General features: G+C 45.2%; 1 protein-coding gene, 2 long non-coding RNA genes and 2 pseudogenes across 3 annotated transcripts; 3 read left to right on the top strand and 2 right to left on the bottom strand.

Moving 5' to 3' along the window:
* Window positions 1-22,749: 22,749 nt before the first annotated feature.
* LOC130026098 (RAD52 motif-containing protein 1-like) lies at window positions 22,750-37,292 on the bottom strand (annotated as a pseudogene).
* Window positions 37,293-38,392: 1,100 nt separating this feature from the next.
* Window positions 38,393-48,389, bottom strand: LOC130031520 (uncharacterized). The gene is made up of 6 exons (XR_008793693.1): window positions 48,269-48,389; window positions 45,041-45,138; window positions 42,960-43,034; window positions 39,995-40,059; window positions 39,321-39,428; window positions 38,393-38,620 (listed from the first exon to the last, which is right to left on the bottom strand). It is a non-coding gene; the product is annotated as an uncharacterized LOC130031520 (long non-coding RNA).
* LOC130031456 (uncharacterized) lies at window positions 47,076-60,757 on the top strand. The gene is made up of 6 exons (XR_008793691.1): window positions 47,076-47,209; window positions 52,829-52,926; window positions 56,116-56,190; window positions 59,091-59,155; window positions 59,722-59,829; window positions 60,530-60,757. It is a non-coding gene; the product is annotated as an uncharacterized LOC130031456 (long non-coding RNA).
* Window positions 60,758-62,487: 1,730 nt separating this feature from the next.
* LOC130026022 (RAD52 motif-containing protein 1-like) lies at window positions 62,488-77,247 on the top strand (annotated as a pseudogene).
* Window positions 77,248-78,472: 1,225 nt separating this feature from the next.
* Window positions 78,473-124,702, top strand: LOC130031385 (leucine-rich repeat-containing protein 37A-like). Its single transcript, XM_056122727.1, has 13 exons — window positions 78,473-78,826; window positions 81,238-81,309; window positions 85,984-86,055; window positions 90,120-90,191; window positions 91,065-91,145; window positions 102,726-102,797; window positions 103,707-103,781; window positions 108,580-108,695; window positions 116,931-117,086; window positions 118,386-118,681; window positions 120,096-120,203; window positions 122,588-122,631; window positions 124,212-124,702. The coding sequence occupies exons 1-13, from the start codon at window positions 78,480-78,482 to the stop codon at window positions 124,549-124,551; spliced, it is 1,851 nt and encodes a 616-aa protein (XP_055978702.1). The 5' UTR covers window positions 78,473-78,479; the 3' UTR covers window positions 124,552-124,702.
* Window positions 124,703-144,179: the final 19,477 nt, after the last annotated feature.

The raw sequence follows: 144,179 nt of genomic DNA, 5'->3' as shown, positions 1-144,179 counted from the left end.
TTTTTTATGAAAGAGAAATTGAAATAAAATACAGCTTTCTAAGTATTTCCATCAAAATAACAATTACTTCTATTGTCTCCAACATCATTTCCAGAAGCTTCACAACGAAATGAGTTAGCATGAAAAGTTAGTACAGAAGTTCAAAAACAGACAGGCTCTCTAGAATTAAATATTTTTCCTGCAATGCAATGATCTTTTTAAATAAGTCTAGGGCCAGGACAATAGCCCAAAGGTCTGGAGCACATATTTTGCATGTAGGAGCCCAGATACGATTCCCAACACCCCATGTTCTCCTCAAGAACTCCTGGGAGTGACTTCCAGAGCATCAAGCTCTTGGTAGCCCCTGAACACCAGGTATAATCCACAAACCAATCCAAACAAGAAATAAAAGTGCCAGTCCAAAATTGTGGATACACACACACATACACACACACACACCACACAGAGGAAATAAAAACTTGTTGCTAATAGGAATTGGGGCAGTTTCCAAGCAGTGTCCAGGAGTTTTTTTTTTTATGAAAGAGAAATTAAAATAAATACAGCTTTCTAAGTATTTCTATCAAAATAACAATTACTTCTATTGTCTCCAACATCATTTCCAGAAGCTTCACAAAGAAATGAGTTAGCATGAAAAAGTTAGTACAGAAGTTCAAAAATAGACAGGCTCTCTAGAATTAAATATTTTTCCTGCAATGCAATGATCTTTTTAAATAAGTCTAGGGCCAGGACAATAGCCCAAAGGTCTGGAGCACATATTTTGCATGTGGGAGCCCAGATACGATTCGCAGCACCCCATGTTCTCCTCAAGAACTCCCGGGAGTGACTCCCAGAACATCAAGCTGGTGGTAGCCCCTGAACACCAGGTATAATCCACAAACCAATCCAAACCAGAAATAAAACTGCCAGTCCAAAATTGTGGCTACACACACACACACAAACACACACACACACACACACACACACACACACCACAGAGGAACTAAAAACTTGTTGCTAATAGGAATTGGGGCCGTTTCCAAGCAGTGTCCAGGAGTTTGAGGGCTACTCTGTGCTATACTCCAACTCAACTGGATTGTATGGTTCAATGGTCAGGCTACCAGCGTTACATGACAGTGCTGGGATTAAACTCAAGGTCTCAAATATACAAGGCATGTGCTCTACCCAGTGGAACCCTATCTCCAGCCCCCTTCCTTTTTGTTTTTCATTTGATAAATATCCCCCAGGGGTACTTCAAGAAACTGATTGCTGTCCATGCATATAAATTTAAAAATTGACTGTCTTTTGTATAGTTATTTTGATGTAGGTGGGCCCCACGAGTGACTTATGTGAATCGGGGAGGAGAAAGACAGTCACTTTCTCCACACCCACCTCTGCCACTCGGGACCCAGGGTTGCTGGGTTCTTGTCTCGCCTCGCAGAAAGGAATTTCAGGAGTAGACAATCAGTGAAGTAAATAGGTTTTATTGGGAGGATTTTTAGGTATGGAGGGAGAGAGAGAGTGAGAGACTAAAGTTAGAACCGAAAGCATGAAAGTACACATCTCAAGAGGGGAGATGCCGGTGACACATGTGCTCGGGCACCACATGTGCTCAGCCACGTGGACGTAAGCACACATGGGCTCAGGCAGCATATGTGCGCCCTTCCTTTGTTCCAGGTGGCCTTTATAGGGTTTCTCCAACCTGCCCCCACATGGGGCTTCTTTCCAGGTAAAAGTTCGTTGCTAAGGAGGTTACCAGGGAGGTCCAAAAAGAGGAATTTCATGGGGAGGCCTATATCCTGAGGGTCTGTGGATGGTCTTATCAGGCCTTTGTTTTCTGTATCCACAAGTTGGGTAATTCCTAGAATTCTTCTTCCATTGCAAAGGGCCTTTCCCTATCTACCTGCCTACATCAAATCCCCCCTAGAGATTCCACCTCCTTGTATCTTTAAGGGAGAATGGCAGAAGGTCCATCTTCTGGAGCTGCTTCATGCTAACAATGGGACGCTGGCCATGCCTACACAAGGAGTGAAATCTCATGCTACCTCAGCTTTTTAGTGGCCCTCAGCAATGAATATCACTGACATCTCTAGAATTTCTACTTCTGATTTCAACCTGGTTCCAGCACTCGAGTGTTCCAGACAGACAGACAGACAGACAATGAACTGACTAAAGACCACCACACATACATGTGCACACATCTGCAGTTGACCGATCTGACCCTTCAAAAATGGCAGGGAGAAAACTGATGGGCTGAGAAAGGAAGAAGCAGTCCCCAGGGCAAAGATGCCCTGTCGGCCGATTGGGTACACTGCTCCCTGTTTCCCAGCCTGACCAGCCAGTCTCCTGTTTGTTAAAAATGGGTCAAGAAAGCGCTTTTGTTGATATAAGCCGGCAAAATAAACTATGACAAAGATGTTAAAACCTAAGGTGGTCAGATGTTAGATGTTACGATATTTTGGTCAAGGCTAGTTCTGAGGCAGGGAGCTAGTATCATGATCTTGCATTTTTCCTGCCTCCTCTGCTTTGAAAATCCTATTTCTTTTGTTACCTGCGAAGATCTGACTGCAGAATGATCTGGTAATGCAAACTGCCATTCACTGTATATCCTTCCCAATATTCTAACTTATACTCAGGCCACGTGGTGTTACAGAGGTCAACAAGATACTCCTTATTTAAACTACCTACTTGGAAGCTCTTCCGGTGTTTTAAGGAGCAATCCAAAGGAGAATATTTAGGTACTGATGTAGAATTTCCCATATTTCCTAATTGCAAGCAACAATCTATGAAAAAGATGGTTCCTTGGCAAAACTTTTTTTCAGGTCTATCCAAGGGGACTCGAACCCCTTTACTCTGGCCTCTCCCAAGGGGACTCTAACCCCTCTTGGATAGGCCCTTGGCTTCTCCCCAGGGGACTCTAACCCGTCTTGGATAGGCCTTTGGCTTCTCCCAAGGGGACTCTAACCCGTCTTGGATAGGCCTTTGGCTTCTCCCAAGGGGACTCTAACCCCTCGTGGATAGACCTCCACTTTGGCTTCTCCCAAGGGGACTCTAACCCCTCTTGGATAGGCCCTTGGCTTCTCCCAAGGGGACTCTAACCCCTCTTGGATAGGCCCTTGGCTTCTCCCAAGGGGACTCTAACCCGTCTTGGATAGGCCTTTGGCTTCTCCCAAGGGGACTCTAACCCCTCGTGGATAGACCTCCACTTTGGCTTCTCCCAAGGGGACTCTAACCCCTTGTGGATAGGCCCTTGGCTTCTCCCAAGGGGACTCTAACCCCTCTTGGATAGGCCCTTGGCTTCTCCCAAGGGGACTCTAACCCCTCTTGGATAGGCCCTTGGCTTCTCCCAAGGGGACTCTAACCCGTCTTGGATAGGCCTTTGGCTTCTCCCAAGGGGACTCTAACCCTTCGTGGATAGGCCTTCACTCAGAGGCTCATTGGATTTGGACCGTCTCCACCAATGGCCTCTGCTTCCACCGCAGGCGTCCCTGGGCGGGCCTGGCATCGGGCAGACCCACAGCTGTGTGCCCGAGCCTAACCTAGTGCTGTGGTCTTAAAACTCTGCTCCTTGAAAAAGTTATGCCTTTTCTTAGCTTGTTACATCTTCCCTGCTTCTTGCTAGTTGGCTGCTTTTCTCAGGCTTCTTACCTGCCTTTTACCCCATTTTTTTTTCTTTCTGCCTTACCTCTGGACTGCCTTCATTAGCATTTCAAATGACCTCTAGCTGATTTTCTTGTTAGGCTGGGGAAAAGGATTTTCTAGTTAGACTGGGGAGATTTTCTGTCTGGAAATTGATCTGCTTTAGTTTCCCAGAATCTTCACACTATTGGGCTTTCCTCCCATTCCTCCCATAGTGGACGATGACCCAAGACAAACGAAGGAGGGGTGCCTCTTTGCAGAGACCATCAGGGTGCTCATGCACACACATATTCACACAGAGGTTATCACATTCCTCCCCTTTCCCCCCCCTAGAGATTTCCAAGGGAGCATACCTCCACAGCAGATTTTCCACAGATTACCTCCTTCCTCGTGGATTTCTTCACTGCATCTGTCCCTTCGTGGTCGCCATCTGATGTCGGTGGGCCCCACGGGTGACTTATGTGAAGCGGGGAGGAGAAAGACAGTCACTTTCTCCCCACCCTCCTCTGCCACTCGGGACCCAGGGTTGCTGGGTTCTTGTCTCACCTCGCAGAAAGGAATTTCAGGAGTAGACAAGCAGTGAAGTAAGTAGGTTTTATTGGGAGGATTTTTAGGTGTGGAGGGGGAGAGAGAGAGAGAGTAAAGTTAGACACGAAAGCATGAGAGTACACATCTCAAGAGGGGAGATGCGGGCGACACATGTGCTCGGGTACCACATGTGCTCCGCCAGATGGGCGCAAGCAGCACATGGGCTCAGGCAGCATATGCGCACCCTTCCTTTGTTCCAGGTGGCCTTCATAGGGTTTCTCCAGCCTGTCCCCACAAAATGCCTCTTTCCAGGTAAAAGTTCGTTGCTAAGGAGGTTACCAGGGAGGTCCAAAAAGAGGAATTTCATGGGGAGGCCTATATCCTGAGGGTCTGCGGATGGTCTCATCAGGCCTTTGTTTTCTGTGTCCACAAGGTGGGTCACTCCTAGAATTCTTCTTCCATTGCAAAGGGCCTTTCCCTATCTACCTGCCTACATCAATATGTTTGTCTGGTAGTTGCTCTCAGGGCATGGTAATGGTAGGACCATGATGGTCATTAGGGTGATAAAGGAAGTTCTTCATTGGTCAGGATTGTAATATGAATTTTAACTTGGTGTAAATTCATTGGGCTCATTATTTACTGATGGGCTTTCTTTCCTGGATGTGTGGTATGCTTCAGTAAAAATCAGATTAGTGAAAGAAATTGATTGATAAACACTGAGTCCAATGACCATATTACTTTTTTTTGGTTTGTTTTGGGGCCACACTTGGTGATGTGGAGGGTGACTCCTGACAGTATGCTCAGAAGTTACGTGTGTCAGCGCCCAGTTGCCAGGGATTGAAGATGGGGAAGCCATGTGTAGGACAAGCACCTTACTTCGTTACTTTTTCTCCAGCCCCACCAAGAGATAGTACAGTGGAAAGGTGCTTGCATTGGCATGTGGCCAACCTGGGTTTGATCCTCAGTACCCTATATAGTTCCCTGAGCACTGTCAGGAATGATAGTTGATTATAGAGCTAGGAGGAGTAAACCCTGAGCACTGTCGGGTATGACCTCCAAAACCAAATACACACACACACTGAAAAATAAAAAAAGAATGCAGTGGTTTGGGCCAAACACCAGAAAGAGTTTGGGAAAATTAGCAGGAGAGATCTAATATATAGGAAGCGGGTAGGGCGTTCGCCTTACAAGCGGCCAACATGGCCGACCCGAGTTCGGTTCCTCCGCCCCTCTCGGAGAGCCCGGCAAGCTACCGAGAGTATTCGATATGCCAGACACAGTAACAACAAAGTCTCCAATGGAGACGTTACTGGGCCCGCTCGAGCAAATCGACGATCAACGGGAGGGTCTTTACTTTACTTTACTATTTGTCTAAAACATCATGGGTGGAAATATGAAATTGAACCTTTTAACACATAAATGTATCATTTCATTTATTTAAAATGTTTTAATTGACTGTTGTTTGTCAGTACTTGATGAAGAGCACACCTTTGTTTCCATGGACCTTGTTCTAATGGAGACTGACAGAAAGCAATCAGATAACAAATGGAAAGATAGTGTCAGCAGAAGATAAATACAATGAAGCCAGTAAAGCAAGATTAAGGGAATGGCTTAATTAAAGATAGAAAGTTAGAGGGAAATTTTCTGCCATAGTGGGTGGAGGATACTGGGGACATTTTTCATTTTCATTTCATCATCCTGTTAATCGTCGATTGCCTCGAGCAGGCCCCAGTAACGTCTCTTTCATCCTAGCCCTGAGATTATATTCACGGCTCTTTAGGAGAATTGAGACTCATCATTGTTACTGGTATTTGGCATATTTGGTACGCCACGGGGAGTATGCCAGACTCTGCCCTGTGGGCAGGCTACATTCGATAGCCTGCAAGTTTGTCCAAAGTAGGAATGAGATAATAAGATGTCATAAAAAAAGTTTTGATAAGATGTCGCGCGGCCGCAAATGCGGCCGCGCGGTTCCGGGATCTGCATTTTATAGTCTCTGAGTCTTGGCCGCTGATGGGATTACACGGCGCCAGGGGGCCAGGTGGTGGGGGTGACCCCCGCCTGCTGGAATTTGGAGGATCTGGATGGAAGATGCTCGACTCCAATCCGAGTAGGCTTGGAGGTCTCGGCCCCGGAACCCGCGTGGCTTTGTCCCTCTGCCAGTACCTTCATGTGTGCGGAGAGTGGTCTCAGCATGGTGGTGGCTGGTCCTGAAGGTCTTCGGCTGCCGGAGCCCTGGTCGGGGCACATTGGTGGTGGAAAATGTGCATGTGGAGGGATGGGTGTTAGATCATTGTATGACTGAAACTCAAATATGAAAGCTTTGTAAGTGTAGCTCACGGTGTTTCGGTGGAGAAAATAAAAAGGGTAAGGGAATGAAGAATGACTAAAGAATATGGGATAGTAAGGAGGAGATTGGACAAGATACAAAAGACATTTCTGGGGCCATGTCTTTCAAGCAGAGAACACTGAATTTCAAGCCTTGTGTCTAGGAATAGAGTATTCCCGTTGGACTGTGGTTCTGTGGCAGAGCATGGTAGGCTTGACTATGAAGTGCTGGAAAGGGTTTTCAGGGTTCCAGACCCCTCAAATCAAGGGCAGTTGAAGTTAATGGCGAAGATTTTTGGTTTCAGAGACATACATAGTAATCAGTACAGTTGAATATACCTATATGTGTGTGTGGTGGTGGGGGGGGGGGTACACAGAACATAGAAGTGTATTTCTTTTCCACCGAAGATACTGCGGTGTTAATCTGCTTTCCCCTAATGGCTAATGATATCAAGCATCTTTTCATATACTTATTTTCCATCTGTATATCCTCTCAGAGAAAATGTCTTTTTACATCTTTTGCCCGATTTCCATGTTGGAACACAGAGAAAATCATCTTTGACCCCTCTAGTCTTGTCTGAGAAATAATTATCAGAGAAAAGAAAAACAGGTAAGGTTTTTGTTGATAACACATGGTTTTGTTGTGTTTTTGGTTTTAGGTGACACACGGCCATGTCCAGGGGTTATTCCTGACTATTCTAAAAATTACTCCTGGCAGGCTCAGGAGACCATATGGGATGCTGGGGATCAGACCTAAGTCTGGCGCATGCAAGGCGAATGCCCTACCCATTGTACTATCACTCCATCCTACGCATTTATCTCCTGTGCAGATGAGAGAGACCCCACTGAATTGAGTAATTCACTCACAAGACTTTTTTTTTTCCCTTTTGGGTCACACCCGGCAATGCACAGGTTCCTCCTCGCTCTGTGCTCAGGAATTTCCCCTGGCGGTGCTCAGGGGACCATATGGGATGCTGGGAATTGAACCCGGGTTGGCCGCGTGCAAGGCAAACGCCCTACCCGCTGTGCTATTGCTCCAGCCCCTCACAAGACTTTTGAGGTTATGATCGTAGCTTAGTTCAAACAGAGAGAACTCTGGGAAGGAGCATGCCAGATCTCTCAGGGAGGCTTTTGAGGAAAAGGCATATTCATAGTAAAAGAGAAGGTCTTCCTTGTCCTGGAAAATGTAAGATTGCTTTCCCAGGAAGGAGTTGCCTTTAATGGCAAGACTTACCTGTAAACAGCCTTCACAAAAGGCTACCTCCACAGGTTCTTCCACAGTTCCACTCAGAAGACGCTTCTTCAGACTTTCCTTGTTTTGCCTTTTGCTTATACATGTGTAATAACACTTTCCCACTGTTGAATCTCTTCAGACATGAATCAGATATACTTTCCTGTGGTCTGGATCTGTTTCTGGGCTCTCTGTCCTGTTCCATTGATCCATATGTCTCTTTCTTATAGATTTGATTACTTTAGTTCTGCGGTGGGTCTCAATCAGGCAGACTGATTACTCTAACTTTGGCTTCTTTTTTGGTATGTGTGTGTGTGTTGGGGGGGGGGATGGATAGGGGAGAGGTTTGAGCCCTACTGTTGAAGCTGTTTCTGACTCAGTGCTCAAGGGACCTTATGGTTCCAGGATGGAGCTGGGGTTGGACTCACGCAAGCCAGTCAATCACCAGTTCTACCTGTTAGGCCCCTTATTTCTATTGTTAAGGGAAGTGTTTCTTAATCATTTAAAATGACATTCACTGTAGGCTTTTTTGTAGAGATCTTTGTCAGGTTAAGGACATTTCTCAGTCAACTAAGATTGTAAAAGCAAATCCTGAATGGTTGTTAAAGTCTGAGAAGTATCCTTCCTGTTTCTATTAAGAGGATTGTGTGGTTTTTCTTTTTGTCTGTTAATTGGGCACATTGCTTTGATAGATATTCAAATACGAAATCATTTCCATATGTTCCGCATAAACTCCCCTCTTTGCTATGTAGATAAGCAGTGAAACAAATAGATTTTATCTGGAGGATTTTTTTAAGGTGTGTGTGTGTGTGTGGAGAGAGAGAGAGAGAGAGAGAGAGAGAGAGAGAGAGAGAGAGAGAGAGAGAGAGAAACAGTAAAGTACTCAAGAGAGAACACAGGCTTCTCCAAGGATGAAGAGAGAGAACCCCTACACACATCCTAGCATTAGACAGAAAAGCATGAAAGTACACATCTCAAAAGTGGAGATGCGGGCTACATATGTGCCCGGGCACCACATGTGCTCAGCCACATGGGCGCAAGCAGCACATGGGCTCAGGCAGCATATGCGCGCCCTCCTTTGTTCAAGGTGGCCTTTATAGGGTTTCTCCAGCCTGCCCCCACATGAAGTTTCTTCCCAGGTAAAAGTCCATTGCTAAGGAGGTCACCAGGAAGGTTGGGAGGGTGATAGTCTTCTTTGGGCTGAATCACTAAAGTTAATCAGATTAAAGGGGAGGTCCAAAAAGAGGAATTTCATGGGGAGGAGGCCTAAATCCTCAGGGTCTGCCATGGATTTATCAGGCCTCTGTTTTCTGTATCCACAAGGTGGGTCATTCCTAGAATTCTTCTTCCATGAAACTTTGTTTCATTGCAAAGGGCCTTTCCCTATCTACCAGCCTACAACACCCCCCCCATCCCACCCCACCCCTGTGGCAGGGCATTCCCTTTTGTTCTCTCTCTCCTTTTGGGTGCTGTGGTTTGCAAGAGAGGCATTGAGTGGCCTTCATGTTGGGTCTATAGTCTACTTTCAGCATGCATCTCTCATCCTGGGAGGATCCTCCCAACACCCTTTCCTTGGTGTTCCCCTCTCTATCTGAGCTGCCTTGTCCCCCAGAATGTGCAGCTGGCCTCCAAGCCCCGGAGTGAACCTCCTGTACTTGTCTCGGTTATTTTATTCATGGATGTTGGTCTCCCATTTTGTTACTTTATGTTCCCCAGATGAATGCACTCTTTCTATGTCTGTCCCTCTCTTTCTGACTCATTTCACTTAGCATGATACTCTCCTCTTATTAAAAATTTTTCAAACATAAGAGAAACTGGCTTTCTAGAAATATTTTTTGAACAGAAGTGTCATAGAAGCTTCTGCTCTGAACTACAGCAGAAACCCCTCTCCTGAAAGTTGGATTGTACGAAAGCCTGCCCCATCTGGTTGTGAGAAGTGAAAGGAAATGAAAGTCAAAGTCATGGGTGATGCTTAGCATACTGACCTTAGTGGGCCAGTGCATCCAGCCCCGGACATGTGTGCACAGCCTGCCTCACACATCCCTGTTTGTGGAAAAAGCCAAGACTTGTGCCCATGTCCGCCTTAGTCCCTGCCTCCTGACCATGTCTGAAGCTTCCTGCTGTGGCTATGGGAGTTTTCCTGTGTCTTCTGATTTGAGAATTCATGAGTATACAAAACTCCTTTCTTCATGGCTATCATGTCCACATCTGGCTAGAGGCACAGCAGCCATTTAGCGGTATCTAGAAGTCTGAAGGCATCATCAGGCTGCTGATGCACTCGCCTCACAGGTATAGATTGACCTGCTTGCGGTACCATACCCTATCAAAATGCATTGTTTTTTATGAGGTATTTGTGTTGGTTCCAGCAGTGCAGATTCTAGAATGCAGCGCTTGGGCCTAGCAGTGCTTGGGCCTAGCAGCGCCGAGGAGCGACCAAGGTCACATCCAGCAGTACTGGTGGGGAGGACCTGTGGCGTCAATGATGGAGCCAGGCCTTTGCATGTGCCAAGCATGTACTCTCTTATTTTAGCAACAGCCCTGCCCCTGAATTTAAACATTCTTACAGTAAGTCAGTGTTCTCTCTCTCGGTACAGTTATACTTGTAGTCTTCTGACTCCTGATTAGCCTGAGCATTGTTTTTTAATCTTGTTTTGTTTGGGGACCACACCCAGTGATGTCCAGGAGTTACTCCTGTCTGTGCACTTAGGACTTTCTTTCTGGTGGTGGATAGGGGAACTATATGGGATGTGGGAGATTGAACCTGGGTTGGCTGCATGCAAGGCAAGCACCCTCCCTGTGATACTGTCATTCCAGTTCTTCCTGAACATTTTTATCATAATTATTTTTGCTGTTTATGTCCTCCTTCCTATACTTTGCATATTTGTTTTATTTGTGAGTAGTAGATAAGGGCTTTTGTTTTTTCATTATTGCTGTTGAAAACATGTCTTAGCATGTCTGGTCAGGGCATATAAAAAGGAAGTTATATCAAGAGTGAAAAGGAAGAATCAGGAATGTCATTATTGACAGATAATATCACTGCCCCAAAATCCCGGAGAAGCAATGAACCACAGCAAGGAGCAAGAAAAAGAACATGAAAGCAATTTGCTAGACATGTGATCAGTAGTCAAAAGTCAAGCATATTCCTATAAGCCAGCGAGAGACAGATAGTTGACTTTTCAAAACTTCAATTCACAGTGGTATTAAATGTTATATTGTTATAGTATTCTTATTACCATATACAAGTGTTATATTAGATGTTTTAAACTAGTTTAGAGGAGTTCTTTTCTATTTCTAAATGGCTGAATATTTTTAATTCTTTTATTACAAATGTGTGTTAGATTTCCTCTAATGCAGATTTAGCACCTTTCAGATGTATATGTAATTTTTCCCATACTATGTTAGTGTGGTGAATTATCACTTGATCACTTGATATCCCATTACTCATCGATTTGCTCGAGCGGGCGCCAGTAACGTCTCCATTCATCCCTGTTGCATGCTAGAGTAGCCCAATGCCATCTGCTCGTTCTAGGAACACAAAGAGCCTCAAACCGATCATTCAGGGTCTTGACAAAGAAGTCTGACCATCTTGTAGGTGGGTGGCCACGCGATCTTTTGACATGGAATCCAGTTGGTAATGGCTCTAGTCCATAGTGGTCGTCTCTAAATCTCCTTACGTGTCCAGCCCATCTGATTTTCGATGCCTTGGCCAACGAGACAGCTTCCCTGATTCTTGAGCGTTGACGGAGGTCAGAACTCTGGATTCTTTCTCTCATTTGAGTGAAGCGTGATAACTCCAAGCATAGCTCTTTCAATTCCTCTTTGAGAGATTCAAATAACGTTTGTATCCTATTTTTGTAGGGCCCAGGTCTCAGACGTGTACGTTAATGCAGGAAGAACAGTGGAATCTAAGAGATGTGCTCGGAGCTGGAGTTTCTTCATCCTCTTGGTTATTTCTTCAACGCTCTTGGAGGTGTTCCAAGCCACTCTCTTCCTCCTGCGCAACTCAGGTGCCAGGTCATTTGTCATGTTGACTTCTCGACCTAGGTACACATAGCTGTTGCATTCGGAGATGGTCGTACTGTTGAGAGCAAATGGAATGTCAGGAACAAAACTGTTTCTCATGAACATTGTCTTTGTGAGATTCAGCTGTAATCCAACCTTTCCACACTCACGGTCGAAGTTGGTCAGCATTTGTGCCGCTTGGCTGATGTTTGGTGTTATTAGAACGCTGTCATCAGCAAAGCGGAGGTGGTGTAGTTGCTGACCATCTGTCTTCACTCCCATTCCTTCCCATTTCACTCGCCGCATGATGTTCTCGAGGGTGGCACTGAAGAGTTTCGGTGAAATAGTATGACCCTGCCAAACCCCTCTCTTGACATCGATGATCACTTCTTTGTAGGATGGTGAGATCCTGGGAGCAAATCCATAATACAACTCACAGAGGATCCTGATGTATTGAGTTTGAATGCCCTGATTGGCTAGGGCTTCAATGACCGCTTCCGTCTCAACAGAATCAAAGGCCTTCTTTAAATCAGTGAACGTTAGACAGAGCGGCATCTTGAACTACTGAGAAACCTCAATGAGCTTGGTTATCGTGTGGATATGGTCGATGGTGCTGAATCCTTTGCGAAACCCGGCTTGCTCGCATGGTTGTCCTTCATCTAGTGTTCTGCCAATCCTATTCAGGATGACTCGAGTGAACAGCTTCTAGATGCCAGACAATAGGCAGATTGGGCAGTAGTTGCCAAAGTCGTGGATGTCTCCGTTCTTGTATAGTAGTACAGTCCTGCTGGTTTTCCATTGGGATGGAAACTTGCATTCAGACAGGTAGCGTGTGAAGAGCCAAGCCAGTGTCTTGATGAGTATTGACGGTAGGTTCTTCAGTTTTCAGGTTGACCTTGTCTGGGCCAGGTGCTCTTTGTTTCTTTACTGATGAGATGGCATGTTGGATTTCGGAAGGGAGATCGTTGGGAACGACATATGCAGTGGTGAATTATAATTAGAATTATTTTTTATTGTTAGATAGTTGTTATTGAGGACTTGGTGTAAGTTCATCTTGTCCAGACATATATCATTAGATTTAGTTCACTAATATTTTATTCTTTTTTTTTTTGCATTTGTGTTCCTAAATGAGATTAGCTTAACATTTTCCTTTAGTGTACTACGATTCTTTGTTTTTTGATTTTGTTGTTATTGTCGTTCTTGCGTTGGGACCATACACAGCGGTGTTCATTCCTTAATCTTGGCTCTGCACCAGGGATCACTCCTGGCAGTTTTTGGGGGACAATAGTGGGTGCTGGGGATAGAATCCAGGTGGGCCATAGGCAAGGCCATTGCCCTACCTGCTGTACTATCACTCCGGCCCCTACCATCGTTAGTTTAGTAAAAGAACAGTGAGTTGCGCATTTTGTTCATTCTACTACTTACATAAAGAGAGGGATTAATTGTTGCTTGAAAGGGAAATAACCATGCAGAATCACTAGGACCTATTATATTTTCTTTTTTTTGTTTTCTTTTTGGGTCACACCTGGCAATGTACAGGGGTTACTCCTGACTTTGCACTCAGGAATTACTCCTGGCGGTTCTCAGGGAACCATATGGGACGCTGGGAATCAAACCCGGGTCAGTCACGTGCAAGGCAAATGGCCTACTTGCTGTGCTATCGCTCCAGCCCCAATTTTCAAATATTTTAAAATCGTTTTCAGATATTTAGATTTTTGTCTCCAATTGAATTTCTTGATTACTTACATATTCTTTACACTCCTGTTTCTTCTTGAGATTATTTTGATTGTTTCAATTAGCTTAAATTCGACACCTATATTTTCAAATTTTTACCAGTATAGGTTAAAATAATTAAAAAGTTCCTAGTTTAGGACATAGTTAGAATCCTTTTGTTGGGAAGAGGGATTCCAACAGCTCTCAGGAGGTTCTGGGGCCCTGCTGGTTATTTCTTTGGGAACTCATTCCCATCACTCTCTCCATCCACTCTTCACTTCACTGGCCTAAGTAGAATCTCTGTGAGAGAACAGAATGGGTCCTTTTGCATGTTCAGTTATCGCATTTCCCTTATTTGCTGTAAACTCAGTATTTTTGTACAGTTTAACCAGTAACGGTGACAAATCTGAGCATTGTTCAAAAGACTTCTTTTTGACTCAGGCTAGTGAAAATAACAGAAAATATATTAATGTGCTCAAGAGTATTGTTGCAAACATCTTAGCATATATGTTAGTAGTGAATTTTGCTTGTTTGGGTTTTGACACACCCAGCAGTGCTCCGGGGGACCATGCAGTGCTGGGGATGGAACCCAGGATCTTCCTCTGCTCTCGTCCCCTGATACAGACCATGCCCTGTCCGTTTTGACCCCCTCTCTGGCCTCTAGAGTGAATCTTTTTTAGAAGCCAAAAGAGATACGCACCTAAGCGCCTTTGATCTCCCATTGTCCAGGTCTCAATATCACAGTATTTTTCAACTTTTAATCACCTGCGTGCTGATAATAAATTCAGATTTAAGACGTAGAAAAGACCAAATTTGCAGGCCAGAAAGATAGTCTAGGCATTAAAGAGTGAGCCCTGCATGTGGTGAAATCTGGTTCACTCCCTGGCACCATCTGGTTCCCTAAGCACTGAATGTGGGTGTCTACAGGCCCCAAAGCCTTGGTGCTCCTGGGCCAGCACCCCCACATTCTCGGGCTTCTTAGTAAACCACCAGCACCCTTCGTTTAAAATCACTGGGAGGGGCCTCCAGATTCCTGAGCACTGATTCACAGCTTCTCCCTGCACCTCCTCTTCCCCCCACACCAAAAGAATTAAAAGGCAGGTGTAGCGGAGAGTACAGAGGTTAAGGTGCATGACTGGGAAGGGGTTGATGCTTATTTCACCCCTGGCCGCACACAATCATCATGGAGTGTAGTCCTGGGAGCCTCAGGCACCACTGGCGGAGCTGGGAAAATCATTAGCCCCCGAAAGACATGAGCAGTGCCTCTTCCTTTGGCCCTTGCACTTAACATACTTTATAAATATAAAGGTGTTGTCGATCTCCAGTCATTTCTGTGTGCAAATTTATGCGTCCAAAAATCCAACTTAGAAATGAATTTTTTGTTTTGTTTGGGGCACACGCAGAGCTCAGAGTTTACTCTTGACTCTGTCCTCAGAAATCACTACTGGCAGGGCTCAGAGGACCTTCTGGGGTGCCAGAGATCAGACCTGGGTCAGTGATGTGCAAGGCAAGCACCTTATCCTCTGTGCCATCATGTCTGCCCCAGAAAATGATTTTTCAGTAAAATATAAATGAGTTCTAAGGCCACTAGTATGACCACCGCAGCTATTTGGAGGGAACTGTTTGCTTCAGGATTGTTTTCCATCCTTTAACTTTGGGTCTGTGTTCGCTCTGAAGGTTCAAATGAGTTTCTTGTAGGCAGCAGAATGTTGGGTTCAGTTTCCGAATCCATTTAGCCTCTCAGTGTCTCTTGATTGGTGCGCTTAGACCATTGATGTTAAGAGAGGTTATTGGTAGAGGGTTTTGTGCCATCTTTCTGTAGGGGCTTGTTGTGCTCGTAGGGGGTTTTCTTCTCTTAGAGAAGACCCCTTAGTCCTTCTTTTAAGTTGGTTTTAAGTCTATGATGTTCCTGAGCTGATGTTTATCCATGAAATAGTGTATGTTTCTTTCCGAGTTTGAATGAGAGTTGAGCTGGATAGAGGATTGTTGGTGAGGCGTTCATTTCATTGGGTTTTTTCACTATATCCCCCAAATGTAGACGCCTGCGAATAGTCTGACAGTTTTGGCGCTCTGGTGGTCAGTAGCTTGGGGAACATGGCACTTAGGGGGGGTGTCTGGACTACCCCCCAGGGGCTTCAGTGTTGAGCTAGCATGAGGGGCTGCCCCTGCTGCGTGGCCAGGGTTTCTCCTCACCTTCTCTTCCCCTGGACGGTCCTGGGGTTTGTGTGTCCGACACTGGCGTTGGATTCCCTGGGCTGGCCACCCGCCTGGTAGGCATCAGCCAAGTCCCTGAAGGTGAGTGCTGGTGCCTCAGTCACTCCCTCCACTGCAGAGTCAGGAACCAGGCCTTCCTTCCTGGTGCTGGCCCAGGAAAGTGGAGAGTGCCACCATGTGGTTGCAGAACACTGTGTGAGTTGTCCTGGCACATGTTAAGGCCTGTCATTCTGTGCTCCCCCGCTAGGACTGTTTGCTACTCAGCCCCAACAACCACCCACTCGGGAGCACTTGGCGATGAGTCTTGTAGTTAGGGGAGTGGGTAAGTGGGTCCTGGGGAGGCTACTGCCAGGGTGGGCACAGGAGCCATTGAATCTGTTTCTTCTTTCTGCAGGTGCCAGATCACTGAATTTTGACCATTTGGGACACTCCTGGACCCAAGGAACTGTGACCACAGAGCAGCACACACACTTTTCCCATGCGTGGTAGGTGCACATTCCCTCGACATTCTCTTGATTGGAGAGCAGAGAGTTGGTTATTTCTCAGCTGTGGATACGGACCCTAAGGAGAACCCATCATCTCTGTGCCGCTTCTTTGAGTCTCATTCCTTCAGCCTCCTTAAGGTGCCTCACAGATCCCCCTCCTTGAGACTGGACTCCTCAGAGATGCCAGGAAGTCCTGAGGTGCCAGGACTGGTTTTCTCCTTCAGCAGCTGTGTGTAATGGGAGGAGCTCTCCAGAGGCTCCTCTGATGAAGTGTGACTTCACTTCCCTTTCTCGCCGACTGGAGACACCTGCCCTGTGCCTCTATCGATTTGTGTGGTGCTGGGGATCAAACCCAGCCAGCGCGTGAGTCACTGGCGACAGGAGAGACAGTCATGGCAGGGAAGGGGCCGGGCCTGGCCTTCCGCAGCTCACATTGTACATGTAGGGCCCAAATACTCAGAATGTCTTGAACAAAGAATGCTGGGCTCACCAGAGGCCCCCACGCCAAAGATCAGAGCTGGAACCCTTAAGACACACGCACGAGTGAGCTCAGAGTGTGAAGTGGCATGAAAAAACTGAGGTGACAGGACTGCAGCAACAGTATAATGAGTAGTAACGCCGCTTGCACTTGCCTTGTGTCCAACTGACCCGGGTTCAATCCCCAACACAACGTATGTTGCCCCGCGTCCTGCCAAGAATGATCCCTGAGCTCAGAGCCAGGAGCAAGCCCTGAACTCCAGTGACTGTGGCCCAGATCCATGATAAATTCAGCTTTGAAAGTTCGTAAAGAACAGAGTCAGTTTCGCAGTTGCTGAGGACAGTAGCATAGAGACCAAAACCAGGCTAGTTCAGGTGGTCATCCTCAAAAGGAAAACGTTGTCAGTTCCTGCGGTGCCATCAGGAAAGTAAAAACACAGCCCAAGGTATACAAAGTTTGGCCAGAGCTGTAGCATAGCGGGTCGGTGTTGCCTTGCAGCACCCAACCAGGTTTGATCCTCGGCACCCCACATCTTTGAGTAACTTCTGAGCATATCCAGATGTCGCAGGGGAAGAAAAGAAAATTTCTGTACAAGCTCAGTACAGACGCACCCATCACCATCACGGTGGCCTAGTGATGTAGTGTTTCCCACTGGTCGGTGGTGGGCCTGGGGGCAGAGGGTCAGCTGGAGCCACAGGAGTCCAAGCAGGTCTGGAGTCATGGCCCCTGTGCACAGCTGCCGGGGATGTGAAAGGGTGCAGAGTTCCTCAAAAAGATACAGAAGGCCGGGAGGAGGAGGAGCCACAGTGGGTCAGGAGCTTGCTTGGCATGCAGCTGACTCGGGTTTTGATCCGCCCTTCCCCCTTCCTGGCATCTTTTATGTTCCCCTGAGCCCACCCGGAGTAATTCCTGAGTGCAGAGGCAGCAGGATGGAACCCAAAACCCCAGAGTCAGCTGGCCACTTCTTTGCAGGAACCTTGCTCCACAGCACCCCCTGCATGCCAGCTTTTTCCACTCCTGAGGGGCCCCTCAGGTTCCCCCACTAAAGTCCTAGGAAAGAAGAGGATGGCTTCAGTCCAGACCAAGTACCTGGGATGCAAGATCCGCTGGATCAGCTCTTGGTTCCATAATTGGAGCCATGGGAGCATTTGTATGAAACAGTCATGTATGGTCTCAGCTAGCAGCAACATTCTCAGTGGAAAAAGAAATGTCCCATTCCCCAGAGAGGTAGACACCCTCAAACAGTCAGCTCAGACATGTCGGGTGTTCCAATGGTTACTGACCTACTCTGCACTTCTCGGTGAACAGATGCGTTAACTATCTAGCACCTGCCCTCTCCAGGTGACTGTGTGGTGCTATGCAAAGTCTCAAGGACCGCAGGGGTACCTTAAGACTGACTCTTTCCAGAGAGAGAGTTCGGGGGTAGGGGGGGGGGAGCAACATTTTTCTTGAGTAACTCTTGGCCCAAGCAAACAGGACCCATTCCTGTCATGGGAGAAAACTCTTTGCAAATGTGGAAGCAGCCAAATGGGGCAAGAACAAAGGCCACAGATGGGGGCAGTTGAAAGGGAGCATGGGAAGGGCCACAGGAGGCCAGAGCAGAGAGCCACAAAGGAGACCCAGGGAGTGGACCCGGGGGCTCAGAGAGCACTGGGTCAGGGTGGATGAAGCCAGAACCAGTGTCTTGTCTCCTCAGGGTGACGTGGAAGCTGCACTGTGAGGGCCGACCACTCTTTCCCTGCTTCACAGGCTGTCACCTGAAATGAGGCGGGGGTGGGGCGGGGGGAGGGAAGCCGACCTACTGTGGAGTTTTCCAGAACTTGTCTCTCTCCTCACTTGGGGATTCTCCACTTTGTCCTTTGCTTTCATTCTGTGTCACTTTCTTCCCTTTCCCTTCAGAAACCAAATGGAACCAGAGCCTCAGGACTAAAGGGTTTCCCAGGGCTGCCTCCTCGTTCCCATGCAATTCCAGGCCCCTAGCTCCTGACTGTCATTCGTAAAACCAAGGGGACCCCGATGACGTTTCTATATTTGGGGGCTTATTAAAGTGCTCCTTGTACGAAGAAAGTGATCACATTTTCCTGATCGAATTTGAGTGCCTACTGCAAGTGGAGCACTCAGGGTACTAGAAGGAAGATAAAACCTGTTGTCTGCAACATGTTCATCTTGAAGTGGAGACCGTGCGAACAGTTTCACAGGGAATGGGAGAGGCAATGGACGCTGTAATTACTGGCCTGAAACAATATCAGCCTCCAGTAACTTATCCACAGCCAGTTGTGTTTTGTGGAGAGAGAAAGCTCGGGTGCAGCTTAATGATCTGGTACGGAGGCATAGAAATTAGTGGTGGGTAGAGGAAGCGTGTCAGAATGCCAGTGATTTCAGGCTGCTTGGAAGAATGGACTAGAGTTCAGATCATCTTTCAAAAGTCCTGAATAGAATCTATGTCTTTCTTTTGTTTCGGGGAGAGGTCTTTGGGATGCCGATATGGAATAAAACCTGTTTAAGGACAATCCAGGGCAATTTTCAGGAAAGGGACAGATGGAGGCATGTCCTGCACTTAACACCCATCAGTCCTGATAAAACTGGGGTGTGCCTTGAATCCCTCATGTTCCTACTTCGAGTTTTAACTACAGCAGTCATAAAATGAGAAATGATGATGTGGTAGTTTCTAGACTTGTAGATTTGCAGAACAGAAAAAAACAACAATACAGTTAAGACCATGATCAAAGATTTTTCACTTTTAAAACAACTTTAAGACTGAAGGGGATAAATAAAAATAACTTCGTTTTCATAAAACAATTATTGGCATTGTAGAAAGGTCACACTTGATTAATAGAACCAATTTTTTTCTTAGAAAAGGAGAACATTGGTTATATTATCCTTTATGGTTTTTCGGGGGGGAGTAAACGTGGTAATGCCCAGGGATTTCTCCTAGCTCTGCACTCAGGAATTACTCCTGGTGGTCCTCAGTGGACCATTTGGGATGCTAGGGATTGAACCTGGTCAGCTGTATGCAAAGCAAATACTCTACCTGTTGTCCTATATCTCTGACCCCTGAATATATTATTCTTCTTTCGAGGACCAGGCTAAATATCACAGATGGGATTTGATGCTGTCCTGACTCTGCTGACCTGGGTTCAATTCCCAGCTCCATAAATGGTTCCTCACCTCCTGCCAGGAGTTCAGTGATGCCTAAGCATAAACCAGGAGTCAGCCTTGAGCATCACCGTGTGGCCCGAAAAGAATTGAACACAGTTCCATCTGACACTAACATTTTTGTTTGTTTGTTTTGAGTCACAGGGATTACTCCTGGCTCTGCACTCAGGAATTACCCCTGGTGGTGCTCGGGGGACCCTTTGGGGTGCCGGGAATGTAACGCGGGTTGGCCACGTGCAAGGCAAACGCCCTGTCCACTGTATTATTGCTCTAGCCCCTGACACTAACATTTTAGAATTACAGATGGGTAGGACCTGCTTGCCTCCCAGGCCGTTGCTCCACCAAATAGCAACAGGGAAGCTAAGAATAGTCTCTCGGCCACCACGAGCTCCCATGTGGTAGCCACTACTTGAATCAACTCGATTCCCCAGTTTCTGCTCTGATCTCAGCTCCAACATCATCCCGGGCCCACAAACTCACCTTCACAGTAGTCCAGTATCCTGTGGGTTCGGAATTGAGGTGGGAGGAAGGAAATTGTTTTTTAAGGATTCAGGCGGGATTGCAATGACAAACACTTTTATGACCTGCCTCTTCCAAGGTAGTTTGCCCCCACAAAGTCAGCGCTCCTCATTTTCCAGTTTCACTAGGTGGTGCTCTCTGTCTGCTGAAAGGTCCCTGATGAACAAGAACCTGCTGCTTTCTCAAGGTCCTTGCCCAATGTCCTTAAATTAGCTCTCTGTCTCTAATCCCGGCGACCAATGGCTCCAAGATGAGATACAACAATTTTCATACATTTTCCTCTATGGAAACCTTTTTGGATCATTCTTAGTCAGTTATTTATAGCAAGCAATACAAAATAAATGTTTTAAAATTTTTTATTAGTGAAACACCGTGAGGTATAGTTGTAGACTTAGAAATTTTTGTGCTTGGGTTTCAGTTATACAGTGATCGAGTACCCATCCCTCCACCCGTGCCCATTTTCCACCACTGATGCCACTATACCTCCCACCCCCATCTCCTCGCATCCCACCCTGCCTCTGTGGCAGGGCATTCCCTTTTCTCTCTCTCCTTTTGGGTGTTGTGGTTTGCAAAAGAGGCATTGAGTGGCAAGCATGTTCGGTCTATAGTCTACTTTCAGCATGCATCTCCCATCCTGAGAGGATCCTCTCAACACCCTTTTTTGGTGCTCCCTTTTCTATCTGATCTGCCATTTCCCTAGCATGTGCAGCTGGCCTCCAAGCCATGGAGTAGACCTCCTGGTACTTATCTCGGCTCTTCTTGGGTGTTAGTCTCCTATTTTGTTACTTTATGTTCCCCAGATGAATGCATATTTTGGGGAAATCTCGGGTAGTGGTGGGAAAACTCAAAGGTGGTGGAAAGGGGTCATGGTGGTGGAATTGGAGTTGAAATATTAGGTAAAGGTAAAGGTAAAGGCCCTCCCGTTGTTGGTTGATTTGCTTGAGCGTGCCCAGTAACGTCTCCATTGGAGACTTTGTTGTTACTGTGTTTGGCATATCGAATACGTAACGGGGAGCTTGCCAGGCTCTGCCGTGCGGGCAAGATACTCTCAGTGGGATACTGGGCTGGAGTGATAGCACAGAGGAGTTGAAATATTGAGTGTAATTAAATACTGTGAATAACTCTTTGAGAAAAGAAAGAAACAAAACTAGCACTCTGGACTCTTCAATAGAGACTTGTGCTGCTGGGACCCAGCGGGGGTCCATGGTGGGGACTTAGCGCCAAGCCCTGTCCACTATGGGCAGGGCGGGCCACAGTAGCCCTGCCCCCAGCAGCCCCACCCCTCGGGCAAGCCCCATTTGAAAAAGCATGGGCGCATTCTGCGCAGGCACAGTGACATGGGGCAAATTTAAGTTTTCCGGGGAAATCATAAAGGTTAGTGGTTTGGAAATCGCTCCAACTGGACTTGGAAGGCGTATTTCATATGTCAGATCTTCAACCTGATCTTCAGGTTGTTCTATAGCTCTTGGTGGAATCATACTCCTAGGATGCAAAGCCAGAGGCGTACTCTCATCGAGGGCGGGAACCAAAGTCCTAGAAAACTTACCAGGGCAGTACTTGTTAAAACCTTAAAGAACCCAGAGTTCGCCAGGGGCTGAAGGGTAGGGGGTGATACAGTGGTAGGATCAGGGGAAGGTGAAAGCCAGGGCTTAGGGGACCCTGGGGGGCCTTGGGGGACTGGGGGTAGGACTCTCCCCCCGGAGTGGAGCTCCCTGCACCAGCAGCCAAATTGGCTGCCAAGTTAGGAGACAAGAGGATAGGGAGTATTTTCCAGTACATTTTCAAGCCTAGGTCTAGGCAAGAAGGGCCTAGTGTCCTCTTCCAGAGGAGCTAAGTTCCAATAACTTCATCAGCACGATGAACGCCAATTGAATCCTATCTCCAGTTTTCATGCGAAATAGTGAAGGCAAGCAGTTTTGAAATGCGGGGCTGAAGGGTAGGGGGTGATTCAGCGGCAGGATTAGGGGAAGGTGAAAGCCAGGGCTTGGGGGGCCCTGGGGGGCTGGGGGTCAGGGGGACTGGGGGTAGGACTCTCCCCCGGAGAGGAGCGCCCTGCAGATGGGTAAGGAGGCAAAGGACTGCAAATATTTGTAATACCATATCCATGGCAAAAAAATTGTCCACTTCCTGAGCCTGAGGATTAAGGCAGCTGGGGCACTACATGTGCATGCCCTTATCACACACGCCCTTGGCAACCACAGACCCTTGGCAACTGCGTAACCCACCCCCTCAGCATCTTTATGAGCCATTAACTGGCCTTTACTGGATCTGGGCAAAGCTGGCCCCTCAAAACCAGCAGGACCCAGGCTTTCCTTCTTCCCCCAAGGCACCAAACACATCCAATCAGGTCCTCTACCCCACCCCCCTTGCCTCCCCTCCCACTCTTGCCACCCAACAGGACTGGGAGTGCCCACTCCTGCCCTGAGGGTGGGGGAGGAACAGCTTGTCCCCAGACAGGGAACACTGGTGAATCAACAGCACTAATCCAGCTGTGGTGGTCTTGGTGCTTCCTCCTCACTACTGAAATCCAAGAGACATTCTTCCTCCCCTTGGCCATCCTGCTTCCAAGAAAGGTAGCTGACCTGCAAAAGGAGCACTACTTTGGGTGAGTGGGGGTTCACAAATGTTGTCATTTCCTTTAAGCTCTTAGTCTCTCTGATTATTTATCACTCTCCTAGAGAGGGGATAGCACGGAATCAGGGACACAACATTTTCTGAAGCAGGGCTCGGGGGCCAGAAACAGTTGATTCTAGGAGACCGTTCTTAAACTGAATGAACAGCCATTTGCACTTCTTTACACCGGCCTGGGGAAATCCCCCTTTCTTGCATGGAACTCAACATAAATTCATGGAGAAAAAGGAGCAAGCTCCTTTCTAGAGGGCTGCCCTTCTAGCACTCGGAGGGAACACTTAAGATGTTCACATCAGAAAGTGACAAGGCTCTCTTGCAATACTGTAACTAGCACCCATTTTACTTTCTTCACAGTCCTTCTTCTCATCCATATCAGTTCTTATTATCTCACACTTCCAGAATATAAATTCCATGAGAAGGGGCTTCTTCCCACTCTCTAGTTGAGTAGAGAGCCCCGAATGGAGTTGGTTCCAAGAGTAGCCTCATTTAGGGCTAGTTTTCTGAATTCTTTGGCATTAGTACGAAATGTCTTCTCACCTTTCTTAGTAAGGTGGACATTGTTATCTCTTTGGGGGCCACACCTGGAGGTGTTTGACGCTGTACCTGACAGTGCTCAGGAGGCCATGCAGTGGCAGGTATCAAACCCAGGTCTCCCTCATCACAGTCCATGTTCCAGCCTGATGAACTATGTCTCAGGCTCCTAAGCTAAGTCTTTTAAGACCCAATTGTAGGTGTTGGAAGTTTTCTTGGTGGGTCTGATTTAAACTATTTTAAAAATTTCTTTGCAGGACTAGATCAATAGTTCAAAAGATTGAGCACATGCTTTGCACAAGAAAGGTTTGAATTTGATCCCTACCATCACCTGGTCCCTCGAGCACTTTGACACGTGATTATAACAAAGAGCCAGGCTGGGTAATTCCTGAGCGCTACCAAGTGTGAACCCCGCTACCTTACCCACAAATAAAATTTATTTTACAAAGGAAAGAAAAAGGCTTTCAACAAGAGGAAGAGAACCACCTTCTCTCTCACTTTCTTCCCTAACTCCCTAACTTTGGAAACAAATTTTCTGACTTTGGGCCAAGTTAATTACTTATATTCAATTCCAAATTTGTTCCCAATGATATGAATCACATTTTGCCGCCCACCGCCTCCTGCATCTCTAGAACACACACATTTAAATAGTGTATTCATATGCTCTCCTGGAAATTAGGAAATTAATTCCTAATTTGGAATACGGTGCAATTGTTGAACAGAAAGGTTCTTTCATAAAATAGTTCATAGGAGATATATATGAGATGCTGAGCTCTAGGTATGATATCATACTTGGAAAAAAATGTAACTTTTCAAATGCTGTAGCATGATGACACATAAGGCCCCACATTCCTAGACCCTGTTTAAGTGGAGTTCAAAAAGGCATTTTTCTGCATCTGGGCCCCGCAGTGGGTTACCGGCGCCCTGCCACCCCAGAGGGGGAAGGGTGCTGTCCCTCCATCTGCTCCCCCTAGAAGGCTTGGTGGCCGCCATCTTCCAGACGCCATTGGAGAGTCAGGTTTGGGCCCTCAGTGAGGAGACACATGGGGCCTCACAGGATGGGGGTGGAGCTTGCCCTTTCCTCCCCACCCCAGCGAGACCCCGAGTCACCTTCCACGAACGGCCTCTCTAGCTCCTGATGAAGCTGCTTAATGGCCATGATCCCAGAGACTCAGGAACAAATCTCGGAACCCAGCAGGTTTTGGCAGAAATCCCTCCAGATTTAATTGTTAAAATTTTGGAATTTCAAAATTGCGCAGCCACTGCTGTGGCAGTGCGGCATCATATGTTATTCAGAACCAGCAATAGAAAAAAAGTTGTCTACGGTTGTCTTTTTGGCAGATATGAGTGTTGGAGTAAAATCCCAAATAATAATGGTAGGTCTGGTGTCAAAATATTGAATGTAATCAAAGTAGAGAGAGAGTAATGTAGAAATCATCTGCCCCACAGGTAGGGGGAGGGTGTGGGATGGGGTATACTGGGGATTTTGGTGGTGGAGAATGGGCACTGGTGAAGGTATGGGTGTTTCATTGTATGACCGAGACTTAAACCCGAAAGTTTTGTAACTGCTCTCATGGTGATTCATTAAATAAAATTATAAAAAATGAAAAAAAAGAGTAAGGTGGAGTTCATGCCCAATTCAACCAGCGTAATCTGTGGCTGCTATTTATGTAGCAGTACTCGTACATTAAAAAAAAAAAAAAAGGATTTCTCTGACAGAATGCAGAGGGCACTCAGAACTCTCTATTTTTCAAATAAGGGCCAGGACTTCAGGGAAACTTCAGAAATTCTCTGAAGTAAAGTTTGAGAGTTTCATATTTTTCTGGGAACGGTAGAATCGCTAACACATGGTAAAATCTTCTAAAGTCTGCTCATTATTTTGAATTACAGACATCCTGCATATTTCATCCTTGAGTTTTTCTCTTCACGTACTTGAACTAAATCATGTAGTTCTTCGGTTCTGGCATCAGTGAGCTCCTCAAAAAGCCGATATTCCACAGCTAATTTACCACTTTCTGAAATAAAGTTAACAAAGATCAATTCAAAATTATTGGCTAAAATATTCTTTCTATGAAGGTAGTACACAGTGATAGTGGGTGTGTACTTCCTTTATACATCCAATAATTTTATTTCTAAAGCATAAGATAAGAGTATTTTCCTTGTCAATGCAGACATTAAGTTTGGTTCCTTTTGCTTCTCTGTTTTGAGGTCATTCTCAAAGGTGCTCAGGGATTATACCCACTTAGTTCTTGGAGTCATTCCTGGCAATGCAGTGCTGAGCTGGAACTGAAACCTGCTTCCTGCATGCCAAGAATGTGCTCAGCCTGTTGAGCTATCTCTCCAACCCACTGCTTCTTTCATTTCTTTTTATTTGGGGTTTGTAGATCCTACCCTCTGGTACTCAGGGACTGTTCCTGGCTCTGTGCTCCCGGATGGTACTAGAGGGGACCATATGCCGTGCCAGGGATATGCAAGGCTCTGGTACCATCTTCCTAACCCCCCATTGGTTCTTAAAAGTTATTATAGTTGATAGAAATTTTACCAGATGACCACAGAAGTCTCTTTTGCTAGAAAATTGCCCAGACTGCAAGGCTGAAGTCAACCCAGGAGCTACTCGTGTAATAAATAAGGTCTCTGACAACTGAAAATTTCTGTCTCTAAGACTGCAGGGCTATAAAGCAAGGAGAGCAATTCTGTTTGTGGATTCTGTACGGATTATTCAGTTTCCTTTGGGCACAGCCGGAAATATCCATAGCACTAGAAAATTCCATAAGAGGAAAAAAATTAAAAATCTTAAATAGGGGGCTGGAGCAATAGCACAGCGGGTAGGGCGTTTGCCTTGAATGTGGCTGACCTGGGTTCGATTCCCAGCATCCCATAGGATCCCCCAAGCACCGCCAGCAGAATCACTGTGAAGGTTCACAACACATAGTTGGTTGTTAAATAGACTCACAAACACTCAATATGTCAGTGCTGAAAACCAACCCCGAACTGATTCCAGTTAAGTTTCCTCTTCAGTAGGAAAACAGTAGCAATAATTAGAATATTTCGTCCTTTAGTAAATTCTAGGTAAGTCTTTTTAAACATTTATTTTTATTATTTAATGTTTTTCTTATTTTTTTGTTTTTGTGGGTGACACCCAACGATGCAGGGTTTCCTCCTGGCTCTGCACTCAGGAACCACTCCTGGCGGTGCTAGGGGACCATATGGGATGGTGGGAACCGAACTCAGGTCAGCTGCATGCAAGGCAAACACCCCAGCCACTGTGCTATCGCTCCAGCCCCTTTCTTTCTTTCTCTTTTTAATGAATCACTGTGAGATAGAGTTACAGACTTACAAACATTCGTGATTATGTTTCAGTCATACAATGATTGAGTACCCATCCCTCCACCAGTGCCCATTGTCCACCACCAGTGTTCCCAGTATCCCTCCCATGACTCCCTCATTCCACCGCCCCTCCCCCCCATGGCAGGACTATTCCCTTTTAATCTCTCTCTTCCTTTGGGTGTTGTGGTTTGCAATATAGGCATTAAGTGGCTATCATGTTCGGTCTGTAGTTACCTGCAGCACACATCTCTCATCCCGAATGGGCCCTCCAAGCATCCTTTACTTGGTGGTCCCTTCTCTATCTGAGCTGCCTTTTCCCCCAGCATGCGAGGCCTGCTTTCGAGCTGTGGAGCAATCCTCCTGGTCCCGATCTCTACTATCCTTGGGTGTTAGTCTCCAATTCTGTTACTTTATATTCCACAAATGAGTGCAGTTCTAGGTAAGTGTTATTTACTTTTACAATATAAGGTAAGCAAAACTAAAAGTATATTTTTTCAGAAAATTGCAGCTTAGTGAGGCAGGGAGGGCGTTTGCCTTGCACATGGCTGACGTGGGTTCGATTCCCAGCATCCCATATGGTCCCCTGAGCACCGCCAGGGATAATTCCTGAGTGCAGAGCCAGGACTAACCCCTGAGCATCACTGTGTATGGCCCAAGAAAGCAAAGAAAAAAGAAAAGAAAAGAAAATTGCGGCTTAGAAATACCTTCACATATATGTTTAGAGACCTACAGCTGCATTTTAAAAAGTAGAGGGGCCAGAGTTCTATTACTATGGGTAGAACATTTGCCCTGCATGCATACAACGCAGGTTCAGTCCCTGGCACCCCATGTGGTTTCCCGAGTCCTGCTAGAAGTGGTACCTGAGCACATAGCTAGGAGTAAGCCCTAAGCGTCAGCAGGTGTGGCCCAAAAACCAAGAAAAGAAAAGAAAAAAATGGACAGAACTAGTACTTAAACAGAGGATTCTGAAGTTTAGAACCACTATTCTCTTCTGCTTTATTGACAAACAATTGAGAAAGAAGAATTGGATCAAATATTCTCTCTACAGTCTAAACTATTCTACATTTATACATTGGGGGTAATATTTGCTGTAATTATTTTTCACAGATTTCACAAAGAACAAATTTGTGACTACTCTGTAAAGCATCTAGAAAATAGAGGAATAGGAAGTACTTATATTTCCATTATTTCTCAAAATCAATTTATTTGCTCTTCAAGTAAGAAAACTGCAGGACTTCAAGACAACCTACAAAAGTCTTACCTAAACCACAATGAGCAGTTTCTGAAATGCATCTGACACAGTCTTTTGAATAGCAAACTTCTGAGTGGTCTTCCTTTTCGTAAGGAATGATAATGATCCTAAATCCAACCAAAACAAATGGATTTACTATGCCAACCTCTAGAATTGATTTTTATGACCTCTGAAAGGGGAACTGGGGCTGGAACTCTAGTACAGCAGGTAGGGCGTTTGCCTTGCATGCAGCTGACCTGGGTTCGAACCCCCGCATCTCATGTGGACCTCCCAGCACTGCCAGAAGTAATTTCTGAGTGTAGAACAAGGAGTAACCCCTGAACATCGCTGGGAGTAACCGAGAAGATAAAAAGGTTATAAAAATAAAAACAAAAATAAAAAAATAAAAAAGAGAACTACATCACGATCTTAATGAGTAAGGGAAGGTACCACGCAAGGCTATGTCTCAAAGGTTCTCTGGTAGGTATATTCTGTCAGGGCTATTACCATACATTTTTGCTGTCTGATCTATTCTGGACATTCGTAAACAGGTAAACTCGAAGGGAATTAGTCAAGACCATGGCACAAATCTCATACTGATTATGTATTTCAAATGGGCAAATTGAAGCTAGACACCTATAGACTCCTCTACTATACACTAGGAACTTGACATACCTCACACCACTAATAATCCAAGAGTATCACTAAACATTTGATGGGATTTAAAGTAGAAGGCTACCAGTCATACAGGGACATATATTTTTACAGATGTGTGTATATATAGGAGTGTATATATACACACACAAACACACACACAAACAAACAAGGCTCAACCTTTAACAACATGTCAGTAACCTCTTATTGAAGGGCTTAATGGTCCCTGGGGGAAGTAGAACAATCTTCACATACTTTCCTCTAAGGAAACTTTTTTGGAGTATTTTCAGTAGTTGATTCAGAACACAATACAAAATAAATTCTTTCGGTTCTGCTTTGGGGCAGGGGTTCAGGTTCGAGATGGAAACATACAAAATATGGTGGTAAGAAGGTGTACTGGTGGTGGGATTGGCGTTTGAATATTAAATGTAATCAAATATTTTGATTTTAGCACAGAGGTAGGGCGTTCGCCTTACAAGCGGCCAACATGGCCGACCCGAGTTCGATTCCTCCGCCCCTCTTGGAGAGCCCGGCAAGCTACCGAGAGTATTCGATATGCCAAACACAGTAACAACAAAGTCTCCAATGGAGACGTTACTGGGCCCGCTCGAGCAAATCAACGATCAATGGGAGGGCCTTTACCTTTTACCTTATAATAATAAGTTACTTTATAATAATCACTGTATCACTGTCATCCCGTTGTTTATCAATTTACTCGAGTGGGGGCCAGTAACGTCTCTATTCCTTCCAGTGATGAGATTTTAGCAGCTTCTTCCAATGATTGGAGCACTTTCAGGATAAGGGGAATGAGACTTGTTGGTATTACTGTTTTCGGTATATCGAATATGTCACAGGGAGTCCCCAGCCTCTGCCCGTGTGGGTAGGATACTCTCAGTAGCTTGATGGGCTCTCCAAGAGGCAAATATTTATATATTTCTCTCTATGACTTGTTGCCTACTGTCTGAACTCCATCAAATATGGTGTGGCAATTATAGAAAATGGGTAGGAAGTGTCTTCTAATGTGAAAGCGCCCTGGCCTGGAGCGTGGCGGCAGTTGGGTAGTGGGACAGGAAGGACTCTCACCTGCCCCTCTCTGGAGTGCCTCGAGGAAAACAGCCTGGCATGGAGTCGATTACTTTGCAAAAATTATAGTGTTCTGGGCTTGAGCAATAGCACAGTGGATAGGGCATTTGCCTTGCAGGCGGCTGACCCAGGTTCGATTCCCAGCATCCCTTATGATCCCCTGAGCACCGCCAGGAGTAATTCCTGAGTGCAGAACCAGCAGTAACCCCTGTGCTTCACTGGGTGTGACCCAAAGAGCAAAAAAAAAAAATATTATAGTGTTCAAAGCAGACCCGAGTCACCTGGATACCGCAGCTAGGAATAACGGAATTGGATAACTGGTAATTCTAGAGCTAATATATCCCGATGGGCGCTGAGCCCATTCCCAGGGGATGAGTGCACTTCTCAGATTAAAAACCAATCTGGTCAGCCTCCCCTTGGTTCCGGCCATGGGGAAGTGCAGGCGGCTTTGGTGATGGTGACTAGATAACCTCAGGCAGATGGCACGCCCCTACCCCCCACGGGGTGTGACAACCCATTCAAACATCTGCCCTATCACCTATCAACTTCAGGAACTTGAGGAAGATTTGGTAGTGGAAAGGATGAGCTGGTCTCTCCCTAAGATTCACCTACCAGAGTCTGTTCCAGTTCTTTCACTAACAGTGCTGCCTTTAATTTAATACCCTAAGCCTAAATGCCACAGATTCTGGGGGGAAAAACATTTTTATTTGGGTATTTCATTGTCAAAATGAAGATTTCGCTCGGATAACAGACAATTACACATGATCTGTATTTGAAAAATTACTTTGGAACAAAGAAGACTGTTACCCCCAAATAGGAGAAACACTATTCCCATCCCTATACCCCTAAGGTTCTTGGTAAGCAGACAGCTCTAAAATTGTGAAGGGTCCCCAGGTCCTTCCCCCACCAAAAAGAAAAGGTTCTGTTGGTTACTACCTAAGATTTAAACAAGTATTATTAAAAGCATCGGCCCATGGCTTTAGCAGCTTACTTAGCAAGGAGAGGGCAGTTTGTGATGTATCTGAAAATATGATGAGAGAGAGAGAGAGAAAGAGAGAGAGAGAGAGAGAGAGAGAGAGAGGGAGAGAGAGAATGAATTCTTACCCACACCCCCATTCCAGTCCCCACAGAGACCTTCCAGTTTATCCAAAGTCTCCTCGGCTCTGCCAACTCCAGGGCTCTTGCCAAAGGACGACAAAACCACCTCTAAAGCACAGAAGATCTTCACGCTTTGCTTCTGAAGTGGTGCCACAATATCTTCATTTTCCCTTTCTTCAAGTTCAGAAAGATCCTGAAGCTGTTAAGAGTTCAGATTGAAGGTCCTTCTGAACATCTCAATGTAGATTTTAAAATGTTTAATTAGATGCCACTCAATGCCTCTTTCGCAAACCACAGCACCCAAAAGGAGAGAGTGAACTAAGGGAAATGCCCTGCCACAGAGGCAGGGTGGGATGGGGAGGATGGGGGGGTGGGAGGGATAGGTATTCGATCATTGTATAACTGAAACCCAAGCACAAAAATTTGTAAATCTACAAATGTACCTCATGGTGTTTCACTATAAAGTTCTAAAAAACAAAAACGTATTTCTGGAAAAAAAAGTTTAATTAGAAATAAAAACGAAACTCCAGCAATCCTTGCCAACCGTTGAAGTAACCTGTGACTTCAACATTAAACAAAACTTCCCAGCCATGAACATACAGAGCACACAAGACTTGTAGAATATGGACACCACCGTCAACTCACTGAGACCTTATTGATTCTGGGGTGTGACCGGTGATCCAACACTTTCACTTAGACGACTCTCATCTATCAGGTCTGCAGGTTCTCTGAGCCTGCTGGGGTAACACCCCACAGAGCTGGGAGTCGTGCAATACTCAGGACAAAACCCAGGGCCTTGAACACGGTGGGCACAAGTTCCGCACTTGAACTCTCTCCCCGCTTCGTACCTTGACAATCCTTTTAGACCATCCATTGAAACCAAAATATTAGTTTGCCAGTTCCTGGCACTGGGAGCTGTTTAGGGCAAGTGTAGAATGTCGAACTGCTTTATGTCTGCTGAGACGAACCTAAAGACATAAGAGAGATACCCGAGATTAGGAACGACTTCCCACAGAGATCTAATTCAGCCCACCCAAGACTTCTCAGTACAAGTTTCATAAAGTGGCCGTGAAGAGCAAATCAAACAAACTTTGCTGGTTGCTGTAGTTTCAGAGCCATACTCAGCAGTAATCAGTTACTCCTAGCTCTGTGCTCCGAGATCACTCCAGGTGGTGGTTGGGGGAATCATGTGCGGCTGGGGATAGAACCAGGTTGGCAGCAAGCAAGGTCAGCCCATTAACTCCTGGCCTATTTCTTTGGTCCTTTAAACAGTTTAGGCATTAAGTTCATAGGAAGCACTAATACGTATTATTCTCAAGCCGTGATACTTTTCTGCATTATTTCCAAAATCTCTGATTAATCTGAGCGTGTCCCTGACTTCTGGTGGCAAGTGAAACTATAAGCTGTAAGATCTGCAAGATTGTAGATAAGCAAAAGAAGTAAATTGCTTCAGTGATTCTATCTAGAAGCTCTTGCTAGAAGCTCTTGCCTGTAACTATAACCTGAAAGATAGGTAAGATAGACCTGCCACCAAAGCAAGACCTCATCTACAGCACTCCTCTCTCCAAATTATTAGCCTTGCTAGAAGAGACTATAGTTTCGTTTATTTTTTGTTATACCATTTTATAAGCAACGATCACCTGCATTTCTCGAGAAATGGTCTCGTTCCTGACGTTCCATTCACGCTCAATGGGATGAACATCTCCGAATGCAACAGTTATGTGTACCTAGGTCGACAAGTCAACATGACGAATGACCTGGCACCTGACTTGCGCAGGAGAAAGAGAGTGGCTTGGAACGCCTTCAAGAATGTTGAAGAAATAGCTAAGAGGACAAAGAACCTCTGGCTCCGGGCACATCTCTTCGATTCCACTGTTCTTCCTGCATTATCATATGCCTCAGAGACCTGGGCCCTACACAAACATGATGAGAACGCTATTCGAGTCTCCCAAAGAGGAATCCAAAGAGCTATGCTTGAGTATCATGCTTCACTCAAATGAGAGAAAAGAATCCGAAATTTCCACCTTCTTCAACGGTCAAGAATCAGGGATGCTGTCTCATTTGCCAAGGCGTCGAAAATCAGATGGGTTGGACACGTAATGAAATTTGGAGATGACTGCTGGACTAGAGCCATTACGGACTGGATTCCACGGGACATCAAAAGATCATGTGTCCGTCCACTTATGAGATGATCAGACTTCTTTATCAAGACCCTGAATGATCGATTTGAGGCTCTTCGTGTTCCTAGAATGAGCAGATGCCATTGGGCTACAATAGCACGCGATAGGGATGAATGGAGACATTGCTGGCGCCCGCTCGAGCGAATCAATGAATAACGGGATATCAAGTGACCAAGTGATCAAGATCATCTGCATAAGAGATTCTTTATAAAATACAAAATACCTGTATTCTAACTTCACTAAATACATTACTGTGGACTTCTTATATCATTAGTTCTTAAATGACAATTTTAACTTTCAGCCAATATGTACTATATGAACTTATTAATAAAAATTCAAATGCAAGGGTGGAGAGATAGTCCAATGGGCAAGGCATTTTTGCATTGCATGTGGCCAATCTGGGTATGACCCCCAGTACCCCATGTGGTGCCCCCAAGCCTACTAGAAGTGATCCCTGAGTGCAGAGTCAGAAGAAAGCCTTGAGCATTGCAAAACATAAAAGAAAAACTATTCAAACACAAATAAAAGCAGAGCAATACTAATTATTGATTTGTTTCATGTGCCTATCACTATAACCAGTTTATAAGCACCTTGAGTGCTCAAAGAATCCATATTGTATCCTTTCCTCATTCTCTGAAGCAAGAAAAGTGTGTTACTCACAAAGGCTTGATAGTTTGTTGGTTGAGAGAATAAATCAAGGAATGAGAAAAGAGAACAAAATTAGTTTCTCCAACCTAAAGCTGCCTGAGGAGAGGGAGCAATGAAGACTGATCTTTGAATGCTTACACCACAGACTGGCCTGGACCTGTAGTGACTGCAGTTTTGTCAACTTAGGAAGCTTCTGAAGGGTTCTGAGACCCTGGAGAGGAGTTACCTTAATTTTGTAACAGTTTTTTTTTATTCATTTTTTTGCTGGTAACTATGAAGAAATTCTCTGATGACTTGAGTCTTTCCTTCATTTTACATTAAGATCCCCTTTACTTTTCTGTACTTATAGGAGGCCAAAGATAGACAAGAACAATGGGTGCTCTCCAAGTTATAAAAGAACCTCTCATGGAAATGGATAATTTTCAGAGATAAGGTAGTAATCCCAGCCTGTGCATGAGAAGATCAAACTAGAGTACCACCTTCACAACTACATACTGATTTACAGAATGTTGCCATTATCACTATACTGGTAATGAATCTTATGCCATAAAAATCTCAACACCATATTTATGAAACTCGCCTTCCTCCTGGGGTGCCCTCACTCATGCAAGGTCTATGCTCTGCCACTGAGTCACATCCCTGTTCCTACGAAATGGTCTTAATAGCCAATGAGAGAAAGGGGTGGGAGGAGTACCACTCATTAATTACAATGGATATAGCACTGTAGCACTGTCCTCCATTGTCCATAGATTTGCTCGAGTGGGCACCAGTAACGTTTCACAACAAATTGTGAGATTCTATTACTGTTTTTGGCATATCGAATACGTCATGGGTAGTTAGCCAGGCTTGGCAGTGGGAGCGAGATACTTTCGGTAGCTTTCGGTAGCTTGTAAAGCAAACGCTCTACCCGCTGTGCTATTGCTCCAGCCCAAAATGGATATAAGTGTATTTATTTATTTTGGGGTTTGGGGCCACACCTGGCAATGCCCAGGCTTCATCCTGGCTCTGCACTCAAGAACCCCTCCTGGTAGGTCTTAGGAGGGGATGCCAGGGATCCAACCAGTGTTAGCAAGTGGAAGCCAAGAGCTTTCCCCCTCTTTACTATCACTGTCCTCCCGTTGTCCATCGATTTGCTGGAGCAGGTCCAGTAACGTCTCCATTTTGAGACTTGTTGTTACTGTGTTTGGCATATCGAATACATCACAGATAGCTTGCCAGGCTCTACTGTGCGGGCGAGATACTCTTGGTAGCTTGCCGGGCTCTCGGAGAGGGGCGGAGGAATTTAACTCGGGTCGGCCATGTTGGCTGCGTGCAAGGCAAATGCCCTACTGCTGTGCTATCGCTCCAGCTTTTCAATTGCTATGGCCAAAAACGTTTTCAAATCCAGCTGTAATATGACCGTGAGATGGCCAGAGTCTAGCTGCAGCTTACTGTCTGCAAAGCAAATAAGGTCCATGAGACCTTGATTTCACTCCTAGGGGTTGGAGTAGGGGCTGAAGCAGGTGTTGGGTCTGCAGAGGAGCAGAAGAGTCTGTGGTCACACGAAGGGGTGTTCTCATGTCTGATCAAGTCGCAGGCAAGGACAAAAGGACGGGGAGTGAGAATGACCACAAGAGAAGCCACTTCAGGGAGCCAATCAGAGGAGGCTTAGAATTATCATGTGAAAGGCTTGGAAACCATAATTCTCATTCATATATTCAGAAGTATGGGAGGGGGTGGGGGTCTGCACGGGAAAACAGCGGAGCGGGGGACCCCTAGGTTCTAACCCCATCCCCTCCACACCCAACCCTGCTCCACCAAAATTGAACCGAACCACAGAAGAATGGAAATGGGCCAGACAAAAGAATGGGACTAAAGATGGAATTCAGGAGCTGGAGACCGTGGAGCCCCAGGAGCACCCAAAGGGAAGAATGTTTTCAGTGGGAAATGGGAACACAGGGTGGGCACCGGGAACAGTGGGCGGAAGACAGAGCGATGATGCTGGCCGTGAGTCCCTCCAGGTAGCAGAACTGTCAAGCACATATTGGACCCCCTCAAAGCCAGGTGGAGGCTGTGAACTGGGCTCTGACGCTTCCAGCTAGTCTCTTACTGCAACCAGCCTCGGAGTTTCTGCAGAAGACAGCCTGTGGGGACTCGCCGTGTGTTGCCTGGATACTGGTAGACACTGCAAGGCAGCGGGAAGCTGGGGGGGCAGGGGGTATCTGGCAGTGCAAGGTGCCCCAGCCCAGCACTGCTTCCCATGGCCCCCATCCCAGCCAAGCGCCAACCCACCTTCAGCGGAGAGGACTGGAAAAGCGGCTGCAGGTTGCAGGCCCATTGGGCTGAGTGGGCGGCGCACGCGAATACAATGTGACCACGGCCTAGAACCACGGATGGGGTGGCAGCAGCGCTGGGGAAGACCCGCACGGCATTCAGAAGGCGAAGCGGGGAAGGCTGAGGACAGAGAATGTTGCAGGGACGCCGCGGTCACCCACCGCACAGAACTAGAATTTCCTCCATCTAGAATATTTCTCTATACCCTCAAACCCAATACAGTAATACACACTTCTCTAATACTGCATACTGTTTTTCTTCTATAGTCTAAACGGAAAGTTTTTATCTATAGAACTGAGGTTGCATGAAGGTTGGTGTGGGGAGGGTGGAGAATTGGGAAAGGTCCTTGAGACATCAGTCAAAGGAATTAGTCGCTGGTGTTACGTGTGGTACTGCAAAGATGTATGCACAAAATCAATGATTTACGATACTGTAAATCCTGGTATCACAATAAAATTGACATAGTTAAAGATTTTTTAATAAGAAAGCACTGAAACAAGCTATATTTAGCATCACAATAATTTTACATACCAAAGTAATATCTGATTTCATATTAATTCTTGTAATTCCCTAGAAACGATAATATTTTTATCTAAAATATGCCTTTTCACACTTAGGACCTCACACATTTACCTCTTTGTGTTTGCATTACTGATAAGAACTTTGTAGCATTTTACTAATCACCATTTACATGGTACATGGTAAAAGACAAGTAATCATTTTTTTAAATATTCCACAAAACTCTGAAAATCTTAACTTTAACATGGCACTTTCAGAAATTTAAACTGCAGCTTAAAAATATCAACTGCGCTCAAACACATTTTCATTATTTTAAAAGATCCTACAGACAACAGTAAGCAAAATGAAAAAAAAAAACGTGAGCTGCACACAGTAATGAAGTTGAATGACTGGAGAGCTTGCTCAATGGGCTGACCACATGCTTTGCATGCAGGAGGCCCATGTTTAATGCCCATCACCACCAAGTTCCCATCATCAAAAGAAGTCCCCCCGAGCACCAAGACAGGAGTATTCCCCAAGCACCAACAGATGTGGTCCCGAAACAAACAAACAAACAAACAAAAAATACATACCCTATTCCCTAATCAATATTTCTACAAGACAAGCAATATTTAAGCACATTATCAAGGTAAAAAAACCAACAGACTATACTTATCCAACTCAAACCCTTATTCATTCAGAATCACAAATTAAAATGGAAAAATGACCTCTACTCCAAACCAGAAAAAAACTCTTCAAAACAACTTTGCAGTAAAGCAGTATACATATCAGCAAGGTATTCATGAAGGCTACCTTCAATGGAAACCATCGTTTCCTTTATATTCTTTACTTTTAGAAGTTTACTGCAAAGAGACAAAAGTATATGGAAGCTGGAAGTTTACAAAGGAACTTTCTTTGTTCTATTCAAGGAAAATATAAAGAACCAGTAAAAGTAAAATTCACTTTCCAGAAAATGTTTCTAGTCATTGTAAATAATAGTAAATCCACAATTTTTAAGAGACTCTTTTCTTAAAGAATGCCCAAACTGCAATACATACAACATTCAAAGTTATAGAGATATTCAGATTGCCATTTTCCTTACCATTGTTAAAAAAAACAACAAGGAAAATTTAAGCCTCCAATTTTGATAGATTATATTATGGTCTATATAATAGCATAACCTGTTGGAAGAACTTTTATATCCAACAAACAAACATAGACTATGACTCAAAATAAAATCACAACATAGAGCAAGAACTTTACTTTGCATTTGTTAGTATAATAGGGTACAAATTCACATGCTTGCAAAAGTGGAGATGAAACAACAATCAGCAAACTTGTAGGTCACCAGGAAGCTGAAGGTTTGGGAAACAGAGAAGCTATTTCCACTTTAATCTTGTCCCTTGAGTAGTGGCATAGGAGAAGACTCAAGAACAAAAAATGAGAGCAACCAAGGATAATTTACTAAAATTCACCTTTAAAAAAGACTGAATCTGGGGCTGGAGCGATAGCACAGCGGGTAGGGCATTTGCCTTGCACGCGGCTGACCCAGGTTCGATTCCCAGCATCCCAGATGGTCCCCTGAGTACCGCCATGGGTAATTCCTGAGTGCAGAGCCAGGAGTAAACCCTGTGCATCGCTGGGTGTGACCCAAAAAGTCAAAACCAAAAAAAAAAAAAAAAAAGATTGAATCTGCCATCTTGGATCTCTGCACCTGGTGTAACTCCCATAGTACAGTCTTTGGCATAAGTTAAATAACATATTCCCCATTCAGATGCCATGTAATTTTGAATTGATAGGCCATACAAATACAAACTAACTGTGGCTAGTCAGTAACTTGTAGCTAAATATCAGATAAGCATTAACATAGAACTCTGAAAGGGAAGGGGAAAAAATACGATAAAAAGAATGGAATTTTAAACTATCACACAGTATTTAATCACCTTTATGGGGAAAAAGTGATTAGGGAAAAAAAGTGAATAGAAAATAGAAAAGACAGGAGTATTTTGAAATGTTTACTAATTACCATAAATATATTTGTAATTGAGGTAACTGCTATAACTTCAAGCCCCATTCGTATCCTTTTTTGTTTTTCACAGTAAGCGTTCCAGGTATCTTCGTTAAACCCATAATTAAAATAATCAGAAAGGTCAGCGCCTAAAAAGAAGACACAACTTTTGTATGCAAGTATTTCAATCCTATTTTTATGCAGCAAATAAAATATAAAAATGTAAATGATAAGTTCTATAAGTATAAATACTTCTTCAAATTTTACTAGTTCTCCCGATTATTACTCTAGCACCACAAAACTATGTTTTTAATGAAATTTCCTTTATAAATGGCATTATAAGAAAATACTATGCTATGCAAGACTAATATAATGCTAAGCTACTGTTACAATTTAGCAACACAGGTCATTACTGCGAATTATGCTTAGGACATTTATAATGACATTTACAAAAATCCTATGAATACTATTGATACTGAAAGTTAGGTACTTCTCTAATGACTTTAATACAAAACATCTTTTAAAAATCTGCAATCCAGAGAGATAAGTCAAAGAACTAGAATGAATGCTTTGAATATAGATGCCCAGGTTTGATCACAAGCACACAGGTAACCAGTCATTGCCAGCAGACCTCAAGCACCATCAGGTGTTCCCAAGAAAAATCCAGTCCTCTTCTGCTGGGGAAACAGCTCGAGTATTAGAGCACATGCTCAGTGGCCTGGAGCACACTCCCGGGTACCACAATGTTCATCCCAGAAGACTGAGCATCACACACACTGAGTGCCCCAGGACCTTGAGGGTCACTGAGGCTGGTCCCAGGGAGGGGTATGGAGTCATTTATCATCTTACCAGGTTTACACCATGGTTTATCTTCAAAAGAATCCAAATCTACCTCCAAGAGTGGAACTCCATTAATACTTCTAGGTGCATCGAGCTCTACCCCTTTGACTTTTGTTCCTTTTTTAACAAATACAAAATAGAGAAAGAATGGCATGAGCAAGATACTGAGAGAAAAACAGAAAACACCATTTTACTAGTGATAGCTCTCAATAAAACAAAGGCTTCAATGAGAACATTAGAGTCAGGCATACTATAGGAATAAGCACGTTATCAATAACAGTAAGTTTAAACTTTAGGGAAGAAACTCTAAGATAAAGTGTACGGATTAGGAACTTGTTAACTCATTCAAATAAATTCCTGTACCAATATGTACCAATAACTTCCAGGTGTTAAATCCCTTTTTATATGCTGTGAACTATAACAGGTCTTACAGGGTTGTACAAACAAGTTAAAATCAAAAGAGGGAAAGAAACCTCGTGACCCACAAACTCTACAAATACGTATTCTCTTACAAAGCCTTTCACAGAGAAAAGTTTCCCCATCCTTGAGACACAAGTTTAAACGACTCTCTTGAATTGAACTGAAGCACTCTTCAGATCACCTGTGATAGCTACTATAGTCTGTACGTTATTCAGGCATAGTCATTACTTTCCTACTGATGCACTGGCAAATACAAATTTTACCTGTAGTTCCATAAACTCTTCCTCCTGTCTTGATATTAAGATTCACTGGTGCTTTTCCGTAACTCCTAAGAACAACAAAAATTATTCTGATAATCCTGAACTAAACAAAAATAGCAATATACTCCATGTATACAAGTTATACATATATAGACTGACATTGACTAACATGTTTTAAAAAAGTGGGTGTGGGGGAGGGTTCCGAAGTGCTGATTAGGGGACCTAAGGGTCCCTTCCTGCCATTACTGTGGTCGGCAGTTCAATGCCTGGGTCTGAGAATGCAATGTTCTTCAAGCACTGCAGTACCAAGGATTATCTAGAGTACCCCAGTTGTGCTCAGAGACCTTCAGAGCCAATTCAGCAATGCTCGGGGGACCAGGTGGTGTCGGGGATCAAACTAAACTGGTTACAGGCAAATCAAGTGACTTAACTCGCTGTACTATTTCTCTGACCCCTAGGGGGAAAAAAGTCTTAATTTTTTGTCACTTATTAAACAAAAAATTTAAAAAAAAAACAGATATTCTGGGATCAAGAAAGATAGTGCTGAAGGCCTTCAAAAGTACCCCCAGATGTGTCCTTGGAAGCACCTGAGCACGACTGGAACAATACGACCACATACATTGGCCCTCAAATTAAACCACCTACCATTGGGCTGAGAATCACTCGCAGTGAGGCCTGGGCCACCTGAACAAAGGGAGGACTCTTCCACAAAAGAAACAATTACATCTTATATGTTTGGGTTAGGGCACATACATAATATGAGCATGACCTGGGCATCATCCCCAACACAATCTGACCCCTCGCACACTGCCAGATTATTATCCAGGGGTCCCAAGCACTGTCACTGCTGCTCAAACAGCCAAGAATCAACAGGAGGAAATCCCCAAGGGCAAGGGGGCCCCGGAGCAACACCTGGCAGGCCTATCCCTAAAAAAATTCATTCCAGGCCATTAGCACTGAACACCACTTAGGAAGCCACCCCACTCCCCAATTCTCCCATGCCCCCCCAAAAGGGGGTCTTAAAAGTTGAATGTTTTTTTCTTCAAAAACCTACCTGCCAGTACATGTCCCACTGTTACACACTTCCCAAGAAACTAAGCTGGTCAAGGGAAAGTAGCACTGTAGCACCGTCCTCCCGTTGTTTATCAATTTGCTCGAGCGGGCACCAGTAACGTCTCACAACAAATTGGGAGACTTGTTCTTACTGTTTTTGGCATATTAAATACATCACAGGTAGCTTGCCAGACTTTACCCTGGGGGCGAGATACTCTCGGGCGGAGGAATCGAACCCAGGTCGCCATGTTGGCCACATGCAAGGCAAACGCCTTACCCACTGTGCTGTCACTCCAGCCCTAAAGCGTAAGTAACACATTTATATATACATCTTGTCCTCATTTCCTTGCCTCCTACTTAATTCAGTAGTCAGCAATCCTGTAAGAAAGAAGTAATAAGAAATAGTCCTTGTTTTATAATCCAGTGATCTCCTTTAGGCTCTCACTGCATTCAATACTGTTAGTAGATCGTCTTTCAAATACATGGACTACTTTTGTCCATAAAATAAATTCATAAAATGAAATCAATCTAAACCAAAACCAGAATGTGGTTGTTGGTGTAAGTGGTTAATGACGGAGAGAAAACAATAGGGAACAGGTTTCTAGAATGCGAGTACCATTCCATATCCTGATCTGCGTGGAAGTTACATGAAAACGAAACACTTGTAAAGATGAACTCAATTTCAATTAACGTAGTAAAATATACCTGAAAACAGAGGGAAAAGCTAAAATTTGGAGCCAGAACCCCATTCACATTCAAGGTTTAGCCAATATTACTTATGTGATTTTGGCCTAAGACCTGTATACATTTTCCTTAACAGTAATTTAGATAGCCACGAAGTGCTAGATCCCACATACCTGGGAGTCCAAAGGAATTTCAAGCAAGTATGTGAAAGTATTTCATTTTAACATGAATCTCCCACATTGACCAGATCAGTTATATTTTCAATTAACGTCTCGACAAGCCGTGAAGCCACTGAGTTCTCCAAGTTACCCATAATTCTGTTTAGTACTCAAAAGTATCTTCTTTATCCCCCCATTTTAACTTAGATCAAAGAATATAACATGGATTCACAGTCAGCCTTCTAGAGAGGTCTGTGCTAATGGACCCCTCCCTCACTTTCCACTTACCTCTCCACCCTCTACAGCCCAACTCTGCAACTTTCATCCACAAAAACTGTCTCTCCACAGCTCTTTTTCATGGTCATTTTCACTCATCCCCTCCTGATAATTCTTTTCAAAATTTTTTGGATGTTTCACAATCATCAGTTTGCTCCTGGCCGAATTCCACTATCCGGATAAGTCTCATCCAGAAATTAATTTTGAAAAACTCCAGCATGCAGGTTTTGTGATTGAAATCTCCAGCTTTCATGAGGTCAGGGAGGGTTCCCTCCCTCCATGTATCCCTGTTCTTCTGGAAGCCCGGCAGGAACACCTCCAGCGCCATGTGAGCTCTCTCACAGGCCATGATCCAGAATAAATTAGAATAACAAACTTAGAAATAAATCTTGAAAGAGATCAAGAATTTCTCTCGGATCCTGCACAAGGCTGAGTCATCCAGAGGCAACCCAGAGAGGAACGGGTGAATCCCCACGTCCACCCAAACAGAGTGCCAGCAGCCAAAAACCTCCACATTCCACAATCAGCTTTCAGAGATCGGGCACAGACTACCCTCTGTGCTTCTGGAAGCCCAGCCGTCAGGCCTATGCCCCAAAGCCACCAGTTAAGAATTTCACTCCATCTGTTACTCCGTCAACACTTTTGGACACCCTGGAGTGTGTGGATGCAATTCTGGCTACGCAACATCTCTAACTCTGTAACACTGTTGAGCCAGAAGTAGCACACCAGACTGGATGGTATGTAATATGAAAGGCAACCAATTTCAATTGACAAAATCTATATACAGAAGGCTTTACCTGTAACGTCTTAGTAATCTCTTACACAAGGTTTAAGGGCTCCATGGTGAGATAGAAGAATCTTCACTACCGGGGCTGGAGCAAAAAAGCAAACAAAGAAAAAATTCACAATCTTTCTTCTAAGGAAACAGTTTTTGATCATCCTTTTATCAAATTATTTATAACGAGCAATGTAAAATAAATAATAGTGGGTCTGCTATGGGGGCACGTTCAAGTGGTAGTTGGGAAAATTGGAAATAATGGTGGTGAGAAGGTGCAATGGTGGTGGACTGGTGTTGGAATATTAAATGTCTGTAATTAATGACTAAAAATCTGTTTTTTTTTTATTTTGCTTTTTGGGTCACACCCGGCGATGCACAGGGGTTACTCCTGGCTCTGCACTCAGGAGTTACTCCTGGCGGTGCTCAGCGGACCATATGGGATGCTGGGAATCGAACCTGGGTGGGCCCCATGCAAGGCAAACGCCCTGCCCGCTGTGTTATCTCTGCAGCCCCTAAAAATCACGGATTTAGGATTTAGTCACGGTCCTCCCGCTATTCATCGCTTTGCTCGAGCGGGCCCAGTAGCGTCTCCATCGGAGACTTTGTTGTTACTGTGTCTGGCATATCGAATACGTCACGGGCAGCTTGCCAGGCTCTGCCGTGCAGGCGAGATACTCTTGGCAGCTTGCCGGGCTCTCCGAGAGGGGCGGAGGAATCGAACTCGGGTCGGCCATATTGGCCGCTTGCAAGGCAAACGCCTTACTGCTGTGCTATCTCTCCAGCCCCTAAAAATCATTTTAAATTATTTTTTTAAAAAAATATACTATCAAGTTACACTGTATGCAGAGATTCAAGATAGGAGATTTAGTCTTTTTTTAAGTGAATTTTCATAAATTATCTTCTTCAGCAGGGAAGCTGCTGGCTTACTCTGGATTCAGCATCTCACGCAGACAGCAATTCAAAGCTACAGAAAAATCTGGAACGAACTCTGAAATATAGTTTTAAAATACATTTTAAAATATTTTAAAACTTCGGGGCCAGATAGATAGCACAGCAGGTTAGGCACTTGCCTTGCACACAGTTGATTAGGGTTGGATCCCTGACACCCCGTATGGTCCCTAAAACCCAACAGGAAGGATCCTTGAGCACAGAGATAGGAGCAAGCCCTGAGCACAGCTGGGTGTGGCTCCAACCCTCACCCCTGCTAAATATATATTTTTTAAAGGATCGGTTCCAGAGTAACACCTGAATATCTCTGGGTGTGCTCCTACTCCCCCAAACTAAAGAAACAAGCCATAGAGAGTTTAAAAATAAAAGCCTTCTGATTTTTTAAAAATCAATTAAAAAACTGAATTAAAAATATTAAAATCCTAGAGCTAAGAAAATAGCTCAAATAAAAGCACATGCCTAACATGTCAGATCCTGTACCATGAATACCACTGAAAGTATCCCCAACACTACCAGTTTTGGGCCTTATTTTAAAATATATACATATATAACATACATAAAAAAACAAAGCTCAAGATTGGAAGAATACAAGCTGCAATTTAATAGTTTCTAAATCTAAAAATTTGTAGCACTCATTTTACAAAAACACTTTCAGTCCTAGAATTACAAATTACTGATTCCATGCAACTTTTATAATTCAATTCACCATTAGGAAGGAAATGTTTTCCATGGCTAAGTATTTTTTGAGACATAAATAACAAAGAATTTGTTTTAGGTGTTCAACATGACTTGACATACATATACATACATATATGTATGTATATAAACTGCAAAATGCTGATCACAGCAATTTAACATTCATCGTCACAGTTTTCATTTTCTTCTTATAAGAATGTTTAAGATGTACAACTTTTAGTAACTGAAAGTAAGACTTAAATAAGAATGCTTTCATATCATGATATGATAAAAAATGTAAAACCAACAGAATCTATCACTAACGTCTTAATAATGGCACCCCGTTTTTGATACAGGACTGTTAGTTAAAGAAGTAAAGGATGTATTTCAGTGGGAGAGCACATGCTTCACATGTATGTGGTCCTGGGATCAATTCCCTGCACCATAAGACTTGAAATTGAAAATTTAAAAACTTACCCATATTGTGGTGCTCCCGTTATAATGTCTCCGATAGTGACATGAACATCATCCTCATCATCATCACTGTCACTATCATATTCAGTTTCAGTCACTTTCTGTACCAACATAAACAGTAATAAAATAGATTCAATAATGCACCTTCAACATGAATAACTGAAACAGTAACCAATTTGTTTCATCTATGGGTTTAGAGTTATGAAACCAATGTTTCCATTTCTTCTTTGTAAATTTAATGTTTTAAAAACTAAAAAAGAGTGATAGAAATGTGAAAAGAGGCTGTCAAGAAGTTTTTGTATGACAAACTAATGTATCTTTATGCGTAAAGCTTTCTCTCTTGCAAAAAGGATCTAAGGGAATGTGCTAAGATATCCAGCAGATAGAACCATAAAAAGTAGGCATTTGAAGAACTTTTGGCAAAAGGAATGTGAAGATAAGAGTGAAAAATTAATTATGGAGCTGGAGCCATAGCATTGCAGGGAGGGCATTTGCCTTGCGCACGGCTGACCCTGGACTCGATTACCAGCATCCCATATGGTCCCTGAGCACTGCCAGGAATAATTCCTGAGTGCAGAGCCAGTGCATCAGCAGGTGTGCCCCGAAAAGAAAAAAAAATTAATCATACTAGGCACAGTGTTAGGTTAAAAAGCAACAAAATGTTACCAAAGAGCTCACCAGTCATGGCAATCATTTATATCTAGAAGAGGTCTTGCCACAAAATGACCGGGAATATATTTTATCTGAAAAATGAAAAAACATCAGCATACTTAGGAAATCTCTTAGGAAAGTGTTATTCTGGCTCTAAACAGCTCTTTTGTCCATAGTATCCTTTTGGTTAACTTTTAAAAAAAAGGAACATTTAAACCAGTATTTATCAATAAGAGACGGTATGAGACCAGGATGTTCCAAGGGGCAACGGCAGAATTCCCATGGGTGGGAGAAAGCAGGAGACTAGAGGACCATTAGCAGGAGAGGGCAGGCCACCAGGCCACACGTGGAAAAAAAGGCTGGAAGGGGCCAGAGTCTGAAAAAGACGGAAAACCATGAACCTGGGAAAAACATTTTTACCAGGACAAGTTTAATCCTGCAGAGTACCAATCTCTTTCTTTCATAGAAATAATTGAATATATTAAAATCTTCAAAAGACCATGGTAAAATAATCCTGCAAAACATCATTTTGAAGGTGAATGAGGTCAGAGACCAACATACAAAATAACATCTTGCTTAAAAACAAAACCAAAAAAGCCAATTATTTCTTAAAAGAACTGTGATAATCTAACAGGTTCAGAACTCAAATGAAAGCAATAAACCTCTGCACACACTCTATTTCATCTGAACACCTTCCCACTATTTCTTTTCACTGTGCATCAAATAAAAATACCTGACAGCGAGATTGTGCAGGATACTCCAAAGTCTAGCTAAATGTAGACTTTCTCCTTAACTAGAAATCTACAGATTTTAAATACGGAAGCGACTGAATTCCAAAGCCTTATGTTACTGGTTTAGGAACACCATTTTCAGCAGCTTCCTCTTCAATTCCAGATGGAGGACTGGCACTACAAATAAAAACAAGTACACGTGTCTGTGGTTACTTTCGGGCAAGTGCCCGACTGTCGGGCAAGAGGCGCCCTTTTCCGCAGGTGCGTCCACGCGCACTGGCCCTCGGGAAAGAAGCCGTTGGCGGGGCGGGGGCGGCGCCGTCCCCGGGGCGATGGGCGAAGCGCTGAGGACGGGAGGGCGGTGCGGGCAGCTCGGAGGCCGGGGAGGGCGTCCCGGCCGGGGGCCGCGAGGACAGAGCGAGGCTTCGCGGGAGGAGCGCCGGGGAGCACCGGGCGGCTGGTACCGGCGGCGGCAGCGGGGGCGGCGGCGGCAGGCACGTGGTGAGGCGCGCGCGGCACGGCTTGTGCGCACGTGCAGCGGCGACCCAGCAGCGCGGCGGCGGCGACCTGAGCCTGACTGCGCCTGCGCGCGGCCGAGGCCCCGCCCCCAAGAGATCCCGCCCCGCCTCGCAGGGAGGCTTTCTCGCCCGCTGAAAAGGAAAGAAAGAAAAGGAAAGAAAGGAAAGAGAGAAAAGGAAAGGAAAGAAAAGGAAAGAAAGGAAAGAAAAGGAAAGAAAGGAAAGGAAAGAAAAGGAAAGAAAGGAAAGAGAGAAAAGGAAAGAAAGAAAAGGTAAAAAGGAAGCCCCCATGGGCAAAGCAAGAGGGATTTGCAGAGGGCGGGTGGGGGGGGAGGCGCAGCGGACGCGGACGCGGGCGAGAAAGCCTCGCTGCGAGGCGGGGCGGATCTCTTGGGGGCGGGGCCTCGGCCGCGCGCAGGCGCAGTCAGGCTCAGGTCGCCGCCGCCGCGCCGCTGGGTCGCCGCTGCGCGTGCGCACAAGCCGCGCTGCGCGCGCCTCACCAGGTGCCTTTCGCCGCCTCCGCCGCCCCCCGCCGCCGCCGCCCCCGCTGCCGCCGCCGGTACCTGCCACCCGGTGCTCCCCGGCGCTCCTCGCGCGAAGCCTCGCTCTGTCCTCGCGTCCCCTGGCCGGGACGCCCTCCCCAGCCTCTGAGCTGCCCGCCCCGCCCTCCCGTCCTCAGCGCTTCGCCCAGCGCCCCGGGAACGGCGCCGCCCCCGCCCCGCCAACGGCTCCTTTCCTGAGGGTCCTTATCTATAAGACGGAAACCGGTTAATCCGCACTCTCAGAATTACTTTATTTTGTTTTGCTTTTTGGGGGGTCACACCCGGCGACGCTCAGGGCTTCCTCCCGGCTCTGCGCTCGGGAATTACCCGGCGGTGCTCGGGGGACCCTGTGGGATGCTGGGAATCGAACCTGGGTCAGCCACGTGCAAGGCAAACGCCCTCCCCACTGTGCTCTCACTCCGGCCCCCCAGAATTGCTTTATGAAGTTTAGTTTTGGGGCCACACTCTGCCTGCGTGGAACCACTCTTGGCGGGCGTTGGGGACCATGTGGGGTGATGGGGCTCCCACATGCCGGCGGCGGCAGCGGGGACCTGGTTCGGCGCGCGCGGCGCAGTTTTTGCGCACGCGCAGCTGCGACCCACTGGCGCGGAGGCAGCGACCTGCGCCTGACTGCGCCTGCGCCTGCGCGGGACCGAGGCCCCGCCCCCCAAGAGATCCCGCCCCGCCTCGCAGCGAGGCTTTCTCGCCCGCGTCCCCGTCAGCTGTGCCTCCCCCCCACCCGCCCTCTGCAAATCCCTCTTGCTTTGCCCATGGGGGCTTCCTTTTTACCTTTTCTTTCTTTCCTTTTCTCTCTTTCCTTTCTTTCCTTTTCTTTCCTTTCCTTTCTTTCCTTTTGTTTCCTTTTCTTTCCTTTCTTTTCTTTCCTTTCCTTTTCTCTCTTTCCTTTCTTTCCTTTTCAGCGGGCGAGAAAGCCTCCCTGCGGGGCGGGGCGGGATCTCTTGGGGGCGGGGCCTCGGCCGCGCGCAGGCGCAGTCAGGCTCAGGTCGCCGCCGCCGCGCCGCTGGGTCGCCGCTGCGCGTGCGCACAAGCCGGGCCGCGCGCGCCTCACCACGTGCCTGCCGCCGCCGCCGCCCCCGCTGCCGCCGCCGCCGCCGGTACCTGCCGCCCGGTGCTCCCCGGCGCTCCTCCCGCGAAGCCTCGCTCTGTCCTCGCGGCCCCCGGCCGGGACGCCCTCCCCGGCCTCCGAGCTGCCCGCACCGCCCTCCCGTCCTCAGCGCTTCGCCCCGCGCCCCGGGAACGGCGCCGCCCCCGCCCCGCCAACGGCTCCGTTCCCGAGGGCCAGTGCGCGTGGACGCACCTGCGGAAAACGGCGCCTCTTGCCCGACAGTCGGGCACTTGCCCGAAAGTAACCACAGACATGTGTACTTGTTTTTAATCGAGTCCAGGCTGACCCTGGACTCGATTACCAGCATCCCATATGGTCCCTGAGCACTGCCAGGAATAATTCCTGAGTGCAGAGCCAGTGCATCAGCAGGTGTGCCCCGAAAAGAAAAAAAAATTAATCATACTAGGCACAGTGTTAGGTTAAAAAGCAACAAAATGTTACCAAAGAGCTCACCAGTCATGGCAATCATTTATATCTAGAAGAGGTCTTGCCACAAAATGACCGGGAATATATTTTATCTGAAAAATGAAAAAACATCAGCATACTTAGGAAATCTCTTAGGAAAGTGTTATTCTGGCTCTAAACAGCTCTTTTGTCCATAGTATCCTTTTGGTTAACTTTTAAAAAAAAGGAACATTTAAACCAGTATTTATCAATAAGAGACGGTATGAGACCAGGATGTTCCAAGGGGCAACGGCAGAATTCCCATGGGTGGGAGAAAGCAGGAGACTAGAGGACCATTAGCAGGAGAGGGCAGGCCACCAGGCCACACGTGGAAAAAAAGGCTGGAAGGGGCCAGAGTCTGAAAAAGATGGAAAACCATGAACCTGGGAAAAACATTTTTACCAGGACAAGTTTAATCCTGCAGAGTACCAATCTCTTTCTTTCATAGAAATAATTGAATATATTAAAATCTTCAAAAGACCATGGTAAAATAATCCTGCAAAACATCACTTTGAAGGTGAATGAGGTCAGAGACCAACATACAAAATAACATCTTGCTTAAAAACAAAACCAAAAAAGCCAATTATTTCTTAAAAGAACTGTGATAATCTAACAGGTTCAGAACTCAAATGAAAGCAATAAACCTCTGCACACACTCTATTTCATCTGAACACCTTCCCACTATTTCTTTTCACTGTGCATCAAATAAAAATACCTGACAGCGAGATTGTGCAGGATACTCCAAAGTCTAGCTAAATGTAGACTTTCTTCTTAACTAGAAATCTACAGATTTTAAATACGGAAGCGACTGAATTCCAAAGCCTTATGTTACTGGCTTAGGAACACCATTTTCAGCAGCTTCCTCTTCAATCCCAGATGGAGGACTGGCACTACAAATAAAAACAAGTACACGTGTCTGTGTTACTTTCGGGCAAGTGCCCGACTGTCGGGCAAGAGGCGCCCTTTTCCGCAGGTGCGTCCACGCGCACTGGCCCTCGGGAAAGGAGCCGTTGGCGGGGCGGGGGCGGCGCCGTTCCCGGGGCGCGGGGCGAAGCGCTGAGGACGGGAGGGCGGTGCGGGCAGCTCGGAGGCCGGGGAGGGCGTCCCGGCCGGGGGCCGCGAGGACAGAGCGAGGCTTCGCGGGAGGAGCGCCGGGGAGCACCGGGCGGCAGGTACCGGCGGCGGCAGCGGGGGCGGGGGCGGGGGCGGAGGCGGGGGCGGCGGCGAAAGGCACATGGTGAGGCGCGCGCAGCGCGGCTTGTGCGCAAGCGCAGCGGCGACCCAGCGGCGCGGCGGCGGCGACCTGAGCCTGACTGCGCCTGCGCGCGGCCGAGGCCCCGCCCCCAAGAGATCCCGCCCCGCCTCGCAGCGAGGCTTTCTCGCCCGCGTCCGCGTCCGCTGCGCCTCCCCCCCCACCCGCCCTCTGCAAATCCCTCTTGCTTTGCCCATGGGGGCTTCCTTTTTACCTTTTCTTTCTTTCCTTTTCTCTCTTTCCTTTCTTTCCTTTTCTTTCCTTTCCTTTCTTTCCTTTCTTTCCTTTTCTTTCCTTTCTTTCCTTTTCTTTCCTTTCCTTTTCTCTCTTTCCTTTCTTTCCTTTTCTTTCTTTCCTTTTCAGCGGGCGAGAAAGCCTCCCTGCGAGGCGGGGCGGGATCTCTTGGGGGGGGGCGGGGCCTCGGCCGCGCGCAGGCGCAGTCAGGCTCAGGTCGCCGCCGCCGCGCCGCTGGGTCGCCGCTGCGCGTGCGCACAAGCCGCGCCGCGCGCGCCTCACCACGTGCCTGCCGCCGCCGCTGCCCCCGCTGCCGCCGCCGGTACCTGCCGCCCGGTGCTCCCCGGCGCTCCTGCCGCGAAGCCTTGCTCTGTCCTCGCGGCCCCCGGCCGGGACGCCCTCCCCGGCCTCCGAGCTGCCCGCACCGCCCTCCCGTCCTCAGCGCTTCGCCCATCGCCCCGGGGACGGCGCCGCCCCGCCCCGCCAACGGCTCCTTTCCCGAGGGCCAGTTTGCGTGGACGCACCTGCGGAAAAGGGCGCCTCTTGCCCGACGACAGTCGGGCACTTGCCCGAAAGTAACCACAGACACGTGTACTTGTTTTTATTTGTAGTGCCAGTCCTCCATCTGGAATTGAAGAGGAAGCTGCTGAAAATGGTGTTCCTAAACCAGTAACATAAGGCTTTGGAATTCAGTCGCTTCCGTATTTAAAATCTGTAGATTTCTAGTTAAGAAGAAAGTCTACATTTAGCTAGACTTTGGAGTATCCTGCACAATCTCGCTGTCAGGTATTTTTATTTGATGCACAGTGAAAAGAAATAGTGGGAAGGTGTTCAGATGAAATAGAGTGTGTGCAGAGGTTTATTGCTTTCATTTGAGTTCTGAACCTGTTAGATGATCACAGTTCTTTTAAGAAATAATTGGCTTTTTTGGTTTTGTTTTTAAGCAAGATGTTATTTTGTATGTTGGTCTCTGACCTCATTCACCTTCAAAGTGATGTTTTGCAGGATTATTTTACCATGGTCTTTTGAAGATTTTAATATATTCAATTATTTCTGGGCTGGAGCGATAGCACAGTGGGTAGGGCGTTCGCCTTACAAGCGGCCAACATGGCTGACCCGAGTTCGATTCCTCCGCCCCTCTCGGAGAGCCCGGCAAGCTGCCGAGAGTATTCGATATGCCAGACACAGTAACAACACAGTCTCCAATGGAGACGTTACTGGGCCCGCTCGAGCAAATCGACGATCAACGGGAGGGCCTTTACCTTTACCAATTATTTCTATGAGAGAAAGAGATTGGTACTCTGCAGGATTAAACTTGTCCTGGTAAAAATGTTTTTCCCAGGTTCATGGTTTTCCGTCTTTTTCAGACTCTGGCCCCTTCCAGCCTTTTTTTCCACGTGTGGCCTGGTGGCCTGCCCTCTCCTGCTAATGGTCCTCTAGTCTCCTGCTTTCTCCCACCCATGGGAATTCTGCCGTTGCCCCTTGGAACATCCTGGTCTCATACCGTCTCTTATTGATAAATACTGGTTTAAATGGTCCTTTTTTTTAAAGTTAACCAAAAGGATACTATGGACAAAATAGCTGTTTAGAGCCAGAATAACACTTTCCTAAGAGATTTCCTAAGTATGCTGATGTTTTTTCATTTTTCAGATAAAATATATTCCCGGTCATTTTGTGGCAAGACCTCTTCTAAGATATAAATGAATGCCATGACTGGTGAGCTCTTTGGTAACATTTTGTTGCTTTTTAACCTAACACTGTGCCTAGTATGATTAATTTTTTTTTCTTTTCGGGGCACACCTGCTGATGCACTGGCTCTGCACTCAGGAATTATTCCTGGCAGTGCTCAGGGACCATATGGGATGCTGGTAATCGAGTCCAGGGTCAGCCGTGCGCAAGGCAAATGCCCTCCCTGCAATGCTATGGCTCCAGCTCCATAATTAATTTTTCACTCTTATCTTCACATTCCTTTTGCCAAAAGTTCTTCAAATGCCTACTTTTTATGGTTCTATCTGCTGGATATCTTAGCACATTCCCTTAGATCCTTTTTGCAAGAGAGAAAGCTTTACGCATAAAGATACATTAGTTTGTCATACAAAAACTTCTTGACAGCCTCTTTTCACATTTCTATCACTCTTTTTTAGTTTTTAAAACATTAAATTTACAAAGAAGAAATGGAAACATTGGTTTCATAACTCTAAACCCATAGATGAAACAAATTGGTTACTGTTTCAGTTATTCATGTTGAAGGTGCATTATTGAATCTATTTTATTACTGTTTATGTTGGTACAGAAAGTGACTGAAACTGAATATGATAGTGACAGTGATGATGATGAGGATGATGTTCATGTCACTATCGGAGACATTATAACGGGAGCACCACAATATGGGTAAGTTTTTAAATTTTCAATTTCAAGTCTTATGGTGCAGGGAATTGATCCCAGGACCACATACATGTGAAGCATGTGCTCTCCCACTGAAATACATCCTTTACTTCTTTAACTAACAGTCCTGTATCAAAAACGGGGTGCCATTATTAAGACGTTAGTGATAGATTCTGTTGGTTTTACATTTTTTATCATATCATGATATGAAAGCATTCTTATTTAAGTCTTACTTTCAGTTACTAAAAGTTGTACATCTTAAACATTCTTATAAGAAGAAAATGAAAACTGTGATGATGAATGTTAAATTGCTGTGATCAGCATTTTGCAGTTTATATACATACATATATGTATGTATATGTATGTCAAGTCATGTTGAACACCTAAAACAAATTCTTTGTTATTTATGTCTCAAAAAATACTTAGCCATGGAAAACATTTCCTTCCTAATGGTGAATTGAATTATAAAAGTTGCATGGAATCAGTAATTTGTAATTCTAGGACTGAAAGTGTTTTTGTAAAATGAGTGCTACAAATTTTTAGATTTAGAAACTATTAAATTGCAGCTTGTATTCTTCCAATCTTGAGTTTTGTTTTTTTATGTATGTTATATATGTATATATTTTAAAATAAGGCCCAAAACTGGTAGTGTTGGGGATACTTTCAGTGGTATTCATGGTACAAGATCTGACATGTTAGGCATGTGCTTTTATTTGAGCTATTTTCTTAGCTCTAGGATTTTAATATTTTTAATTCAGTTTTTTAATTGAGGTTTCTCGGGAGTTCAAGATGCCGCTCTGCTTAACGTTCATTGATTTAAAGAAGGCCTTTGATTCTGTTGAGACGGAAGCGGTCATTGAAGCCCTAGCCAATCAGGGCATTCAAGCCCAATACATCAGGATCCTCCGTGAGCTGTATTGCGGATTCACTACCAGGATCTCACCATTCTACAAAGAAGTGATCGTTGATGTCAAGAGAGGGGTGCGGCAGGGTGATACCATTTCACCAAAACTCTTCAGTGCCACCCTCGAGAACATCATGCGACGACTGGAATGGGAAGGAATGGGAGTGAAGATAGATGGTCGGCAACTACACCACCTCCGCTTTGCTGATGACATTGTTTTAATAACACCAAACATCAGCCAAGCGGCTCAAATGCTGGCCGACTTTGACCGTGAGTGTGGAAAGGTGGGACTACAGCTGAATCTTACGAAGACAATGTTTATGAGACAATGTTTATGAGAAACAGCCTTGTTCCTGACGCCCCATTCGCTCTCAATGGAACGACCATCTCCGAATGCAACAGCTATGTGTACCTAGGTCGAGAGGTCAACATGACAAATGACCTGGCACCCGAGCTGCGCAGGAGGAAGAGAGCGGCTTGGAACGCCTTCAAGAACGTCGAAGAAATAGCTAAGAGGACGAAGAACCTCCGGCTCCGGGCACATCTCTTTGATTCCACTGTTCTTCCTGCATTAACATATGCCTCAGAGACCTGGGCCCTACGCAAACAGGATGAGAACGCCATTCAGGTCTCCCAAAGAAGAATAGAAAGAGCTATGCTTGGAATATCACGTTTCACTCAAATGAGAGAACGAATCCGGAGTTCTGACATCCGTCGACGATCAAGGATCAGGGACGCTGTCTCATTTGCCAAGGTGTCGAAAATCAGATGGGCTGGTCACGTAATGAGATTTAAAGACGACCGTTGGACTAGAGCTGTTACTGATTGGATTCCACGGGATGTCAAGAGACCGCGTGGCCGCCCACCTACCAGATGGTCAGACTTCTTTGTCAAGATCATGAACGATCGGTTTGAGGCCCTCCATGTTCCCGGAGCGAAGAGATGCCATTGGGCTACACTAGCACGCGACAGGGACAAATGGAGACGTTACTGGCGCCCGCTCGAGCAAATCGACGACTAACGGGAAGTTAAGTGATTAAGTGAATTGATTTTTAAAAAATCAGAAGGCTTTTATTTTTAAACTCTCTATGGCTTGTTTCTTTAGTTTGGGGGAGTAGGAGCACACCCAGAGATATTCAGGTGTTACTCTGGAACCGATCCTTAAAAAAATACATTTTTAGCAGGGGTGAGGGTTGGAGCCACACCCAGCTGTGCTCAGGGCTTGCTCCTATCTCTGTGCTCAAGGATCCTTCCTGTTGAGTTTTAGGGACCATACGGGGTGTCAGGGATCCAACCCTAATCAACTGTGTGCAAGGCAAGTGCCTAACCTGCTGTGCTATCTATCTGGCCCCGAAGTTTTAAAATATTTTAAAACGTATTTTAAAACTATATTTCAGAGTTCGTTCCAGATTTTTCTGTAGCTTTGAATTGCTGTCTGCGTGAGATGCTGAATCCAGAGTAAGCCAGCAGCTTCCCTGCTGAAGAAGATAATTTATGAAAATTCACTTAAAAAAAGACTAAATCTCCTATCTTGAATCTCTGCATACAGTGTAACTTGATAGTATATTTTTTTAAAAAAATAATTTAAAATGATTTTTAGGGGCTGGAGAGATAGCACAGCAGTAAGGCGTTTGCCTTGCAAGCGGCCAATATGGCCGACCCGAGTTCGATTCCTCCGCCCCTCTCGGAGAGCCCGGCAAGCTGCCAAGAGTATCTCGCCTGCACGGCAGAGCCTGGCAAGCTGCCCGTGACGTATTCGATATGCCAGACACAGTAACAACAAAGTCTCCGATGGAGACGCTACTGGGCCCGCTCGAGCAAAGCGATGAATAGCGGGAGGACCGTGACTAAATCCTAAATCCGTGATTTTTAGGGGCTGCAGAGATAACACAGCGGGCAGGGCGTTTGCCTTGCATGGGGCCCACCCAGGTTCGATTCCCAGCATCCCATATGGTCCGCTGAGCACCGCCAGGAGTAACTCCTGAGTGCAGAGCCAGGAGTAACCCCTGTGCATCGCCGGGTGTGACCCAAAAAGCAAAATAAAAAAAAAACAGATTTTTAGTCATTAATTACAGACATTTAATATTCCAACACCAGTCCACCACCATTGCACCTTCTCACCACCATTATTTCCAATTTTCCCAACTACCACTTGAACGTGCCCCCATAGGAGACCCACTATTATTTATTTTACATTGCTCGTTATAAATAATTTGATAAAAGGATGATCAAAAACTGTTTCCTTAGAAGAAAGATTGTGAATTTTTTCTTTGTTTGCTTTTTTGCTCCAGCCCCGGTAGTGAAGATTCTTCTATCTCACCATGGAGCCCTTAAACCTTGTGTAAGAGATTACTAAGACGTTACAGGTAAAGCCTTCTGTATATAGATTTTGTCAATTGAAATTGGTTGCCTTTCATATTACATACCATCCAGTCTGGTGTGCTACTTCTGGCTTAACAGTGTTACAGAGTTAGAGATGTTGCGTAGCCAGAATTGCATCCACACACTCCAGGGTGTCCAAAAGTGTTGACGGAGTAACAGATGGAGTGAAATTCTTAACTGGTGGCTTTGGGGCATAGGCCTGACGGCTGGGCTTCCAGAAGCACAGAGGGTAGTCTGTGCCCGATCTCTGAAAGCTGATTGTGGAATGTGGAGGTTTTTGGCTGCTGGCACTCTGTTTGGGTGGACGTGGGGATTCACCCGTTCCTCTCTGGGTTGCCTCTGGATGACTCAGCCTTGTGCAGGATCCGAGAGAAATTCTTGATCTCTTTCAAGATTTATTTCTAAGTTTGTTATTCTAATTTATTCTGGATCATGGCCTGTGAGAGAGCTCACATGGCGCTGGAGGTGTTCCTGCCGGGCTTCCAGAAGAACAGGGATACATGGAGGGAGGGAACCCTCCCTGACCTCATGAAAGCTGGAGATTTCAATCACAAAACCTGCATGCTGGAGTTTTTCAAAATTAATTTCTGGATGAGACTTATCCGGATAGTGGAATTCGGCCAGGAGCAAACTGATGATTGTGAAACATCCAAAAAATTTTGAAAAGAATTATCAGGAGGGGATGAGTGAAAATGACCATGAAAAAGAGCTGTGGAGAGACAGTTTTTGTGGATGAAAGTTGCAGAGTTGGGCTGTAGAGGGTGGAGAGGTAAGTGGAAAGTGAGGGAGGGGTCCATTAGCACAGACCTCTCTAGAAGGCTGACTGTGAATCCATGTTATATTCTTTGATCTAAGTTAAAATGGGGGGATAAAGAAGATACTTTTGAGTACTAAACAGAATTATGGGTAACTTGGAGAACTCAATGGCTTCACGGCTTGTCGAGACGTTAATTGAAAATATAACTGATCTGGTCAATGTGGGAGATTCATGTTAAAATGAAATACTTTCACATACTTGCTTGAAATTCCTTTGGACTCCCAGGTATGTGGGATCTAGCACTTCGTGGCTATCTAAATTACTGTTAAGGAAAATGTATACAGGTCTTAGGCCAAAATCACATAAGTAATATTGGCTAAACCTTGAATGTGAATGGGGTTCTGGCTCCAAATTTTAGCTTTTCCCTCTGTTTTCAGGTATATTTTACTACGTTAATTGAAATTGAGTTCATCTTTACAAGTGTTTCGTTTTCATGTAACTTCCACGCAGATCAGGATATGGAATGGTACTCGCATTCTAGAAACCTGTTCCCTATTGTTTTCTCTCCGTCATTAACCACTTACACCAACAACCACATTCTGGTTTTGGTTTAGATTGATTTCATTTTATGAATTTATTTTATGGACAAAAGTAGTCCATGTATTTGAAAGACGATCTACTAACAGTATTGAATGCAGTGAGAGCCTAAAGGAGATCACTGGATTATAAAACAAGGACTATTTCTTATTACTTCTTTCTTACAGGATTGCTGACTACTGAATTAAGTAGGAGGCAAGGAAATGAGGACAAGATGTATATATAAATGTGTTACTTACGCTTTAGGGCTGGAGTGACAGCACAGTGGGTAAGGCGTTTGCCTTGCATGTGGCCAACATGGCGACCTGGGTTCGATTCCTCCGCCCGAGAGTATCTCGCCCCCAGGGTAAAGTCTGGCAAGCTACCTGTGATGTATTTAATATGCCAAAAACAGTAAGAACAAGTCTCCCAATTTGTTGTGAGACGTTACTGGTGCCCACTCGAGCAAATCGATAAACAACGGGAGGACGGTGCTACAGTGCTACTTTCCCTTGACCAGCTTAGTTTCTTGGGAAGTGTGTAACAGTGGGACATGTACTGGCAGGTAGGTTTTTGAAGAAAAAAACATTCAACTTTTAAGACCCCCTTTTGGGGGGGCATGGGAGAATTGGGGAGTGGGGTGGCTTCCTAAGTGGTGTTCAGTGCTAATGGCCTGGAATGAATTTTTTTAGGGATAGGCCTGCCAGGTGTTGCTCCAGGGCCCCCTTGCCCTTGGGGATTTCCTCCTGTTGATTCTTGGCTGTTTGAGCAGCAGTGACAGTGCTTGGGACCCCTGGATAATAATCTGGCAGTGTGCGAGGGGTCAGATTGTGTTGGGGATGATGCCCAGGTCATGCTCATATTATGTATGTGCCCTAACCCAAACATATAAGATGTAATTGTTTCTTTTGTGGAAGAGTCCTCCCTTTGTTCAGGTGGCCCAGGCCTCACTGCGAGTGATTCTCAGCCCAATGGTAGGTGGTTTAATTTGAGGGCCAATGTATGTGGTCGTATTGTTCCAGTCGTGCTCAGGTGCTTCCAAGGACACATCTGGGGGTACTTTTGAAGGCCTTCAGCACTATCTTTCTTGATCCCAGAATATCTGTTTTTTTTTTTAATTTTTTGTTTAATAAGTGACAAAAAATTAAGACTTTTTCCCCCCTAGGGGTCAGAGAAATAGTACAGCGAGTTAAGTCACTTGATTTGCCTGTAACCAGTTTAGTTTGATCCCCAACACCACCTGGTCCCCCGAGCATTGCTGAATTGGCTCTGAAGGTCTCTGAGCACAACTGGGGTACTCTAGATAATCCTTGGTACTGCAGTGCTTGAAGAACATTGCATTCTCAGACCCAGGCATTGAACTGCCGACCACAGTAATGGCAGGAAGGGACCCTTAGGTCCCCTAATCAGCACTTCGGAACCCTCCCCCACACCCACTTTTTTAAAACATGTTAGTCAATGTCAGTCTATATATGTATAACTTGTATACATGGAGTATATTGCTATTTTTGTTTAGTTCAGGATTATCAGAATAATTTTTGTTGTTCTTAGGAGTTACGGAAAAGCACCAGTGAATCTTAATATCAAGACAGGAGGAAGAGTTTATGGAACTACAGGTAAAATTTGTATTTGCCAGTGCATCAGTAGGAAAGTAATGACTATGCCTGAATAACGTACAGACTATAGTAGCTATCACAGGTGATCTGAAGAGTGCTTCAGTTCAATTCAAGAGAGTCGTTTAAACTTGTGTCTCAAGGATGGGGAAACTTTTCTCTGTGAAAGGCTTTGTAAGAGAATACGTATTTGTAGAGTTTGTGGGTCACGAGGTTTCTTTCCCTCTTTTGATTTTAACTTGTTTGTACAACCCTGTAAGACCTGTTATAGTTCACAGCATATAAAAAGGGATTTAACACCTGGAAGTTATTGGTACATATTGGTACAGGAATTTATTTGAATGAGTTAACAAGTTCCTAATCCATACACTTTATCTTAGAGTTTCTTCCCTAAAGTTTAAACTTACTGTTATTGATAACGTGCTTATTCCTATAGTATGCCTGACTCTAATGTTCTCATTGAAGCCTTTGTTTTATTGAGAGCTATCACTAGTAAAATGGTGTTTTCTGTTTTTCTCTCAGTATCTTGCTCATGCCATTCTTTCTCTATTTTGTATTTGTTAAAAAAGGAACAAAAGTCAAAGGGGTAGAGCTCGATGCACCTAGAAGTATTAATGGAGTTCCACTCTTGGAGGTAGATTTGGATTCTTTTGAAGATAAACCATGGTGTAAACCTGGTAAGATGATAAATGACTCCATACCCCTCCCTGGGACCAGCCTCAGTGACCCTCAAGGTCCTGGGGCACTCAGTGTGTGTGATGCTCAGTCTTCTGGGATGAACATTGTGGTACCCGGGAGTGTGCTCCAGGCCACTGAGCATGTGCTCTAATACTCGAGCTGTTTCCCCAGCAGAAGAGGACTGGATTTTTCTTGGGAACACCTGATGGTGCTTGAGGTCTGCTGGCAATGACTGGTTACCTGTGTGCTTGTGATCAAACCTGGGCATCTATATTCAAAGCATTCATTCTAGTTCTTTGACTTATCTCTCTGGATTGCAGATTTTTAAAAGATGTTTTGTATTAAAGTCATTAGAGAAGTACCTAACTTTCAGTATCAATAGTATTCATAGGATTTTTGTAAATGTCATTATAAATGTCCTAAGCATAATTCGCAGTAATGACCTGTGTTGCTAAATTGTAACAGTAGCTTAGCATTATATTAGTCTTGCATAGCATAGTATTTTCTTATAATGCCATTTATAAAGGAAATTTCATTAAAAACATAGTTTTGTGGTGCTAGAGTAATAATCGGGAGAACTAGTAAAATTTGAAGAAGTATTTATACTTATAGAACTTATCATTTACATTTTTATATTTTATTTGCTGCATAAAAATAGGATTGAAATACTTGCATACAAAAGTTGTGTCTTCTTTTTAGGCGCTGACCTTTCTGATTATTTTAATTATGGGTTTAACGAAGATACCTGGAACGCTTACTGTGAAAAACAAAAAAGGATACGAATGGGGCTTGAAGTTATAGCAGTTACCTCAATTACAAATATATTTATGGTAATTAGTAAACATTTCAAAATACTCCTGTCTTTTCTATTTTCTATTCACTTTTTTTCCCTAATCACTTTTTCCCCATAAAGGTGATTAAATACTGTGTGATAGTTTAAAATTCCATTCTTTTTATCGTATTTTTTCCCCTTCCCTTTCAGAGTTCTATGTTAATGCTTATCTGATATTTAGCTACAAGTTACTGACTAGCCACAGTTAGTTTGTATTTGTATGGCCTATCAATTCAAAATTACATGGCATCTGAATGGGGAATATGTTATTTAACTTATGCCAAAGACTGTACTATGGGAGTTACACCAGGTGCAGAGATCCAAGATGGCAGATTCAATCTTTTTTTTTTTTTTTTTTTTTGGTTTTGACTTTTTGGGTCACACCCAGCGATGCACAGGGTTTACTCCTGGCTCTGCACTCAGGAATTACCCATGGCGGTACTCAGGGGACCATCTGGGATGCTGGGAATCGAACCTGGGTCAGCCGCGTGCAAGGCAAATGCCCTACCCGCTGTGCTATCGCTCCAGCCCCAGATTCAGTCTTTTTTAAAGGTGAATTTTAGTAAATTATCCTTGGTTGCTCTCATTTTTTGTTCTTGAGTCTTCTCCTATGCCACTACTCAAGGGACAAGATTAAAGTGGAAATAGCTTCTCTGTTTCCCAAACCTTCAGCTTCCTGGTGACCTACAAGTTTGCTGATTGTTGTTTCATCTCCACTTTTGCAAGCATGTGAATTTGTACCCTATTATACTAACAAATGCAAAGTAAAGTTCTTGCTCTATGTTGTGATTTTATTTTGAGTCATAGTCTATGTTTGTTTGTTGGATATAAAAGTTCTTCCAACAGGTTATGCTATTATATAGACCATAATATAATCTATCAAAATTGGAGGCTTAAATTTTCCTTGTTGTTTTTTTTAACAATGGTAAGGAAAATGGCAATCTGAATATCTCTATAACTTTGAATGTTGTATGTATTGCAGTTTGGGCATTCTTTAAGAAAAGAGTCTCTTAAAAATTGTGGATTTACTATTATTTACAATGACTAGAAACATTTTCTGGAAAGTGAATTTTACTTTTACTGGTTCTTTATATTTTCCTTGAATAGAACAAAGAAAGTTCCTTTGTAAACTTCCAGCTTCCATATACTTTTGTCTCTTTGCAGTAAACTTCTAAAAGTAAAGAATATAAAGGAAACGATGGTTTCCATTGAAGGTAGCCTTCATGAATACCTTGCTGATATGTATACTGCTTTACTGCAAAGTTGTTTTGAAGAGTTTTTTTCTGGTTTGGAGTAGAGGTCATTTTTCCATTTTAATTTGTGATTCTGAATGAATAAGGGTTTGAGTTGGATAAGTATAGTCTGTTGGTTTTTTTACCTTGATAATGTGCTTAAATATTGCTTGTCTTGTAGAAATATTGATTAGGGAATAGGGTATGTATTTTTTGTTTGTTTGTTTGTTTGTTTCGGGACCACATCTGTTGGTGCTTGGGGAATACTCCTGTCTTGGTGCTCGGGGGGACTTCTTTTGATGATGGGAACTTGGTGGTGATGGGCATTAAACATGGGCCTCCTGCATGCAAAGCATGTGGTCAGCCCATTGAGCAAGCTCTCCAGTCATTCAACTTCATTACTGTGTGCAGCTCACGTTTTTTTTTTTCATTTTGCTTACTGTTGTCTGTAGGATCTTTTAAAATAATGAAAATGTGTTTGAGCGCAGTTGATATTTTTAAGCTGCAGTTTAAATTTCTGAAAGTGCCATGTTAAAGTTAAGATTTTCAGAGTTTTGTGGAATATTTAAAAAAATGATTACTTGTCTTTTACCATGTACCATGTAAATGGTGATTAGTAAAATGCTACAAAGTTCTTATCAGTAATGCAAACACAAAGAGGTAAATGTGTGAGGTCCTAAGTGTGAAAAGGCATATTTTAGATAAAAATATTATCGTTTCTAGGGAATTACAAGAATTAATATGAAATCAGATATTACTTTGGTATGTAAAATTATTGTGATGCTAAATATAGCTTGTTTCAGTGCTTTCTTATTAAAAAATCTTTAACTATGTCAATTTTATTGTGATACCAGGATTTACAGTATCGTAAATCATTGATTTTGTGCATACATCTTTGCAGTACCACACGTAACACCAGCGACTAATTCCTTTGACTGATGTCTCAAGGACCTTTCCCAATTCTCCACCCTCCCCACACCAACCTTCATGCAACCTCAGTTCTATAGATAAAAACTTTCCGTTTAGACTATAGAAGAAAAACAGTATGCAGTATTAGAGAAGTGTGTATTACTGTATTGGGTTTGAGGGTATAGAGAAATATTCTAGATGGAGGAAATTCTAGTTCTGTGCGGTGGGTGACCGCGGCGTCCCTGCAACATTCTCTGTCCTCAGCCTTCCCCGCTTCGCCTTCTGAATGCCGTGCGGGTCTTCCCCAGCGCTGCTGCCACCCCATCCGTGGTTCTAGGCCGTGGTCACATTGTATTCGCGTGCGCCGCCCACTCAGCCCAATGGGCCTGCAACCTGCAGCCGCTTTTCCAGTCCTCTCCGCTGAAGGTGGGTTGGCGCTTGGCTGGGATGGGGGCCATGGGAAGCAGTGCTGGGCTGGGGCACCTTGCACTGCCAGATACCCCCTGCCCCCCCAGCTTCCCGCTGCCTTGCAGTGTCTACCAGTATCCAGGCAACACACGGCGAGTCCCCACAGGCTGTCTTCTGCAGAAACTCCGAGGCTGGTTGCAGTAAGAGACTAGCTGGAAGCGTCAGAGCCCAGTTCACAGCCTCCACCTGGCTTTGAGGGGGTCCAATATGCGCTTGACAGTTCTGCTACCTGGAGGGACTCACGGCCAGCATCATCGCTCTGTCTTCCGCCCACTGTTCCCGGTGCCCACCCTGTGTTCCCATTTCCCACTGAAAACATTCTTCCCTTTGGGTGCTCCTGGGGCTCCACGGTCTCCAGCTCCTGAATTCCATCTTTAGTCCCATTCTTTTGTCTGGCCCATTTCCATTCTTCTGTGGTTCGGTTCAATTTTGGTGGAGCAGGGTTGGGTGTGGAGGGGATGGGGTTAGAACCTAGGGGTCCCCCGCTCCGCTGTTTTCCCGTGCAGACCCCCACCCCCTCCCATACTTCTGAATATATGAATGAGAATTATGGTTTCCAAGCTTTTCACATGATAATTCTAAGCCTCCTCTGATTGGCTCCCTGAAGTGGCTTCTCTTGTGGTCATTCTCACTCCCCGTCCTTTTGTCCTTGCCTGCGACTTGATCAGACATGAGAACACCCCTTCGTGTGACCACAGACTCTTCTGCTCCTCTGCAGACCCAACACCTGCTTCAGCCCCTACTCCAACCCCTAGGAGTGAAATCAAGGTCTCATGGACCTTATTTGCTTTGCAGACAGTAAGCTGCAGCTAGACTCTGGCCATCTCACGGTCATATTACAGCTGGATTTGAAAACGTTTTTGGCCATAGCAATTGAAAAGCTGGAGCGATAGCACAGCAGTAGGGCATTTGCCTTGCACGCAGCCAACATGGCCGACCCGAGTTAAATTCCTCCGCCCCTCTCCGAGAGCCCGGCAAGCTACCAAGAGTATCTCGCCCGCACAGTAGAGCCTGGCAAGCTATCTGTGATGTATTCGATATGCCAAACACAGTAACAACAAGTCTCAAAATGGAGACGTTACTGGACCTGCTCCAGCAAATCGATGGACAACGGGAGGACAGTGATAGTAAAGAGGGGGAAAGCTCTTGGCTTCCACTTGCTAACACTGGTTGGATCCCTGGCATCCCCTCCTAAGACCTACCAGGAGGGGTTCTTGAGTGCAGAGCCAGGATGAAGCCTGGGCATTGCCAGGTGTGGCCCCAAACCCCAAAATAAATAAATACACTTATATCCATTTTGGGCTGGAGCAATAGCACAGCGGGTAGAGCGTTTGCTTTACAAGCTACCGAAAGCTACCGAAAGTATCTCGCTCCCACTGCCAAGCCTGGCTAACTACCCATGACGTATTCGATATGCCAAAAACAGTAATAGAATCTCACAATTTGTTGTGAAACGTTACTGGTGCCCACTCGAGCAAATCTATGGACAATGGAGGACAGTGCTACAGTGCTATATCCATTGTAATTAATGAGTGGTACTCCTCCCACCCCTTTCTCTCATTGGCTATTAAGACCATTTCGTAGGAACAGGGATGTGACTCAGTGGCAGAGCATAGACCTTGCATGAGTGAGGGCACCCCAGGAGGAAGGCGAGTTTCATAAATATGGTGTTGAGATTTTTATGGCATAAGATTCATTACCAGTATAGTGATAATGGCAACATTCTGTAAATCAGTATGTAGTTGTGAAGGTGGTACTCTAGTTTGATCTTCTCATGCACAGGCTGGGATTACTACCTTATCTCTGAAAATTATCCATTTCCATGAGAGGTTCTTTTATAACTTGGAGAGCACCCATTGTTCTTGTCTATCTTTGGCCTCCTATAAGTACAGAAAAGTAAAGGGGATCTTAATGTAAAATGAAGGAAAGACTCAAGTCATCAGAGAATTTCTTCATAGTTACCAGCAAAAAAATGAATAAAAAAAAACTGTTACAAAATTAAGGTAACTCCTCTCCAGGGTCTCAGAACCCTTCAGAAGCTTCCTAAGTTGACAAAACTGCAGTCACTACAGGTCCAGGCCAGTCTGTGGTGTAAGCATTCAAAGATCAGTCTTCATTGCTCCCTCTCCTCAGGCAGCTTTAGGTTGGAGAAACTAATTTTGTTCTCTTTTCTCATTCCTTGATTTATTCTCTCAACCAACAAACTATCAAGCCTTTGTGAGTAACACACTTTTCTTGCTTCAGAGAATGAGGAAAGGATACAATATGGATTCTTTGAGCACTCAAGGTGCTTATAAACTGGTTATAGTGATAGGCACATGAAACAAATCAATAATTAGTATTGCTCTGCTTTTATTTGTGTTTGAATAGTTTTTCTTTTATGTTTTGCAATGCTCAAGGCTTTCTTCTGACTCTGCACTCAGGGATCACTTCTAGTAGGCTTGGGGGCACCACATGGGGTACTGGGGGTCATACCCAGATTGGCCACATGCAATGCAAAAATGCCTTGCCCATTGGACTATCTCTCCACCCTTGCATTTGAATTTTTATTAATAAGTTCATATAGTACATATTGGCTGAAAGTTAAAATTGTCATTTAAGAACTAATGATATAAGAAGTCCACAGTAATGTATTTAGTGAAGTTAGAATACAGGTATTTTGTATTTTATAAAGAATCTCTTATGCAGATGATCTTGATCACTTGGTCACTTGATATCCCGTTATTCATTGATTCGCTCGAGCGGGCGCCAGCAATGTCTCCATTCATCCCTATCGCGTGCTATTGTAGCCCAATGGCATCTGCTCATTCTAGGAACACGAAGAGCCTCAAATCGATCATTCAGGGTCTTGATAAAGAAGTCTGATCATCTCATAAGTGGACGGACACATGATCTTTTGATGTCCCGTGGAATCCAGTCCGTAATGGCTCTAGTCCAGCAGTCATCTCCAAATTTCATTACGTGTCCAACCCATCTGATTTTCGACGCCTTGGCAAATGAGACAGCATCCCTGATTCTTGACCGTTGAAGAAGGTGGAAATTTCGGATTCTTTTCTCTCATTTGAGTGAAGCATGATACTCAAGCATAGCTCTTTGGATTCCTCTTTGGGAGACTCGAATAGCGTTCTCATCATGTTTGTGTAGGGCCCAGGTCTCTGAGGCATATGATAATGCAGGAAGAACAGTGGAATCGAAGAGATGTGCCCGGAGCCAGAGGTTCTTTGTCCTCTTAGCTATTTCTTCAACATTCTTGAAGGCGTTCCAAGCCACTCTCTTTCTCCTGCGCAAGTCAGGTGCCAGGTCATTCGTCATGTTGACTTGTCGACCTAGGTACACATAACTGTTGCATTCGGAGATGTTCATCCCATTGAGCGTGAATGGAACGTCAGGAACGAGACCATTTCTCGAGAAATGCAGGTGATCGTTGCTTATAAAATGGTATAACAAAAAATAAACGAAACTATAGTCTCTTCTAGCAAGGCTAATAATTTGGAGAGAGGAGTGCTGTAGATGAGGTCTTGCTTTGGTGGCAGGTCTATCTTACCTATCTTTCAGGTTATAGTTACAGGCAAGAGCTTCTAGCAAGAGCTTCTAGATAGAATCACTGAAGCAATTTACTTCTTTTGCTTATCTACAATCTTGCAGATCTTACAGCTTATAGTTTCACTTGCCACCAGAAGTCAGGGACACGCTCAGATTAATCAGAGATTTTGGAAATAATGCAGAAAAGTATCACGGCTTGAGAATAATACGTATTAGTGCTTCCTATGAACTTAATGCCTAAACTGTTTAAAGGACCAAAGAAATAGGCCAGGAGTTAATGGGCTGACCTTGCTTGCTGCCAACCTGGTTCTATCCCCAGCCGCACATGATTCCCCCAACCACCACCTGGAGTGATCTCGGAGCACAGAGCTAGGAGTAACTGATTACTGCTGAGTATGGCTCTGAAACTACAGCAACCAGCAAAGTTTGTTTGATTTGCTCTTCACGGCCACTTTATGAAACTTGTACTGAGAAGTCTTGGGTGGGCTGAATTAGATCTCTGTGGGAAGTCGTTCCTAATCTCGGGTATCTCTCTTATGTCTTTAGGTTCGTCTCAGCAGACATAAAGCAGTTCGACATTCTACACTTGCCCTAAACAGCTCCCAGTGCCAGGAACTGGCAAACTAATATTTTGGTTTCAATGGATGGTCTAAAAGGATTGTCAAGGTACGAAGCGGGGAGAGAGTTCAAGTGCGGAACTTGTGCCCACCGTGTTCAAGGCCCTGGGTTTTGTCCTGAGTATTGCACGACTCCCAGCTCTGTGGGGTGTTACCCCAGCAGGCTCAGAGAACCTGCAGACCTGATAGATGAGAGTCGTCTAAGTGAAAGTGTTGGATCACCGGTCACACCCCAGAATCAATAAGGTCTCAGTGAGTTGACGGTGGTGTCCATATTCTACAAGTCTTGTGTGCTCTGTATGTTCATGGCTGGGAAGTTTTGTTTAATGTTGAAGTCACAGGTTACTTCAACGGTTGGCAAGGATTGCTGGAGTTTCGTTTTTATTTCTAATTAAACTTTTTTTTCCAGAAATATGTTTTTGTTTTTTAGAACTTTATAGTGAAACACCATGAGGTACATTTGTAGATTTACAAATTTTTGTGCTTGGGTTTCAGTTATACAATGATCGAATACCTATCCCTCCCACCCCCCCATCCTCCCCATCCCACCCTGCCTCTGTGGCAGGGCATTTCCCTTAGTTCACTCTCTCCTTTTGGGTGCTGTGGTTTGCGAAAGAGGCATTGAGTGGCATCTAATTAAACATTTTAAAATCTACATTGAGATGTTCAGAAGGACCTTCAATCTGAACTCTTAACAGCTTCAGGATCTTTCTGAACTTGAAGAAAGGGAAAATGAAGATATTGTGGCACCACTTCAGAAGCAAAGCGTGAAGATCTTCTGTGCTTTAGAGGTGGTTTTGTCGTCCTTTGGCAAGAGCCCTGGAGTTGGCAGAGCCGAGGAGACTTTGGATAAACTGGAAGGTCTCTGTGGGGACTGGAATGGGGGTGTGGGTAAGAATTCATTCTCTCTCTCCCTCTCTCTCTCTGTCTCTCTCTCTCTTTCTCTCTCTCTCTCTCATCATATTTTCAGATACATCACAAACTGCCCTCTCCTTGCTAAGTAAGCTGCTAAAGCCATGGGCCGATGCTTTTAATAATACTTGTTTAAATCTTAGGTAGTAACCAACAGAACCTTTTCTTTTTGGTGGGGGAAGGACCTGGGGACCCTTCACAATTTTAGAGCTGTCTGCTTACCAAGAACCTTAGGGGTATAGGGATGGGAATAGTGTTTCTCCTATTTGGGGGTAACAGTCTTCTTTGTTCCAAAGTAATTTTTCAAATACAGATCATGTGTAATTGTCTGTTATCCCAGCGAAATCTTCATTTTGACAATGAAATACCCAAATAAAAATGTTTTTCCCCCCAGAATCTGTGGCATTTAGGCTTAGGGTATTAAATTAAAGGCAGCACTGTTAGTGAAAGAACTGGAACAGACTCTGGTAGGTGAATCTTAGGGAGAGACCAGCTCATCCTTTCCACTACCAAATCTTCCTCAAGTTCCTGAAGTTGATAGGTGATAGGGCAGATGTTTGAATGGGTTGTCACACCCCGTGGGGGGTAGGGGCGTGCCATCTGCCTGAGGTTATCTAGTCACCATCACCAAAGCCGCCTGCACTTCCCCATGGCCGGAACCAAGGGGAGGCTGACCAGATTGGTTTTTAATCTGAGAAGTGCACTCATCCCCTGGGAATGGGCTCAGCGCCCATCGGGATATATTAGCTCTAGAATTACCAGTTATCCAATTCCGTTATTCCTAGCTGCGGTATCCAGGTGACTCGGGTCTGCTTTGAACACTATAATATTTTTTTTTTTTTGCTCTTTGGGTCACACCCAGTGAAGCACAGGGGTTACTGCTGGTTCTGCACTCAGGAATTACTCCTGGCAGTGCTCAGGGGATCATAAGGGATGCTGGGAATCGAACCTGGGTCAGCCGCCTGCAAGGCAAATGCCCTATCCACTGTGCTATTGCTCAAGCCCAGAACACTATAATTTTTGCAAAGTAATCGACTCCATGCCAGGCTGTTTTCCTCGAGGCACTCCAGAGAGGGGCAGGTGAGAGTCCTTCCTGTCCCACTACCCAACTGCCGCCACGCTCCAGGCCAGGGTGCTTTCACATTAGAAGACACTTCCTACCCATTTTCTATAATTGCCACACCATATTTGATGGAGTTCAGACAGTAGGCAACAAGTCATAGAGAGAAATATATAAATATTTGCCTCTTGGAGAGCCCATCAAGCTACTGAGAGTATCCTACCCACACGGGCAGAGGCTGGGGACTCCCTGTGACATATTCGATATACCGAAAACAGTAATACCAACAAGTCTCATTCCCCTTATCCTGAAAGTGCTCCAATCATTGGAAGAAGCTGCTAAAATCTCATCACTGGAAGGAATAGAGACGTTACTGGCCCCCACTCGAGTAAATTGATAAACAACGGGATGACAGTGATACAGTGATTATTATAAAGTAACTTATTATTATAAGGTAAAAGGTAAAGGCCCTCCCATTGATCGTTGATTTGCTCGAGCGGGCCCAGTAACGTCTCCATTGGAGACTTTGTTGTTACTGTGTTTGGCATATCGAATACTCTCGGTAGCTTGCCGGGCTCTCCGAGAGGGGCGGAGGAATCGAACTCGGGTCGGCCATGTTGGCCGCTTGTAAGGCGAACGCCCTACCTCTGTGCTAAAATCAAAATATTTGATTACATTTAATATTCAAACGCCAATCCCACCACCAGTACACCTTCTTACCACCATATTTTGTATGTTTCCATCTCGAACCTGAACCCCTGCCCCAAAGCAGAACCGAAAGAATTTATTTTGTATTGTGTTCTGAATCAACTACTGAAAATACTCCAAAAAAGTTTCCTTAGAGGAAAGTATGTGAAGATTGTTCTATTTCCCCCAGGGACCATTAAGCCCTTCAATAAGAGGTTACTGACATGTTGTTAAAGGTTGAGCCTTGTTTGTTTGTGTGTGTGTTTGTGTGTGTATATATACACTCCTATATATACACACATCTGTAAAAATATATGTCCCTGTATGACTGGTAGCCTTCTACTTTAAATCCCATCAAATGTTTAGTGATACTCTTGGATTATTAGTGGTGTGAGGTATGTCAAGTTCCTAGTGTATAGTAGAGGAGTCTATAGGTGTCTAGCTTCAATTTGCCCATTTGAAATACATAATCAGTATGAGATTTGTGCCATGGTCTTGACTAATTCCCTTCGAGTTTACCTGTTTACGAATGTCCAGAATAGATCAGACAGCAAAAATGTATGGTAATAGCCCTGACAGAATATACCTACCAGAGAACCTTTGAGACATAGCCTTGCGTGGTACCTTCCCTTACTCATTAAGATCGTGATGTAGTTCTCTTTTTTATTTTTTTATTTTTGTTTTTATTTTTATAACCTTTTTATCTTCTCGGTTACTCCCAGCGATGTTCAGGGGTTACTCCTTGTTCTACACTCAGAAATTACTTCTGGCAGTGCTGGGAGGTCCACATGAGATGCGGGGGTTCGAACCCAGGTCAGCTGCATGCAAGGCAAACGCCCTACCTGCTGTACTAGAGCTCCAGCCCCAGTTCCCCTTTCAGAGGTCATAAAAATCAATTCTAGAGGTTGGCATAGTAAATCCATTTGTTTTGGTTGGATTTAGGATCATTATCATTCCTTACGAAAAGGAAGACCACTCAGAAGTTTGCTATTCAAAAGACTGTGTCAGATGCATTTCAGAAACTGCTCATTGTGGTTTAGGTAAGACTTTTGTAGGTTGTCTTGAAGTCCTGCAGTTTTCTTACTTGAAGAGCAAATAAATTGATTTTGAGAAATAATGGAAATATAAGTACTTCCTATTCCTCTATTTTCTAGATGCTTTACAGAGTAGTCACAAATTTGTTCTTTGTGAAATCTGTGAAAAATAATTACAGCAAATATTACCCCCAATGTATAAACGTAGAATAGTTTAGACTGTAGAGAGAATATTTGATCCAATTCTTCTTTCTCAATTGTTTGTCAATAAAGCAGAAGAGAATAGTGGTTCTAAACTTCAGAATCCTCTGTTTAAGTACTAGTTCTGTCCATTTTTTTCTTTTCTTTTCTTGGTTTTTGGGCCACACCTGCTGACGCTTAGGGCTTACTCCTAGCTATGTGCTCAGGTACCACTTCTAGCAGGACTCGGGAAACCACATGGGGTGCCAGGGACTGAACCTGCGTTGTATGCATGCAGGGCAAATGTTCTACCCATAGTAATAGAACTCTGGCCCCTCTACTTTTTAAAATGCAGCTGTAGGTCTCTAAACATATATGTGAAGGTATTTCTAAGCCGCAATTTTCTTTTCTTTTCTTTTTTCTTTGCTTTCTTGGGCCACACACAGTGATGCTCAGGGGTTAGTCCTGGCTCTGCACTCAGGAATTATCCCTGGCGGTGCTCAGGGGACCATATGGGATGCTGGGAATCGAACCCAGGTCAGCCATGTGCAAGGCAAACGCCCTCCCTGCCTCACTAAGCTGCAATTTTCTGAAAAAATATACTTTTAGTTTTGCTTACCTTATATTGTAAAAGTAAATAACACTTACCTAGAACTGCACTCATTTGTGGAATATAAAGTAACAGAATTGGAGACTAACACCCAAGGATAGTAGAGATCGGGACCAGGAGGATTGCTCCACAGCTCGAAAGCAGGCCTCGCATGCTGGGGGAAAAGGCAGCTCAGATAGAGAAGGGACCACCAAGTAAAGGATGCTTGGAGGGCCCATTCGGGATGAGAGATGTGTGCTGCAGGTAGACAACAGACTGAACATGATGGCCACTTAATGCCTATATTGCAAGCCACAACATCCAAAGGAAGAGAGAGATTGAAAGGGAATAGGGAGATTTAAAGGGAATAGGCCTGCCATGAGGCGTTGGGGGGGATGGGGGAGTCGTGGGAGGGATACTGGGAACATTGGTGGTGGAGAATGGGCACTGGTGGAGGGATGGGAACTCAATAATTGTATGACTGAAATGTAAGCACAAAAGTTTGTAACTCTGTAACTGTACCTCACAGTGATTCATTGAAAAAGAAGAAGAAACATACTGAGTAATAAAAATAAATATTTGTAAAGACTTACCTAGAATTCAGTAAAGGACGAAATATTCTAATTATTGCTACTGTTTTCTACTGAAGAGGAAACTTAACTGGAATGAGTTCAGGGTTGGTTTTCAGCACTGACATATTGAGTGGTTGTGATTCTATGTAGCAACCAAGTATGTGTTGTGCACCTTCACAATGATTCTGCTGGGGCCAGGAAGAAAGCTGAGAGCCTGGTGCACATGCTATGCATGTGGAAGGCCAGGGTTGGATTCCTGGCACAACATGAGCGTCCAGGAGCAGCCCCCAAGTACTTCGGTCAGGAGAAGACTTAACACTGCTGGGTGTGGCCCCCAACAAAAACAAATAGTGGTCATACTATTTAAGATTTTTAAATGTTCTCCTCTTATGGAATTTTCTAGTGCTATGGATATTTCCGGCTGTGCCCAAAGGAAAGTGAATAATCCGTAGAGAGTCCACAAACAGAATTGCTTTCCTTGCTTTATAGCCCTGCAGTCTTAGAGAAAGGAATTTTCAGTTGTCAGAGACCTTATTTATTACACGAGTAGCTCCTGGGTTGACTTCAGCCTTGCAGTCTGGGCAATTTTCTAGCAAAAGTGACTTCTGTGGTCAACTGGTAAAATTTCTATCAACTATAATAACTTTTGAGAACCAGTGGGGGTTTTGAAGATGGTACCAGAGCCTTGCATATCCCTGGCATGGCATATGGTCCCCTCTAGTACCATCAGGGAGCACAGAGCCAGGAACAGTCCCTGAGTACCAGAGGGTAGGATCTGCAAACCCCAAATAAAAAGAAATGAAAGAAGCAGTGGGTTGGAGAGATAGCTCAACAGGCTGAGCACATTCTTGGCATGCAGGAAGCAGGTTTCAGTTCCAGCTCAGCACTGCATTGCCAGGAATGACTCCAAGTGCTAAGTGGGTATAATCCCTGAGCACCTTTGAGAATGGCCTCAAAACAGAGAGGCAAAAGGAACCAAACTTAATGTCTGCATTGACAAGGAAAATGCTCTTATTTTATGCGTTAGAAATAAAATTATTGGATGTATAAAGGAAATACACACCCACTATCACTGTGTACTACCTTCATAGAGAGAACATTTTAGCCAATAAGTTTGAATTGATCCTTGTTAACTTTATTTCAGAAAGTGGTAACGTAGCCGTGGAATATCGGCCTTTTGAGGAGCTCACTGATGCCAGAACCGAAGAGCTTCATGATTTAGTTCAAGTACATGAAAGAAAAACTCAAGGATGACATATACACAATGGTAGCAATTCAAAATAATGAGCAGATTTTAGAAGTGTTTAGCATGTGTAGGCAATTCTACCATCCCCAGAAAAATATGAAACTCTCAAGCTTTAGTTCAGAGAATTTCTGAAGTTTCCCTGAAGTCCTAGCCATTGGTTCTAAAGCCTTCTTTGAAATTTGGAGAGTTCTGAGTGCCCTCTGAGTTCTGTCAGAGAAATACCTTTTTGAACTCCTCTTAAACAGGATCTAGGGATTTGGGACCTTAAGTACGATTATGTTACAGCATTTGAAAAGTTACATTTTTTTTCAAGTATGATGTCATATCTAGAGCTCAGCATCTCATATATATCTTGTATGAAATATTTATATGAAATATGAAATATCTTTCTGTTAAGCCGATTGGTTAGGTTTGGTTTTTTTGGTGTTCCTTGAACAGGTCTCGGTAAAATTTATTCTGCCATTTCCAAAGCCTCCTGTTTTCATCTTGCTCTCTATAAGGCATGAATATATTGGTTTCTCATCACCCTGCTGGTGTTTGCATGTAGTGTTTGCTGATTTTTCTCTTTTTTTGATGGTTACCTTGTTCTTAAGAACCAAGAGATAAATTGATTATTTTTAAGATTTGCGGAGCAGAATGAAAACATGAATAATACTTTTAAGTTCCACAAACCATAAAAACTTGGGTTTGTTTCCTGTTCCCATTGATTTTGTTTTTTCCTACCATGATCCTTGTAATGAAATGGAGTGTGCCTTTTCTTGTTAAAAAAGAAAAGCTCATTTGAGTATGTTTTGTGTAATTTCTGAGTTGATAAATTGGACCTTCTTCAAAAAAGATCCTTAAAGTCAATGTCTTGCTATATCTGAAGAAGAAATATAAACTCTGTTTTCAAATTATTATGGGTGATAAATCCAAGACAGGCCCTTTTATAAATCAGATGTAAAATTTTAAAATGAGGTTTATAAAAATGGGCCACATTATAAACTTTTCCTGTTTTGGATCTCAGTGACAATATTTTGCACTTAAATACCTCTTATCTGAATTTTACAGGTTAAAAGGTAAGTAGCAGGAAGATAGTGTTTGGGAAGCATTCAGAAGTAAGCTTTTCTCTCCATTGTTCTGCATTTCTGGATTTTGATGCAATGCAGTATGAATTGTTTGCTTTCTTCAAGCTACATCCCTGCTCGACTACAGAATGGTGCTAACGAGTTAAATGAATGAATCAACTTGAAGGCTGATATGTGGATCCACAGTTCTGATTGGAATGTGGTTTAAACAGAAATTGTGTTGTTTTGTTCACACATTATTTACTTCTGCTTACCATTAGGTCTGCCACTAAAATCCATGGCTTAGATTTGAGTTCGTTGGTTTGATCTGAAGATGTATTGGTATGAAACTTTGTAGGTGCTAACCTCAGTTCTAGTAGTTTGTCTGGAGGAGCCCTTCCACCTCCATGGATGTAGTTCCCTTACTTTGGAAGTATAAAATTTGATATAAGCTGGTTTCCTAAGCCTGGGACTGGGGGAATGGCATTGCTGGTTCAGCACCTGGGAAGGATCTGACTCAGCATCAAAAACAAGGTTGGAGAAAGAGAGTACAGGGCGGAAGGTGCTGCTAAGGTGCTTGCCTTGCATACAACCGATCCTGGTTTGATTCCTGGCACCACACATATACCCCCTAGCGCTCCCAACAGTGATTCCTGAGCACTGATGTATATAACCAGAACCTTCCCCCTATAGTAAATAATAAGCATCAAAAACCCAATTTGAGTGGCATTTCTGACCTTTCGCTTTGAGTTTTTCCATCCAAACAAATGATCTTATCCTGTTAGTCCCTAAAATTCTGTTCCTGGGCTGGAGCGATAGCACAGCGGTAAGGCGTTTGCCTTGCATGCAGCCAACATGGCAACCCGAGTTCGATTCCTCCGCCCCTCTCGGAGAGCCCGGCAAGCTACCGAGAGTATCTCGCCCGCACGGCAGAGCCTGGCAAGCTACCCATGACGTATTCAATATGCCAAACACAGTAACAACAAAAGTCTCCAATGGAGACGTTACTGGGCCCGCTCGAGCAAATCGATGAACAACAGGAGGACAGTGATCAGTGATCAGTGATGAAATATTTTATGAAAGAACCTTTCTGTTCAACAATTGCATAGTATTCCAAATTAGGAATTAACTTGTTAATTTCCAGGAGAACATATGAATACACTATGTGTGTATTCTAGGGATGCTGGGGGGTGGCAAAATGTGTTTAATATCATTGGGAACAAATTTGGAGTTGGATATATGTAATTAACATGGCTCAAAGTCAGAAAATTTATTTCCAAAGTTAGGGAGTTAGGGGAAGATAAAAAGAGAAAAGGTGATTCTGTTCCTCTTGTTGAAAATCTGTTTTTTTCCTTTGTAAAATAAATTTTATTTGTGGGTAAGGTAGCGGGATTCACACTTGGTGGCGCTCAGGAATTACCCAGCCTGGCTCGTTGTTATAATCACTTGTGGAAGTGCTCGAGGGACCAGGTGATGGTAGGGATCAAATTCAAACCTTTCTTGTGCAAAGCATGCGCTCAATCTTTTGAACTATTGATCTAGTCCTGCAAAGAAATTTTTTAAATAGTTTAAATCAAACCCACCAAGAAAACTTCCAACACCTACAATTGGGTCTTAAAAGACTTAGCTTAGGAGCCTGAGACATAGTTCATCAGGCTGGAGCATGGACTGTGATGAGGGAGACCTGGGTTTGATACCTGCCACTGCATGGCCTCCTGAGCACTGTCAGGTACAGCGTCAAACACCTCCAGGTGTGGCCCCCAAAGAGACAACAATGTCCACCTTACTAAGAAAGGTGAGAAGACATTTCGTACTAATGCCAAAGAATTCAGAAAACGAACATCCATCCCTAAATGAGGCTACTCTTGGAACCAACTCCATTCGGGGCTCTCTACTCAACTAGAGAGTGGGAAGAAGCCCCTTCTCATGGAATTTATATTCTGGAAGTGTGAGATAATAAGAACTGATATGGATGAGAAGAAGGACTGTGAAGAAAGTAAAATGGGTACTAGTTACAGTATTGCAAGAGAGCCTTGTCACTTTCTGACGTGAACATCTTAAGTGTTCCCTCCGAGTGCTAGAAGGGCAGCCCTCTAGAAAGGAGCTTGCTCCTTTTTCTCCGTGAATTTATGTTGAGTTCCATGCAAGAAAGGGGGATTTCCCCAGGCCGGTGTAAAGGAGCGCATATGGCTGTTCATTCAGTTTAAGAACGGTCTTCCAGAATCAACTGTTTCTGGCCCCAGAGCCCTGCTTCAGAAAATGTTGTGTCCCTGATTCCGTGCTATCCCCTCTCTAGGAGAGTGATAAATAATCAGAGAGACTAAGAGCTTAAAGGAAATGACAACATTTGTGAACCCCCACCCACCCGAAGTAGTGCTCCTTTTGCAGGTCAACTGCCTTTCTTGGAAGCAGGATGGCCAAGGGGAGGAAGAATGTCTCTTGGATTTCAGTAGTGAGGAGGAAGCACCAAGACCACCACAGCTGGATTAGTGCTGTTGAATTCACCAGTGTTCCCTGTCTGGGGACAAGCTGTTCCTCCCCTACCCTCGGGGCTCCGCCCAGTCCCAGTCCTGTTGGGTGGCAAGAGTGGGAGGGGAGGCAAGGGGGGTGGGGTAGAGGACCTGATTGGATGTGTTTGGTGCCTTGGGGGAAGAAGGAAAGCCTGGGTCTTGCTGGCTTTAGATCCAATAAAGGTTGCTTAAAGGCTCATAAAGGTGCTGAGGGGGTGGGGCCCCCGGTTGTCAAGGGCCTGTGGTTGTCAAGGGCGTGGTTGATAAGGGCATGCAGGGGCAGTGCCCAGCTGCCTTAATCCTCAGGCTCAGGAAGACTACACTTCCTTAGCCATGAATGTGGGATTAAACATATTTATAATTCTTTACCTCTCCACCCATCTGCAGGGCGCTCCTCTCCGGGGGAGAGTCCTACCCCCAGTCCCCCTGGCCCCCAGCCCCCCAGGGCTCCCCAATCCCTGGCTTTCATCTTCCCCTGATCCTGCCGCTGAATCACCCCCTACCCTTCAGCCCCGGATTTCAAAACTCCCCGCCTTCCTTTTGGATCAAATTGGCGGGCACCATGTTGCTGAAATTGTTCCAACTCGCAGGAAATCTAGGAGACCTCGTCGTCGACCACAACCAATGCAGGAGGATTACTTCGATTCCAGTATGGATACCTTTTATCCTGAGGGGAGTCAACCTTTGGTGGGAGATTCAGAGAAACATCCACAGATTCGTCACGAGACTGGATCCTTTTCACCCCAGCCTCAGCATCCAGAAACCTTTGAAGAGCTAGAACAGCTTCCCTTTAAGGCCCTGGAAGCTGAACTTTCAGCAAGCACACAACAGAGCCCAGCTGCACTTCTAGGATCTCCCGAGGAATCAAAACCTGTGGTAGTTTCAGACTCAGATTTGCTGTCAAGTACCCCTGAAAAGGGTGATACTGCTTCAGTCCTGCCAGAAACCCTAGTTCAGCCTACATTGGCTTCCGAGGAGAGAGGATCTTCAGTGCCTCAGGAGGTGGAAGCTCAGCCTTTAGAGTCAGGTCAGAGTTTGAAGAAAGTTGAGCCCGTATCATCTTTGGTCCATGAGGTGTCAACGTGGCCTCGAGAGCCATGGCCTCGAGAGCTTGTAGGTAAACCATCAGACCATCCTGAATATGTGTCATCACCAAGTAAGAATGAGGCTCAACCCTTCAATGTTCCAAGTGCGAGGGAAACACTTGCAGACATGACAATTGACATGTTTGCAGAGGTCAGTAATGAGCGTCAGCCTTCTCCCGAGCAGCAGGAGGTCTCAGCTCAGACTCCAAATGAAGCAACTCCACAACCAGAAACATCGACAACATATCATTCTTCTCTGACACACTCTTCTGCCCTTCCTGCTGTACGACATGCTTCAGAAAAGGCACACGTAGATTTCCCTGAGCAACTGGAACAGAATGTCTCCATGACCTTTAACATATGTGAGCTCTGTACCTGCACAGATAAGACCCTCTCCTGCTCCGGTCTCAGTCCAGAGAAGAGGCTCCATAGAGTGCCTGTGCCAGGGCCCAACACCAACACCTTCACCGTCCTGTAAGAATCCCCTTTCCTCTGTTCTCTGCATTCTGCCTATTGACATAGCAAGCCTTTTCTTCAATGTCTCCCTGTGTCTGCCTCATCCCCCTGCCCACGTTAAATGATTTCCATTTTTTATCTTTTGTTAGTCAAAAGATATCCTCATTCTCCTTATCTGTTGCTGCTGCTTCTCTAGTCTTTTGGTTATAAACGTCCGTACCCTTTTTCCTTCTCTATTTTTATCTCACCATCAGCCTATCCTTCATCCCATCATCCACTCATTTAATTCCTTAACCTTTGTTTTCTTTGTGCTACAGCCTTTTTTTAAAAAAAAATAGTTTGTCCTCCTTATCTTTTATTGCTGGTGCCACAATCTTGTGCTTATGGACATGAATTCTGGAGCCAGATTGCCCGAGTTTGCATTTGTTAGCTTTGTTACCTTGGACAAGTTATTTAGCTCTGTGACTCAGTTCCCTTTTCTTGAGGTGGGGGTAATGGTAAGTTATCACCTCCTAATATTGTTGTGATACTTGTTGATTTTGATACTTATGAAGTTAGTACCTTGAAACAAGTTTAACATGAATCCCTATAGAGATGAGGCCAAGGTGGTGGAGAAGGGTTGACTGTGAGATCTAACCAGCTCCAATTGCAACAAAAGTAATACTATGAAATCTATGTAAATACTTTGGGCCAGAGTGATAGTACAGTAGGTAGGGCATTTGCCTTGCACGTGTTCCACCTAGTTCTGATCCCCGGCATCCCATATGGTCCCCTGAGCACCACTATCAGTGATTCCTGAGTGCAGAGCCTGGAGTCACACCTGAGTATTGCCGGGTGTGGCCTCCCCGTGAAACTATATACTTACATCAGGCAACTAGCATACACATGAATGCTGTCTGTATTCATTAATCTCTCATTTCAGAATTACAGTTGTTTACATCGACTTTCCATATAAAGCACCCATTTCCCTCAACCTAGCCACAACAATATGTCATCGGCTCTTAAACATGATGGTATTGGGGAGAAAGGGAATACACAAAAAGGAAAGGCAGCGTGTCACCAAGCACCAACAGAGGCACAGAAATGTACAGAATCTTGTCAGTTGGGGAAAGCTGCAGAGAGCTGACACAGAGCAACTTTAGCTGGGAATTAGAGGTTGATTTTTTTGGATCAAAAATTATTTATGTGCTGGGCATATAAAAAGCTGTGCATGTTTGGTATGATTTTTGTGTTTGGAGATATGTAATATGCTTGTAATATGAAACAGTTACGAATCTGTGCCTCCTTAAACATATCCCTCAACTTGGGGCTTAGACATCATAAAGCATCCAGAAGTCTTGAGTGGAAATGTTCACTAGGTTGGTGGGATAGGTTTCTGTTTCAACATTTTCACCCTGAAAACTGTGTATGTAAACTGATTAGGTTTATATTTGGATTATGTACACATTTGCAGCTTATATACACATGTTGCTGAGGGAAGTTGACAAAACTAGATTCAAAGTGATCCACAGAGTTAGTGTTTAAAACTGAACTCAGGGAGCCAGAGTCCTAGGACAGTGGGTAGGGCTCTTGCCTTGCATGTGGCCAACCCAGGTTCAATCCCGGACACCTCATAGGGTCCCCCTCCATCACTGCCAGCAGTTCAATGAAAAATTATTGACCCTGAGCGTGGAGCCAGGGGCAAGTCCTGAGCACCATCCCCCCCTCCACCAACTTCATGCGTCTATACATGTGTAAATTCATGAACATATTCTCTTTGTTACAATAGGTCAGTAAAGTAAACAGGATAAGGTGCAAAAATCCCACTTTCCCACTCTACCAGCTATTTGACTGCCGCGTGGTAACTTCTGTTACCATCTTGGGTTTCCTTCTACTCTCTTTCCTGTGCATTCCTCGCCACCCCCAATGAAGGTAGTTCTTTGTGATTTGTTCTTTTCCTGAGGCACGTTGAATATATCTCTCCTCACTAGTCCCCCCCTCACTTTCTAATTTCCGTAGTCTCTATCTAGAAATTTCTACTATCTTGAAATTTCAACAGAGAGCATTGACTTAAACCTTTGGTGTTCCCTGGCAATGCTTTAAAATATTTATTTGCTGATAATTTTGTTCATTTTTCTTTATATGATAATTATGAAATTATAATTTTCTCCATTGATTTGCAGTAGGAGTTACAATAGGTGTGAGTTTAGAAAAATGGCTTACAGGCTAATTAGCTGGCAGTATTTATCTATTCCAGGAATTAGGAAGTTCAGATTGTGAGATATTTCATTGTTTGACCAGTCACCCCACATCATGTCTTTAGTTGGGCATAATGGGAAACTCATAGCTATGGAGATAAGCTGGAGTATTCTGTGTTTCCATGATTCTTTTACTTATTCTGTTCATTCTTTTCCTACCTGTTCAAATCTGTGAACTGTGTTTCTTCACAGAGATTTCCAAGGAAACTCTATTTCTTCCATTGATGGAAATACATGGAAGGCATACCCATGGGTTGAGAAACTGTGAGTATATTCTCTCCAAATATGAATATTAAAAAATAATTGCACCATAAAATCCTCCGTAGTATACAATTTTAAGATCAACACCACATAGAAGCTATTTCGCCCTCATGTCCCAAAACAACCTCTCTTAGTTATAATAGTTTACTTCTTTAAAAAATTTTGGTTTACCAAGCTCTTACGTTAAAAGTCTTTTTGTTTTCCATTCCATAACTGGTAGAGTTAATTGTATACACACACGCACATATACATATAGGTATATATTTTGGTGATGTAGATGGTTTTTATTGAACTTATTTTAGAAAGATGTGAGAGGAGAAAAAGAGAAGTTCTAGAGAGAGCACACAGAGATGAGCAAACAGGAAATGTGTTCACAGGAGAACCTTGGCTTGAGTAGCAAGCCAACATGATTACTTTCTTTCTTTCTTCCTTTCTTTCTTTCTTTCTTTCTTTCTTTCTTTCTTTCTTTCTTTTTTATGTAGGAGTACTGCTATTTATTTAGCCACTGATTAGAACTCCATCTTACTTTTTTTCATTTTTTATAATTTTATTTATTGAATCACCATGAGAGCAGTTACAAAGCTTTCAGGTCTAAGTCTCTGTCATACAATGGAACACACTTGTACCTTCACCAGTGCCCATTCTCCATCACAAAAAACCCCAGTATACCCCCCTCCCATACCCTCCCCCTACCTGTGGGGCAGATGATTTCCACATTACTCTCTCTCTACTTTGATCACATTCAATATTTCAACACCAGACCCACCATTATTATTTGAGATTTTACCCCAACACTCAGATCTGTTGAAAAGGCAGCAGTAGACAATTTGTGTTCTATTGCTGGTTATGAATAACATATGATGTTGCGTGGCTGTAGTAGGGTCATGTGATTTTGCAATTTCAAAATTTTAACACTTAAATCTGGAGGGATTTCTGCCAAAAGCCACCGGGTTTTGAGATTTGCTCCTGAGTCTCTGGGATCATGGCCGTTGAGCAGCTTGATCAGGAGCCAGAGAGGCCGTTCTTGGGTGATGACTTGGGGTCTCATTGGGACGGGGAGACTAGGACCCGCTCCACCCCCATCCTGTGAGGCCCAACAAGTTTTGTCGCTGCAGGCCCAGACCTGACTGTCTAATGGCCTCTGGAGGATGATGGCCACTGAGCTGCCAAGGGGGCGCAGGCGGAGGGACAACACCCTTTCCCCCCTGGGGTGGCCCGGCGACAGTAACCTACTGCGGAGTCTGGACGCATTTCTGCCAAAAGCCACTGAGTTTTGAGATTTGTTTCTGAGTCTCTGGGATCAAGGCTGTTAAGCAGCTTGATCAGGAGCCAGAGAGGCCGTTCGTGGGCGATGACTTGGGGTCTCGTTGGGGTGGGGAGGACAGACCGGCTCCACCCCCATTCTGTGAGGCCCTGCATGTCTCGTCACTGCGGGCCCAAACCTGACTGTCCAGTGGCCTCTGAACGATGGTCGCCACTGGGCCAACAGGGGGAACAGGCCAAGGCACGAAACCTATTCCCACCTGGGTTAGCCCAGCTCTGGTAACCTACTGCAGGGACCAGACGCATTTCTGCCAAAAGCTGCTGGGTTTCAAGATTTGCTTCTGAATCTCTGGGATCATGGCCATTAAGCAGTTCAATCAGAAACCAGAGAGGCCATGCCTCCAATTATATAGCTGAGTCGGAGGTGGTTTGTAGGTATGTGGGAAACATACCTAACTTTTGTCAGTTTACTTTCTTGGTAAACTTTGCCCCAAGTTTTTGGGGTCTGGCCAAAGGCACAGCAGCAATTTTGGGGTATCTGGAAGTCTGAAGGTGCCATCAGGCTGCTGATGCTCTCGACTCACAGGTACATGATTACATTCTTCATTAAAAATTTTTAAATGATCCATAATGCGAAAGTAAATCTTCTGATTTGTTTTTTCTATAAATATAACAGCTACCACTTGATACTTTCACTATATTTTGCTTTAGACTTCTTTCCTTTAAGGTGCATAGAGGTTTACCCCATCTATTTAAAATCCTGTTTCATAATAATTCTATTGAAAGATGCTTTGATTTTTTTTGGTCACATGTATTACCGCAGCACAGGGCCTTGTGAATATGGGCAGATAGGTCTGTTAATTAGCTATTTAGAGATGGATTTGTTGGGCTGAAGAGTATATAGTTATAAAAATTTAATTGACCTCAAAATAGTTGTGCCAGTTCATGAAAGTATTGTTTCTCCATGCCCATCCACCTCTGGGCATTCTTTATTTTGGGGCTGCCCTGATGAATCAATAAAAGGGATCCCATCCATATTTTAATTTTATGGTTAGTACAATGGGTAGGGCGTTTGCCTTGCATGGGGCCAACCTGGTCAACCGAGTTTGATTCCTCCGCCCCTCTCAGAGAGCCTGGCAAGCTACAGTGAGTATCTCGCCCACACGGCAAAACCTTGCAAGCTACCCGTGATGTATTCGGTATGCCAAACACAGTAACAAATCTCACAATGTTACTGGTCCTGCTTGAGCAAATCGATGAACAGTGGGAGGACAGTGACAGTGCTATTAAATAACACATATTGACATACCTAATAGCCACCTGTATGTCTAACAACTAACTTCAAATTTGTGATGAAGAACCAAAAGATTGAGATGTCTATAACAAACGCGATGTGAAAAATATCTGTGGTTTGTATTAGAGGCCAAATGAACAATTTGCTAATCTGTCATTGTCAGTTGACATTCCTAATATGAGAAATGACCGTTTTAGGGCCAGAGCGGTAGTACTGTGGGTAGGGTTTTTGCTTTGCATATGGCCTACCAGGATTCAATCCCCACCACCCCATAGGGCCCTCCAGCCCTGCCAGGAGTGATCCCTGAGCACAGAGCCAGGAATAAGCCATGAGCACAGCCAGGCGTGATCTAAAACCAAAACCAAAGGCTGTTTCAGTGCGTTGGAAATAATTGTATTTTCATCCAGGCTATGACCTCAGACCTAGAGAGAAAGTCTACAAATGGAAATCGCTTGCATACTTTTCTAAACATTAAAAAAAGTAGAATTTTTTTTTAAATAATTTTGCTCTGGTGCCACACAGTGGTGCGCAGGGGTTATCCTTAGTTCTGAAAGGTGAAATTTTTCTAAACAAAAGGGGACATTGGAGCAGGGAATCTAAACCATAATTGGCAGCAATTATCGGTTTCCAACATGGAAGTCCTCAACAGACTATACAAACTTTCCAGTTCTGGGGCCTGGGCTGGGGGCAAACCGTGTGGAGACTCCCTTTTACATTTGATCCTTATAAGGTAAAGGAGGGAAGAGAAGCCGAATTTCAAGTCTTTGTTTGAAAATCTTGGATAGCTTTCCTGCCCTCTGGTCCTGCCTTCCAAGGCAACCCAATTCCATGGACCAGTATCAAATTCTCTGCCTCTGGAAAGGCTTTAAGCTTTGCAGACTGCTGACCTGAGTTTGAGCACCCCATATGGTCCCTTGAGCACCACCAGGAATGATCCCTGAGCGAAGAGCCAGGAGTAACCACTGAGCACTTCTGGGTGTGGCCCCACAACAAAACAAAGCACCGAAGAAACCCCCCAAATAATGTTCGTTCAAGTCAGGGGTGTGTGTCAGAGGAGGGTGTGATTGGTAGGGGCACGCTTGGGGCCTCTGGGAAGCTGGGTTCCTTGTCAGGAACGTGTCTTGGGGCCTTCGCTTTATTGGCCTGCTCTTTTTTGTTGGGGGGGGGGGTGCACAGCTACTGGTTATGGGCTGACTCCTGGCAGACGTGGGGGATCTATGGGGTGCCGGGTCCGACCCAGGTAAGCCACGTGCAAGGCAAAAACCCTCCCCACTGTACTATTGCTCTGGGCCCAAATGTCATGTGCACTTTGTGCACGTTTTCCTTCCCAGAACAAAACAATTTAATGGTGTTAAGTTTCTTAGGGCTTCCTTTCCAGACTTAATTTCATTCTTCATGGGGGACTCAGAGTAATGTTTGGGAAGAGAGCAGGGAGTGGCAGCCCTGTGTTTCTGGTGTCACACAGAATTTGGATCTGACAGATTTTGTGACCTAGAGAATATGCTTTATATAGGTTACTTGGTGAGAAGAGTCAATAGCTGTGTTCGTGTTCATGATGCATCTAGGTGAGGACAAAATAAAGAGTTTAAACAGAGGCCACTATCCCTAAGTTAAATAAGAATTGGGATATTTAGATAGCACCATTATTATGTGTAAGAATAGTCCTGTGCACAGCTGCACACGCTAGGGGAAAAGGCAGCTCAGCTAGAGAAGGGAGCACCAAATAAAGGGCGTCGGGTGGTTCTTCTCAGGATGGGAAATGCATGATGAGAGTAGACTATAGACCGAACAAGATTGCCACTCAATGTCTCTTTTGCAAACCACAGCACTCAAAAGGAGAGAGATAAGAAAAGGGATGCCCTGCCACAGAGGTAGGGTGGGATGGGAGGATGGGGGGTGGGAGGGATACTGGGACTGGTTGTGGTGGAGAATGGGCACTGGTGGAGGGATGGGTATTCAATCATTGTATAACTGAAACCCAAGCACAGAAATTTGTAAGTCTACAGCTGTACCTCATGGTGTTTCACTAATAAAAATTTAAGAAAAAAAAATAGTCCTATGTAATAAATAGTCATAGTTATTTTGCATTTTAGACCAGAAATAATTTTTCCATTTTTCAGAATACTCAGTGACAATTCTTTGGCAGAATTACGTAAGGATTCATTTGAAGCCCTTCCAAACCTCAAGTACTTGTAAGTTAATCATTTATTTATGAATTTTTAGCTCTGTTTTTAAAACAAGGGGGTGTGCAAGTTAATCTTCATCCTTTTTTCCAGCAATAAAATTTTGTAGTTTTGTAAGTATGGCATTAAAAACCTCTCATGTCATTTCTGACACTAAATTACATTTGCATATATATATATATGATGTCGGTGGGCCCCACGGATGACTTATGTGAAGCGGGGTCTCGCAGAAAGGAATTTCAGGAGTAGACAAGCAGTGAGTGAAGTTAATGGATTTTATTTGTAGGATTTTTAGGTGCGGAGGGGGAGAGAGAGAGAGAGAAAGCGAGAGAGAGAGTAAAGTTAGACACGAAAGAATGAAAGTACACATCTGAAGAGGGGAGATGCGGGCCACACATGTGCTCAGACACCACATGTGCTCGGCCACGTGGGCGCAAGCAGCACATGGGCTCAGGCAGCATATGTGCGCCCTTCCTTTGTTCCAGGTGGCCTTTATAGGGTTTCTCCAGCCTGCCCCCACGTGAGGCCTCTTTCCAGGTAAAAGTCCGTTGCTAAGGAGGTTACCAGGGAGGTCCAAAAAGAGGAATTCCATGGGGAGGCCTATATCCTGAGGGTCTGGTCTTATCAGGCCTTTGTTTTCTGTGTCCACAAGGTGGGTCATTCCTAGAATTCTTCTTCCATGAAACTTTGTTTCATTGCAAAGGGCCTTTCCCTATCTACCTGCCTACATCATATATATATATGGACATATATGAAAAAAAAAACTTTAGGCTTACTCTTCAAGCCCATGTTCTCCCTGGATCATGTAATTTGCTTACTTGTCCTCATGTCTCTCTGTCTGCTTTTTCTGCTCTGAGAAGCCGTGTTATCTCATGAACACATTCTTTCTCTTTCCCACCCCCCCACATCTTTCTAAGAAAGTTTCTTTCGATGTAAACTATCTTGCTTCACAAAAGTGTTTTTCAAACTTTACTAATAGATGAAAAGTACTTATATCTGCTCCACCCATAGAAACCTAAGTGCTAATATACCATCTCCTCCGTGTTCATATAGAGTTCCTTTATGGATCAAATCCAATGCATGGTCCAGTTTTACCTGGCCCATTAATTTAAGAATTGTTTTTGTCAGCTGAGGAGATTGCACAAATGATGAGTGTGATGCTTTGCAACAGGAGGCCCGGGTTGGATTTCCAGCAGGACACAGTTCTGGGCTCCCCAGTCCCTGACTCCCAGTAATATCCCTGAAGTAGACCCTGAGCACTACTAAATAAAAACAAAAATCTATGCAAATATGTTCGTTTTTATTTTTTAATATTTATTTATTATTTATTGCTTTTTGGATCACACTCAGCGATACTCAGGGGGTACTCCTGGCTCTGCACTCAGGAATTACTCCTGGCAATGCTGGGGGGACCATATGAGATGCTGGGGATCAAACCCGGGTCAGCTGCGTGCAGTGCAAGGCCAACGCCCCACTATCTCTCCTGCCCATGTTTTATTTATTTTTTAATTTTGTGTATGAAGCAAGGTAGTTTTTATTTAAACTTATTTAGAAAGATGTGAGGGAGAGAAAGTAAGAAGTCTGTGTTCGAGAGAGAACACAGGCTCTCCAGAGTGGAAAAAAGCAAGCAAAGAAACAGAAAGAAACAAGTGAGATATTTAGGGCATGAAGAGCAAGCCAGGTGCTTTTATTCAATCCTTCCAAAAGGGTTGTTTTTTCCTGGAATTTTGCATACTTAAACTTCATCTGGGTGTTTTCACAGGAATGCCTTACGCTGTTGATATTCTCTTTGTTATCTCATGGATTCTTGTGTAACTTCTTCTCTGAGGGGGACCAGCCTTTTCTGGGTGGGACCTTGGAATTTTGCATCCTGGTGATATCTCAGTTTCTCTTCAAAGAGCTCAGAATTTGTATGTCAAATGATGTGATTGTCGAGCTCTTGGGATGCATGCAAGGCAAAGGCCCCACCAGCTGTACTATTGCTTCAGCCCATGGTTTTATTGATTTTGTTTTTTAATTTTGTGTGTGAAGCAAGGTAGCTTTTATTAAAACTTACTTAGAAAGATGTGAGGATTTGTATTTCAAATGATGTGATGGACAAGCTCTTGGGCTACTTTGGGGCTAGAGAATTTCTTCTTTAGTTTTATTATTCCCCCAAAGTACATTTCCAGGGCCCCTCACCCTGCCAGCTTGCACCAGCAGGAACGGGAAAGCAGTCCCAGCCTCATCACAGGCAATGTGGGTTCACCGCCTGTCCCTTGCAGGAAAGAATTTAAAGAGGTGCAACAGTGAAGCAGCATAGATTTATTGAATGTAAGGTGCTTAGGAAGATGTGGGAGGAGAGAAAGGAGGGTGATGTTGGAGAGGGAGCACCAGCTTTTCCAGCGTGAAAGTGAAAAAGCAAAGGAACATAGAGACTAGCAAGTGAGATACATGGGAGAGCACAGCTTGAAGAGCAAAAGAAAACTATGTGTTTGTAAAATCTACATTTGTGTTTTTCTGTAAAAAAAAAAAGAAAAATTAAAATATGCTCTGCAAAATCTAGAATATTATTATTTTTAAATTTCTGGCCTTTCTACAAAACTTTTAAAAGCTGGTTTAATAAAAAAACTATTTAAAAAATAAAATAAAAATAAACCTGAATTATAAAGAAAATAAAGAACTTGAATGCCATTAGCCTAGAATTTTAAAAAATTTTTAGTTTTCTCATTGTGATTTGCAATACAACATTCTAACACCCTATGTCAACATATTTTCGAATGATCTATGACTTAAACGAACATTTATATGGGAAATACGAGGCTAATACAGATGGATTCTATAGCAGTAGTATTAAGAGCAGAGGAGGTTATCACGAGGAGAGTTCTGGTGATAAAAATTCCAGTGTAGGAAATGTTGGGCGATTGTCAGACAGACATCTTGGACAGAATCTCGTAAAAAGAGAGCAGGAGAGAGGTAAAACACAGGAAAAACACCTCAGTGCTCTCAGAAGACCAAGAGAAAGAGGAGGGACATAGACCCAGGTGTTGTAAGCCAGGGCTAGCATGCTGAGCTTCCTCGTGCCCACCTGCGCTGGGGCACTCAGGCCTGTAGCAGATCACTGGGTGGGCCTGTGAAATCCCCCACCACAGTTCCTGCTTCAGTTGATTTGGAGTAGGTTGGTTTGAGAATAGGCGTCTTCAATCCGTTCCCAAGTGAGGCTGGTACTTGAGAAGGTTAATACATGACGGTGTGCATTGTGTGTTGGAAAAGGAAATACTGGGCCTTGCTTCTGCACATGGGTGACCCAGGTTTGATCCGTAGCACCATGCAAGATCCCTTGAGCACCCTCAGAGTGATCTGTGTGCAGTCAGGAGTAAGCCCTGAGAACTGCCAAGGAAGGAAGGAGACCAAGAAGGGAGGGAGGCAAGAGAAGAAGAGGGATGAGCTAGGAGATAGGTATACCCATCTTGGTCATATGTGAAAGAACTTAAGTAGAATTCAAAGATACAGAACAGTCACTTGTAGTCAAATCAAAGTTCAGTACTCTGATTTTCTTTGTTCCACCACTGTACAATTAAAGCAGTGAAATTCATGGAATATTCAGAAAATGTAGAACCAAGAATTGAATTTCTATGATGATAGAAAAGTTTAATTCTAAATTAGTTCAAAGTTCTGTCTAAAAGGATTTTCATATTATATGAAAAAGGCTAATTTTTTCTAGGCCAGTTTCTGTTAGCCTAGAAAACAGCTACACAGGAAGGTATATAAACATGAGACTGTTCATTTGAATATTGAAATAACTATATTAAATATAGTAATTTTACATGAAGATAAAAAACTCAACCCCTTCTAGAACATAAAATCACCTCATCAATTCTCTGCTCCGAGAAAAGTTTAACTCCAATATTAGAACCAAGTAGTCGTACATTTTATTCATGAAGATGTGTGGTTGAGAAAAAGGAAAGCCAGGTTAGGGATTCTGGAACATTCAGATCTACTCATTCAATATTTATTTTGACTTCTACTAGTTATTCCTAAAATTAGATACTTGGTAGTTAATTGAAGCAATGTTTTCCCTTTCCTTTCCCTAGAGACTTATCCTGCAATAAAATACAGTTTATTGAAAGGCGGACATTTGAAGCAGTACCGTATTTGCAATCTGTGTAAGTTCAAAATATGCTTCATTATTTTTGGATTTTTTTTTTTTGCTTTTTGGGTAATACCTGGTGATGCACAGGGGTTACTCCTGGCTCATGCACTCAGGAATTACTCCTGGTGGTGCTCAGGGGACCATATGGGATGCTGAGAATCGAACCCGAGTTGGCCATGTGCAAGGCAAACACCCTACCCGCTGTACTATCACTCCAGCCCCTATTTTTGGAATTTTTGTAACACTTAATTGTCAGCCTCTGTTATTCAATTTAATATTATTAGAACATTTAAAAGTGGCTACTAAAACTGTACAGCAAATCCTTTTTTGCCTGTAAGTAACGATTACAATGGCCCTCAACCAGGATGATTTTGTACTCATATGACCCTTGATAGTGTCTCCAGGTAGTTTTTTTATTGTTTTGATTGCCAGATCTGTAATGATGCTGTTGGTATCTAGTAAGCAGAGGCCTCCAGATACACTGCAGAATATCTACAATGTACTGGACAGCGCCCCCCCCCCCCCCCAGTTATCCAGCCCCCATGTGGTAGTAGTGCTGAAGTCATGAATCCCTGTCCTAGAGAACTTAATTACTTAAGTATTTGTTAAAATACTTAATACAAAATTTGCTATTTTGCGTCTAATGCCCCCACAGCATCATAAACATCAAAGAATAAACCTTAAGCTTAGGTCGTCCACAGTGATGTTTAGCACATGAAATGTGTTTATGTGAATTAGAAGTTATGCTGGGTGTGACCCAAAAACCAAAAAAAAAAAAAAAAATTCGTCCTTCTTCTTCCTTCTTCTTTCTTCCTTCTTCCTTCTTCTTCTTTCTTCTGCTGCTGCCACTGCTTTTATCTTTTTTTTTCTTTTTTTTCTTTGGTAGGAATCTTAGTTGCAATTTAATCACCGAACTGAGCTTTGGAACGTTTCAGTCCTGGCATGAAATGCAGTTTTTACACAAAATGTAAGTGAAAAAGCAGATAAATATATATATAATAAAACTGCATAACCTCATCGTACAGTTATTATTAGCTAAGTGGCATAAGGCCAGTGTGAACTCTAACAAGTGTGTCTTGAGATCAGTCCCTTTTTTCAAATGAGGAAACTAAGGAACGAAGAGGCCAAGAGATTTGCATGGCGCATGGCATGCTTTGCTTTTACCTGTTACTGATGATTGGCATGAGCACTAACAGAAAGGCATCCGTTAGCATTGTCTTGTGATTCCCACTGGTGCAGCGCTGACCTGTGAATGAGGCTTTAAATTCCCAGTTTAATTCCAACTTTGGTTCCTGTTCATGTGCAAAGTTCCTAACCACTTAAATGTATGCAACAAAGAGCTGGGAAGAACTAGATATAGCAGTTTTTACTGGGAGTTGGCAGGGAAGGAAAGTTATGGATTCTTTCATAGCTGGTAGCTTCTTTTACATGGTGAAGCAGAAGAGTTCCTGAACGTCTGTCTTAGCATATTTCCCTCCTAAGAATCCCGAACATTATTTTGAAGAAAAAAATGATATATATATAAATTGAATTCACTGTGCTCAGTATAAACCTTTGAGCTAGGGCAAAAGGTGGAAAAAGCTATGGTAAAGACGTTCAATAGTCTTCACACCTGGCAGTGCTGGGGAGGGACCAGGATCACTCCTGGCAAAACTGGCATCACACTGGCCAGCTGACCTAGAAGGAGGCCATGTATGGCACCTGGAGTTCTGTGGTGCGGTGGAATCAAACTCTGGGCCTTATACATGGCAGACATGTGCTCTATCTCTGAAACTATCTCTCTGACCCCAGAAGCGTTTGTGTTACGTCAGACTGAGTGAAAAGTATTCATCAAAAATACGTTGCTGTTGTCTAATTTCATTATACTTACTTTTCTGATTACTCGTCTGTAAGAAGTCTGTGGTTTTATACCCTTTGGGTGAAAAGTTCTCTCTGATTTCTCTGATTTGATGTGACACAAGCAGATCAAAGTTCAGAGACATAAAGGAAATTCTGTACTCAAGCGGAAGATCCTCCTTTGAAAACGAGTTTTCACCTGCTTGTGTTTCAGAAATCCAGTTTTACACAGTTTCCTGCAGATTCGATGAAGGTAGGGCAGGAAGGCAGCTCGGTGATTCTTCATGGGTATAGACCTGAGTTGACTCCCCGGAAGACCAGTTTAGTAAGGAGCAGGCTTAGAGATAATAGTTACCTCATTGTTTTAATGCCGCATTTTTACTAAGCATTTTATTATACCAGGCATCATAAGAACCTCAGTTTCGGTATAGTTTTATAGGAGACGGTGGGGGTTGGGGGCGGGGAAACGCATCATAGTTCATAAAAGTTAAGACATTCAAGAGCATTCACAGAGTGACATTTCTTCTGAGCGTCAGGCCTGTCTATACAGAAGAAGAAAGCAGGGTGTTTGTCACCAAGAACCTTAAATACTGAAGGAAAGAAGACAGATGCTGGTGGGAAAGCATGAGAGCCCCACTGCTAGTCCAGACGGCAGGGTAACAAGATAGCGGGATGACACTGGAGATAACGGTGGGTGGTATACTAAGAAAGACTCATGATGAATGAGGTTGAGGAGACAGCTCAAAGAGCTGGAGTCCACGCTTTGCACTGCCAGGAGTGACCCCCATTCACACCTCAGAATGTGCCCCCCCAAAATGAGAAGAAAACCCAACAAATTGAAAATGGAGAAGGTGATGATTTATTTGCATTGCAGCACAGCGGTAGGGCGTTTGCCTTGTGCACAGCCAGCCCAGCCGAGCCAGGTTCGATTCCTCCGCCCCTCTCGGAAAGCCCGGCAAGCTACCGAGAGTATCTCGCCCGCACGGCAAAGCCTGGTGAGCTACCCGTGACGTATTCAATATGCCAAACACAGTAACAACAAGTCTCAAAATGGAGACGTTACTGGGCCCGCTCGAGCAAATCCATGAACAACGGGAGGACAGAAATACAGAGATACTGAAATTTTACTCTGAAATGAGAGAAAAAGGTAATGAAAGAATCAGAGATACCTGGAAAGAAATGATCATCCCTGTCATGTGATTTAAATAGAACTAGCTCCTACGACCAATTCGGTCACCTCAACAGATTCTCACGGAGTCTGGGGAGATAGTGCACGCTTTAGTGCTGGAGCCCGAGGGTCAAGCCCCTGCACGACATGGTTCACCAGCACTGCACCAAGTGACCCCCAAACACCAGTGATGGCACTACCCACCCCAGCACCGAATGTGTTGGGGCCCGAATGTTTTGGGGGGTAGGCTCCTTTCTTTGGGTCCTAATTTTTCTAAATGACCAAGCTCATTCCTTTCAGGTACAATTTGCCTGTGTGATCAAAACTCTGTGACTGGAGCACAATTACCGTGGATGCGTGGCTTGCGTTGCACATGGATGACCTGGGTTTAAGCCTCACCACCCCACAGGGTCTTCCTGAGCTTAGCCAGGAGTAAGGCCTGAGCACCCTGCCATGTGTGGCCCAAAAACAACAAGGAAAAAAAAGCTGTTACATCTCTTTCCAAAGGCCAGGGATGCTAGTCCTTTAGTTACGTCACTTTATGGCCTATCTGACAAATGACTGGGTTGATTAGAAGCTGGGTTGATCATGATTTACTCCCTGCATTAAATATACCTGGGAAGAGCTCGAGATGAGAGCCAGAGAGAGAGCTCAGTGGGCTGAGGACCCGTCAGATGTAATCAACCTAAGCACAAAAGAAAACAGGCCCAGCTGAGGTGAATTGATGAGGAAGCTGAACTCCAAACCTTACTTGCAAGATCTCGGGGAAGATCCCAGCAATTTTTATATTCATAATTTTGCATTTCATTTATTTTGTTAAGCAGGGTTTTAGTAAACTATATAAAATTCAGGGCCCACAAAGCCTTGATTCTTCGTGGATTCCGGGTAGTTATCATTCAGTGAGTTTCTTGAATGAAGCATCTATAATATTAATAAACACTGAGAGGTGAACACATTATCAGTTGAATGAGTAACAGGTCACCTACAGTATGCCATAATAATTTGCAACTACATTAATAAATTTTCCATAAATTGCCAGAATATTTATAAGATGCCATTTTTTAAAAAAACTTTTATTAGTGAAACACCATGAGGTACAGTTGTAGACTTACAGATTTCTGTGCTTGGGTTTCAGGTATACAATGATCGAGTACCCATCCCTCCACCAGTGCCCATTTTCCACCACCACGGATCCCAGTATCCCTCCCACCCCCTATGTCCCCCATCCCACCCTACCTCTGTGACAGGGCATTCCCCTTTGTTCTCTCTCTCCTTTTGGGTGCTGTGGTTTGCAAAAGAGGCATTGAGTGGCAATCATGTTGGTCTATAGTCCACTTTCAGCATGCATCTCCCATCCTGGGAGGATCCTTCCAAAATCCTTTATTTGGTGCTCCCTTCTCTATCTGAGCTACCTTTTCCCCTAGCATGTGTGGCTGGCCTCCAAGCCTTGGAGTGAACCTCCTGGTACTTACCTCAGCTATTCTTGGGTGTTAGTCTCCTATTTTGTTTGTTACTTTATGTTCCCCCGATGAATGCAGTCTTTCTATGTCTGTCCCTCTCTTTCTGACTCCTTTCACTTAGCATGATACTTTCCATGTAGTACCACTTGTATGTAAATTTCATGACTTCATCTTTTCTAACAGCTGCATAGTACTCCATTGTGTAGATGTACCAAAGTTTCTTTAACCAGTCATCTGTTCTCGGGCACTCAGGTTTTTTCCAGATTCTGGCTATTGTAAAGAGTGCTGCAATAAACAAACAAGTGCAGATGTCACTACGGCTATGCTTGTTTGCCTCTCTGGGATATATTCCTGGGAGTGGTATTGCTGGGTCAAATGGGAGCTAAATTTCTAAATTTTTGAGAATTGACCATTGTTTTTGAAAGGGTCCTAATCATATCTCTTACAGATGAAATCAGGAATGAAGTATGTTATGGAAATCCAACAGTGTTTGCTAATCCTAAATGTTCAGTTTTGTTTTTTTTCCTTTTGCTTATGTTTATGGGCCACACCACCATGCTCAGGGGTTGTTCCTGGCTCTCCTCTCCGCGATTACTCCTGGTGGTGCCTGGGGGACCATATGGGATACCAGGGATCAAACCCAGGTCAGCTGTGTGCAAGGCAAACGTCCTACCTGCTGTACGATTGCTCTGGTCCCAAGTAACTTTTTTTTCTCCTTCTGACTTTCAAGTGTTTCTTCGTTCACCTACACAGGTCTAGACTGCTGGCTCGTTTAAACAATTCTTTTAGTCATTTCGTCGGTTCGAACGATACAAGTTCCATGATGGTAGCAACTGAAGACTTGACAAAGTGCAAAGGCGCTGCCGTACTCAGACAGAGCATGTGGACACTCTGGCTTGTTTGTGGAACTTCAGTATTTTGCCAAGACATAAGAACTAAGATAGAACAGAGGAAACCCAAAACTTGTTCCCACTGACCACGTGACCCCACTGTGGAGATGATCAGTGAGGTGGGGAGCTGCACTGTGAAGGCAGACGGAGCTGTGGTCAGGGCGAAGCCCTCACTCTCTCCCCGCCACAAGGCGTAATGACCTGTCTTTAGATAAAGTGTCCACACAAGAGCTTACTCGAAGGCATTGTTATCATTTGGGGTTATGTTCTGAACTCCTGGCAGCAGCTTCTCCTAGTTCAGAAGCTTCTACCTTAAAGATGAAGGCCGCTCAGGACCTTGGAATGGTTTAGGGGTGACTGGTGGGAAAGTTGAGGAGTTCATCACATTCAGCAACTACTCTAGTCTCCCAAGTGCATCTTTTCCTCCCATCTTTGCAAGGAGACATCTTCTGTTTAAACTTAGTACTGCTGCCAGAGCACTGCCAGGGGCCATTCCCGAGGACCACCCAGATGTGGTCCAGCCACACTCTGTAGTCTCCCAACAACCCCCAACCCCCGCCAACATGTTTAGCTTTCCTCCTCTTTATTGTTGCAAAATGTCTGAGGGTCATACACAGCCCTGGCTGTGATGCTCCCATATTCAAATCCCACATCAGGGCCAGGCGCTTGGCCTCTGGCCAGGCGCTTTGCTGAAGGCCTCTGTCCTTTTGGGGGGCAGGAGACTCGCACACATGACCACCAGGGGTCGCTCTTCTACTTTTGTGTAAGAACGTCCTAGGAGCGGAGCTCACACCTGTGCTTGTCAGGGGTGCCACTTCTCAGCGTGGTTCTTGCGCACCGTTTCTCTTTTATATCAAAGAGCAGCAAAGACCTTCGTTGCCTGAATTTCAGGTGGATTCATGTGCCTTTTGGGGTCTTGCTTTTCCTGAGACTGAACTCCACCCCATGCGCACATGCAGAGAGCCATCTGCTCAGCCACAGTGGCCTGGGCTGGAAGCCACTAGAGATTCTGTGGTCCCTAGCAAGAGGACAGTGAGGTCTATCCCAAACTAAGTATCCATATTTGTTCAGGTAAGCTGCGTGGTTGGGGGACAAATATGAAGTTCACTGTGTGCACATCTCTTTTTAAAAAAATATTTAAAGAACCACAATTTACAAAGTTATTGAGAGTTGTTTTTTGAATTGAATCACCGTGATCTACAGTTACAAAGCTTTCATCTTTGAGTTTCAGTCATACAATGATCGAACACCCATCCCTCCACCAGTGCACACTTTCTACCATCAATGTCCCCAGTATCTCCCCCTTCCACAATCCCAACCCTTCCCCTGCCTCTATAGCAGACAATTTTCCCCATACTCTTTCTCTACTTTGGGGCATTATGATTTACAATATAGATACTGAGAGACCATCACATTTGATTTTTTGTGTACTTTCAGTACACATCTCCTATCACGAACGATTCCTCCAACCATCATTGACTTAGTGATCCCTTCTCTATTCCAGCTGCCTTTTCCCCCAGCTCATGACATAGGCTACCAACTCTGAAGCAATCTTTCTGGCCCTTGTCTCTACTGCCCTTGGGTGTCAGTCTCATTTTATATTCCACAAATGAGTGCAGCCATTCTATGTCTGTCCCTCTCTTTCTGACTCATTTCACTTAGCATGATACTCTCCATGACCTTCCACTTACAAGCAAATTTTATGACTTCATCTTTCCTAACAGCTGCATAGTATTACATTGTGCAGGTGTACCAAAGTTTCTTTAACCAGTCATCTATTCTCGGGCACATAGGTTGTTTCCAGATTCTGGCTATTGTGAACAATGCTGCAATGAACATATAGGTGCAGATGTCATTTCTACTGTGCTTTATTGTACCCTTGGAATATATTTCCAGAAGTGGTATTTTGGGGTCATATGGAAGCTCAATTTCTAGTTTATTTAGGAATGCCCATATTGGGCGGCCAATCGTTGTGTTTTTTTTTTTTTTTGCTTTTTGGGTCACACCTGGCAATGCACAGGGGTTACTCCTGGCTCTGCACTCAGGAGTAGTTACTCCTGGCAGTGCTCAGGGGACCATATGGGATGCTGGGAATCAAACCCAGGTCAGCCGCGTGCAAGGCAAATGCCCAACCCGCTGTGCTATCTCTCCAGCCTCCCAGGCATTCTCGTGACATCCCGTGGAATCCAGTCAGTAGCGGCTCTGGTCCAGCAGTCATCTTCAAATCGCATTATGTGTCCTGCCCATCTGATTTTTGACGCCTTGGCAAATGAGACAGTGTCCCTGATTCTCGATCATTGACGGAAGTCGGATCTCCAGATTCCTTCTCTCACTTGAGTGAAGCGTGATACTCCAAGCATAGCTCTTTTGATTCCTCTTTGGGAGACCCAAATAGCGTTCTCATCCTGTTTTCGTAGGTCCCAGGTCTCTGAGGTGTATGTTAGTGTAGGAAGAACGGTGGAGTCGAAGAAATGTCCATGGAGCCAGATGTTCTTAGTCCTCTTAGCTATTTCTTCAACGTTCTTGAAGGTGTTCCGCACCGCTCTATTCCTCCTGTGCAGCTCAGGTGCCAGGTTGTTCGTCTTGTTATGTTCTCGACCTAGGTATACATAACTGCCAGGAACTAGTCCATTTTTCATGAACATTGTCTTTGTGAGGTTCAGCTGCAGTCTGACCTTTTCATGCTCACGGTCAAAGTCGTCCAGCAGTTGTGATGCTTGGTTAATGTTTGCTGTTATTAGAACGATGTCATCAGCGAAGCAGAGGTGGTGCAGTTGCTGACTGTATATCTTTACTCCCATTCCTTCCCATTCCAGTCATCACATGACGTTCTTGAGGGTGGCACTGAAGAGTGTCAGTGAAATGGTATCGCTCTGCCAAACCCCTCTCTTAACATCGATGATCACTTTCTTGTAGAATGGTGAGATCCTAGTGGTGAATCCGTAATACAGCCACAGAGGATCCTGATGTACTGAGTTTGACTGCCCTGTTGGGCTAGGGCTTCGATGACCACGTCAGTCTCAACAGAATAAAAGGCCTTTTTTAAATCGATGAACGTTAGGCAGAGTGGCATCTTTGGCATCTTAAACTCTTGCAAAATCTCAGTGAGCGTAGTGTGGATATGGTCGATCATGCTGAATCTCTTTCGGAACTCGGCTTGCACGCATGGTTGTCCATCATCTAGTGTTCTGCCAATCCTATTCAGGATGACAGCTTGTAGATGGCGGACAATAGGCAGATCAGGCGATAGTTGCCAATGTCGTGGATGTCTCCCTTCTTGTACAACGGAATGGTCCTGCTGGTTTTCCATTGGGAAGGAACCTTGCATCCAGATAGGTAGAGTGTGAAGAGCCAAGCCAGTGTATTGACCAGTACTGGTGTCAGATTCTTCAGGTGTTTGGGTCTGACCTTGTCTGGGCCAGGTTCTGTACACTTCTTTACCAACAAAATGGTGTGTCGGATTTCGGAAAGGAGGACGTTGGGAACGACATATCCATCCTGTGGAATTTGGTATGTGGGCACTTGGACATGGCTGTTGAAGTGATCCAAGTAGAAGTTGTGAACAATCTTCTCCATTTCCCTTCTGGAAGATGTGATAGATCAATCAGGACATCGGAGGGCAGTCATCTTGGTCTTACTTATAGTTGGCGAAGGACAGGCAGGTGTTGCGAATATTTTTCCCAGCTTCTGCCGCATCAGACAACACTATTGCTCTTCTCTCTTTGAGGTCTTCCTTTATCGCTTTTCTGCACAGCTTTGCGAGCTCGGACATTAGCTTGTGATTGCCAGAGGCTTGCTGCAAACCACGTTGGCAAATGAGCTCAAGAGTTTCCTAAGACAGGCATCTGTTTGTGACTTTCCCACTCTTGGCATTCCTTGAGCAGTCATGGAGGTGCTGAACCAGTCAATTGGATTCCTCGTTGATGTCAGCGACGGCATCTTCCTACGTTGCCTCAATAGTGCCAAAGAGCTCCCGTTTGGTGGTCATTCTGGAAGTTCTCTTCTTAAACTTTGCAGTCCCTTCTCCTTGCTCCATAAAGTAGAATTTTGCATGAAGGAGATGGTTGTCCGATCCGTTTTGGAATTTTGGGACAACAGCATCATCAGTCAGGCAAAACAGTTCATTGAAAATGATGTAGTCAATTTCACTGTGGAACTGTCCACCAGGAGACTCCCATGTCCAATGTTTAGAATTTGGCCTTCTGGAACTGTGAGTTACCATGTATGGTCTTGGTCAACATGATGAACTCAGACCGTCTCTCACCCTGTTCGTTCCATTCTAGGCCATTGGTCCCGATGTGGAGTTCTTTGGGCAACCTTCTCAGTCCTATCTTGGCATTAAAATAACCTACAATGATCTTGTAGGAGGTGTGGTCTTCTTTATAGAACTTCCCCAGCTCCATGTAGAACTTCTCAATACCTTCTTCATCGTAGTTGGATGCTGGTGCATAGACGATGAAGATGGAAACTGCCAGCAGTGAGCCACATCTATTCAAGCATAATCGTCTGATTTGGGTTGTTAGGCATTCATATGAATCAATGCTCATGGCCAAGTTCATGTTGACCAGGACACCAACACCACCGATGCCTCTATTGTCACATGTTCCGAGGAACAGTTCTTCTCCAGTGTTGTAAATGGCATGATGTGATCGATGCCTTCTCATCTCGGTCAGACCAATGATGTCATACTTAATCTGCGATTGCACCATCAGGTCCTTGATGGGTGCTTCGGATGCTAGCGTACGTTCGTTGAAAGTAAAGTCATTTTAGTCCTTCGTTTTGGCAGCCTAGTTCGGCCCTGAGATTTTATCAGCCTCTCTTTGTTTATCCTTATTAACACTGCCGTATTGGGGGCTCTTTCAGGTCAGGGCAATGAGGCCCATTGTTTTTACTGTTTTTGGCATATCAAATATGCCACGGGTACGTGCCTGGAGTCCAAGGTCACAAAGTCCCACCTCACCTGCTTCTGTGAGGCTACACTCATGTGCGAGGTCGGCAGGAGCTTGCCAGGCTCTGCTGTGTGGGCGGGATACTCTCTGTAGCTTGCCAGGCTCTCTGAGAGGGATGGAGGCTTTTAGGGAGGCCTCTAATCACCGTTACAGGCATTCCCATAGTTCACACCATATTTGAACCCCATCAAATGTGGTGCAGTAATTTTGGAAAATGGGTATTAAGTGTCTTATGCTGTGTTGCGTGCCGCTTTGTGGCCACACTGTCCAGAAAGCGGCCTGCAGCATGGGGGCAGCTGCGTAGTGGAGGTCAGCAGATGAGGTATTTATCTGGCACCTGCAGGGTGGGTATTATGGGCATGATCCCTGGGTCTCCAGAGATTGGGGGAAGCAGGCAGAGGATCTCTGTTTCCGGGCCCCATTGAGTCTGGAGTCCAAGGTCACAAAGTCCCACCTCACCTGGTTCTGTGGGGCTACACTCATGCGTGAGGCTTGGCCTGAGCATCTGGAAAGCAGCCTGGAGCGTGGCATATATATATATATATATATATATATATATCTGTATCTATATCTATCTATCTATGTATCTATCTATCTATCTATCCTGCAAGGGTATGCCAATGTTTCTTGAATAGAGTTTACTGAAAATTTCTTTCCGTTTTTTTTTTCCCTCCTGTGTATTTCTTTGCTTGTTTTAAAGAGTTTGCATGTTTTTAAAAGAAGAAAATTCATTCTAGCATCTTGGAACAAAATCTTTTGTCAAAAATGAACTGCTTCTGGTACTGGAGTGATAATATAGCAGGAAAGGTGCGTGCTTTGCAGGCGGCTGACCAAGGTTCGATGCCTGGCATTCCATATGGTCCCCTAAGCACCACCAGGAGTAATCCCTGAGCATTCCTGGGTGTGACCCACAAACCAAAGAAAGAAAGAAAAGAGAGAGGAACTGAGGGAGGGAGGGCAGGAACTGGTTCATTTGACCAATATATCCATAATGTTATTTCTGAAGTATCTAGTAAATACCCGATATTGTCAGACCAGTGACAGTCAGGTGACCCTGGCATTCAAGAAGCTGAAAGTCCAGGAGACTGACAGGTGAGTCCGTGATCACATACAGCGTGACAAAGGTCTGGGCACAAAGATCTCTGTGGGAATGACTGGTAAGAAGACAGCTTCTAACAGCTCCTCTTCCATTGACCATGTCTTCTTTGTCCAAAACCAAGGATTGACCCTATTTTAATCTTTAGCTGGGTGTGTTGTCATGAAGTAGTTTGAATTTCTCAGGGTGTAAGAAACATTTTGAATTGTAGAGGCATCCATTAGAAATAATATTTGCTGCAGAGCAAGGACTTCTGCAGACATCATCACTCCTAGGTTTTTATTTCTTCTTTGGGGTTGATGGGGAGACATGCCCAGTGGTGCCCAGCGCTTACTCCTGACGCTGTGTTCAGGGATCACTCCTGGTGTGTTCCAGGGCCTGTGTAAGGTTCCAGGAATGAAACACAAGTGGGCTGCATGCAAGGCAAGTGCCCCACTTGCTGTTCTATTTGGTCCCTATTCCTAGAGTTTTCAACTTGGAAAAATTTGTCAGCATATTTTTTCTTTGCTCTACATTTATTTTCTCCCCCCCCCCCCCCCCCCGGTTCCCCTTCACTTTGTCATCTAGAGACTTGGGTGTTTCTCAAAGGGAGAATGCTTGGGGCTGGAGCAATACCACAGCGGGTAGGGTGTTTGCCTTGCACGCGGCTGACACGGGTTAAATTCCCAGCATTCCATATGTTCCCCCCGAACACCAGCAGGGGTAATTCCTAAGCGCATGAGCCACGAGTAACCCCTGTGCATCGCCAGGTGTGACCCAAAAAGAAAAAAAAAAGAATGCTTTATGGATTCTAAGCGTGATTATAAATAATCACAGAAAATAATGTTTTTTCACCTTCAAATTTCATGCCAATGGCTGGAGCGATAGCACAGTGGGTAGGGCGTTCACCTTACAAGCGACCAACATGGCCGACCCGAGTTCGATTCCTCTGCCCCTCTCGGAGAGCCCGGCAAGCTACCGAGAGTATTCGATATGCCAGACACAGTAACAACAAAGTCTCCAATGGAGACGTTACTGGGCCCGCTCGAGCAAATCGACGATCAACGGGAGGGCCTTTACCTTTACCTTTACCTTTTCATGCCAATAAATTAAATATAAATTTTAATGCTACATACTGATTATGCATATAATTTTAATTCTTTTTTTAGAATTCTCAGCCATAATCCCCTAACAACTATTGAAGATTTTTATCTTTTTAAATTGCCAGCATTAAAATATCTGTAAGTATTGTAATAAGTTTGTAGCTTATATGGTTTCTGCTATGATTTGCTGTCTTTATTTTTCTCCACTTTTGTCAAAGATAGAGTGTTTTGCATTGAATTTAAAAGTTATAATTTTAATTTTAACACTGGATTATTGAAATACAGTTATTCTCAAAGGAAAAGATTAAGAAAGAATGACATGGGCAACAGCCAACAGAGGAAAAGAGCTATGTTGAGTACATATAGATAAGAAACATACAGATGCGTGTAGAAGTATTATTTATTCAGAAAGTAACAAGTAATAATGGACACATTATTGAAAAAAGAAAGTAAAGAAAAGAGGACCAGATAGGTGAGTGGTTGGAGCCCATGCACTGCTTGCTTGGAGGCCTGGATTCAACCTCTGACCCCTTATGTGTTCCCCAGAACTCTACTCAGAGTAACCCACAAGTACAGTGCCCAACATATCCCCCATGTACTATCAGATGTGGCCAAAATCCAAGGCCACCCGCAGCTCACATGAAAAAGAATCATTGAAAGGAGTAGATGCAATTTAGAAGTCGGACAAGGAAGGAAGGAAGGAAGGAAGGAAGGAAGGAAGGAAGGAAGGAAGGAGAGAAGGAGGGAGGGAAGGAGAGGAGAGAGGGAGGGAAAAAGGAAGGAGGGAGGGAGGGAGGGAGAAGGAAGGAAGGAGGGAGGGAGGAAGGAAGGAAGGAAGGAAATTTTTTTATTCTCCAAAGTGTCATTAATTTGATGATAGAAAAGGCTTTTATCAGCAAGAGCTCTCTGGAATTATAGTCTACAGCAAACAGTTGACCTGGATTTACAGCAAAGCCAGAATCAAAGTTATCACTTCATTTATCTCATCTATTTAACTCTAGAGCTTCTGTATTTGGATTCACATCATGCTTGTGCTTTCTCCCTCAGAGACATGGGAGCAACACAAGTGTCACTTGCAGCAGTTCAAAACATCCTCATGATGAATCTTAAATTAGAAAAGCTGTAAGTTGATTTTCTGACATTTATTTCACTTAATTTTTTTAAGGCTTGTTTATTTCTCTCTCTCTCTCTCTCTCTCTCTCTCTCTCTTCTCTCTCTCAGTCTCTCTCTCTCCCTCTTTTTGTAGGGGTACTGGTATTTATTCAGCCATTGATTCAGCTAATTGAATTTGGCATGAACTCCACATTACTTTATTTTCAGAATGGTAATTTTATTTATTATTTTTTTAAATCATTGAATCCGTGAGATACAGTTACAAAGCTTCCCTGTTTGAGTTTCAGTCATACAATGATAGGACACCCAACCCTCCACCAGTGCACATCTTCCACCACCAATGTCCCCAGTATACCCGCCCCCGTCCCACCCCTCCCCCTGCCTCTATGGCAGACAATTTCCCTCATACTCTCTTTTGTATTGCTTGTTATGAATAGTACAATGCCATTCGGCCACAAAAGTGGCTGTGTGTTCCTGGAATTCTAAAGTTTTAGATAATTAGGATGGGGAGAAGGCAGAGAGCTGCTCAGTTCAGAAATTCTTTTGTGTATCTCTGGATCATGACCATTAAGGAGCTTAAGTAGCAGCCAGAGGCAGTTTGTGGGCATGACCTCCAGAGTCCCACCTGCCCCCTAAAAATCCCAGGGGCCACCAACATCCAGAACCCAATGAGAAGTGCAGGTATGCAGTTTCAGTGACAGCAAACTCCAGGCCTCCAGGGATAGGGGATGGGCCTGTCTCTCTCATTCCGCCCCCTACTCCTGTGGGACCCAGCCCGGCAGTCGACCTCCACAACCCAACCACCACCATGCTTCTGGCCACTCCCCTCTCACTCGGGCTGAGTCTCACGCATGAGTGAAGTCCCAAGGAACTCAGGTAATGTGGAACTTTGTGAGCTTGGATTCTGGGCTCAACAGGACCCAGGAGCAGAGATCCTCTGCCTGTTTCCCCCAGTCTTCAGTGACACAGGGGTCACTCCCAGAAGCCACCTCCTGCCAGCGCTAGATAATCTCGTCATCAGCCAGCATCCAGATCACAGGGCTACTTCTCCCAGAAGGGAACATAACATGAGGACCCCATAGCCGTGCCACCAGACTTGGTGCCAGGCTGATGGTAGAGACCTAATCAAACCCAAAGAAGAAGGCACAAATTTTCCTGAATATGTTATCAGGGTGGAAGGGATGCCTATCTGCACTAGCAACGGGAGTCATTGCTTAAAAACACACACGCAGTACTGAATGGCTGAATATCACAATTCTACTGAATCTGATAAAAAGCCATTGCTTAAAAAAAAAAAAAGCCATTGTTATTGCTCGCAGCAAATGGATTTCTGGATACTGGAAGTGAAAGTTATGATACTCTACCATCTCTGCCTCCTATGTGAACTCCCTAAAGTTATTGAATTAGAAAACTGGATATATTGGAAACGATGTAAAGGAGAAAAAGCTAGAATCTATATTGATTCCTCTTATGGAAAAACTATTGATTGGAGTCCAGTAGGCTCAGCCTGGGCAAAAGGAGCTAAAGAATATTCTGAATTGGGGAGCAATACAAGGCTCCGAAGTGTCCCAAATTATAATTAACTCTAATATTAGCATAAGCCATAAGCCACACCCTGCCAGCGCCAGATAACCTCGTCATAGGCTACCCTCCAGACCTCATAGCTGTTCCTCCAGAAGGGAGCATAAAATGAGGCCCCCATAACCATGCCACTGGACTCCGTGCCAGGCTGTTTTCACTTGGGGCACCCCAAAGGACCCAGCCCCAGCAGTGACCTCCACTACCCAACTGCTGCCATGCTCAGGCCACTTTCCATATGCTCGGGCTGAGCCTCACGGATGAGTGAAGTCCTACGGAAACCAGGTAATGCAGAACTTTATGACCTTGGACTCCGGGCTTAAACGGTAGCCAGGAGCAGAGATCCTCTGCCCGCTTCCTCCAGTCTCCGGTGACCCACGGGTCACACCGATAAGCCACACCCTGCTTGTGCCAGATAATCTTCTCATCGGCCACCCTCCAGAAGGGAGCATAAAATGAGGACCCCATAACCATGAACCAGACTCTGCACCAGGCTTTTTTCATGCAGGATGCCCCAGAGGGGGACGAGTGAGAGCCCTCCCCGCCCCAGGGGACCCAGCCCCAGCAACTGACCTCCACAACCCAACCGCAGCCACGCTCCAGGCCGCTCCCTACTTGCTTGGGCCGAGCCTCACATGAGTGAACATATTCCTGGACCGCACGGCTGCGACATATCACAAGACACTTCCTACCCATTCTCCATAATTGCCACACCAGATTTGATGGGGTTCAGACAGAAAGCAACAACTTACCTATCTAGATAGATAGATAGATAGATAGATAAGATAGATACCTCTTGGAGAGCACAGCAAGCTACCAAGAGTCCACCTGTACATCAGAGCCTGGCAAGCAAGCCATGACATATTCGATATGCCAAAAGTGTAGCAATAAAGGGTCTCATTCCCCTGACCCAGAAAGAGCCTCCAATATGTTGGGAAAGATGAGTAAGGAGAGGCTGCTAAAATCTCAGGGCTGGGACGAATGGAGACGTTACTGGTGCCCACTTGATTAAACCGATGAACAAGGGGATGACAGTGATACAGTGAATATTGGCATAATGGGGTGCGGAGGTAGCTTTCCGCCTCCTACACCCTTCCTTCCTGGGCATAAGAAACAAAATCATCTATGGAAAATAGGGAATTCTTTTGGATACATGACAGCCCGGACAGTTTTATCCAACATAACAATGTCGGAACAAAACGTACTTTACATTTTGATAGAAATCTTACCCGCTATATACAGGCTTGTGTTCCACTGCCATATGCCATGCTGAAAGGGAGAATTAGCTGGGATAAAGTAGCAGAGGTAATATCTTGCAGTGACTGCTCTATGTTCACTTGTATTAATAACACTATGAGTCTCACAGCAGAAGAAAGCATCTATCTTCTTAGAGCTTCCATGGGGGTCTAGATGCCTGTGTGGCTTAACCGCTTGTGGGAAGACAGTCCAGCTACCAACATTCTTCGCCGGCTGGTCACTCCCCTGGCGCCACACACAAAGAGGTTTGTAGGACTCGTAATTGCCATTATCATGGGACTCGTTGCCATCACTGCTACAGCAGCAACGGCTCATATTGCATTGAGGCAAGGATCTCAGACTGCTGAGTTTGTTAAGAAATGGCACGAGGGGGCTGGAGCGATAGCACAGCAGGTAGGGCATTTTCCTTGCATGTGGCTGACCCTGGTTCGATTCCCAGCATCCCATATGTTCCCCTGAGCACTGCCAGGAGTAATTTCTGAGTGCAGAGCCAGGAGTAACCCCTGTGCATCTCCAGGTGTGACCCAAAAAGCAAAAAGAAGAAGAAAGAAAGAAAGAAAGAAAGAAAGAAAGAAAGAAAGGGCATCAGGACTCTCAGAAACTGTGGACAACCCAGTGACAAGTTGATGCAGGATTACAAGAGGAATTGTCCGATGTTACACGAACTGTTACCCTACTCGGTGACCAGCTACCGAGTTTAAGAAGACAACACACTCTAAAATGTGATTGGAATACTTCTGCATTTGTATAACTCCTGTACCTTATTATGAGTCTGAATCTCCATGGGAAAAGGTTAAAAAGTATTTGTTAAACCATCAAAAATATGACCGACAAAATTATAGAGTTGCAAACTAACATTCACTGTGTATTTCAGGCCCACTTGCAAGTCTGGGGACCTGATACCATTGGGGGTGGATTGTTGGATGGGATCACTCAACTAAATCCTAAGAAGTATATTCTAGTCCTTGTGATGGGCTTTATTAGTATGTCTGTACTTATTGTTCTGTTGTTTCTTTTTTACATAGCCTGCCAAAAATTCAGAAAACAAAACAGAATAGCCCAATAACAACACGCTGCACATGTCGTCATGAAGGCTAAGCTGGCTGCAAAACAAAAAGGGGGAGACGTTGGAGCCCGACCAGAGTCATGAGGAAGTTCCTACAGACACTGCCTTGCTTTCAGTGTCATGCTGGAAGCAGCTTGGAACTCTGATTGAACTGGGCAGGGGTCAGCATGTCATGATGCAGCTACTCCTTGACACTGATTGATTACGCTATGCTTTGTTTAGGCAAAGTTAGAGGGGACATCCTGTCTAGACGGAAATGTAGATGATTGAAATATGGGGATGGGAGGTTAATCATCGACAGAGCAAGATCAATAGCCTTTTGTCCACATGGATTTGGTGATGCATCCCCTAGTGTACTGTATTACAATAAAAGAAGGTTGCTGGGTTTGATTAATGCTATTTGTCTGAGAGAACTCTTGGCCCTCCACGCTACCTCATTCCATGAATGTTGCTTATCTCTGTGCCCCCGACTGATCAATCCATAGAGAAATAACACCCCAGGTTGTAACTGATGTTTTTTTATTGTTATCTGGGAGCTGAAGAGATAGGATAGTGAGTTAGGTATTTGATTTGCATGTGGCTAACCCACATTCAGCCTCTCGCACTGCCTATGGTTTCCCGAGCCTGCTAGGAATGATCCCTGAGCCAAGAGCCCAGAGCAACCCCTGAGCACCACCAGATATGACCAAAAAACAAAACTCAGTTTTCTGAGGGCTGGAGCAATAGTACACGCTTTGCATGCATCACCTCCCAGTTGGGTTCCCACCACCTCAGAGTTTGAGCAACACCTCATCCATGTTTCTCAGGAACTTTTTCAATAGCTGCTCAGTGGCCTTGACTGCCTCTTCTACCTATTTAAAGTAACCTCTTGACTCTGCACTTAATTCTCTGTGTTTCCATTCATAGGATCTTACCTAACCATCTAACCTGCTGCCTCTGCCAATTTAAAAATAATATTGACGTTGTCTACAAGACAGTCAAACTACGTTGTGACAGTGAATGTCTTATCAGCACACACTGTGGTGAGTTGGATTGCCTGCTGATAGGTTTTTAATTTATGTTTCATTTTTATTTTAATCACTGATGGTACATTTGAAGCTGATTATGGAGTGCATTATTTTTATTCAGAGTTCAACTCCCTATATTTCCATGAGCTATTTCCCTTGGCAAAAGTCAGAATCTCAGCCACATCATTACCTTCGCAGTATATGAATGACCTGAAGGTTTAAGAGGAATGGAAGAAAGGGATGGAAGTGGGAAAGGGAGCTATCATTCATGGTCACAACTGAGTGCCACACTCTGGGCAAGGTGTTGGTCCTCCAGATGAGAGCTCAGCCACACAATGCAGTTTGCAAACAGATTTTATACACAAGAAATATCAGTTGCCCTTTTCTTTATAGGACTGGTGTAGCTACCTTATTGCATGTGTTTTTATAATTTTATAGGCAAGTACAAGTCATACTATCTTATGAACGTTTTGCTTAGAGCCTGAGAAATTCTGGTTTTCTAAGCATAGGCTGCCACTCAGTCCTTCTAACGATGGATTCTTAGAGCATCCCCACCTCCAAACCTACTTTGAATTTTAACCCTTCAAATCCACAAAGCACTCAGGTGCCCTTATATATTTCCACATAGTAAGTTTACTTGATAACTTCCGCAATGTCCTTTTAGGGGCCCAGGAAAATAGATCAATAGGTTGCAACACATGCTTTTCATGTGGGAGGTGTGGGTTCAATCCCCCCATAAAATAATTTTCGAAGAACTGCTGGGAGTATTCCTTGGGCACTGCTGTATGGCGAATGCATGAGCACATGCGCACACACAACGCACACACACACAACACACACACACACACATACACCACCCATAAAACGTATTTTCATGCCGGGATATTATGAATCTGCTTCGCTATCAGCATTTCGGCACATCAGATTACATTGCTTCTTACACAAAGATGTTATTTTTAAAATCAACTTTTAACATGTCTATTACTCTCTTCTCAGAGATGGGCATAACAAGATTTACGAATCACCTTTCATAACATGAACATCAAACCTGGGGATTTGTTGGGGGGGGCGGGGAAAGAGTCAGATTAGAGGGGATGTACGAACTGTGGTGTCTCAGCACTTCGGCGGTGGTCCAGGTAAAGTTCACTTTGTACATGGAAATCAATAGCATTCGTATTTTGTAATCATGTTACTTCAACTTTAATAATGTTATTTAAAGAATAACTGATCACTGATCACTGTCCTGCCGCTGTTCATCAATTTGCTCGAGTGGGCCCAGTAACATTGTGAAACTTGTTACTGTGTTTGACATATCGAATATGTCATGGGTAGCTTGCCAGGCTTTGCTGTGTGGGCGAAATACTCTTGGTAGCTTGCTGGGCTCTTCGAGAGAGGCGGAGGGATCCAACTCAGGTCGGCCATGTTGGCTGCATGCAAGGCAAACGTCCTACACGCTGTGCTATTGCTCCAGTCACAAAGAATAACTAAACCAAATAATCTAAATTCAGAATAAAAATACTAATAGCATTTTTAAGTGAATAATAGAAAAACAAAAAGTGTTAAATGTGCCTAATGCCTAGATCTTGTGTTCCCAGTCTGGGACTCCCTGCAAGTCCATGCTTCTTCCTCACATCCCTTAACTCCCCCCTCTAAATTTCACCACCACCAAAAGAACTTTTAATTCTCAGTAATGTTTGGTTGGAAAGATAGTCTAGCACTTGCCTTGCATATGGCAGACGTGGGTTGGATCCCTAGCATCTCAGATGATCCCAAATTACTACCAGGAGTGATCCCTGAGCACAGAGACCGGAGTAACCCCTGAGCATTGCTGGGTTTGGCCCCACCGCCCCCCACACCAAAAGAAACCCAACTGCACAATTTTACACTTGACCTTCAAGAAGTCAGAAACTTTGTATGGTTCCCTAGGTAGAGCTGGAAGTATTAGGAAGTAAGTGAAGGCAAATACACATCTAATAAGAGTTGTTTTCCCCAATTTTGGGATCTCCAATGTTATTTCAGGGGCCAGAGAGATAGGACAGCGGGTAGGGAGATAGTATAGTGGGTAGGGGACTTGCCTTGCACACAAATGACCTGAATTCCATTGCCGACATACTATACAGTTTCCCAAGCACCAACAGGAGTGATTTTTTGAGCAGTGAACCAGGAGTAACCCCTGAGCATCACCAAGTGTGGCCCCCAAACAAAACAAAACAAATTATTTTATAGATTTTCTCAACATTGCACATTGACATATACTCTGGCAAATCCATTAACCTATACTTAGACATCTGTCCAGATTCAGCAATATGAAACTGAGGGCTAATAAACAAAAGTATTAGTTGGTAAAAGTATTAGTTGGCACGCATGAAGGTACCGGGCAGAGGAACAAAGGCATGCGGGTCCCGGGGCTGAGATCTCCAAGTCTGCTCGGATAGGGGCTGAGCATCCTCCACCCATATCCTCCATATTCCAGTAGGCAGAAGTCACACCCACCAACTGGCCCCCTGGCGCCGTGTAATCCCATCAGCGGCCAAGACCCAGAGACTATAAAACCCAGATCCTGGAAGAGAACAGCGCAGAGTCTCCTGCCCCCGCGCCTGGCTGTCCTCGCAAGGGCCCCTAGAGGGGAGTGGGTTGAGTTTCCCTCCCCGTCCCGACCAGGGCTCTGGCAGCCAAAGACCTCCAGAACCAGCCACCACCATGCTGAGACCGCTCTCTGCACGCATGAAGGTACCAGCAGAGGAACAAAGGCATACGGGTCCCGGGGCTGAGATCTCCAAGCCTGCTCAATCGGGGCTGAGCATCCTCCACCCAGATCCTCCATATTCCAGTAGGCAGGGGTCACACCCACCAACTGGCCCCCTGGCGCCATGTAATCCCATCAGCAGCCAAGACCCAGAGACTATAAAACCTAGATCCCAGAAGTGCGCAGCCACATTTGCGGCTGCGCAACACCTTATTATCTCATTCTAACTTTGGACAAAATGGTAGGCTACCAGATGTAACCTGCCCACAGGGCAGAGTCTGGCAAACTCCCCGTGGTGTACCCAATATGCCCAATACCAGTAACAATGATGGGGCTCATTCTCCTAACCCTGAAAGAGCCTTTAATATGGCACTTTTAAAAAATCTCAGGGCTAGGATGAAGGAGACGTTACTGGAGCCTGCTCAAGGCAATCAATGAACAACAGGATGGTCGTGATCGTGATCGTGATTAGTTGGTAGGTGGAGGATGGGTGCATTCAGAAGAGGATCTGATTTCTGGAGGAATTTCTTCGTTGTCTGTGACAGTAACCTATGACAGTAACAAGATTAGCACACCAAAGAGTTAAAGAGAAACAGCACCTTCCAACCCCCAGCTACTGTTTCTGGCTCCCCTGGTCCCAGCTGAACCAGCGAACCAGGGAACCAGCATGCAGCCTGGTCCTGGTGGTGTGGCCTCTGAGCCAGGGAGCCTGGCCTTTGAGCTAGGGGGCGTGGATAGGGGGAATGGCCTACTCTGAGGGCAGCAGTTATTTTCCCCTTTCCTAGCAATTTGGACTCATATCTTGACCTCCATCACGTAACTCGGGGGAGAATGTCTCGGCCATCTCTAATACATTAGGCCAATAATCCACTAGCTCATCCCAGTTGCACCATAATACCCATAGACATGTACAAGTCCAATGTAGAGGACTACATCCCCCGAAGCTCCACTAGAGGCCACAGAGGAGAACATGAGAGGAAGCCACAACTCCTGAAGGGGAAAAAGGCGACCACTAGACCGAGCTCACCCAGAATCCCCAAATTAACCAAGAGGGAAAACTCATAGTGAACTGTGGTTCCCACCTTCATACTACCACCACAACATGAAAAAACAGCACAGATCCCCACCACGCCAAGAGGGGAAGATGAAGAAAAAGGTCCAGAGGCCCCCAACAGGGTCTACTCACAAAAACAGTCTCTCCAATAAGGAATTCAGAATCAAAATGTTGAAGATGTTCAATGAACTCAAAGAAACAGTGGAACAGACATCCAGGAAATTAAAAGAGGACTTGAATGAAACAGTGAACAGGCAGCCAACAAAATACCGGAAGAAATGAGAGCAGAAATAGAAAAGCTGCAAACAAATGTCATGAATAAAGGATTTGATAGATGAAATAAAAAACTCATTGAGTGCCCTCACCAGTAGAATGGCTACAGCCGAGGACAGAATCAGTAAGCTTGAAGATGAGCACCAGAAAGCTTACAGACAACAACAGACCATGGGGAAAGACCTCAAAATAGCCCTGGGGTGAATCAGAGTCCTAGGGGATGAATCCAAGAGGAGCAAGTAAGAATCATCAGAGTACCAAAAGGACAGGGAGGCAACCCCAATGGAAAAGCCACAGTTAAACATATCATTGCCGAAAAGTTCCCAGAGCTGGAGAATGCAGGCATCCGGATCCAAGGAGCCCAAAGGGTGCCAAGTAAAAGAGACCCTAATAAAAAGACTCCAAGACACATCAGAGTCAGAATGATGGATGATATGGATAGAGACACGATCCTGCAAGCAGCAAGGCTGAAGAAGGAAGTCACATACAAAGGAGCACCCCGTACATTTACAGCAGACCTATCAGAGGAAACCCTCCAACCCCAAAGGCAATGGGGGGATATAGTGAAAAAACTCAATGAAATGAACGCCTCACCAAGAGTACTCTATTCAGCTAAACTCTCATTCTAACTCAGAAAGAATCATACACTATTTCATGGATAAACAACAGCTCAGGAACTTCATAGACAAAGCCAAACTTGAAAGAACCACTAAGAGGGCTTCTATAAGACAAGAAAACACCCTACAAGCACAACAAGTCCCTACAGAAAGATGGCACAAAACCCTCTAACAATAATCTCTCTCAATGTCAATGGTCTAAATGCACCAATCAAGAGACACAGTGGCAAACTGAATGCGGAAACTGAACCCAACATTCTGCTGCGTAGAAGAAAGTCATCTGAATGGTCAGAGCAAACACAGACTCAAAGTTAAAGGATGGAAAACAATCTTGCAAGCAAACACCTCCCTCAAAAAATCTGGGGTAGCCACACTAATATCTGACAACATAAATTTCAGGTTGAAAAAGACTAGAAGGAACAGCAAAGGTCATTTTCAGTTTATCAAGGGATATGTGTAACAGGAAGAAATCACACTCTTAAATGCATACACACCTAATGAGGGATCAGCTAAATACTTAAAACAACTGCTAACAGATTTCAAGGAGGACATTGCTAGCAACACAATAGTAGTCAGAGACTTCAACATTGCCTTATCATCTCTGGATAGATCAACAAGAACAAAACTCAGCATGCTAGACATTGACTTTGAAGGAAGAAATAGTAGAGAGAGGGCTAATAGACCTATACAGGGCTTTACACCCCAAAAAGAAAGAATACACATTCTTTTCCAGTGCACACATAACATTGTCCAAAATAGAAAGGCCACATGTAAGGTCACAAAACCGACCTCAATAGAATCCGCAAGATAGAAATAGTATCAACAATCTTTTCAGACCACGATGTGTTGAAGATAGGAACGAAGCATACGCAGACACGGAGAGACAAATCAAACACCTGGAAATTAAACAACTCAAAGTTGAACAACGAGTGGGTCAGGAAGGAAGTCAAAGACGAAATCAAAAGATACCTGGAAACAAATGTGAATGAAGACACGAGCTATCAGAACCTATGGAATGCAGCTAAAGCTGTGTTAAGAGGAAAAATGTATAGCTTTGCAAGCATTCCTAAGGAAGGAAGAAAGGGCCTCTTAGATAACCTGACCTCACAGCTCACGATCTTAGAAAATAACCAAAAAAAGGAACTCAAGCCCCGCTGAAGGAAAGAAATAATAAAACTTAGAGCAGAAATCAGACATGGAAACCCAAAAAACAATCCAAAAGGTTAGTGAAACCAAGAGCTGGTTCTTTGAGAAAATAAACAAGATTGATAAGCCACTAGCAAGACTCACAATGAAAGAGAGAGAGCCCCAATAAACCGAATCAGAAATGAAAAAGGGGACATTGCAACAGAAACCAATGTAATTCAAAAGATTGTCAGAGGCTGCTTTGAGAGTCTGTATGTCATGAAACAAGATAACCTAGAGAAATGGATATGTTCCTGGATTCCTATAATCTCCCAAGACTGAACCAAGAAGACTTGGATTGCCTGAAAAGACCCATTCATATCAAGGAAATCAAACCGAAATCAAGTCTTCCCAAAAACAAAAGCGCAGGCCCAGATGGATTCACTAGCGAATTCTTCCCAATATTTAAAGAAGACCTTTTGCCAGTTCTCCGCAAGCTTTTCCATGAAATTGAAAAAAAAAAACAGGAACTCTCACAAACAGCTTCTATGAGGCACTTATCTCCCCAATTCCAAAAGCAAACAAGGACACCACTAACTAAGAAAATTACAGGCTAATATCTCTGATGAACATGGATGTGAAGATCCTCAAGAAAATATTCACAAATAGAATCCAACAACTCATCAAAAAGATCATACACCACGACCAAGTGGCATACATCCCGGGGATGCAAGGATGGTTTAGCATTTGGACGTCAATCAACATAATCCATTATATCAACAAAAGTAAAGATAAAAACCATATGATCATATCAATAGAAACATACCAATATTTCACCAGGAAGACCACTCCTGGGAATATATCCCGGAGAGGCAAAAAATTACAGTCCAAATGACATCTGCACTTCTATGTTCATTGCTGCACTGTTCACAGTAGCCAAGCACTGTAGCACTGTAACGCTGTCCTCCCATTGTTCATCAGTTTGCTTGAGCAGGCCCAGTAACGTCTCAGTTGTAAGACTTGTTGTTACTGTGTTTGGCATATGAATACGTCACAGGTAGCTTGCCAGGCTTTGCTCTGCAGCCGAGATATTCTCAGTAGCTTGCCAGGCTCTCCAAGAGGGGCAGAGGAATTGAACCCAGGTCAGTCTGGTGGGCCGCGTGCAAGGCAAACACCCTACCCACTATGCTATTGCTCCAGCCCACAGTAGCCAAAATCTAGAAAAAACCCGAGTGCCCGAGAACAGATGACTGGTTAAAGAAACTTTGGTACATCTACACAATGGAGTACTATGCAGCTGTTAGAAAAGATGAAGTGATGAAATTTACATATAAGTGGTACTACATCGAAAATATCATGCTAAGTTAAATCAGTCAGAAAGAGCGGGACATAGAAAGATTGCATTCATCTGTGAAATATAAAGTAACAAAATGGGAGACCGTCACCCAAGAATAGTTGAGATAAGTACCAGGAGGTTTGCTCCATGGCTTGGAGGCCAGCCACATATGCTAGGGGAAAAGGCAGCCCAGATAGAGAAGGAAGCAGCAAATCAAGAGTGTTGGGAGGATCCTCCCAGGATGGGAGATGCATGCTGAAAGTAGACTATAGACCGAACATGATTGCCACTCAGTTCCTCTTTTGCAAACCACAGCACCCCAAAAGAGAGAGAGAACCAAAGGGAATGCCCTGCCACAGAGGCGGGTGGGATGGGAGGAGGGGAGGGGAGTTGGGAGGTATACTGGGATCATTGGTGGTGGAGAATGGGCACTGGTTGAGGGATGGGTACTCAATCATTGTATAACTGAAACCCAAGCACAAAAATTTGTAAATCTAAAATGGTACCTCATGGTGTTTCACTAATAAAAATTAAAAAAAAAAGAAAAGAAATCATAGTTGATCTGTAAAGAATCTAACTGAGCAGCAAATATTTGTCCTGAAGACTGGGTACTTGGTCCTTGGGGACCAGTGGAATAATCGTATGATTATCGTTTGTGTGTTTGCTTGTTTGGCAGCATCCTCAGAAGTGCTCAAAGTTTACTCCTAACTTTGTGTTCTGGGGTCAGAACTGGTAAGGCTTGAGGGAGCGTATGGGGTGCTGGGGATAAGACCCAGGTTGGCTGCCTACAAGACGAGGACTTTATCTGCTCTACTGTCACTCTGCCCCCCAGTTGAATAATCCTAAATACATGTACTGAACTCCATGCCCTATTTATTCTGAATAAATAGCGATGATCACTTTGTTTCTCCTTCTGTTTTTGCCAGTCACAGATGTAAATTTAGGGTTTCCTGTGCCCCCCCCCCACCACACACACACACCATACGGCACTTGTTCACTGATTACTAGTTTACTTAGCTGGAACTTATGTCTGTAGATGCTCCCAAAATTATCCCCAGTTATCTTTCATGATCAAAAGCATGCTCTTCCTTTTTGACAGATGAAGAAGAATACATCAGTAATATGGATGGGGAGTTCATGAAGGCTTTACTGGCCCGAAAGAAGAGTACCAGCACCGAGCTGACGATTGAACCAGAGAAGGCCTCATCCGAGAGAAACAGCCTGTCCCTTTTCCAGCACGAGCACCTAGACAACAGTCATCAGCGTGATATGCTTACTAGACTAGAATCCATAATGTCTTTGTTACAGGTTGGGGACATAGATGCAGAATCAACATTGTTATCCTTCATTAAGTTTCTTTTTAAAGATGTGCAAGATGGAGGAAATCCTCTGGCTCCTTCGAAAACCAGCACGGCTTGGATTTCTATACAGCCCGAATCCAACAGTGAAATCTACAATAAGGTGAAAAAAATCCATGTTCTTCAAAGTCTGATCAACGCAGAAATTCAAGAAAAAATCCACAAAGTTAGAAAGAAGGAGAAAACTGCCACACAGGTCCGTTCCAGTCTTTTCGGGCCCAAATTTATACGCCAACTTTTCCCGAAGATATTGGAAACTGTCGGGCCACCAAAGAAAAAACACTTAGGAAATGTTCAGGAGTGGGAGACGCAACCACTGCAAGGGAGCAGCATGTTCAGGGATCCCCAGGGCCAGCAGAAGAGGCACTTCAAAGAAGAGGGCACTCCCCTCAGCCAGAGGCGAGGGAAGGCTTGGTCCGCGGCGGGGAATATTGCCCAAGAAAGACGGCAGGGGCAGCTGGCCCCGGAAAGACCGAAAGACTTTATCTTGGCAGGGAGGCCCAGGAAATTGGTGGGAAACTCCTTCAATGAGGAGTCATCCTTCATCCAGGAGCACAGGGCGCCGGCCTCCGTGCCCCTGGAACAGCACTCCATGGGCAGCCTGTCTGCCGCCGCTGCTTTCCAAGTGCCACCGGAGGACGAAATCCCATCCAAAGACCTGAAAAGAACTCTACGCGTCTTAGAGGATGCGGGTGCTCGAGTTCGGAACATGAAGGTTCCCAGCCCCGGGCCACTCCCCGGGAAGAACTACCTGTTTCGTAAACTTGACTCTCAGCTGGGCCGCAGAATACCCCAGGCCAGAGTGAACACAGCGACAAAAGAAGCAGCACCGCAGAGGCCGGTGCTGGCCAGGAGGCCTCCTTTCGGTGCAGTGAAGAGCCTCGTCAACTCCCCGCCGAGGGGGCGGTCTCTGTCCTGGAGACACCAGGACAAACCTATCATGGAGCAATTCCTTTCATTGCGCTCCAGTCGGGAAAAGAAGACCGCGGAGAGCACGCGTGCTCCAAACGGGGGGGATGCCAGAAGCATCGTGCCGCCAGAGAAAACTGCCGGTATCCAAAGCACTGCCCCTGAGGAGGAAGAGGGGACGGAGGACAGCCTCATGCCTGCTGTCAGACAGCCCAACGAGATGCAGTGGGAATATCACAAGGTGGCCACCGACATGGACTCCCCCCCACAGAAACCCGACCCCAGAGACGAACTTGAGATGCAGCTCATCCAGAAGTTGCGGCCCCTTATCCCCAACAGTAATGTGAGGAAGTTCATTGCCCAAGTAATTCGGACTCTGAAAATGGACTGCTCCGATCCCCGGGTGCAACTGGAGTGTGCCAAGGTGGTCCACAAAACCGGGCTCCTGATGAAGCTTCTTAGTGAGCGGCAGGACGTAAAGGTGTCCAGTGAAAAATGGGATACGGACCAGTGGGAGGCTGAGAACTACATCAATGAGAATACCGAAGGCCAGGGTGAGCAGAAACAGGCGGAGGCAAGTGAGGTGAGGACAGACTTTTGTTTTTTTAACGGAGTCTCATGCAGAGTGAAATAAGTCAGAAGGACAGACATAGAATGATTGCACTCATTTATGGGACGTAAAAATAATTAAAACTTACTATGAGATTAACACCCAAGGACAGTTAGAAACAATGGCCAGGATGAATGGTCCACGGTTGGAAGCCTGCCTCAAGGGCTGTCAGAGAAGGCAGCTGGGATAGAGAAGGGATCACTGCAACAATGATAGTTGGAAGGGATAGTTCTGGGTGGGAGATGTGTGCTGAAGTGGGTACAGGATCAAACATGATGACCTCAGTATCTGCACTGCAAAACATAACGCCCAAAAGGGGGGCATGGAGTGAGCGGAGAGAGTAAGAGGGGGGGAGGGAAGAAAGGGGAAAAGAGGGGGGGTGGGAAGAGAAAGGGAGGAAGAGAGAGAGAGAGAGAGAAGAAAAGTTCCTGCCATAAAGGCAGAGGTAGGCTGGGGGCGGGGAGGAGGTGGCAGGAGGAATGCGGGGATTTTGTTGGTGGGTAATGTACACTGGTGGAGGGATGGGTGTTGGAGCATTGTCTGACTGAACCTGGATCACGATCAGGAAAGCTTTGTAACTGAATCTCACAGTGACCAGGCTCAGGGGCTTCCGGGCTCTCAGGCCATGCCATGAAAGAACACAAGCAAGAAGACCAGGGTGTCTTGGCTCTCCCTCTCCTGCTGGCTCGCTCTCTCTTTTGTGGCCACACAACTTTGACTACAAGAATGATTGTCCCTGTGCTCGTTTGTAGAAAGGTAGCACTGTTCCTAGGAGAGGCAAGAAGAGGACCTAACACACCAGATAAATAAATTGTAGAAGGAAAGGCTACAGACAAGATGGCATAATAAATCTGGTGTGCTCTTTAAGAACATATTGGGGCCTAGTTCATGCCCAATTTAATCAGCTAATCAGTGACTGAATAAATAGCAGTACTCCTACATTTGAAAAAAAAAAGAAAAAAAGAACATATTGGGGCCAAGGAGATAGTTCAAAAAGAGTCCCCATGAGTACTGAGCGAGAAGTAGCTCTGAGGACCCTGGATATGGGCTGAAAAACAAACCACCCCAAAATAAAACCACATACAAAATAAAAACCTATAGTCCACTCCTTTCAGAGGATGGGGTTTTAGACTAGTAGAAGGATAGCCATTCTTTAGAACGGGCTTAAGAATCCTTCCCATCTTTCTGTCTAATTGTTCCTGGGTATTGAAGCGATAGTACAGTGGGTAAAGCACTTACTTTGCATGCCACCAACCCGAATTCTATGCCCAGCGTCCATTTTGGTCCGCCAGGAGTGATTTCCGAGTGCAGAGCCAGAGTAACCCCTCATCATCACTGAATGTGGCCCCCCCAAAAGTAATGCATGAAAATAATTTTTATTTTTCAGCTCATAAAAGTTCCAGGATATGTTGTGTACCACAATCAAAAAGCAGTCGTTGCAATAAATGTGGCTGTCGTCGTGATATTATTGGTTTTAATTTTATGTCTCATTGAGGTAAGAACAGTTCATTCAGACTTCCAGGATTTCATCTGTCTTTATAATAGATTCAGGGGCTACAATTGGAAAATAAAAGCCCCTTTTCCTCCTACTGATGCTTGATTTTCCTCTTCAGTCTTGAGTAATGAGGTGTGGTTGCTTCTCATATTGCAAAGATAATCCCAGGGTTTGTTGAAGGGAACTGACTCCCAAGAGGTCCCTGTGGAAATGAACCCAAATAACAAGCTTTTCGAAAATTTTGAAAAGTTAAGAAGGCTAGAGATGAAACAAAAAGTTGTCTTCCTGTGCGCTGTTTGGGACTACATCCTGGGATGTTCAGGGCCTGCCCCCAGCTCAGTGCAGAGGGGAGAGGGGGTGTCACTTCTGGTGGTGCTCAGGGGACCTTGCAGAACTAGGGATCCAGCCTGGCCCTTCTGCATGCAAAGCATGCACTCTGACCATTCAGCTCTCTCTCTGGTCACCATATAGACTTTTTTCCCCCCTTTTTAAATCAAAAGGATGTCAGTGGTTTAACTTAACACTCACTGACATTCTTCTACTGATTACTTTCCTTGTTGACTGGAAGGATCAAAAGTGTAGAATCTCCACCCTCCTGGGACCTGATCCAGTGCAGTAGCTCTCATTAGGTTTAAGCACCATCTCCCTGGATGAAGTTAAAACACTGCAGCTAAGACTGGGGAGAGAACTCCGAGGGCTACTTTTCACGCTTTGTGTGAGGGAGACCTGGGTTCCATCCTCGGCAATGCATGACCCCACCAGAGCCACCAGGAGCTACCGCTAAACAGCAAATCAAGTTGTTCCTGCCTATTACTGGGTGGCTCCCAAACCAAACACACCCGCACTGCAGCCTGAGCCCGAGAGTAGCCTGGGCTACTCTCAAGCCTGGCAGGCGTGCGGTAGTTACTCCAGGAGCTTGCCTATATCTGTCTTCTGTTCAATGACACACCACTGACTTTTCCCAGCAGGAACATTAAAAAAGTGATTTAAGGGCCAGGGAGATAAGTCCAAAGACTCAAACTTCAATTCACTTTGCACATGGGAACCCCAGGTGCTAGCCATAGTGCTCCATGGTCCCTGAGCACCACCCCAGAAGTAGGCCCCGCAAGCACCAGCTGGCAGGAAGAGCCTCAAAAAATGAACAACAGCAACATGGGATGGAAGGGGTTTAGGATATAGGTTAGTGGTGTTGCACTTGTCTTGCAGGTGTGAGGCCCTGGGTTCAATCCCTGGTAGAACCACAACCACCAACAAAGAATTAGAATAAATTAGAAGCCATGGTGCTGACTGAGGAAGAGCTCTCTCAGTCTTTGGTATTTTTAAGCCGCTCCTTTGTGACATCATCAGCAAACACAGCTCTGATTTATGCCAACCACAGTACAAGGAATTTCCTGTATGTTGTCTGGTTTAATCCTCGCAATCCTCTAAGGACGGCATTAGCATCCCTCCAATTTCACTCTTCTTGTCGTGCTGGGTACCGACCCCACGTCTCCTGCATGCAAGGCAGGCATTCTCCCACTGAGCTACCTCCCCAGCCCTATCATCCCGCTTTCAAACATGGGGGTCACCTGCAGAGCAGCCCGTGCTCCTTATTGCACTGTTCTGTTTTATCTCCTTAAGGACAAAAGCACGGAAATGCTTCAGGTATTGAAATTTCAGTCTAAGTCGCTCAAAGAGTTGACATATCGATTTAGTTATTTATTTGGGGCAACAGCCATCTGTGCTCAGGGCTTATTCCTGGCTCTGCTCTCAGGCATCACTCCAGGTGGGGCTCAGGGAACCATCTGGAGTCCTGGGATCGAATCTGCGTCAGCCACAGTCAATGCAAGTGCCCCACCCACCGTATGATATCTATAGCCCGAGGAATAACATATCTCATAGGACCTTTATTGTTTTGGGTTTATTTGGGGAAGAATCATTGCAGATGCAACCACGTTTTGTCTCCTGTAAGACTTGACTCTGCTTGCTGCATTGATGAGGACTCCTCACTGGGGATGCAGAGTGGTGATGGGAGGACTCCTCACTGGGGATGCAGAGTGGTGATGGGAAAGGCATCAGACTGGTTCTTGACATTGTTTAGAAAACGTTGTGGAAAAGGATGTTTCTGTGTTTGGGTTTTGGCAGATACTTTTAATTTCCTACCTCATAGTTTTTAATTTGGATTAATGTGCTGAATTTCTCTGAAACAGTCACTAAACTGTATTCCTAATGTGCCCCTTCAGTCATGTGCTGTAGGAGAGTCCAGGGACTATTAAACAGGAGAGAATTCCTGTTCTCAAAAAGTGATATCAGTGGGTAGATACAGCAAAGTCAATGGAATTAATAAGGTTTTAGAGAGATCGGTCACCGAGATAATCATGATCATATTTTTTTTTCCAAAACAGATTTATTCTTATAGAGCAAGACAGTGTAAAGATGGAAGATCCAGGTAAATATTAGTCTGACAATCTTTCACTTGCACTGGAGTGTCCTCACCCTGGTTCTTGGGGACCCTGGAGCCCTTCTGTGTGCTTCTTGGCCCGTGACCTGGGCCTCCTGAGTTCAGTGTTAGTGTCTTAGGGCTCTGCAAGGCCGGGCTGCTCAGTCCCTCCTGTGGGGTGGCTGTTACCTATGCCAGCCCACCTGTGCTCAGGGAGGACATACGGAGCCAGAGGCCAGAGTTGGAGCCTCATGTCCAAAGGCCCTTTTAACTATCTGTCCAGTAGCTCAGGACCACTCCAGCCTCAGTGCTCAGTGTGGTGCCAGGAATTGAACCCAGGGCCTCACACATGCAAGCCAAATACTTTACCACTGAGCCACATCCCCCAACCTCTGTCTCTGTCTCTTATTAAAAGGAATAGAGGGAGAATGGAAACTACCTTGCCCTTGGGAACACACTGCTGGTGATTGGGAAAGAGCATGGTCCCTCTCCCTTGGGACCTCTCCATTGACTTGGGAGCTGCGTTTCTTGCCTCCACTCAGCACCCACGGGCTCTGTACACATGATAACACTGCCCGTAAAGCGCAAGACTGCTCTCTCCTCTGTTCACACTCAAAACCCATCTCCGTGCCTCGGTGCGGTTCCTGCCTTTGATGCTGATACCTGTGGCTTCTTTGCTCACGGGCGATTGTCTGCAGCATGAAAACTAGTGGGCTAAAGGATTTGGCTAATTGCACACAGACATTTACTCTGGTTCAGCATCTGGGATAAAGCAGCTAGGACGATAGAATCATCTCCCCCAGCCCCAACTCTCGGTAAAGGGTGCCTGAGGGACTAAATCCAGAGGCGACCAGTGGAAAAGCTTCTGGACAGACTCTAATGCTTTCGGTGTGGTGGGTAGTTTGTTCATTGCACAGGGCATTTGCTGGGGCAATGGTGGTAACCAGAACTAAATATCCTGCCTGTTTTCCAAGCCAGGTACCTATAAAGGTCTCTCAAGAGTCTACGGGGTCCCTTTGAATGGACCCGACAAATTTCTAAAAATCGCCACAGGCATGCATGGAAACTTTGTCAAGGGGTCAGGGCCTAGTGGTTTGACTCGTCATGGCTCCAGACCAAGGTAGTTTCCAAACAAGACCAGAGACCTCCATCCTAGGAAGGATGGGAAATGGGGTGGGTTACGAATCATGTGCGTCCGTGTTTTCCTCCAAGGACCTTCTTTGGATTATTGCTGCATAGAAGTTCAGTGGAACATGAGAGTCAGGTAACCACTGGGGGGAGGCGGCACTTAGGCAGGACAAGAGTGGGCCGGGGTGCAGGCTTACGAGCTCCCCTTGCCTTTTCCAGAAGGGCTTTTTCTGGCGAAGACAGCCCCTGTGGCTGAGAGACATGTGTCAGCCACTCAAGGCTACATGTAAGAAAAACATGGCACAGAAGCTCCATGACAAGGATTCCTCTGACGAGGATGAGATTTTCAATAAAGACGCAGGGTAAACCATGGCAACAGCTCCAATACCTTCCTGAAGTCAGGAAGTGATGCAGACGGGGCACGTCCCTTTCAAGAGCTGACTGTATTCTTCTTGTTCCAGGGAGCCCAGGGAAGTCATGAAGAGAGCAGCACGGACTCCTGAGGAGAAAGCAGCCAAGGAGACCAAGACAGCCAAGACTCCCAAGACCCAGGGAGCACAGGGGACACAGGCACCACAGCGCCCCCCACCACCAATTGTCCCCCTGGCACGACAGACCAGCGAGCCTCCACATGGCTCCCTAGAACCACAGAACGCAGAGTCACCACACTCCATCGGGTCTTCACAGTCCGTCGCAGCACGACAGTCCGTCAGGGCTCCACAGTCCCCTGATGCACAGCAGTCCTTCAGATCCCAGGAGATCCCGTCATCCCTGGAGATTTCAGTTCAAACGGATGAGTAAAAAAAGGAGTCATTACAGGCAGCCGTGGTGTTAGAGGCCCTACAGTGAACACCTCCTGCTTCATACCACCTGGACATTTTATTGTCTGAAGAGCCTCTTGGCAGCTGCTGTAAAATTCTTCTTTTTCGTATGTTAAATACATACATGCATAAGAGCAGTGATGGGCTTTGAAATTAACGCCGAGAGTTCATCGATCATGTAACCAATTAAGGCTGTTGGCAGGAAATGCATGACTAGAATCCCTCCCAGAGGTGGGGATGAGGTCCCCGAGGAATGGATGGGATGGGAGGAAGGGAGGCTCCCCGTGTGGTCCCCTGCCAAGCGCCCTCGCCGCCCCCAGCAGCCAAATGTAGACGCGGGTGCGTAGCCCGGCACTTTGGGCGCTCGGTCAGTAGCTTGGGGGACATGGCACTTAAGGGGGGTGTCTGGACTGCCTCCCCCGGGGGGGCTTCAGTGGTGAGCTAGCGTGGGGGGCCGCCCCTGCTGCGTGGCCAGGGTTTCTCCTCGCCTTCTCTTCCCCTGGGAGGTCCTGGGGTTTGTATGTCTGGCACTGGCGTTGGATTCCCTGGGCTGGCAACCTGCCTGGTAGGCATCAGCCAAGTCCCTGAAGGTGAGTGCTGGTTCCTCAGTCACTCCCTCCACTGCAGGGGTGGGAACCAGCCCTTCCTTCCTGGTGCTGGCCTGGGAAAGTGGAGAGTGCCACCGCGTGGTCGCAGAATGCTGTGTGAGTTTTCCTGGCACATGTTAAGGCCTGTCACTCTGTGCTCCGCCAGCTAGGACTGTTTGCTGGTCAGCCCCAACAACCACCCACTCGGGAGCACTTGGCGATGAGTCTTGTAGGTAGGGGAGTGGGTAAGTGGGTCCTGGGAGTCTACTGCCAGGGTGGGCACAGGAGCCATTGAATTTGTTTCTTCTTTCTGCGGGTGCCCGATCACTGAATTTTGAACATTTGGGACACTCCTGGACCCAAGGAACTGTGACCTCAGAGCAGCACACACACATGTCCCATGCGTGGTAGGTGCACATTCCCTCCACATTCTCTTGACCGGACAGCAGAGAGGTGGTTATTTCACAGCTGTGGATACGGACCCATGGAGAACCCATCATCTCTGTGCCGCTTCTTTGAGTCTCATTCCTTCAGGCTCCTTAAGGTGCCTCCCAGATCCCCCTCCTTGAGACTGGACTCCTCAGAGATGCCAGGAAGTCCTGAGGTGCCAGGACTGGTTTTCTCCTCCTGCAGCTGTGTGTAGTGGGATGAGCTCTCCGGAGGCTCCTCTGATGATGTGTGTCTTCACTTCCCTTTCTCGCCAACTGGAGACACCTGCCCTGTCCCTCTCTGGATTTGTGTGGTGCTGGGGATCAAACCCAGCCAGCGCGTGAGTCACTGGTGACAGGAGAGACAGTCATGGCAGGGAAGGGGCCGGGCCTGGCCTTCCGCAGCTCACATCGTACATGTAGGGCCCAAATGCTCAGGATCTCTTGAACAAAGAATGCTGGGCTCACCAGAGGCCCCCACGCCAAAGATCAGAGCTGGACCCCTTAAGACACATGCACGAGTGAGCTCAGAGTGTGAAGTGGCATGAAAAAACTGAGGTGACAGGACTGCAGTAATAGTATAATGAGTAGTAACGCCGCTTGCACTTGCCTTGTGTCCAACTGACCCGGGTTCAATCCCCAACACAACATATGATGCCTCGCGCCCTGCCAAGAGTGATCCCTAAACTCAGAGCCAGGAGTAAGCCCTGAACTCCACTGACTGTGGCCCAGATCCACGATAAATTCAGCTTTGAAAGTTCGTAAAGAACAGAGTCAGTTTCGCAGTTGCTGAGGACAGTAGCATAGAGACCAAAACCAGGCTAGTTCAGGTGGTCATCCTCAAAAGGAAAACGTTGTCAGTTCCTGCGGTGCCATCAGGAAAGTAAAAACACGGCCCAAGGCATACAAAGTTTGGCCAGAGCTGTAGCATAGCGGGTCGGTGTTGCCTTGCAGCACCCAACCAGGTTTGATCCTCAGCACCCCGCATCTTTGAGTAACTTCTGAGCATATCCAGATGTCGCAGGGGAAGAAAAGAAAATTTCTGTACAAGCTCAGTACAGACGCACCCATCACCATCACGGTGGCCTAGTGGTGTAGTGTTTCCCACTGGTCGGTGGTGGGCCTGGGGGCAGAGGGTCAGCTGGAGCCACAGCAGTCCAAGCAGGTCTGGAGTCATGGCCCCTGTGCACAGCTGCCGGGGATGGGAAAGGGTGCAGAGTTCCTCAAAAAGATACAGAAGGCCGGGAGGAGGAGGAGCCACAGTGGGTCAGGAGCTTGCTTGGCATGCAGCTGACTAGGTTTCTGATCTTCTTCTGCCCCTCCCCCTTCCTGGCATCCTTTGTGGTCCCCTGAGCCCAGCAGGAGTAATTCCTAAGTGCAGAACCAGCCAGATGGAACCCAAAAACCCTAGAGTCTGTAGGGCAAGGGGGCGGGGCAACATTTTTATTGAGCAACTCTTGGCCCATTCCTGTCATGGGAGAAAACTGTTTGCAAATGTGGAAGCAGCCGAATGGGGCAAGAGCAAAGGCCACAGATGAGGGCAGTTGAAAGGGAGCATGGGAAGGGCCACAGGAGGCCAGAGCAAAGAGCCACAAAGGAGACCCAGGGAGTGGCCCCGGGGGCTCACAGAGCACTGGGTCAGGGTGGATGAAGCCAGAACCAGTGTCTTGTCTCCTTAGGGTGAGGTGGAAGCTGCACTGTGAGGGCCAACCACTCTTTCCCTGCTTCACAGGCTGTCACCTGGAATGAGGCAGGGGCGGGGCGGGGGAGGGGGGAAGCCGACCTACTGTGGAATTTTCCAGAACTTGTCTCTCTCCTCACTTGGGGATTCTCCCCTTTGTCCTTTGCTTTCATCCTGTGTCACTTTCTTCCCTTGCCCTTCAGAAACCAAATGGAACCAGAGCCTCGGGACTAAAGGGTTTCCAAGGGCTGCCTCCTCATTCCCATGCAATTCCAGGCCCCTAGCTCCTGACTGTCATTCGTAAAACCAAGGGCACCCCGATGACGTTTCTATATTTGGGGGCTTATTAAAGTGCTCCTTGTACGAAGAAAGTGATCACATTTTCCTGATCGAATTTGAGTGCCTACTGCAAGCGGAGCACTCAGGGTACTAGAAGGAAGATAAAACCTGTTGTCCGCAACATGTTCATCTTGAAGTGGAGACCGTGCGAACAGTTTCACAGGGAATGGGAGAGGCAATGGACGCTGTAGTTACTGGCCTGAAACAATATCAGCCTCCAGTAACTTATCCAAAGCCAGTTGTGTTTTGTGGAGAGAGAAAGCTTGGGTGCAGCTTAATGATCTGGTACGGTGGCATAGAAAATAGGGGTGGGCGGAGGAAGCGTGTCAGAATGCCAGTGATTTCAGGCTGCTTGGAAGAATGGACTAGAGTTCAGATCATCTTTCAAAAGTCCTGGATAGAATCTATGTCTTTCTCTTGTTTCGGGGAGAGGTCTTTGGGATGCCAATATGGAATAAAACCTGTTTAAGGACAATCCAGGGCAATTTTCCGAAAAGGGACAGATGAACGCATGTCCTGCGTGTAACACGCATCAGTCCTGATAAAACTGGGGTGCGCCTTGAATCCCTCATGTTCCTACTTCGAGTTTTAACTACAGCAGTCATAAAATGAGAAATGATGATGTGGTAGTTTCTAGACTTGTAGATTTCCAGAACAGACAAAAACAACAACAATACAATTAAGACCATGATCAAAGATTTTCCACTTTTAAAACAAGTTTAATACTGAAGGGGGATAAATAAAAATATCTTCCTTTTCATAAAACAATTATTAGCGTTGTAGAAAGGTCACACTTGATTAATGGAACCAATTTTTTTCTTAGAAAAGAAGAACTTCGGTTATATTATCCTTTATTTTTTGGGGTGTGTGGGGGTAATGCCCAGGGGTTTCTCCTGCCTCTGCACTCAGGAATTACTCCTGGTGGTCCTCAGTGGAGCATATGGGATGCTAGGGATTGAACCTGGTCAACTGTATGCAAGGCAAATACTCTACCTGTTGTCCTATCGCTCTGACCCCTGAATATTTTATTCTTTTTTCAATGACCAGGCAAAATATCACAGATGGGATTTGGTGCTGTCCTGACTCTGCTGACCTGAGTTCAATTCCCAGATGCATAAATGGTCCCCCAGCCCCTTCCAGGGGTTCAGTGATGGCTGAGCATAAAGCCAGGAGTCAGTTTGAGCATCACCGGGTGTGGCCCCAAAAGAACACAATTCCATCTGACACTAACACTTTTTTCCCCCTTTTGAGTCACAGGGGTTATTCCTGGCTCTGCACTCAGGAATTACTCCTGATGGTGCTTGGGGGACCCTATGGGGTGCTGGGAATCTAACCCGGGTCGGCCACATACAAGGCAAACGCTCTGCCCACCGTACTGTTGCTCTAGTCCCTGACACTAACATTACAGATGGGTAGGACCTGCTTGCCTCCCAGGCCGTTGCTCCACCAAATAGCTACAGGGAAGCTAAGAACAGCCTCTCGGGCACCACAAGCTCCCATGTTGGAGCCACGACTTGAATCAACTCGATTCCCCAGTTTCTGCCCTGACCTCAGCTCCGACATCATCCCGGCCCCACAAACTCACCTTCATAATAGTCCAGTATCCTGTGGGGTCGGGATTGGGGTGGGGAGGAAGGAAATTGGTTTTTTTTTTTTTTTAATTAGTGAGACACCATGAGGTACAGTCGTAGACTTACAAATTTTGTGCTTGGGTTTCAATTATACAATGATCAAATACCCGTTCAGGCGGGACTAGCACTGACAAAAATTTTTATGATCTGCCTCTTCCACAAGGTCAGCGCTCCTCGTTTTCCAGTTTCACTAGGTGGTGCTCTCTGTCTGCTACCCAAAGGTCCCTGATGAACAAGAACCCGCTGCTTTCTCCAGGTCCTTGCCCAGTGTCCTTAAATTAGCTCTCTGTCTCTAATTCCGGTGACCAATGGCTCCAAGATGAGATACAACAATTTTCATACACTTTCCTCTACGGAAACCTTTTTGGATCATTCTTAGTCAGTTATTTATAGCAAGCAATACAAAATACATTTTTTTAAAAATTTTTATTAGTGAAACACCATGAGGTATAGTTGTAGACTTAGAAATTTTTGTGCTTGGGTTTCAGTTATACAGTGATCGAGTACTCATCCCTCCACCTGCGCCCATTTTCCAGCACTGATGCCACTATACCTCCCACCCCCCATCTCCTCGCGTCCCACCCTGCCTCTGTGGCAGGGCATTCCCTTTTGTTCTCTCTCTCCTTTTGGGTGTTGTGGCTTGCAAAAGAGGCATTGAGTGGCAAACATGTTCGGTCTATAGTCTACTTGCAGCCTGCATCTCCCATCCTGGGAGGATCCTCTCAACACCCTTTCTTTGGTGCTCCCTTCTCTATCTGAACTGCCATTTCCCCCAGCATGTGCAGCTGGCCTCCAAGCCATGGAGTAAACCTCCTGGTACTTATCTCGGCTCTTCTTGGGTGTTAGTCTCCTATTTTGTTACTTTATGTTCCCCAGATGAATGCATATTTTGGGGAAATCTCGGACAGTGGTGGGAAAACTCAAAATAAAGGTGGTGGAAAGGGGTCATGGTGGTGGAATTGGTGTTGAAATATTGAGTGTAATTAAATACTGCGAAAAACTCTTTGAGAAAAAGAAAGAAACAAAACTAGCACTCTGGACTCTTCAAGAGAGACTTGTGCTGCTGGAACCCAGCGGGGGTCGAAGGTGGGGACTTAGGGCCAAGTCTGGTCCACTGTGGGCTGGGCGGGCCAAAGTGCCCCGCCCCCAGCAGCCCCACCCCTCGGGCGAGCCCCCTTGGAAAAGCACGGGCGAGTTCTGTGCAGGCGCAGTGCCTCGGGAGCCTGGAGCGCGCAGGCGCAGTGAGGCTGAGGATGGCTGGGTGGTACCTTTCAAAACCCTGCAGGTGCAGGAGCTGAGTCCTGGCCCTGCGTCCGGCTGCACAGCATTGCCTGTGAGCCGGTCCGGAGGGCAGGCGGGTGTTCTGGGAAAGGCGCCCTGGGAACCCAGACTTCCCGCTGTGGGCCCGCGCCAAAGACCCCATGGCTGTCAGCAGCCGCGACAGTTTCTCGTGCTGGACCCCGGGACCCTTGCGACGCTGCTGCAGCCCGGCTTGCAGAGTGCACAACGCTGGGAATGTGGCCCCCACGCGAGGGTGGGGGTGTGCGGGGAGCGTGGGCCTCGGCCGCGGGTCTGTGCGGTGGGTGACCGCGGTGCCCCGCAGCATTCTCTGTCCTCAGCCTTCTGCTTTGCCTTCTGATTGCGATGTGAGTCTTCCCCAAGGCTGCACTGCCCAGTTGGGGTTCGAAGTCGTGGTCACATTTTATTCGGAGCTCACGCCCCACGCAGCCCAACCGGACGGACTGCGACCTGCAGACGCTCTTCCAGTCCTCTCTGCTGAGGACGGGTCGGAACTTGGCGGGGGGTCGGGGCCATGGGAAGCATTGCTCAGACGGGTCACCTTACACTGGCAGCTACCCACCCCACCCACCAGCTTCCCCTGCCTTGCAGAGTGTCCCCTAGTATCCGGGCAGCACGCAGCTTCTCCCCCAGGGCTGTCTGCTATAGAAATGCCCAGGCTGGTTGCAACGAGACTAGCTGGAAGGGTCAGGGCCCAGTTCCCAGCCTCTTCTTGGCTTTGAGGGGGTTCACATGTGCGCTTGACAGTCCTGCTGGCTGGAGGGACTCGCGGCCTGCGTCATAGCTCTGTCTTCTGCCAGCCGTTCCCAATGCCCACCCTCGTTCCCAGTTCCCACTGAAAACTTTCCTCCCTTTGGCTGCTCCTTGGTCTCCACGGTCTCCAGCTCCTGAATTCTGTCTCGCTTAGGCTCAGTTTAGTCCCATTCTTTTGTCTGGCCCATTTCCATTCTTCTGTGGTTCGGTTTTGGTGGAGCAGAATTGGGTGTGGAGGCGATGGGGGTAGAACCTAGGGGTCTCCCGCTCCGCTGTTTTCCCATGCACACCCCCATCCCTCCCCATGCCTCTGAATATATGAGTGAGGATTATGTTTTCCAAACCTTTGACATGATAATTCTAAGGCTTCTCTGATTGGCTCCCTGAGCTGGCTCCTCACTCCCTGTCCTTTTGTCCTCGCCTGCGCCTTCACCAGACATGAGAACACCCTTCTGTGTGACCACAGACCCTGCTGCTCCTCTGCAGACCCAACACCTGCTTCCGCCCCTACTCCAAACCCTAGGAGTGAGATCAAGGTCTCTTGGACCTTATTTGCTTTGCAGACAGTAAGCTGCAGCTAAACTCTGGCCATCTCACGGTCATATTACAGCTGGTATTGAAAATGTTTTTGGCCAGAGTGATAGTAAAGTGGGGGAAGGCTCTTGGCTTGCACTTGCTAGCACTGGTTGGATCCCTGGCATCCCATAAGGTCTCCTAAGACCCACCAGGAGTGGTTCTTGAGTGCAGAGCCAGGATGAAGCCTGGGCATTGCCAGGTGTGACCTCAAACCCCAAAATACATAAATATACTTATATCCATTTTGGGCTGGAGCAATAGCACAGCGGGCAGGGTGTTTGCCTTGCACGCAGACAACCCGGGTTCGATTCCTCCACCCCTCTGGGAGAGCCCGGCAAGCTACCGTGACTATCTCCAACTCACAGCAAAGCCTGGCAAGCTACCCGTGACGTATTCGATATGCCAAAAACAGTAACAACAAGTCTCTCAATTTTTTGTGAAACGTTCCTGGTGGTATTACAGAGTGCACAATGCTGGGGACGTGGCCCCCCGTGCAAGGGTGGGGGTGTGCGGGGAGCGTGGGCCTCGGCCACCGGTCTGTGCGGTGGGTGACCGCGGTGGCCCTGCAGCATTACCAAAGGGTTACTGGTAATAGTGATAGGCACATAAAACAAATCAATAATTAATACTGCTCTACTTCTATTTGTATTTGAATTGTTTTTCTTTTTTGTTTCGCAGTGCTCAAGGCTTTCTTCTGACTCTGCACTCAGGGATCACTCCTGGCAGGCTTGGCGGCACCAGATGGAATAGTAATCAGTTTTCCACATGGAAAGAAATAACCAAAGGGATAAAAGGGGCCTGGTGGAGTAGCAGAATGTCTTCACATTTCTACCTTGCAACCACATGGTTATGAGTTATAGTCTTCAATATCCCACATGTGCTGAATGTGGTCCTTGCAGCTCTGATGTCTGATCCCCAGCACTTCAAGCCACCTCTGGCTAGGCCACAGCCAGGTGTGGTAAGCACCACAAGAGGAGTGCAAACCCCAGCAAGAACACAACTGAAAAAAAGAAAAAAATAAATAATAAAAGAACACAAAATCTGTATTTGGTCATAAAGAATGACACTTGCAGTACAGTAAGTTTGATATCACCCTTATAGTAACCCCCAAACAAAATGTGATGAAAGGACACTTAAATCAGTGAATTGTCAGGGAAAACGGTTCAAATAAATAGGGATTTAGGGTCAGAGTAAAAGATTCGAGAAAGGCTTTCTAAGACAATTATGTACGGAAAATGATAGGGACTCCTCACAGCCAAATATTAGACCCCAAATCTTAAAATGTAATGTCGGAAACCATAAGTGATATATTCCAGATTCTTGACACCAGAGGCAATTTTTGAGCTTCAACTTCATTAGTCAGTGGGGGGTGGAGGGGGATTATAAATTAATGAAACTGCAATAAAGTTTTTAAAAATTCCAAAGAAAATATACAGGTGAATCACAGGCACTTTTTAAAAAATGCTCTCTGTAACACTTATTAGAAAATTGTAAATTAAATCCACATGAGTTATCGCTTCACCAGGAAGAATGACCTGCAGCAAAGAGACATAAGTCAAGTATTGGCAAGGATGTGAAGACAAAGGAAATTCAGGAAACAATTGTAAATTGGTGCAGTTCTATAGAGATGCCATGCAAATTCATTTTTCAGAATGTATGGGTTGAAGGCTGGAGCAGTAGTACAGTAGGTTGCTTGCCTTGGGCTTGGCTGACCTGGGTTCCATCTCCAGCATCCCATATGATTACCCAAGCTTGCCAGGAGGGATTCCTGCTATCTGTGCAGGCATATTGCCCTTTATCAGTACCCTGTGAGCTCAAGGTCAGGGGCAGATTTCAGTCTTAGAAAATGGTAAGCTTTCTCAGTCTCAGAAAAAGTCCCATCATTTTTGTTGTTGTTTGCTTTGAGTCAGTGATGCTCAGGGACTCCTGGCTCTGCACTGAGGGACGACTCCAGCAGGCTGGGGGAACTCCACCATATAGGATGCCAGGGATCATCTGGGTCAGTAGCACACAAGGCAAATGCTCTGTCTGCCTTGAGAGACCAAGAATTTGCAGGAACGGCCCAGGTCCCACCCCTCTGCCTTGTAAGCTCATCTACTGGCCTGGTTCCAGAGACTTAAAAGAGATCAACTAGCCTCAAATCATCTCTCAGATACCTGTTCCCTCCAGGGTGATCTCAGAGGGAGGTGGGCCAGCTCTTGCCCTGACAAAGCCTCGGCAGTCGCTCCTACACCCCAGACTGCAACCAGGCTTCCAGCCAGATTGCCCAGTTAAATATTCTGGATTTTCTGGACATTTCCAAAGTCTGCAATACTGATACTCCAGTGGCAGCACACCAGATTGGATGGGATACTATGTAGAAGCCAACCAGTCTTCACTAACAAAAACCTTAACATAGAAGGCTTAAGTTACAAAAACAGCTCGGTAAACCCTCAGGTAAGGAATTAATGTCCCCATGGTGAAATGCAACAGTTTTCACAAATTTTCTTCTACGGAAAGATCTTTTCAGTCATCCTGTTAGCTATTTGGGGTAACAAGTAATATAAAATAAATTATTGTGGGCCTGCTACAGGGCCAGGTTTGAGGGGTGGTTGGGAAATGGAGACAATGCTGGAGGGAAGGTGTGGTGGTGGCATTGATGTTGGAATAGGGCCTGCCTGTACCAAATCATCATGAACTTTGTAAACCACAGTGTTTAATAAAGTGGGGGGAAAGGAAGAGTGTGCAGGAATGTTTAAAATGTAGAATGGGGACAGCTAAAATGGAACTGTTTGCAGCAACTGTGAGGGGAAGTTAGACTTCCTCTTTCGGTATAATTCAGCAGAACCACTTACAGGCATTTATCCAAAGAACAAAAACACACTAATTCAAAGTTATATTTGCACCCCAATGTTCATAGCAACAATATTCATAACAACCTAAACATGGAATAAATTTAACTGAACAATGAGAAGATACAGAGATCATGGTAGGGCCCAGAATAACACAGTACAGCAGGCAGGACGACTTCCTGGCATGTGGCTGACCCAGGTTTAGTCCCCAGCACCCCATATTATCCCCAAACCCCACCAGGAGTGATTGCTGAGAACAGAGCCAGGAGTAAACCCTGAGTATTGCCAGGCGCGCCCAATCCCCTCCCCAAAATCTAAAGGAAAAAAAACCATGGTATATATATTCAATGAAATACTACCATGCCATCTGTCACTGTCACTGTTCTCCCCTTGTTCATCGATTTTCTTGAGCGGGCCCAGTAATGTCTCCATCGTGAGATTTTGTTGTTACTGTGTTTGGCATATCGAATACCTCACGGGTAGCTTGCCAGGCTTTGCCATGTGGGGGAAAGACTCTCAGTAGCTTGTCGGGCTCTCCAAGAGGGGCAGAGGGATCGAACTTGGGTCGGCCATGTTGGTTGCATGCAAGGCAAACACCCTACCCGCTGTGCTATTGCTCCAGCCCACCATGTCATCTAAAAAGATAAAACCATGTCACTTGGGGCAAAATGAGGGTAGCCGAGGTGATTGTGCTACGTGAAATAAGGAAGCGAGAGGCAATTATTGGATAGATTCACTCTTATGTGGATTATAAATAATCAAGCTAATAAATTGGAAAAAATTAAGAAAACGAATTCCCAGACTCAAAAAAGACTATGGAATTGAGTGAAGAGAAAGAGTGAAGGGTGGCAGAAATGGATCACGGAATCTGTAGTCCTCAAGCCCCACCAGGAGTGATCCTTCATCATAGAGCCGGCAGTAAGTCCCGAACACAGCAGGGTGTGACCCAAAACAAAAAAGAAAAGAAAGAGAGAAAGAGACTTGCATATTAGAACCAAATATCTTTGATTCTAATATCTAAAAAATTAAAATACAGATTTCAACAAAATATTGATTTCAACAATGACTTGGGATTAAGTTCAAACATCAAACTAAACTAAAGGAAAATTCAACAAATGGGATAACATCAAACTGAAATCCTATACAGAAAAAAAAAAAGATGAAACAAACTATGATTAAAATTTCAGATTCAATACCTGGCACTGCATGGCCCTGAGAATCACTGGGGAAAAAGAACCCTATTAAAATGAAAAGACATTCTACTGAGTGGGAGAAAATCTTTGTTCTCTATCTGACAAGTTCTTAGTAGCATATACATAATTTATGAAATTCAAAAATAAGAAAGCAGTGCCACAAAAGACTGAAAGTTAAATACTTCAAGGTAGCGATACATTTGACAAACAGGTATACGGAAAAATTATCTTTTATTCATTGTCAGGGCATACAAAAATGACAATGAGATATTACCTGACATGTATAAAAATTATCTTTATCAACAAATCCATAAATAATAAGTTCTGGTGGGAATGTAAAGAACACGGAACTCTTCTTTTTACATTTTAATTTTATAAGGTAGTTCACAATTTTTGATTACATTTAATATTCAAACACCAGTCCACTACCATTACACCTTCCCAACACCATATTTGGGATGTTTCCATCCCAAGCCCCAAGCCCTGTCCCAAAGCACAACTGAAATAATTCCTTGTTCCCTGAACAAGGAACTCTTGTACACTGTATAATTGGTTCATACTCCATGAAAAACAGTGGCATGATGTCTCAAAATATTCAGAGCCATATGATCCAGATCCAGCAATTTCATTTCTAGGTATGTAAAAAAGGTATGTTAAAAAATCACTCATTAAAAAAGATCCTTACTATATTTCTTGTAACACTATTTAAACATGTTTGAGAAAATACAGAAAGAATGAGAGAAGTGTAGTCAAAGAAGAGGTGGTAGAAACATGCAGTGGGATAAACTCTAAGAACGGATAAAATAATTGCCTTTTGTGACAACATGGATGGAGTCTATGCAAAAAAGGAGTCAGAGGAGAAAAACAAATACCAGATGATCTCACTCACATGAGGGATATTTGGGTGGCAAAGGGCGGGAATAATTAAAGCCAAGGAAAAACAAACCCTTGGATTCGCAGCAGCACTTAGGCGACTAACGCTGGAGGTCCAGCGGACGGTGGCAAAAGGGGTTATTGTGGATAGCAGGTACTTGAGACCATGTGCACTAGTTAATAATATACATGTTGAAGAGGCATAACAATTTACCCTCAGCACGAGTACTTTCTTGTAAACCATCACCACCTCAATGAAAAATTTCAAAGAAGCAGGGCCAGAGTCATAATACGGCAGGTGAGGCGCTTGGCTTGCACGTGGTTCACCTGGCTTTGATTCCTCGTACCCCGGAAGGTCCCTGGAGCTTGCCAGAAGGGACCCCCGATGCAGAGATTGGAGCAAACCCCGAGCACGGTCTTATATGAACCCCGAAAAGAAAAGCAAATAAAAATCTAAAAATCTAGTAAATAAAGCAATAAGACATGCCTTCGTCAAAAAGAGACTGTAATTGATCGGGTTTTTGCTGGGTAAGAACTAGAAATTCTGCTTCTTTCCAGGGCCTGAGCTGAGACTGGCGGGCGGGGGCGGGGGCAGGGGCGGGCGGGGGGCGGGGGTGGGGGTGGGGGGAGGGGGGCGGGGCGGGGGGCGGGGGTGGGGGTGGGGGCGGGGGGCGGGCGGGGGCAGGGCCTCTGGGGACGGCAGAGGGTCCAGGCCTGAGCTCTCCAAAGGGAGTCATGGAAACCACCACCCGCCCCCGCTCTGGGCTTCCCCCCGAGGGCCCCCAAGCCCGACAGCCCGCTCGAGGGCATCCCCATCCCAGAACCTGCCCACGCTTGTGTACAGCTGGAGAGTGGGCCGCTGCCCAGCTGGTGGACGGCAGGAAGGGCTGGCCTGCATGGGCAGGGGCAGGGCGAGGGCGCCTGGGCAGCGGGGGCCCGGAGTCCAGGCCTGCTGGGGGACCGCGAGCTTCGCCCTTGAGTCTCAGGGCCTTGGCTGGAGTGAGTGTGACTGGGGGCAGGGAGCGACTCACTCTCCAAGGAGCCTCCACCTCTGGCACCAAGTCTCCCCCGGGTACGGAGATTCTTTCCCTCCCAGGGAAAGAAGCAGAATTTCCCCCACTCTTTGCATGGAGAACAGGCAAGGGCTCGGGTCTGTGCGGGCAGCGGGGAGAGTCACCCCCAGCTCCGCTGACAGTGCGCTCCGGGGGTCCAGGGTCGGGTCAGGCGGGTGGCCGCAGCCGGACGCTGGCCCCTGGGTGGGCAGTGTGGGCCTCTGGGGGTGCTCTGGTTCCCCCGCTGGCCCTTGGCGCTCTGCAGACTCTCAGGGCCAGCGTGAGCTGGAGCCTGGGTCAGCCTGGAGCTTGGACGGGAGGAATACCAGGAGGGCGTGTGGCTCTCCTAGGAGGGCCCCCAGAGGTCCCACAGACCACCCCCTCCCTCTTCCCACAGCCTGACAGCCCTCTGCAGTTCTCTGGGCGGGAGTCCAGGATAGTTTAGTGATGAAATGAGAATCCCCCGCCTCCGTGCTCAGGGGCTGTGGGAGTGGGCCCCTGTGGGGAGGTCGCACCTTGGTGTCCACAGGCCGGAAAGGACTCACCAGGTTTGCCCACAGGGCTCAGAAGGCGTCTCGGGGCTGCACCGCATCCAGGCTGAGCCAGGCTCTGTGCAGTGTGGTGTTGCAAAGTGACTTCGCCTCTCTGGGCTCCCCGTGGGCTTCAGAGACGTTGGCAGTGATGAGACAGCAATGCTTGGCCTTATCCCCCTGAGACCCCAGCAAGCTACCGAGAGTATCCTGGCCCCATGGCAGAGCCTGGCAACCTCCCCTTGCCACATTCGATCTGCTAAAAACTAACAATAACGGGTCTCATAAACCCTGACCCTGAAGGAGCCTTCAATACAGCAGCGTTGGCAAGGACGAGTACGGAGAGGCTGCTAAATTCTCAGGGCTGGGACAAATGAGACGTTACTGGCGCCCGCTCCAGTAAATCAATGAGCAACGGGATGATAGTGATACAGTGAAGAATTGAAAAAAAAATAAAGCAAACAAATTGTGTACTATTCAAAATGATGAAAATACTTCAGAGATAGTAGATGGAGTTGTACTTATGAAATGCAAATCAATTTCTGAACTCTTTGGCTAAGCCAAATCCTTCACACATTATTTTGATGTTTTCCTGACAACTATTTTCCATCTTTTCATTCTAGAAAAGATTAGTCATAATCCCCATTTTAGAGCCCATCTTTGGAATGACTGGAGTCAGAGATCAACAGGCAGATATCCCGTGTAGACTTGTGACTCATCAACTGTTTCTCCTGAGCACGTGGAGTCTCAAGAAAACAATGATGATTCATCTTCAGTAGTTCTAAAATTCTAGAGAACTACGGAAACACAGTGAAGGCTGATTTCAAAGATTTAGTCTTTCAAAGATAATCTTTGAAAGAGTTTATCATCTTCCTGTGTTGACTGTTAGATCAGGAAAACACAAAGTGTTGGTGGAAGATGTGTACATCAGGGACATCAAGGCAGGTAAAAGCAGTCGGACCTAATCTCCAGCCAGGTTGGGGCCCTTGTCTTTACGGCACAGCAAAGAATTTTCAGAGAAGACAGACAATGAAGTGAAATAGCTTAATTCACAAAATATGAGAGAGAGAGAAAGAAGAAGAGATCCTATGGCGTTAAAAAATATTATGTATGGATGTGGGTAACTCCAGAATAGAGTGCTTTTTTTTTTTTTTTTTTTGGTTCACACCCCGCGATGCACTCCTGGCTCTGCACTCAGGAATTACTCCTGGCAGTGCTCGGGGGATAGGATATAGGATGCTGGGAGTCGAGCCCGGGTTGGCCGTGTGCAAGGCAAACGTCCTACACGCTGTGCTATCTCTCCAGCCCCTAGAGTGCTTTCTTTCCACTTACTTTTGCAAAGTTGGTTCTAGAGCCTTTTTACAAGCTGCCCTGGCTTGGGCCTTTCTCTTCCACTTGCCTGCCTCAGCACTGGACATGGGTCTCTTGTTTTCATTCTTATTTTTATTCTTTTATTCATATTTTTAAATGTTTCTTCTAGTTAATGTATTTGTTTAGTAAATAAAAAGACTATTGACAGAATTGTTTCAGGCAGATAGATAGTTGGGTCCTGGTAATGAGTTTTTCAGAAAATCATAAGACTTTCATAAGAAAATCCTAAGAAAATTATAAATCAGAAGAAACTGCCTAGGCTGAAGTAGACCAAGGGCATGTAGTTCACATCCGTTTGAAATGCAAATACTGAACTCTTTGGAGAAGGAGAAAATGCAAAAATGAAGCACCACCCAGAGAAATTTGAGTGCCCTGGGGAAAAGAAGCTACAGCAGAATCTAAAGAATCGTTTAAGAATAGGAGAAAGGAGGACCTGAGAGACATCACAGAGGGTAGCTAGGGCACTTGACTTGCAGGTTCAGAACCTGACACCCCATACTGTCCAGTTCCCTGAGCCATGCCGGAGTGGTCCCTGGGCATAGAGCCAGGAGCAAGCCTTGAGCACTGCCAGGTATGCCCAGCTTCTGCCCCCCACCCTCCCGAAAGGACTTTTAAAGGATCATCAAGAGTGCAAGGTTTTTTTCCCTATGACAACACCCAAATGAACTTAATGTACACAGAGAACTCTAGGCTAAGACAAGTTAGAGAAATGTATGATCTCTTAAAGGTAGGCCTTTCCCACCTGGGAAGCCCACTCTCTCTCTCTCTCTCTCTCTCTCTCTCTCTCTCTCTCTCTCTCTCTCTCTCTCCACACACACACACTCTTTCTCCTTCCCTCCCTTCCTCTCTATGCACACATTTCTCTAAATACATTTCTTTACATAAAATATTTTGCTTTACTATTGATGCAAAAACAATGAAAGTGAGTCTCTGTGTGTTGATCCGTTTCCAGGGTCAGAATTTTCAAGAATAAAAATACTGAGTAATAAAGATACTCAGAGTTGGGAACAGACAAGCTTTTTGAAAAGCAGAAGAGAAAGAAACTCCCAAGTCAGGGAAGAACTTAGTATAGGACTCAGTATGGCTGTTTTTTCTGTTTTTGTTTTTTTTTCCTATAGGAAAACTGGGTCTTTCTATTACTTATCAAGAGAAAAAAATACAGAGAATGCAAGGATTCCTGGTTGTTTACAGAGCGGTCTAGTTAGTTTAGGGCTTTTAGTTTAACTGTTTGGCCATTTGCCTAAGCATTTGCCTGAGAATATGTAAAGTTCCCCACTTTTGTTACCTTTAGTTCAGGGGGCACATCTGAAGTAATTGCTCTAGGCTTACTTCTGGGTCTGTGCTCAGGGAGCACTCCTGGGAGTGCTCAGGGACCATATGTAGTGCCATAGATTGAACCTGCATCAGTCTTCTGCAATACAAGTAGTAACTCACACCCCCCCCCCCCCACCTGCTTTTCCTGCACCTTATAGCTCAGACGGGTGGCCCTTTTCCTTTACCAGAGCTTTGATTTCACAAGGGTGGGCCCAGTCACCATTGTTTCAGTTTCTCTCTATCCTCACACCTCTTGATTGTGTGTCAACAGGAGCTTTATCTTCAGCACATGACAGGCTTGCCTAATTAGAGCCTCAATTTCTAGTAAGACCTTAGATGTAAATGCCAGGGAATCAGAAATTATTCCCCCCCTCCCCCGCCTCAATGAGACTAAAAAGTGAGAGAAAGAGGGTGCTAGGAGAGTGACCCTGTAAATTAATTTTTGGAGCTTGGAAGATAGCTCAGGAGTTAGAGGTGCATGCCTTACATGTGTAAGGACCCAAGTTTGACCTCTGGCACCATATGGACTCCTGAGTACTGGCAGGTGTGACTCGTGGCTCCCAGCACCACTGACCCTGAGCATCACTGTATCACAGGGCTTAGCTTTCACCTAATTATCCTGGCTAGTTGAGTATCTCTGGGCACCCGGAGAATTGCTTGGGGACTCCAAAGAAAAATTATTTATGGACCCCAGATTTTACAAAGACAAACATCCACTGATCTTATCTTAATTAGCAAACAAACAAAATGAGAATTTGACAGAGAATCAGTTACTCATGCTGACCACTGGTTTTAGTACTCATTATTGCACAAATATGAGGATATAGCAAAAGTTTTTAAAACTGGGTTGGTAGATGCTGTTTTGGAACTTCTGAAATAGACACAATCAAGTTGATTGTTTATTAAAATAAAAATATAAATTATTTCCTGTAGGATTTAAATTAGATCCAGAATCTTATACTATAATGCCCAAAATGTTCATGATACAAACCAAAATTACTTAATGTAAGAAGTCCCATTATCATTTCAAGATACCTGTCAGGTGTGTCCCTCCACTTGCCCCAAAAGAACCTTTTCAGCCACAAATCGCCAGAACCCAATCACCGCCATGCTCACAGCCGACTTTCATAGCCGACCAGAGCACCCCAAGCATTAGATTGAATCGCTAAAAAACCCAGGTATGTGGAACTTGTGACTGAAATCTCCAGGCTCCAGTGTGGGAATGGGCCCCTCCTCCCAGCCCCCCTCTGCTTCCTGTTTCCTGGCAGTCATGCCCAAGAACTGCCTCTGGGTGCCATTTAAGCGCATTAAAGGCCATGATTCACAGACTCACAAGTGAATCTCAGAAGAAAGCAACATGCTGCAGAGATGCCTCCAGACGCCCAAATCACCAGCCAATTAGTCTAGCACTGTAGCACTGGCCTCCCATTGTTCATCGATTTGTTCGAGTGGGCCCAGTAACATGGTGAGACTTGTCCTTACTGTGTTTGGCATATCAAATGTGTCACGGGTAGCTTGCCAGGCTTTGCCTTGCGGGCAAGATACTCTCGGTAGCTTGCCGGGCTCTCCAAGAGGGGTGGAGGAATCAAACTTGGGTCGGCCAGGTTAGCTGCAAGGCAAATGCCCTACCCGCTGTGCTAGCACTCTACATAAAATTTTAGAATTCCAGCAGTGTGTGGCCGAATGCCACTGATATACCAAGAATAGCACAACACACTTGATGGGGTTTAAGGTAGAAGACAACCAATCTTGATCAAATATGTATATATGTGTGTCTGTGTATATATATATTATATGTGTATGGATGCATATATGGGCTGGAGTGATAGCACAGCAGGTAGGGCATTTGCCTTGCACATGACCAACCCGGGTTCAACTCCCCCATCTCTCTGAGAGTACTGAGAGTATCCTGCCCTTACTACTGAGAGTATCCTGCCCTTACAGCAGAGCCTGGCAAGCTCTCCATGGTGTATTTGATATGTCAAAAACAGTAACAACAAGTCTCACATTGGAGACATTACTGGTGCCCGCTCGAACAAATCAATGGACAACGGGAGGACAGTACTACAGTGACAGATGCATATTTGTCATGACATATATATAACATATATATGAATATACATATATAAATATATCATGACAGCTTTGCACACAAGGCTCAAAATCTAGTAACATATCTAAGGAAAACTTTTTGAATCATTTTTAGTCAGTTATTCATAACAAGCAATACAAAATAAATTATTTAGAATCAGCCTTTGGAGCGGGCTTAGGTGGTGGTTGGAAAATTCAAAATAATGGTGGTGGGAAAGTGTAATGGTGGTGGGATTGGTGTTGAAATATTGTATATCATCAATTACTGTAAACAACTAAGAAAGTAAAATTTTAGAAAAGGGAAAATTTCAAGATAATCACTAAAAACTAATGTCCTATTGATGTTGGAATTACCTGATAAAGGTGTTTAAACAGCTCTTATAAAAAACTCTCAAGGAATTGGGGAGATAGTTCAAAGGAATGGAGTGCATGTCTTACATGTACGAAGCCCTGAGTTAAATCCCTGGCAACTCCTGCTTCCCAAATACCTCCAAGTATTCTGGTAGCTTCTAGAATGACCAGGTCCAAGCAACACCAAATCATCAGAACTAAATTTTGTCATCAGTATTCACCTCTGGGTCCCAGCACCACTGGAAAGAACACTCCCACCCCCACCCCTCACCATAAGGACAAAATGAATTGATCATAGACTCTGTTAAAAAGATGTTAAAATTAGAAAATTCGGCGAAATGTAAGTTGCCATCTTTTTGATATCTTCTCTTCTAGTTCATTAATTGCACAAAGAAATACAACAGATTTTTGTGTATTGATTGTTGTAATGATTTGTTGTTTCTAGGAGGGAATTTTTTAGTGGAATCTTTAGGGTCTTATGCATATTGTCATGTCACCTGCAGTGTTAGTTTGGCTTCATCTTTTCTGATTAGCATTATTTCTATTTCTTTTTTTTCTCATTTTTTTGGTCTAATTGCTGTGACAAGGACTTCCAAGACTTATTGAATAAATAATAGTGCCCAATCTCAGAGGGAAGGATTTCAGATTTTTGCTGTTGAGTATGATATTGGGTATGAGTTGCAAGTGACCATTATTACTTTGAGGAAG

The sequence above is a fragment of the Sorex fumeus genome, unplaced genomic scaffold (genome assembly GCF_029834395.1).
Source record: "Sorex fumeus unplaced genomic scaffold, SorFum_2.1 ptg000001l, whole genome shotgun sequence".
Taxonomy (NCBI): domain Eukaryota; kingdom Metazoa; phylum Chordata; class Mammalia; order Eulipotyphla; family Soricidae; genus Sorex; species Sorex fumeus.
This window is presented reverse-complemented; position numbering and strand designations above follow the sequence as displayed.

Excerpts from the sequence above, each read along its gene's own strand:
- LOC130031385 (XM_056122727.1), top strand. The coding sequence starts at position 78,480 with ATGACAATTGACATGTTTGCAGAGGTCAGTAATGAGCGTCAGCCTTCT. Across the intron at positions 78,827-81,237 it reads ACCAACACCTTCACCGTCCT|AGATTTCCAAGGAAACTCTA; the intron begins GTAAGAATCCCC and ends GTTTCTTCACAG. Across the intron at positions 108,696-116,930 it reads TCTTATCAGCACACACTGTG|ATGAAGAAGAATACATCAGT; the intron begins GTGAGTTGGATT and ends CCTTTTTGACAG.